Genomic DNA, 106,907 nt, shown 5'->3' with positions numbered 1-106,907 from the left:
AGGTTAAAACATTAGTGATAAAAAAATGCAAAAAACGTTGCAGTGTTAAGCAAGACTCGAAGTAAAAGGTACGTGCACTTGTCAGACTTCCTAAACACAAAGTATCGAGTCTCAGATGCATTACGTAAATTCTTAGAATCGTTTTCTTAGGAACAAATCATTCTTGTCGACACGGAAAACTTACAGCTGCTCCTGCTATTAGCAAAAATTACAGTGCACACTCGCGTCTGTATAGTAACAGGAAAAATACGATAAAGAAAATAAACAGCAACAATAATTACTGCCGTCGCAGTTTACGGCAAAAGACTTACTTGGGAACGGTCACGGATTTACGAATGGTACGAGTCGCGTTTCACGAAACAAAAGTGTCGCGCGAGAAACGGGGAGGGCCTAATCACCGAGCAAAGTCGAAGAAAGGCCGGACGCGGTTTAAATTCACGTTATTACCGACACGCGAGTCTAAAACGCACGGGATCGATCTGCGAGCTGGAGAAGACGCACCTAATTGCATTCGCGCGCGGTGCCTTAGGCCGCTTTCACACGACACGATACAAGCCGCTTTTGTGTGTACAAACGCAAATTGATTTACTGTCTTGTCCGACGTTCAGATACGAAAAGATACAACATCGAGATACTATATCGCATTAGAATCTTCGCCCGAGCGTTTCTATAGGTCGAACATGCACAGGGGTTGGAAAAAATTACGCAAACATCTTGTATATTCAGACAATTCTCTGCTAATATTTTGTTGCATCACGTGTTATGACAGAAGTCGTACAGCAAGGAATTAACACTGTATTCCTAAATTCATTTATATATTGGAAATATCATTAAAAAAAAAATAGAAACACTATTACCGAGTTTTTAATTACACTTTCAAATTCAGATTATCCTGGACCAAATGTGAACGAGACGGACTGGTCGGAAGGATAAACAAATTTCAATTGAAAGTTACATCAATTTCATAATAATAAAATTTTAAAATGGCAAAGTGATGGCTACACGATGCATATTTACAAGCAGCATTTCCATTATTTTGACTATTGTCTTATATCCAATATTCCATACGCGTAGACCGCTGGTTTTTATGTATTTATAAAAAATTTGAAATCACAAATTGCATAGCATCCGCACAATACGACAGAATATACGGGATACCTAAAGTATAGCGCATTTTATAACGTTTGATAGGAAAAACCATTCCCTATCATGATCATATTATTCAAATGACTTCCTTAAGCATTTGAATTTGCATAAATGTCTGCAGTCTAGTCGCACGTGTATCGCGATACGTATACACCTTCATGTGAAAGCGGCCTTATGGGCCGAGAATCTGTCACCGGCGGCGCACTAATTTCGTTCCCGGGGAAACATTGTGCGCCGCCTTGTCCGCCGTACGTTTAGGTTAAAATACGCGACAAAAGAATCGCCCGCGGGCCCTGCCGGATATCGAACCGCGCGTTTCGTTGACGTTTACAACCAGTGTTCCTCGGATTCCATGTATCTCCGGTGCCGTGCCTCGTCCCTTTCTTCGCCGAGACCCGTTGAATCGTCATACATTCCTACGGGACTCGATTGCGAACACGTACCCCGGAACACACATGCAGGACAATGCAATTTGAAAAAGCGCTGCTTTTTTTTGGCAGACGGATTTCGTTACGGAAAATTCTGGAGATTTAGTACATTATTTCACGGGCAATCGCGGGTTCCGTTTATTCCCACGGTTTCGCTCCGTTTATAAATATTTCTATTTGCACAATTGAACCACGGGTAAATTGGTCGTTATAAATTTGTAACGTTCGTAAACATCGGTAGAAGTTCGCGAATTTATGTTTGAAATATAAATTTCTTTGGTTGGACATTGTTTTGTAATTTTTTTGTTTCGTTGTTTTTTTTCTTTTTGAGATATTTTCATTACAGTGAAAATTTCCAAGTCGAAGAGATTTTTCTTTGATACATCGAGCGTAGCGCAATGAAAGCACGTTTTATGCTTTCTGGCATTCTTTCATTTGTAGCTTCTACAAAAAATGCGGGAAATGTCGTTCGAATTGTAAAAGGTACGTATGTGAAACGTTCCTGGTGACTGCTTGTTCTCTGGGTCAAAGGGGATTTTGTTTCTTGGTGAAAAAGGGCTGAAGAAGTGACTTTTCAGGATATTTTCCAGTGAACCTATCACACGAATAACAAGATGAAAGTTTGGAGCTGAATTATTTAGTATGAAGCTACACTTTTGAGGAAATTAATGGCGAATTTTAATGACCGTATTTGCGCCACTTGCTACACGTGTTCCATCTTTATGTACATTAATGGAGATAGAGGAACATTTGCTATTCACATTTGCTGAATATAAAGTGACAGTTACGGGATAGTGAAATCAATGGAAAACAGATAATGCGACGTCACTTTGAATACTTAACGCAAGCTGAAATAACTTTGTACAGACAGACACGTCCAAACGAATTCTCATGGACCATAGTTCCGTGCAAATTATGTTCCACTGTGTTATAACTTATTTAGTATCCACTCGTTCCTAAATTTGCCTCAGCGAACGTTTCATGGAAAGAAACGTCGTTCTCCGTATATTTCTACGCCAATTCGCGTTCTCGATATAGAACGACATCGAACATCAAATTAAAAGTATTAAATTAAACATCAGAACTATAACAAACGTCAATATTTAATTGCCGACGCGGGGTTTAATAAAAAACCACCTCTTTCCCAGATCCGCAGTATATTAAATTTGTTAGTAAACTTGTTATTAAATTCTGTTTTTCACATGAAATAACTTCGTACTCTTAAAAAAAAAAAATACATCAAACGAGTTTTCGAAACTATTTCAACCGTACCGTTTCATACCTGAATGCAAACTCATCAAACGAATTTTGAAAACATTCTCAATTGTTTCCTGTCGTATTAATTATAAACTTCTTTAGATCACAACATGCCGTTCACAAATGTCTTTCAATTTTTCGCAATTGCTAGCGAAACGGTATGAAACGACATGTTTCAGTTTAATAACGGGACCCCCTATTGTATTTGTTCATCGAAAAATCAACCAAAAATCTATTGCGTCCAAGGGAAATCAACATTATCATCGTAATGAAAGATTCCTAATTGTGTGTATACACATTTAAAAATGACGGTCCGGTTGCGATATGGACTAACGGACCTCGCGTAAAATAAAAATGTTTGTTGCGCGTGCTGGCCAATTGTAAAGGTGGCGGATGGCGCGGGAGGGAAGAGGACGGCCGAGTAATTTCCCGTGTAGATAAAGGGCAACAGTAAAAGGTTGCCATTAAATTGGGAATTCGATTTTTGATGCCCGGCACTCGATCGGCAGCCGCGTCCACCGTTCTCTTTATTATTCATTCTCGATTATTCCGCCGCGTCGTTTCATTTCGTTTCATTTCGCCGACTGACATCGAGGGAAACATTTTACGACCGAACGAGAAAGAACACGTTCGCGCTCGCGCGCCGCTGTTGCGCGGCCGGTCATGAAATATTTTATCGGACAACGCGCGCTTCCAATGTTTCCGCTTTGATAAACCCAACGATAAAATAGTTTTCGAGGATGGCGCGCAGCGTAACGTTTCTTAGCGTGTTCATTGTCACGAGAATGTTGAGTTTTTCGCGTGGACGGCTCGGAAGTCGATTATTGCCTTTCATCGTTAATACATCGAGTTGTTCATCAAACTATTAAGGCGCAATCTGCAGAATCGATTCTTAACCGTTTGAGTGCCACGGGTATTTCCAAACACTCGAAAAATGCCAAGCGGCGCGATCGCGCTTCTTTCGTTGCAGCTCAAAAACTGAATTATACTTTTCTACTTTCATTTAAAGAAATTTCCTAAACAATGCGATCGTTTTGTTTCTCTGTTTCTAAGCGGGCAATAATAAAAATAAAACTAGGTAATTAGAAGGAAGACGAATAAATAAACTTCAATTGATTCTACGAACCGATAGGCTGGCATTTTTAGGCTGTCTATCGGGGAATCGCACTGCTTGCCACTCAAACGGTTAAGCACAAGATAGCATGGTTCCATTATTAATTGGAAATTTTAATAATATTAAACATTTAAAGTAACTATGTTTGACTTTTGAGTCCTGCATCTGTCCGTTATTCTTTCATAGCGAAGGGTAAGTTATATTAGAAAAAACCGATTAATTATACCTAGTATCGCAGTTCTTGCTTTAATACATTATAGATAATAGTACATATTTACGTTAGAAGTAAATATTTAAATATTTCTTATTCCAATCATTTTCAACCAAAGAAGACTCCATTATCGATGACTACCACAGCAATCAACATGTTAACGCAAGCGTTCAGCGAACCACGGGTTCGGAAATGGAATTTTCATTAAAACAGATTCCAGCCTCTCGGACGAAGACTATCGTGTGCTCGTGCACAGACGGGGGCATAGAAAACGAGAAGAGAAGTGGGATAAGCCTCTTATCCCGGCTCCGTGGAGTATAAGGAGAAAGAATAGGCCGGAAATTAGCGAAAATTGAAAGATGTACAGGCATAATTCGTTGAATTCAGAAACACCAACGTAATAGACTCGCGATTCGGGCAGCCTCCGAGATAATAAACGAGTAATATACAGAGCTTAATGATAATTTCGCGTCAGCAAAATAACCGTTGGACGGATAATGCTGTAATGACATCGAGCTGAAACAGTGACTCACTGAATTGATTACTCGTCGCGATTTAGATAGGCTGATCCGGCCGGTTTAATTATGGAACACAGTCGTTTTTCTAGGTCCTAGGCTTGATTATGTTATACAGAGGCTTTAGTTGATCCGGTTTAATTATCCGTCGCGCTTGACGATTTATATTATCGGCTATTTAACTGACGTAATTTTCCATGCAAAGCAGTTTCTTTGTTTCAGCCCAGTCACCAGGAGTCTAAGAATACAACGGTTGCCATTTACAAGAACGATTTCCTCTCTTCTCGTCGCGAAATTAATCGTTCCATTTAAAAGGTAATTGAATTCAATTTGAAAATTGAAAACGTAACTTTCTGGAAAGGGAGCAAATCGTTTATAATACTATAGAAGAATCTTCCATATCAAAATTGGAATTTTGAAAATGTACGCAAGTGCTCTGTAAACAATTAATATTAATTTAAAAATTCTATGAAAATAATTAATTTCTACGTTGAATGATGCTGTTCGAATTCCCCCATTTTCTGTTTTCATTCGTACGTGAATATTATTTCAGAATCCGCAATAATGAAACGAACCGCCCGCAATCAGAATATACGGCAGCGAAAGAAGAGGATGAATGAAACTGCAGTGGGGTTGAATATTATATATATAAATGCACGATGTGCGAGGTTTCCACGAGGTAAGCAGATTTTCAACTTTACATTCAAAAGCTTTTACGACATTACGGTAAGATATCATTTACGTTAAATTATATTTCCTGATATGATATCCGTAACACCGAGCAACTAATTCCATCCTTTAAAATCATTCCAGGATACCTGGGACGGTAGTCGCATTTCTCCGCGATTTCAATAAACGTCCCGTCGAGATTAATGGACAATTGTAATCGATAATTAATAGTGTTCGTCCGTGTTTGACGGCTCATTGAAATTAGTTACCATTGTTCCCGTCTCCTTTGTTTTATTGCTCGTTCCTCCGTGCACAGAATTTTCTTCTGCCGGTTATCTCGGAACCATGAACGAACTTATCGGTGAATCTTTGCCGGTGTATTTTCGCGGGAAAGCGGGAAGCCAATGGGACGGAAAGCAAGGGAAAACGAAGGAGAATGAATACCCCGTCGTTGCGGTCTTTCGGAGCTATTAAAATTGAATATCGGGGAAACTAATTTCTTCTGGTCCGTTGCTTGTAGGGCTGATACAATTACCGATTCTTATTCGAGTCGCGGCGCAGGGTTCCGAAACTTTCCGGCGCGGCGGTGAATCGACCCCTGAAACTCGCCACCTCGGGCCACTTACATTTGAAATTTCTTATCCCGAAGTTTTCGTTCGAGAATTCTACGGTGTCACGTATTTTCCGGTTCTTGGTTCGACCCTTTTCATCATAGTTTAACAAATAATTTAATATTCGATGAAAGATCTGAGTATCTTCAAAGTCCGAATAGAATATTATTTATCGATGATATTTAAATCTCTAAAATTACTCAGTAAAAAGAGTAATATTTACATTTTCGAAACAGAAAGTTACAAGTCAAACATTGAAGTTTTAAAAACTATCTCAGTTATTCTACCAACACTCTGTATTTATCAATTATCCTCCATTAAACTGATTTTAAACGTCAGAAGTAGTGTGATATGTTATTTGAAAAATCAGGAGGAGTCATAACTTTTATAATGCACTACGTTTGTTGCGACACAGCATACGAAATAATACGCGGACACCATTGAAAACACTTTGGACCAACCATTTCTTCCACTCTGGTGCCCAAACACCGTCCAACAGGATTCCAGTCGGCGACGGCGCGTGGAAAGAGGCTTTTCGTAGCCCATAAACATCCCTCGCTCCCGGGGAACGGCTCACGCAGGATAATTCGCGTCGCGACGTTGACGCCTCCTGTTTTGAAATCCAGTTACAGCTTGTCGCCGTGGAAAACGCTTCGCATTCTCACTGGTAGAAGGAGAAAAAAACGCCATTTGCCAGAAGCGGTTCAAGTCCTGCTGCGGGAACGTTCAATCTTTGTCACAAGAAAGAAACTGATGAACTTGTATCGATATTTTCAACCAATTTTCTTTCCCTTACAAAAATGTCGGACTCTTTCAGTTTCTGAGATATTCATAAAAAAATCGGTGGATTCTGATGAAAAAGTTTTTAGGATTTTTAGCAATTATGAAGTAGATCATTGATTCAACGTACTTGTAATGAATATCTTGAAAACTAAAAGAGCTCGATAGCAGGAGGAAAAAATTGTTAAAAATATTGATTTACATAACATATTGGAGCAACATCGAAATTAATAAGGGAGTCCTTAACCCTTTGCACTGGGATGGTACTAATTTATAATTTATACTAACCTTAACGGTGGTTCGTAATTACTGTACTGTTATTTACATTAATGAAACGATGTAAATACAAATAAATAACGTATTTTGATTATTATTATTTTTGTTAAATATATATTTTTTTGCTGAAAAATATGGTTGGTGGTAACCATATAAGAAATAGGTTAGAGTGCAAACTGTTAATATACAAGTGAGAAAGAAAATAATGCACACAGTCAGAAAGCTCGCATCACGTGTACAAGGATAACGTGATCCCTCGGCGCGAATAAGCGACTATAAATCAGCTTAAACGGAGCTACATGCCTGATACTCCTGGTAACCTTGTTCCTTAGGGTCGAAAGAATACGCCTCGTGTAAGGGATTCGCGAATATACCAGATACACCGTCACAATTTACAACGGCGGGCGTATAAATAAGCAACATTCATCCCGGTTGTTTATTTTGATACGAATTTTTTACGTCGTATCATGTTCCTCTTTATTCACGCCACCCGCAATGCGATTTAACACATGCACCCCATTTGTAGCGGACGCGTGCGTAGCGTATAATTTTCAAAATTTAATTGAAATTAATATTTTGGTGTTTAGCTACATTAGAGATTTCGCGAAGCGTAAATATTTTCTAAATTATGCTTCGATGGTTAACATGTATTATTTATGCATAATATTTCGAAAGTAAATACGCGACGTTTCTATTGAATTATTATTTACCGTTGGTACACGAATGTATATATAATCTGATACAGTGGACCCTCGATTATCTGAACCGGTGATGCATCGTTTTTCGTTCGTTTCACTGTTTGGTTATCCAAAATATGTATGTAATTACCTGAAACACATTGGTCCGAATTAACTGAAATAACCAAGGTTTTGCCATAAAATCAACCCTCTGCATTCAAATACTTTTCGTTAGATATATTCACCAGTTTCCAATGAATTATAAACGACATTCTCTGTAACTCACTAATGGGAAAACATCCATAAATTAAGAAACGAAGCTATTATTTCAATATTCCAAATATTTCGCATTACGCGAAGCTTAATATTACACGCAACACTTGATAATTCCGCTATATCAAATCAAATGTCGACTGACGTTAATATTCCCACAATTTCCGCATTGTCGGAAACGAAGCGGAACTTCGTATACGAATGTTTCGCATTTATATGGAAGTCGTCGCATATCTTACACTAGCTGGCTCCGAGTATTCGTTAAGTCCGAGCCGGGCGATGCTCGTCCCCGTTGTTCCTGTGAAACAAAGAGGTAAATAAAAATCAAGATATCCACCTTCATAGGTTCGTTCAAAGCCATGCAGTGTCCCTATTCAAATGCATCACGAGATAATTCGCGGGAGGCTATTGTCCGCTTATTTTTCTATACCGAAACTCGTCCTGAGCGTCTGCACTGTGCCTTCTTGCCACTTTAAAGTCCTGTTTATTTAGCGATTCTCCAGCCTCTCTTCCTCTTCCCCTCTCTCTATCTGTATACACCCGTGTACGTGTGCGTGTGTATGAACATTTTTTTTCTTTTTTTTTCGTGGAGCGCGAGCAGAGAACAGTGGAGCGAAGATTTGTTTATAATGGAATGAAACGCTTTATTGTCCTCGCTCGACGCGGAATGACGAAGCTATGAAAGTTACACGCGATTCATCGTCCCTTTTTGCGCCCGTAATTCCGCTCCATCTCCGCGAACTTCCCATTCCCGCTCGTTCCATTTTTTTCCCCCTTTCAACGTGCCACGCGAGCACACGCCCGCACGTAAACACGTGACGCAACAGAACGGGACACCTTTTGTAGAAATAATTATTCGCGGATTACAGTTCTTTGTTCGCTTTGCGTTTTGTTTGGAGACTGTCGAGCGATGGCTAATGCGTGACGCAAATCTGCAGACGTGTTACTGGTCGAACGGAATATTTTCTGAACGAAGTAAGGTTATGTGACTGATTTTTAGAAGAAATGGAAGGGAGTTGCTTATGTTTACATAAAATCTGCTAGGTCTAACCTATGCCTAGGTGAAACACGTTTAATCCTAAAGGCGTGAGGCCTGAATTGGTTAAAAGTGAGGTGTTTACTAGATTTCGGGGATCTGTTATTCAGCTGAAACTTGCTTCCAGTGAAAGTACTTCTTATACTCGAGTCTCTTTCTTGCGCACTAACTCGAAAGGACAACTATGAAAAAAATTAACTGCCTAGGTTTGAATTACTCTCAACATCTCGGAGCATTATTAAACCTTCCATTTCATTGAACTTCAAACGTGCCTGAATCCCGTGAATACGCAAAATGGTAAACAGCTACCTTGTAACAACAATTACGAACTAGTACCTTATAAAGCGACCAGTAAATTGCTCTCGTCCATACTGAATTAAAGGAAACATTCCGAATATATTCATCTGATATTAACATCGAACTGTAGTTAATGAACATTATTGAAACAAGGGTGTACGACGGTCTGGCTTTCGGCGATCGCAAACAGGAAGTTCCAATTAGTGAGCTTGGCGCACGGTACTTTCGCAAGGGCCAGCGGCCGAGCGATTAATGGAGACCTTTTCACGTGACGTACCAGTCGAAATAAATCCGATTGGCGGCCCCGATTCGGGGCACCGGGTGGACACGGACTTTCGTTCTCGATCGATCGACCGACAATCTCCGAGATAGGTACGCTGATGACTTCCGGTTCGGTTCACGAGGCCACGCGAGCGCTGCTTCGCCGCCTGACGTTAGAACTACCAGGTCAGAATGGCCAATTCCAATGGTTTTATTCGGTAGGAATTTTGATTCGGTGATTTTTTAAAATAAATTTAACATGTGCCTAACAATAAATGGAACTATATTCTGTAATTCGAACCTTTGAACATTCGCCACTATTTCGGTTGACTCTTTTCACGAGGAAAATCGGAAATATGAACATAACATGGGGAAATTGAAATTTCAAATAAATTTCTAATTGGTTAACTGAAATAGATTAATTTTTAACATGAATATTTTATAAATATGAAGAGTATGAAGATACTCCTGTTGGAAATTGTAATATAGATTCGTATACATGTATGTTAATGGATACAAAAATAGGGAATACTTCAAATCGCAGGAAATGTTATCTTCGAGTTTTCATAAGATATTATAAATAAGTCATTCCCATTACTTGGCATTTCCAATGTTGACACGGTTGCAGAATTTCATAGCGCATGAAATTTCATTTCATGAATTTCATTTCAGAACCGTGCTAATTCTGTACACGTTTGTATAGACCGGAAGTATAAACACCTGCTCGTAGTCTAATCAGGCTCGTTCCTATACCGTGCCCTGTTCGGGGATTCAATACAATTTTTAGAATCGCTCGATCGATGGTCTGACGGTATTTTTTCGATACGAGAGAAAGATAACGCCGGATCCCGTTGCTCGCGGAATTACACTCACAAGGAAAATATTTGAAATCAACTGACCGAATGCAGAGTTTACCTATTTCACTCGTTGATTTTGCCAGGGAGGGTTTCCAAGGAACGGAAACGGAAATCATTCGGAATATATTTTGAGAAATTTATTTGCACAGCGCAGGAACAAGAACGCCAAGGTTCGATGCGATTAAATGTTTTTCGAACGAAGTGCAGAATATCCAAGAAACAGTATTGTGAGTGAGTATAAGTAACCATATCAATTTCAATATCCCTTTATTATCTAATATTTGATTCACAACAATATATGTACATATGTTACGTTTATCAAAAGTAAAACAACATTCTCCCTCTGCTCAGCTCAATAAACTCTACATTACAAGGAAACAATTTTATTGTCGTATCAATGGAATGGTTGTAAATCTCGTGTACTCAACAAAAATTCCCATAAGTTTCCGTAGTGCGATCGCTTCCACAATTACGCGACATAGAGGAAATCGAATGACAACGACGAAAATATCCCACGAAGACGAATAAAATTTCCTAGTAAGTACTCGATACCAGAATTCCCAGAGCCCCCAAATACGGCAGCCGCTAATTGCAGATTATACAGCAGTGAAACGAATGGCACGGGTTCGTTTTCGGGTTTAAATAAATTATGGCGGAGCGGACGGGACGGGAAATCGATCCGCTTAGAACGAAAGCGCGTCGGCCGATCTCGTGCGTCCGCTTCAACCGAAACTCCGCGGACTGCCTTCAATTTTGAGCGTTCCGCGAGCTGGCCCGGAAACGAATCCGTTGCGAACAGAAGGATCGAGCCCGCGGTGTCGTGATTGCAACCGAGTGCATTTATACTCGGCCCAGCTGACTGGTTGGCTACCTGGTCCCGCGATTCCTCGGTTTTCGACTTATCGATCCGGCGGCCGACAGGTTTAATTTTCTCCAAACGTCACGCTTGTCCTGTCTTGACCCCCGAACATCCAGTAAATACGTTACCACCCTGTCTGGACTGATTTTTTTTCTTCAATGAACAACGAGCTTTCGTGGATATTTTCAACGGGCTCCATATTGGAAATAGGAGAACAGTGTTTGCTTGTCACCATTCTTGGTAATTGTAATTATTCGGATGATAGACATTTTCCATCTATATATTAACTATATTATAGATAGTTATATCTGTCTATTGTCTTTATGATAGTTAACACTATTTATCGACTATATGACAGCCGATTCTGCTCGTTCTCAGTCTGTTTGAAATTGGACATATCATAAGTTTTAGTCCCTAGGATTTCACTCTTTAAGGAGACAATAGTAAACACTTTAAACTATTAGAAAACTATATCGAATAATCCTGAGCAATACATTACGTAAACTTTTCTATTATGCCGGAAAGGTTTTCACAGGATATTTAATGTAGTACAGTGCAATTTAACAGAAATACCGTCTCCTTATGAAAAAGTAAATTGAAAATATGTAATGACATTTTTTCGTATAATGCGCCGGTTTGGAGGAAACACGTTATGAAAACTTATGTGCTCCTCGCACAAGTGGAAACTCCAAGTAATGGTCAGACGAGCTCGGTCGAGACCTGTTCAATATCACGTGTCTCCAGGAAATATACTTCTTTAATTCTTTAATTCCAATTCCGTGACGAGTGTTGCTCGCATATAAAACATACGCATTACAAAATTATACTAAGTAATTATTATAATAACTTTATAACATTATGAGAATTCTAATTATGTATGTTAGATGAATTCATCTGACTCGTCGATCAAAGGGTGCCACTTCCACGATTAAATACATCATTAAAAAAATTTCAAACGCATAATCTCCCGACGAATAAAAAAGAAATGTTAATCAGTCTCGACTAAGTAAAACACCGTGCACCTACTTCCTTTCAGATTTTTAACTTGAACTTTTCGTTTACTCGTTCGTCGACGGATTTGCTCATCATCACGGAAACGCCATGGAAGTTTTAATTGCCTTCTCGGGGTTTTCGCCGGCGGAAAAGCGAGAATTAAACTGTTTCGCGATCAAGATTTTGAAACTAGCCACCCCCGGGACTGTCTTCGCCGGTGTTCACGCTTAATTCGTGCGTTTCAACGATCCTTTTTCTTTCCCACGGCGAAGCCCGTGCCGCGGAAAATTGCGGTTCTCGGGTGCACGACGGAAATCTTTCGGCTCGGGACGAGGGGCAAGATTATTCGAAACGAAACCGGCGTAGCATCGAAGATCGTACCTAACCTTCAACCCGTGAACGAGTTTACTTATCATTCAAAATCAGTTTCATTTCTCGACAATCATTTGTAGTCATTGCGGATATGTACGCATTCATGGCAAATTTAAAAGCGCGAAAGTGCTTCTTAAAAATGTTTTTAGGTATTTCTTATAAAATATTTTCTATCGCAATTCTACCTTTCAATTATGTCCAAAAAACCGCAGTTATTTGTATTCGTATTTATTCGATACATAATTTTCGTGTTTCGTCGAGTAATAGTATTCATATTAATGCCAAATATATAATATCGAAATATTTCGCTGTACATACAATATATACTAGAACTACCAAGCGTTCAACGTGATTAGTACATAATCCTTATAAAAATTCTAACAATTTACTTTTTTCGGTTTCTTCATATATTTATTATAATATTCAAGTGGAAGTATTTATTTTCAAAATCATGTCGAATATTTAACACTTTTGAGATATGAACAATCGCGACCTAAGGAAACTGAAACCCATCATTTTGAGGGGTGCAGTAGTTCTAGTGTTAATTCGTTTTGAATTCTACTCTCGTTTGCAAAATCCAAGGTTCCGGGATTAAAAAGTTACTGGGATCCCCTCCGCGAAGGAATTAGAGGAAAAATCAACGATCATGTCAGCGGACTCGGAGCCTCGTTCGCGGCAATTTGTTTCACTTTGTGGACGGGACGCGCCACCCTCGTCCCACTTCCGCCGCCCTTTCGATGCTCCTTTAATCTTTGCGAACCGACTTCGATCCCACCATTAGTTCCGCGTAGACCCATCGTTGCCGCTCCTTCGAATCACGTTCACCTCTCCCCGAGACACGCGACGATACGAACTTCCCAGATGAACTTTGACGATTATCCGGCGATAAAAATACTGAGGGAAATCGAGAGATAGAGGGAATAAATGGCAGGACTTATGTGTGTATCATTAAGTGTTGCGGAATATTCGATCCGTCTTTGTAACTCTGAAACAGCCAGGTGGTTTAATATTTTTGCGTAGATGGAACGAGTGCTAATGATACGAAAGAATTTGGAACTCTATGGTGTGTTTATCCGTATTCGTTTTTGAAAGCGCATAAATTTTTGAAGTTTTCATTTCAGTTTCATTGTCGTTCTTCACGAGACACTTGAAATTTGTTCTTTTTTATAGAAATTTTGATGTTTGATATAGTATACGAATTTTATTTTAGGGAAGTAAGAATTATCTGTTCTATTATATTCCATTAGGAGATATAACTGCATGAAATCTGCAGTAAGGTTACGAGAATTGCAAAAGAGAGTGAAATTATGATTATGCGGAGAAATGAACGTGCATTCATCGAATATGTACAGAGCACGAAGTTCCAGCTGAAAAGTTTGAAAACGCTGCCGTTTCAGCGAGTATTTCTGTAAACGTTTGCACGAGCCCTCCAAGAGACGAGACCCGAATCCACTTTGGGAAATTACTCGTAGATCATAAGGATCGCTCGGTCGCGGAACGCCTATACGTTTACATCAGGAGCTCGTTCTTCTTCCACGACAATCGCCGCCCACGCGGCAATGCATTTTTGCCAAGACCGCGGCAGGGCGCGCCAGGGATTATTTATTGAAAAGTTTCATCACAGCGAAACTTGATGTTGTTCCTGTTTATGTGACAGTTGTATTCGTTGATCTATCAATATTGTTCAGTTAAAATGTCTGGGACGTTCCAGACAAATCGACACGAAATCGAGTCCAATCAGTTTATCGTGAGTACTCGATAATTATGGTCAAAATGAAGTTGATTGTGCTTGAAAGAATTAATATCGAACAAGCTGTTATCGACATTCTTTCAATAATTTCTGATGAATTGTTTTCATACTTTTGGAATCCTATTGTTAGGTCCTTTCATTAAAATACATAATTAGTAGGTAGCTATTATAAGCGTTATATAGATTGATTTTTTCGTCAATTAATATAATCAGATAAAAATTGTGAATAGGAAATCTGTTAATCATCCAAATTAACGTTTCTATATTACAGTTTATCTGTAGGTCCCTGAGAAACATATTCATAGAGATATTCTTAATATACCTCAGAGTGATATATGTTTGCTCGATTTTGAAGGTTATGTCGTGAAATAAATGACCTACAGATAAATTAATCTGTAGCTTCACAGGCTCGCTAAGTTCCGTAGGATATCTGCGCGCATTAGCTAGACGAATAGCATCTTTAAGACAACGAAATGAGACTACTCCTCGACTGCGATTTATCAGTTTCAAATTCGACCCCGAACTAACGGCTGGCGACTTCAGATAAGAACAGGTTTGGGAATTTCTTTCGGAATATTTCAACGATTTCAGAATTTATTTATCTGAGGGAATATTTTTGGGCTCCCAAACTTGCGGTTTCTTTGGTAAGAATGTGATCATTGGTGAGTTGGGGTCGGTGAAGTTAAACTATTTAATAGTTTAATAGGTCTACCTGCAGCTGTTAACATTCTACAAATTCTTTCAAGTATTATATATTACTTCAATCGTCGTAAAAATTCAAGTAAGTTGTTGATTGTATATAACCACTTCCCGTTACAATAAAGTGCTATTTTTAAAAAGATCATGGTAGAAAATCCGGTAGGTCATCAATTCTTATATTAATCATTTCCTATTAGTACGAATTGCTGTTTGTGGAAAGAAAAATCTAGGAACCATGGAAGTATAATAATTTATGTTAATAATACAGATTTTTCTTCTTTAAAATTTCTTAATTTCTCCCTAGATCCAATTTCATCTCCATACAATGTTCTTTAATGTTTCCGCCGTCATAATCCTGGTGATTAAAATTTCATCGTTCGACAAATGAAAATCCTCCGTTTTTTTCACAATTCATCCAGAACAAGGTTCTTCTACTTATTATCGATAGCGTGGAAGCGCTTCTCCAAATATTGACAGATCGTTTCGAGATCGTGACGAGTTTCATCGCGGCACGATTCACCTCCGAGCGGCATGGTGTCCGTCCGCGATAACGATCGGATAATGCGCCGTTCACAGGGGTGAACCGAATCTAAGGCCGGAAGTTCGAGATCTTAATCTACTTTTAATATCCTGCGACTGAGAGGTCCTCGTAGCTCGAGGATCGCAGATCAACGGCAAGGAATGGAAAAGTTTGCCCGTTCGAATGTCGTGGCGGGATGCCGGTCCTTCATTTTCTCACGGAGATTGCGGTGGAAAAGAAAGGAAAACGCAACCCCGGAAACCACATCCGACCAACGAGGTCGTGGCTGCCAGGGAAGGGATGTCTGTCATCATGGCGAATCCGCTGGAACCTCGACAGTCCTTCCATCTTCACCTGGGTTGGGTCACGTTGAATTTAGCGAAATTCATCCTTCTTCGGGAGGTCAATCCTCGTGACTGTTCAATCTTCGGGGAGCCACTATTTCTTTTGTGAAAAAGAACCGCTAGAAATGTTTAGAGAGAAAAGGAAGGAAAACTTTGGTGTTTTCCGGGTTTTTTGTGTAAAACGATCTCGAAGATCCTTGAGATCATTATCGAATGTCGACATTATAATATGAAATAGGAGCTTTCGAAAAGAAAGCCAGATGTATTTATTATTCTATAATATTATATATATTATTATATTATAATATTATACCATTTTATAATATTAACTGTTTTACTATTTCATGATATTAGATGTTTCCAATAATTAAAATTTTAGAAAGTTACTTATGCATAAGACATTACCTCTTTATAATTAGACTCTAGACGAGAAAAGGAATTACAGAGAAAAGCAGACGTGACATTGCAATTTCTTCATTGGCTAACGCGATTATCACCCTACTCGGTAGTTAGTACCGCTACTTCTCGCGATTGGGTCCGAAATAAGACCCGCCCACAGTCGCCAATCTCCGAACACAGTGGGAATGACAAGACGATGGTTCTAAATTGAACGACGCGCGACTGTAACGTCCTGCGTGCCTTTGGAACCGCACAGAATCACGCGTAATTCGATCAATCGGGCTTGCAATTAAAATGCGGCGCTGTTTGTTCCGCTGATGATTCCACGATTAGGAGTAACGTTGACTAATTACGCGAGTCGCGCGGAACCCGGTCGTGCCTGTGATTAATTATCCCGGCTAATGAATTTCACGCAAATAAATAGAATAATACAGTGGCAAGTTCGATTTTACGATCGCTACACCTGGAAACGGTCGTGACGTATTGCTCGCGCGGCGATATTTAAATCGATATTCCTTGTTGGCGTTCCCGAAATAAACTTGATTAAATACTTTCGATGCCAAACAGACGCATGCATATGCATAACCGGTGCATGATGGGGGTTGGGGCGGGCGTTAACTTCATTCGAGAATGCACTTTATTGCGTTCATTAGTTTCAACATGGCGCAGCTAGCTGTACAAAACCGTTTTTGTAACGATCCGCGTGCCCGCGAGCAGACCGCGCGCGATTTTTCTTTCGGTCGTAACTGAAACCGGACCGTTCGTTCGTTCGTTCGTTCGTTCGAGCGGCCCGCCCGTTCCAGAATCGCTTCGCCGAGAATTTCATACGTATTCGTTCTAATTATTTTCTCGTTAAAGAGCTACTTATTGTTAGCGAACCGTCTACCAGGTACTTACGCGATTCTACGCTTAACGCGATAACGTGCCCGTGTACTTTTTTCTGGGAACTTTACCCCTTACGGTCCTTAATTTGATGTCGATGGCCACGGTAAGTTCCAATTTCATTTGCCGCTTTGCGGCGGCGCTAGCTACGAACCTTCTCAGAATTAATTATGCTGAAAGGTGGGTACCTAATATTTGCAAAATGATTTCACATTTCGTGCGATTTCGTGAGAGAAACAACTATGGAAACTTGGATCGCGTAATTGGAAGGTAGATCTTAATCTTGGGCTAAATTTCATTCGTTTCGATAATTCGTGGTTGGAAAAAACATTCTGAAAGTACAGATTCTTGATTTTTCATATTTTTAAGATCGTCAAGTAATGATTTATAATGATTTACATGTGTAGAACATTTCACTTGGATTTTCAACGACCAGTGAAAATTCAGTCTGAATTCTGGGGACCACTACTTACTGCAGTAATTAGGAATGTTCGTCTTACGATACTAATTCCGAATGTTGGTGGATGCTGATTGCAATTCCAATTTAATCCCCGTTTAGCGACAACAACGAGCACCGCCCCGAAATGATTTATAATGTAACGGGCACGACAGTTTTGACAGTAGATCCGACGCGTTCATTAATTTATCAAACCGCGAGTTGGTGTTAATGAAGCGGCTAACGGAATAATAATAACCGATTTGAATTACAATGATTGTAATTAATGAATCAGTGAGTGGGCATTAGCGGTAGGAATGGCTGCCATCTAATACCGGGATTGAACCGCGTGCGAACTTTACCGCTCCTCCCCACCGCCATTATCTTTCCTATCATTAGACCAAACCTTGTCATTAATGTAATTCCGGCAACAAGATATTTTCACAGCATTCATTTTATGTGATATAACAGGTGTTCTATATAAGGTTAATCAACATGCAGCGATAATGTCGAAAACGAATTTCATTGTTATTACCGAACTTCAAAGGCTCGAGCTAATTCACTTTTGCTGAAATTAACCTTAAAAACATGATGGGTAATTCTCCCAGCCGGTAGTTATGAAATATTGAAAGCATGTTATTTCTCCAATCTAGAATACTCCAAAAAGATTTATTATTCATTTCTTCAAAAATGATGAATAAACTTTCAGCAGATTTAGATAAATCCTATCTTCAAAAAGCTGTTACGTTTTAAACACTGAAGTAACATTGTAGAAGCTTATACTGAAATAAAGATATTTTAAAATACAGTCGAAGGTCAACTGAAATTTGAATTTCTCTTACTCCCAAAGACCGCAACTGTTCTTGCGTGGTACATTCATGCGTAGCGGCACGCGTGCTGCAATCAGAGATGCACCACTGAAACGATCGTGTTACAAAAGGAGCAGGACAAAAGAAAACACGCCGGAGAATTTCCCCGTGGATTATACGGTAGCGGCAATTCGCGCTGGTAGAAAATTGAATTAAGACACACAGATGAATGTTGCGGTGAACACGATATCCGTGTTCGTCTTCCGACATCTTAATCTTCTATGGAAATATCGTAACGTTTTCAACACAGCAGAAAATATTTGAAAGATAAAGTTTCTATCCAATATTCCTCCACCAAGTGCGTGGATCTTGAATAATATCCTCAGAATTGAAGCGTGTGTGGAGTGAACACAATCTTTCCTTGTCATCTCTGCAAATCAAAACCTCATCCTTTCGAGTTAAAACTAATTGTCATTTTTCCGTTATTATTCTTTAATCGCTAGATCAAATATAGATATACGAAGAACGAAATAACCTCTCGTACGCTTAGTAAATTATTAACCTTTCCTACTTGAAAACTCTTCACTACAAATGTTCAACATTTTTCGATGAGAAAACATTGAAATAAAATAACTTTGTTTCTTAATTTCTTTATATTCCACGCACAGCTGCATTATACAAATCTTAATTATATATAAGACTCTACACTTTTTCTATATCGAATCGAGTGGTAGCTGAAAGTCACTTCCCAAGTGCAAAGGTTTAAACACTGAAATAGTCTCGACGATAACAGTTGTCAAAAAGATCATAGAACAAAGGGCTATCTTCATTTCTTCCCTTGTCCTCGCAGAGTTTAGCATTAAACAACAACAAATTTCCAACAATTTCGAATCCAAGAAGCTATAGTCATTTTCACTTCCCTCCCAATTCAAATTGTTATCCACAAAGAACATACCTTTGCTAGAAATAAGAACGATAACCACTCACACACACACGCACAGTCGTGTCCCTTCTCTTTCAACACGTTTCCGTGTCATGCATATTCATCCAGGGGGAACAAACTGGATTTTCTTAGTGGTGGCGGTCGCCGCGGAACTTCCCGTCAGCAGAACGGGACGAAACTTTTTTCCCTGATGAAAGGATGCTCATCGCCTATATTACGCTCTGATGCAAGACCCGTGTACGCAATTTCTTTCCCGCTGAATTCGAAACTTCCGCACCTGCCTCTCGCGACCTGCCACCTCTTTTTCCCCTCTTTCGACCCGTGCCACTGTCATTTTGCCCGGGATTCCCGACTCTTTCCATCTGTACCGATAATGAAGATTTCCTGCTGCGTCTCCAGAGATGCCGCGGCTTCCTAAAAGAGCCCGCGATTGTCGACAAATATCGCGCCAGAGCTCTTCCCCTCTCGACGAAAACGCCGCGGGGAAAGCGGACTCGCTAGAAATAAAAAAAAACCCACATAGAGGATAAAGTCCGTCCACTATCACGTCGAATTCACTCAATCCGCGTCTCCACCCCGGTATATACCGATATATTAGAGATTGTTTCGCCGATTCCCATGACGGTGTGTCCACCGGCGCGGTGAAACGCCGGACGTTTTCCTTCCATTCCATAAAATTTGATAAAGCGAGACATCACGAACCCGCTGCACGGGGAATTCGTTTCTGCGCCATCCTCGGCCGAAACTTGCGGAGAGTCTAATCGATACTCGGCGTAGATGACAGGAACACCGGATAAATTGCACTCGCGGACTCCTAAGCATCGATATCCGGCCGTTAATTTGGTTATGGCTCTGATCGGACTCGCGTAGTTACCGAACTTTGTTAAATTAGATATTCGGCGCTCTGTCCTTTAACGCGGCCCGGAATTCTATTGCGTTAACGTGCGTTTTGCGGTGAGTTTTCGTTGATGATTGTTGGGTAGTTTGAGTTGGGATTGTTTGGAGAGCATTTTGGGGGAATTTGCTGAGTGGTATTCGTTTCCTCTGTAAATTTAAAATATTATTTATCATTTGCGATCGAATGCCACCATAATGCAGATTTCTAGCTTTGGTTTCTACATATGATATATAAATATATATCTTTTTATGTTTTTTTAAGCCTGTCTTTAATTTTTGCCGCTCAAATCGGGCAAACACGCCACTGTGCGTCATCCGGCGCAACCAGAAACGTAGCCTTTAATTTTTACTCATGATGAAAGCACGAGACCATTTTCGCGCAGTTTTCGCCAGGAAACTCGAGCCGGCGAGAGCGAGTGGACTGGAACCGAGGCCGGCCGAGAAGAAAAAAGTCGAATTGACCGATTCGTCGGTTATTCCATTAACTTTGGTCAGCGAGCGGTAACGAGGCGAGTTTCGGTTCAGGGTGCAATGTAAATTGGTGACGAGATGAAAAAAAAAGAAACCGGAAAAAAAGAGATCGATCAGTGGCTTGACCGAGGGGCTAGCGGATGAGTACAGCGGTAGTCGGCGCGCGTATGGAATTCCTGTTGATGTCCTTTGAGCCTCCGGTGGCGGAATGACGAGCAAAAAGTGCCGGAAACAGGTAAATCGATACGGTTCCTGTTTTTCGCCGTCTCTTCTCTCTTCCTCCCGCCGCACCGGTACCTTTCACTTCCGCCTTCATCTCTCCGCAACACTATCTTCCCAGTCAGCGCTATTTCTCGTTTTCATTTCGAAAGCGGGCCAGCCCGTTTGACGGCATCGATGAGACGCGTTTGATCGTCGAAAAGCGTACCTTATCGCGGTTATAAGCGGGCAACGGTTTAATGGCTGCACACCGATATTTTCGCAACCGTGAATGGTGGCCGAATGAAATGATAAAAGATCTCGGCCCAGCGTTCCGCGAGAAATCATTCGCCGATCGCCTCGTCCCCCGGCGTCGACGTTTTATTTACGAAAGGATTTATGTTCGGTCGATGATTACCCCGGTGGTTGCTCCTAAGGAGATTCCGTGCGTTCTTGCAGTATCTCTGATAAAAGGCTCCGCCGGTATCACGGACTGTTGACAGTGAAATCGATATCGCAGATTGGTACCGTAAATACCGGGGAATCGTCAAGCCCTGATTTCACTGAACCGTGGAATTCGAGCGTACACGTCGTCGTCTACCGATGAAATTGCGAGGATCCCACGGAACTGCGAGGGACAAAGAAGAACAATTACGTTCCCAATTAAATGGCAATAATCGACGATGATGCATCGTCCCAATCCATCCTGCCGGGCAACCAGCTGCGTCCGCCGTAGTGAGATTCTCTGTTTGATTTCAGTTCCTTGCGAAATAGAACTAGAAAAATATTTGCTCTGCTATCTGCGGAACCGTCGTATTCGGAACTGTAATAAAGTAATTGCACGCGGGATTGGATGGTACGCTGTTAGCAATTGATTTGTACTACTGGAACGCGATCGGTAATGGTATTAATAATAAATATGTTGTGAGTAAATAGTATTTATTTAATGATCAACAAAAAGGAGTGTTTCCGCACTATGAAGAATATATATTTAAAGAGGAATATATTTTGTACAGAGAAACACATTCGCAGGATACCTTTGTTTGCTAGCTACTGCAAAGCTGTGTAGAAAGAATTCCGATAAGTGAATAGTGGCGCCACTCCACGGCGATACTTATAACCTTCTCATAGGGGCTAGAGACTGTAAAACGCTCGAGTCCTTGAGGTCCTTTAATACTCGAAAATATGACAGCGGTCGTATACGCCCGCTCACGAAGCCGACCGATTACACGGGTAAATATGCCAGTGGGCGTATACGCCCGCCATAGTCGGTAGAGTGTTAATAAGGCTCAAGTTTCAAGACTGAGTCCTATGAAGCTAGTCTTCAAAGCTCCCAGACTCAACCTTACAGGCTGAGTCCTCGAAGCTTAGAGGCTTAAGTCACGGCTACAACTTTCAATGCTCAAAGCTCTGGATTAATTTTTATAACACTACTAATATCACTACTATTGACAGAATTGCTATGTGACCGAAGTAGTGATTACTACTGATTACTGACCAATTAGCAATGACTACTGACTACTATTAACGAACGAGTGACCTCCATTGACCACTGCTGACCAGTGAGTGTTCACTACTGACCGCTGCTGACCAGTGAGTGACGACTGTTGACCAGTACTAGCCACTACTAAATTACAACGACAAAGATATTCGCAAGTTATGTTTATCTCTTCGGAATTTGATAACTTTCACAATATTGGGAACACTTCTTTTATGTGGTTCCTTCTAAGTAAAAAAGGATCACCCCATACAAGACAAAAAGGAACGCTGTTATCGATAACCGGAAATATATTCACGTCAATTTACCATTGAATCGCGCGAAACCGCACCTGTGCATCTACTGTGCCTGCACGCATGGACCGTCATATGCATAAAATACGTTGTTCGCCTGAAATAAAGACGCTCACGCGGCGACGGCTGGCATAGGCGATAAAGGCTGACGTAAAATCCCGACCAGTCAATCGGTTGTTTTATCGTAACCGCGATACTTCTCGGAAAGATAATACCATAAGGCAGGTGGGAACTTTCCGTAGTGGTCTGTAGCTCGCCGCGTCGACAATATGTTTCCGCGACTCGTGCTGTTGCTTCTGTTTTCTTGCGTTGTCGTTTGCCTGGCGGCGGAACAGTTGGTAGGTTTATATTAATATTTCCCTCCCAAAAACCGATACGGCATTGTTAGCATAATTTGGTGCCTTGTCAGTTTTTTCTTGTTCGATACATGTACGTATTTGTAATTTTATCAACGAAAAACGTAAGCTGTTTCGCCATTTGCATTGTAAGTCAAACTTTTCTTTAGTTTCCTTGTGAGACAATTGTGAACAATAATGTACAATGTTGGTGCAAAAATCTTTAAAAAATAGTGGACGCTAAATTAAAATAGAGTGACCTAAAATAGACGCATGTAATTACACAAAAAAATGTTTGATCAAATTCAAATTTTAACTACATGAAAGTTTATAATACACATTATTTATCATAGTTCGAGTACTTTCGTTCATTCTATTTAATGTAGAAGATTTTTTACGAAAAAAAATCAGCTTTACACCTCAGTAGCTGTTATATAAGTAGGTATTGTATACAGTGATTGTTCGCGATAGAATGGCACAGACACAAACCTACCGATAACAGGCACAATAGAAAAGAGATGGCCGCTTATTTAACATATGAGTTACTACTCGTTAATGCGTTTCTGCTAATGGCCGTGAAAATTTCTTATCTTTTGAGCGTGACGACAGTATTTGTGATGGATGTGTAGTCATTTTGCGAATTCATCAACTGGGGATTTCAATTGGTTTACCTCGAAGTTTTTATTTTTTCTCATTTACACATACATACATATATATATATATATATAATTCAGTTTGTGTAAGATAGGTACAGACTACGAGCATTAAGTGAAATGTAAGTATTTTCTTATGATTAAGTGAAATGTAAGTATTTTCTTATGATCTTACACAAACTGAATTTATTTCATCTGTAGTAGGACTCCATATATCAGAATTAATTTCTCGGGGTAACCTACTTCAACATAAATATTTAAAAAGAAGTAATAATAATAAATATTAATATGTTTTAAAAATATTTTTACGGAAATAGGTCACTCGAGTTTATATTATAGGTAACGCGCACCGCACTCGCGAGAGTGCTTTCAATCTTTTCCCACAATCTTTTGCGTTCCCGGAGGAGTTTGGTCTGATCGACAAAAGTTTCGCCATCTCTTAGCAGCATGGACGAAATGTTTATTGAAACCAATTTTCGACAGTAAAATTCCAGATCTCCCCCAGGACATTCGGGAATACTGATAAAACTTTATCGTCCATTAATTTCGGAAAAAGGGTGTCACATACACCATTAAACTTTCGGTGCGTCAACACCGAGTGCTCCCGTTTCTTCTGTTTCATCTTCTCTGCCAAATCTTTGCCTAAAGATAGTGCGACCATTGTCATATTCTTACAACAAAGACTTTCAAAAACATTTCTCAGTACTTTATAAATAAAAATGACAAAGTTAAATGTAGAAACTAATCATGACTGAATGGTAGGTGTAGGTATACTCATAGAGTTAAAAAGAAGTTATGTGGAAAGAATATAGGTATAATTGATAAGAATGAATGTAAAACGTCCCCTTTCACATGAACTTTCTACTCTAGCATATAATCTGTCAAAATAGACAGATAAACTAATTTAATCGCGCGATGGTGAGATCAGACAATACACACAGCACTTACTCCATCGCCCTCCCGCGAGACTTCTTTCCATTTCCGCAGAGTACTTACGCGCATCGCAGGAGTACCAACGTATTGCGAGTTTATCGCTGCGTGGATGGTGCATCTAACATGAATCGCTTTTAACGCAGCAATTCAGATGTGTACCGCGAACGCGTGAACGCCAAGGGAATCAGGAACGCGAGCACAGTCATTTCATAGTGAAAACGCGCTAGTCCTCTCGCAACCGGCGTTTAACCCCAGTTGACGATACCGTTGGGCATTGATTAACCTTTAGACTACGAACCTTTACGAAAATTCGATCAGAATATGCTAAGTAATGCAAACGAACTTCTCTCGTTCTAATTCGAAAATCCACGGACTAAGCGATTAAGCTTCTGTAATTTCACATTAGAAACTTCGAAGCAATACGATCGCGATGTTTTTCTTCTTGTAAGCAGAAACTATGAGAATAATAGATGAAATCAATTCAACTCTACGGACCAATACGCTAGTCCTCTCAAGTACCAAACAAAAGAATCGCAATTGCGTCGTCTAGCAGTCAAACAATTAACATAGGTTTATGGAGCCTGTCAATTTGACGCATATTGAATTTTATAAATATTACTCGGTAAACGTTTGTGTCTTTGTAAACATTGATGCAGTTAAGAGGCAAGATTCTAATAAACGAACATCAAATTTTCTAGAAACAGCAGAATAAACCGCACAATACACGATCATAAACATAGTGTTAAGAAATAAGTCGAACTCCATGCCGGAAGTTTCAACCCATATGCTCCAAAAATCCTCCACCGACGACCGACCGATAAACCAATAGCTCGCGGCGAGTGACTAAACTATCGCATCGGCTGTCGCGCGATTGAGCTGTTTACGCGGCCAATATCGTATTTTCGGCTCGAGTGACTTTAATGAAACAAGTTAAACAATAATCCAGCTCGCTGTAGAGGAACCAGTCTGTCCAAAAGGAAACTTTTAATGAGAACCAATGGTCGGTTGCAGCAAAGGTCGGCGAGCCAGTTTCAGAAATCAGCTGGATTCGAGGCTCTAGGCACGAGCGAAAAATCGCGGAACTCTCGCGAGATTCTCCAGTCGAAGCGATCGTTCCTTATCTAGCGTCTCTGTAGCTAGCGAAATCCGGTAGCCTCGCCTCTTTTATCGCGAGACTACGAGAAACATTCCGCGGAGATGAAATTTCTTCGGCGCGGGGACAGCTTTGTTTTGAGAGGGCGTCGTATCTAGTCCTGGAGTGCGGGGAATCGTTGTTGATTCAATTAAGAAATTTCTTCCGCGTCCCTAGCCCATGGATAATTTCGCTTACAGGCTAGAAGTTCCACGGGTCCTCTCGCTATCGCTCGACGATAGCGAAGATCGTTCCGCGGGTAGGTTACTTCGTTGGCCCTATCTCGAGGGGCTCGCCGATTTTTATGATACCAACTGGAAACACCCTGTTTTTGCTACGGTCACGCGTGTTGTATCGTGTGTCCCGGGGACACGTTTTTTAGGTAACGCGAACGAGATGACCGAGTTCGATACGGACAACGTGACCCGAGAAGCCCGCGATAGCGAACCAATTTAAGGGATGATTCCTTTCTTCTCGTTGGCGACAGGCATTCGGGGGCGCCAACGAAGTTTTCTCCTGGTTTAATTAATTTCTTGGTGGTCGAAGGGCGGGCAGCAGGGATTTCGTTTGACTAGTTAGCCCTACCGTTCTGTTCAATGGAACAATAGAGTTGTCGATGGAGGACAGAGATAGAGGACCAGACCCGTGAACCGGGGAACACGCGTTGAGAACTGGATTATAAAGTTTCGTTGTGTTATCACTACTTAAGGGATTAACGCCTTCTTGCGAGACGAGCCGCCGGAATCCTAATGAGCCGCGCTACTCTTCGAAACTCAATCAGGGTTGCCTGGTTTCCGGAGGAGAAAACGACTGTGGATTACGTGTACGATCGATGATTCCGTCGTCTTCGGTTTTCCGATCTAGTTCTTTTCTTTGAATGTAATTAAACGAGTGAAGTATGCGAAATGGTAGTGTTCGCGTTAAATTCTTTGTTATCAGGTTTCTTTATCTGTTTCGCTACTGATAATCTGATCAGTCGAAGATATGGAGTAAATATGCATAGGGTAAACATGTAATATGTCTAATATATGAGCTAAGTGCAATATATAATAAACGCTCGTTACTAGTGTCTTATGTAAATTTACCCCTTTGCAGGCGACAAGCCCCTGTAAGCACACATTGTACATGAAATATTTAAATCTCACAGTGCAAATGGTTAATTTCAGTTTTAGCCTAAATATAATTAAATTATTGCTTTTCACTTATTAATTACGAATTCGTGTTAACTGTTAAAGTTTGCTCTTAAAAATGTTTTAAACTGTTAAGAAATGCTCTTAAACCTTAACATAAGCTGCAGCTAATTCATCATGGCACATTTCTCAGGAGACTACCACAAGAGCCAACAAAGTGTCTCTGATGTCAGAAAATGCGATTCTAATAACTTCAATGGCGTGCACGTTCTTTTCCGTGGCAATCGTTCTCCTACCTACGATAGTTTATTAGTAAGTATGCCTCGGCGATATTGTTTCCGCTCGCTCCTCTATTCCTGGACGATTGCGTTACGTGGAGTTTCATAGATATTTATAGAGAGGATGCGACAAATGGAGAGAATAACTAATGGAGTGTGACGCACAATGTACGTACGCCGGTGGATTCTGTTTTATATCCTCGGAATCAATTGATTGCGCCACGCGATGGACAGCTCGGCTCGCGTTAATGAAAGACTATGTCCCTGGAAAAAGATAAGCCCAATCGTATCGGCGGATGAAAATGTATCTGGCTTCAGTTTAATCCCACTCGTATATCCGCGATCATATTTTTCTCGGGCATGGTAAAAATGCCTTTATCGGTGTCAAAATCAAATCGACGATATTTACAATCGCTGGAAATAATTCTCTTTATTGTCCTTTTCAGCAAATGCTGTTGCAAGAAGTTGGAAGACGAAATCTACTAACAACAGGGGAGGTGTTTATCAAATCGTGGAATCATCGATCAAATCGAAAAACGATTTTACCATTTGTTTAAAACTAGATGCTCGAACGATGCTCTGTTCTTATCAGACCATGGGTTATTGTATTCTGATAAGACTGTATAAACGATACGGAAACTTTATCTGATGTTTAATTGAAGTAAAATCGGTTAGAATACCAATGATTAATCTGACATTCAATTAAATTCTTCGATGGGTTAATAAAGCTACAAACTTTCACGAAAACTCACAGCGTAATTCCCATATTTCCGGCTCGAGGAGCGTTTATACGTTCACCGTTTATTTTTAGTTAATAGTGAATACTTCTATACGACGCAAAAATTCGTCTACAAACTGTATTTGATGTTCATTTAATTACAACCCATACGCCGTTAGTTTCGGTAGTTGCCCACGTACCAAACGAACTGAGAACAGTATCAACTATGCCATCGAGGTTCCAACGAAATTGATTCAAGAATTTAATGTAAAACTCCGCGAAACGAGCGTCTCGTACGATTATCAATGTCATTGATGGTCTTGCGCGGAGAACGCGGCCAGCTCTCGTTACACGAAACTTTCCGTCCTCGTTACCACCCAGTCGTAAAACGCACACCACGGCGTCCTCAACTGATATTAACCGTAAAATTGGCGAGAATAAACAGCGGCGCTCCGATCGAACCAGTTTTTACGACTGCCGGACAGCGGAGATTTTGTGAAGTTCCGAAGCCTCGGAATAATAACTATTGTTTCATTTGGTTTTTTACTCCCTTGCTCGCGGAAATGGTAACAGGACTATTCTCGTCGCGTTCACTCAACGCGGAGTGTTTCCCCCGTTTCAGCGAATATGCTTCAGCACGGATACTTGAATTTTGAGACCAATTGGCACGTTTCGCTCTTTCACCCTATCGAACGTGAGTTTCATTCAATTCAATTAAAAATATTTGTTGTGCTAATAACATCTTTAAGCCATTACGAGTTTCCCTGTATTGAAAAGTAGATGAATAGGTGTTAAACATCATTGAATGTTCTCCGTTTATTTTGTATAAACAATGATTCAGTTGGTCGAATAATTTTTTATTCCGATATTGAAATATGTATTTCGATACGATGAATCTCATAATATAACAATTCTTTTGTTGTTTTGTCCGAACTAAGCTCGTGGACGGAAAAAAGAAAAATGAAAAACGAATAAACAGTATTGTCTGCGCAGTCTGCATCCGTCGCTGGAAGGATGTACCAGATTAGTCGCTAAGCGAAACGCATAAAGAAAATTCCATTATCCTCGGATATTAAAGCCACGCATCGTTTGAATAATCAAGCGCAGCTTATAACCATTTTTTTAATCGGGTAGTCATCGAGACCGGCTCATTTCAATATGCATGACGAAAAGTCAATTTTCCTTGATTATCTGCAAGCTAAACCGGGCCAGATACAACGTTCATATAACCGAGCAACGGTGTACGTCGAACAAACTACAGGCACGCTGCCGCTGTGTTATTAACGTGGCTACTGAATAATAATTCCCAACCGGTCTGGAATCGAGACACGGATGTAAAAACGGCGGCCAGTTGTCGTCCATCACTATATTCAACGTTTATTTACGCTAAACCGGGTGTTTCGTTTAATGGAATGTCCGTGCGGCCGAGCAAATTGATCGCCAGAATTTATCATATTATTATGGGAACGTCGGCTAGCATTCCGACTCGTTTGTTCGCCGAGGACGTCACGCGGACAACGGGAATCGACGATACGTTTCATCGATTCGCCCAATACGCAATGCGCCGGACTCATCTGGGGGCTTCGACCGTATCGGAAAGTGATTTTTAACTGAAATCCCTGCTGTCTTTTATCCTTTAGACGATTTGATCACTGTTTTCTTTTCTAAAGTAAATAGCATCGATTGAAAGGTTTCTATTAATTCTTATGCCAGAAACAGTCCTTCACTCGTTCAAATAACATTCAATATTGTATACTATTACCTTACAATAATTATAATTACAATAACTCCTTGTCTTCAAAATTGTCACTGAACAATCACTTTCAACTCGCGCGCAAGTTACTTTGCCATAGAATTTACCAACTCGCAATTTTCCTGAAACCTTCAATTCTCTAGACATCGGTCTCGTAAATTTCAATTTCAAAATCTTCCCAACTAAATTTATTTATCCTTCCCGAATGAAATTTCCTAAAAATTTTAATCAATCCTTTCGTCACGCATTTTGCCAATTCCCAATTTTCCCGAAACCGCAAACTTCACTCTCTAAATAATGATCACGCTATAAGCTTTTTCAAAATGAAATGTCCATGCTTCGTTTCGAAAATCATATAGTAACGAATGTAGCCTTTCAGTTCCCATGAACGTTCACCGAAAAACGCAAACGTCCTCGGAACACCGCGATGTGGACACGTCGCGGATCTCCCCGCAGCGATCGAGCGTACCGAAAACGTTGGATCGTAAATTCGCTTGGGCTATCGGTGTGCGCGGGGCCCAGGCGTGACAGTATAAACCCTGTACATAAAACTCTTACAGAGCGAACGGCAATATAAAGTTTAATACGGCCTCGAACTTTCCCGGATTATGATCGGGAAGGCTTGTCGGCGAGGCACGGGCCGAGCGTCGCGGCGGCGCATTGCAAATTTGAAACGTTTCTTTAAGGCATGAGACCGTCGGCCGTTTTACGCTCCGCGAAAAGCTTACTCGGGAATTTCAGAGCCACTCACCACGGGGACTCGTAGGAGTTGTAACTCTTCGGCCGGCGTTCGTATATATGGAAAGTTTCAGTCTGTAATTTCGCCGAGGAACGTGAAAATATACAGCCGATCCTCCGGCGTCCTCGTCATTACGATTTTCAGGAATGTCGGGCGACGGTACGGGCCCAGGGACCATCTAAATCGGTTACGCCTGTCGACAATGAGAAGAAATTTTTATTTCTCTTGTGATTTTTTTTTATAGACAGTGTGACATCTGGTTGTTAGTGATTACTTGAAAGTTTTCGCCGATGGGTTCTGTTGGTTGAACTTGAGCAACTTTTTGGTTTTAGGGAAATTACAAGTAAAATTAAATAGCACGTTTAGAGTTGAAAATGATTGAACGGTAAATTTGAAATTGAGAATTGCTCAATTGTAAACTTAAAGTCGAAAATTGTTAAATGGTAAATTTATAGTTGAAAATTATCAAATTTAATTGATATCGATTCGATAGCTTGACTGTTTGAAATTCTTAAAGCTGAGAACTATCGATTAAAAGTTATATTGAAAATTCTAAATTACACGATAAAGAGACTTACTTGGTACAGTGTTTAGATGTTTTTTATTCTTTGTATCTTAAGGGGTGCACGGACGATGCTAAAAGAAATTTTATTCCCGCAGGAGCAGTTACGTTTCAGAGGGTAATATCGTGTGGTATCGATCGCCGGTACGTTTCCGTTGAACGGTGAGCCTCGATTTTATCCTCCGTCGACAATGCCGCACTCGAAGGAAACGAGGCGGACGGTTACTGCGGATTCTGATTACCAAGTGCTAGGGCGCGATTTAGTGAAGGTGTAATGCTCGGGGGGTGCCTCGATAGCCGTGCGATAAAGTAAACAAATATCCCAGCTGTAGTTCAATTTGCACACGTAAGTCGTAACGCTTTCGTTCACGGGAGTTTCAATCGCGCCGATCTGGCGGAACGAAACTGTGCCGCAATGGTCGATTCCATGCTACGCACGTTGCAGCTGCGGGATTCGAGATTTCGTAAGTCGTGGGAGGGGTTGAACGATTAACCGTTCGAGCGCCAAGTGGCGCGATCACGTTTCTCTGTTACACTATCTAAAAGTGTCAGGCTATCGAGTCGTATGACCAACCCTCTATGGGCCGAATTTTTGTTCATGATTATAACAAAATCTATGCAGTAGAAAATTAATGAATATCCACATATGAATACGAATTAACAATGTATTCAATAGTTTCAATAATTTCATCAAATGAATATATTTTGTAAGTTTCTAATTATAATGACGTTAAACTTTCACGCTTGAGCGTATGAAAGTTTCAGTTTACTGATTACTTAATTTTATTCACCACTTTCAGTGCAAAATGAAATAAATCAAGAAGATGCCAGTACACTGATATGTGACTTCAAAGTTACATGGACTTACAAAGGGTTAAATTGAATTTGTTTATTTTCTTTCTATTTAATTATGTATCCTTATTTTTGTTATTGCCTGCTCAAATACAGAAAAATGGACCGATCGCACTATTTAGAATTTTCATACGCGAATATAGAAATAGTAATTCAGTTACTGAACTGAAACGAAAATAGAATACTAACTGCAAAAGTTACACCTTTTATAAATGTCAAAAAGAAAGATGAATAATCGACACATGTGTGAATAAATTGAAAAAATGTGTAAATGGAGGTAGTATAAATTTATTGACGATTTCAAGGAATAATGGTATTGGTTGATTTCCAGAAAGATATTTGTGCTTTCAGTTTGGGTGAGGTCAAATTTATCGAAATCTGGACCAATTTATAATAGTAAGTGGGTTCAGTGCTGCACAAGGCATACACATCTGTCTTGGGATTATTTTAGAGAATCTTAGGAGAATCACAGAGAAAACGAACGCGGAGCGTGAAAAGGAAAAGGAAAGAACTTTTAACAAGCAAGTATTCTGTTAATAGTTTACACGCGACGAACTTTTCCGGTTAAAGGAATGTTCTTAAGGGCAAAAGATGAATGCACGGGAAATAAAACACAGGACTTTACAGTTGTTTCCTGCGTCACGGCATTTTCAGCAATTTCCACCACAATACTTGCAATTAACGCTAGGCGGTTCTACTTACCGCTGGGGATACGAAACGACCGGAAACACTTTGCCGAATACGTGCACGAAACGAAATGTTCGTGTATGTATTTATAATACACGTATCCGGGAACACGTGCGCTTGGAATTGCAAATTTAACAAACATTACTTGTCCACAACTTTCTAATGCGCTAGAATTTCTATGAAAAGACTTGTAATCGGGTTCCTGGAAATTAAAATTATATTATTACACGAATACAATTAATGCAATAATTATATTACCTATCATCTAGACGTAAACATGATTAACCTTTAATCCCTGTTCTAGGACTTATAATTTTATAACTATGATCGATACAACTACTTTGTCATTAATAAAAAGAATACAAATTCTCGGCATATGATAATCTAGGAAGAATAATATTTCATTTGAATTTTAATGAATTAAGTAATATTTATGTTTGTTATAATATAATTATTATAATATTATAATCTCTATAGTATGATACAATACGAAATATACTAACGAATCTATGAATATTCGAATTTAATAGAAACGATTTTACCATATTTTAGTGCACAGAAATTCAGAGAAAAATTCACGTCATTTCTTTCTCGAAACGAAAGAAACCTTCCTATCGTTATTCTACATTTTCCCCGAATGTTTTACGCGAGCCTTCCATCTTTCTCTTCATCCCTCAGCAACCACTAACAATTCAGCGGTTCTACGCATCTACATGCACCCTCTCCTCCGGTGGATTGACGCGCAGCACTCAGCAACAAGCAATGGAGGTTGCATGGGTTCTACAAACTGAAGCAGCCCTTGTTCTCACGAGGCGGTGAAATTATAATAACCGACGATGAATCTTGATTATATAGTGTACCGGGCTGAGTTTAACTTATTCACTTGGCGCAACGTTGGATGAAATCGACGAGTGAAAGCACTGCGGAACTTCATACCGTTCGCCGATACGGTCCGTCGTTATTTATTTAGATAATGTTGATATGGTTCGTCTACTGGTACGATTCATCATCATTTATTTAGAAAATACCGAGGTGATTCCATCGCATGGTACAGTCTGTCGTCATTTATTAAAGCAATGTTGATTTTGAGAACTTTCGTTTCCTTTCCCCAGACTATCTCTGTTTTCTTAAGATCAGCTTTAAGCATTGATAGAAGATTTTGTTCTTTACAGTCGACATAGTGTCAAACAACATTGTTTATCGTAAAAATTAATTCTTTATGGTAAAAATAAAATTAATTGATATTGTTTGTCATATTTTCTTTCCTTGTTCGAAATGGGATTTCAAGTGACACCGAGAAACGCAATCGCGTTCACGAGAGCCAGCGTTGCTCTGACATGTTCCTGGCCACCCTCGGTTCGAGCTAGCAAAGCTAAACTTCTGCTTTTCAATACCCTGTGGTGTATAGCATTCATCAGTTCCATGGGATTACTCGCGCCGCTGCTGTTTGCTATTTATGAGTATCGCAAAGAGCCCATCATTCTTGGGAAAAATGTGAGCCTCTTCTCGGCTGTCACGCAAGTCACGATTAAAATGATAGTATGCCGAGTGATGCAGAGGAAATTTCAAGTAAATCAATCCTTTTTCATGAAGGAATATGTTACAGTAAGAGTCACGTGCAAACAAAGTGAAATATTTGTAGCGACAGCAGATTTGTCCTGAAATTGTTACATTCCACTTAAAATTTGTTCGCATTATAAACGGACGTATAAGGCGTCGTATAAACAGCTCCAGTAAGGAAAGATATGAATCTGAAGACTGGCAAATGTTCCACATGGAACCTTAACACGTTGAACCTTACGATGATTTCATAGATTCATAGATAAACATTCCATAGGAACCAAAACAGTTTTATGAGCTTTAAATATTTCCATTGTGATTACGCTTGGTTAATAAAAATTGAAATTATCGGGCAGCATAATAGCTTGAAGACAGAGAACATTGATAAGTGTTTAGTACAAAATACAAATATCGTTTGAAGAATAAATTTAGATATTTTGGGGTTCAAGCTTGGGGTGAAACGCGCTAAATCTAAAAAGCTGACTTACGTTGAAATTTTCTTTCGCAGTGGTTATTTTTCGAGATGGAGAATTTTTGCAAAGACGCTACAGACGAGGAAAGAGTTATTCTCCAATGTCATGTGAACAAATACAAACACGCCCACGGTTTCTACACCCTTTGGTGTTTCCTGACAACAATGTTCGTTATAAGCGGGCCATTGTACTCGCCCCGAGAGTTCCCCACGCACGCGAAATACCCCTTTCCGGTGGAACGGCAGCCGTTTAGGAGTATTATTTTCCTCCATCAGTCGCTGGTTGGATTCCAGGTATCCTCGGGTATGGCGATCGATGTCCAAGTCGCGCTTCTCCTGCGATACACCGCTGTCAGGTTCGAGATTCTGGCGATGCGGTTGGAGAGAGCCAAATCTGAAAGCGAATTAAACGCTTGTATACGGGAACACGTGAATCTGCTCAGGTAAACTGTGCACTATTTTTATACAATCCCCGTCTATGCTGTTAGAGTTATAGTTAAATTGATATCATTGATTTTGAAATCAACACTTCCATTCGTTCATTGACCTATCATAAGCTTGCCACTTGAGGTCTCAACAAAATACATTAAGGGATTAATCTTCTTACTATTATGAAATAAATGTTTTGTACTGTTTTAAAACTTTTTATTATTATAAAGTTTCCGTTGATACGTACTGATTCTTTCTACATTCAAATTTGGTACTTTTGGTTATTATATGATAAATATATATTTATCATTATAAAAAGAAAGCTTTATCGACTGAGATTAACTGAAAAATATTGAACTCTAATTCTATGGTAAAACTTCATTATTTCACTATTTATGAAAATATGAGAAATATATTTCCATTGATATACATTTCACTGCGCGTATTTCCCATTTATATTCAAATGAAGTTATTATAGTGTTTCATATTAATGTACTGAATATCTGGACATTGAATTTAATATAAATACTTAAACCAATGAAGAATCATTTGAATCGTTTTAGATACACGAGGAGCGTGTATCATGCTGTCAGGTTCATCGTTTTTACAACAGAAATCACGACAAACGTCGCAGTAATTTTCGGCAGTTTGAATTTAGTCACCGTAAGTATTCTCCGCGCGGAAACTCGAACGAAGCGAAGACGTGACTGACGAATTTATGGAAATTCCCGTTGAACAGAGGCAGCCATTGCCTTTGAAAGTATTGTACGCGCTAGTGGTGGTCAGTGCCAGCGGCGAGCTTTTCATGTACGCTTGGCCGGCCGACAGTTTGATACACCAGGTAACCAATCAATCTTATCAGAAATTTGGCATCAACTCAAATTCTTCATTTTCATAAAGAGTATGAGAACAGCCGCGAATGCTTTCAATACAAATTGGTACCAGAAAAATGCGAGGTACCGAAGAAAGGTATATTTCATCATGCTGAGGTCCCAGAGACTCGAGGCTATTCAAATAACAGGCATTCTGCCGCAAATTTCGTTGTCGTATTATGCAAAGGTAGGTATTATCTATTAGTCAAAATGAAAAATATTGAATCATTATTATTTTACATATTTTTCATTTCGTATTAGAACGAATCAACATCTTTCACTGTTTTAATATACTGGAGCGTGTATGTTAAAGTATCGTATTCATTAAAATATTGTAATAAAAAGAATATTCCAAAAGTCTTTGGATTCTACAATTAAGTGTATTCGTCCACAAAGAATGTACTTTAAATAGTCTCCTGTTTAAACAATACTGAAAGAGTTTTTGTCAACGAAGTATACTACATAATTATTATACCTCAATGATCACTACAAATAATACGTAAATTTGATAATGTCTTAGTCCCTTATACGGGGTAGCTCCAAAGTCCAGTTATTTAAGTCGGCGCATCGCATAAATCTCATGAGAATTCCAAGTCGCATGTACGAGTAACCGTTCCCTTTATTTTCAGTTTCTGTCCACAGCGTTCTCCTACTTCACCGCGTTGCGTGTGATGGTCGAGAAATCTGACGCCCGTTGAAGTTCCATCGAGAACGATGTTTAGTGGAACAAATTGTAACCAACGCATGTATTCACAGAAGTTAATGAATACATGTTTCACCTGATTTTTCGTATCGGTAGCCTAAAATTCGGAAGAAAGGGAACTCGCTGAACAGGCGATATTTAAAGGTGTAAATATATTAATAAGAAACTTGTAACTTTTTTCTCCGACAGCGACTTGCAGAAATATTTACAGTTCGATTATATTTTACGTTACTTTATTTTACATAATTTTATTTTACCTTGTTTTATTTTACTTTATTTTACTTTATTCAATTTTATTTTATTACTATAACAAATAAAATTCAACTTGCGGCCAACAATTTCAGATGTAATTGTATGCGTCATGATTGTCGCTATCAGAAAACAACGCCGCAAACTGTTCTCTAGTCTACCTGCATAATGAGGAACGAACGTGCAAGCTTCGACTGTACGGTTCTTAAAACTGAACTGAGTTCTACAACTCTTGATCATTTTTCCGTACCATGTGGTATATTCCACGGAAATCTGAATATCGGATGTACGCGGAAGTTAGGGACGTCGGCTGTGATTACGGTTGATGCATGCATAACTTATTAATTCACCCGCACTGATTGCCAACATTATAAGTCGGTGTTACTGTAATGCGATCCCTGTAATAATCGACGTTGGCGTGCTATTTAGTTCTTATTGATTCATTTTCGCCGAGATTTCTTCCTCGGAATTCGTTGTCGATTCATTCTGACGAGTGAGTCTACCGAAGTAATACAATTCCTACAGTGTAGACATTCTTCGCTTTCTAAAATCGCTAAAGAGTTAATATTAGGCCTGGTACTCGAGTAGTTACTATGTTCAAAAATATGACGCCGGAGAGGGCGATCACCTTCACTAAAATCTGCGTGTCCATAAATTACTATTGGCCACTGAGCTCAGGGACAAGCAAACTGAAGATGTTCTTCTTCAATGTTTTGAAAGTTTTTGCTGTGCTTTGCACGATCACTGTATTTCTGCCGTTGGTATACTCCGCGTACCTGCATTTTCAACAGCCTGCCATTTCTTCTAAATCGGCCATCATGGCATTCGCTTGTCTTCATGTCATTGGTCAGGCAATCGACAGTTATATTCGACATGACCTGCAGCAGGTAAGCTTTGATTAGTATAAAGTTCCATTTATCATTAGAACCATTTTTAAATCAATTAATTTTGTCATGGCGTTTGACTAATTAAACACCTTATTCGCAACTCATAAGCTATATTCGAATGTAGATTTCAATTTGGTCCTTAATATAATATATTATGCATTATTTTTTATTATGTGAACTATGGTCTGTTTTACGAAAGAAGATCCCTTGGAGTTAGGCCACTTCTGAGCGTATATTTCGGTGGGGAACCAACAGAGTGACAGCAAAATGTCGAGACGCACCGAGTAACATTGTCACATTGTAAGACAGAATATGGTATCCTTTCCCCTTCTATAGATAGAATGTTGCTCTCTCAATGGCACGATAAAGAAGATTTATACAGTTCGCCTCTTCCGACCTGGAACCCGCTCAATCAGATACGCAGCTTGGAGGACAAGGGGAGAGGTCCACCCGCCGCGGTTGGCCCCATTTTTATTGGGGCTCAGTTTCGACACGTCTTTTTTATTGGTCGTCTGTTTTCTTCGTCCCACGGAATATTAAATTTGGTTCCTTTTAAAATAAAATTTTAATGAAGGTTAAATCAATTATAATAGAATATCAATTCAATAAGTCATAACAGAGTATAAATTCCAGTGATTAGTGCGTACGAAACAATATATTTTTGCATTGCCCGCCATCCACTGTCGGTGAGTTCCAGGAATTTAATAATAGGTCTGCGGTCGCATATTATAATGGAAAGTAATTAGATAGTTAGTTCAATAGATAATTATAATAAACATCCTATTTCGCAGTTACGTTTAGAAATGAAAACTGCGAGAGGACCGCGTATGCTTCTTAGAATTCAATATTAAATCGAAGTATGTACAATTACTCGGCAAATTGTGACGTTATGTACCTAGACGTTCTAGACCTAGACGAGTGCTCGAGTTTTGGATGTTCCCCCTTACCACCCCAAACTGCATAGCCGATAGAGTGGATTTCAGTTCGGAAGAGGCGAACTACACATTTATCGAAGATATTTTATGCCTCGATATACGTAACAGTATACTGTACTACATATAATGATAGATTCGTTAAATCTATTTAAAGACCAAAATTCAAAGATTTTTTAGCGCTTTAGCGCATCAAAACGAATAACGAATTGCAAAAGTAGAAACTTTACGCCCATGTCGAACACATAAGCCCGGTAGGAATGTCCTACAATTTCTTTTCACGTAGTTATGATAACTTGAACATCGACAATTCTTCACTTAAAATTTAATAAGTATTTCCTTAATCTTGCAGACAAGTGTGTTACTATGAAAGATACGCGTAAAAATCAAGCTTTCCTATATTTGCATTGAACTGTTGCGATATCAATTTTGTTGCTTTCCATATTGCTTTATTTCTTTCTATCTATTAAGTCATATGTGTTTTAACATTGAATTGTATGTAGCCTTCGTGTAGTCCTTTGTTGAGATGAAAGTTGTCGGAATCTTTGTATCTATCTTTAACTATGTTTCTATAGTTTTACATGTAAGTTTCCTTTCACTCTTAGCGTAAAAAAAGCCCGAATTCGACAACGACTTGGCATCCGCCATTCATTCGGCGATACATTGTCTCATTGGCACAGAAACGGTCGAAGTAGGACCACCGCGAACAGGATAGAAATACGTGCGTGACAAAGCAAAAGCGTTCGTAAGGACTTAGAGGCAGGGAATGGAAAGACATTGGTCAAAACACGGACAGTGGGATTAAGTTCATGTCAGCAGATCGTCGTTGATTAGTGGACGACGCGTGAATACGCGGTAACACCGTAAAACGTTGGGTCGACATAACTCCAGGGGCTCTTAATTCATAAAACAGACCATTATATAGCAGAAGAAGCATTAAAAAAGCCCACTTGTCCCTTGTCAAGTTTGTACGATTAAAGCTTTGCCGTGATCATTAATAAAACTTGTAATTTTGTAAATCTTTTGTGATTCTTATATATTTTAACATCATAGTACCGTAATTTAATTAGGTGGTTACGTTAGGCTACTGCTGTCGTCATAGGTTTCTAGAATGATCATAGAAAATAAAGATCATTTCGTAATGTATATGTATTATTTTAATGAGTATTTACACTTCCTGCAGTTAGGATATTAATAATCAAGAAGGTATTGGAGTTGAACTCCAGTTACGACATTAGTGATATGTTCTAGCGTCTGATCGAGGAGATGGTCGCCTACTGTCAGAACATGGAAGCATACCAAAGAAACATTCTCCAGGAATACATCGACAGGTTTTCACCGTTCTATAAAGGGGCAACGTTCTGGAACACGGTATCGTCATTCGGGATGATTCTAGGTGCTCTGTTCCTACCACAGCCGTACCCGCTGGCCGCCGAGTACCCGTTCCCCGTTAATTATGAACCCGTCAAGTCTTTACTCTATTTGCATCAGTCTTACGTCTGTCTTCTGTGCATGTCCACTCTCCACTCGAACTTGATCGTAGCGCTGCTGACCCTATTCGCGTCAGCGAGGTTCGAAATCTTGATGATAGATCTGCGCGCGGCTGTCACTGTCACAGACTTGAACAACTGTATGAAACAGTATTACGCTGTCAGAAAGTAAGAATGCAACTTCGAAAATTAAGCTACACTTTGTAACTGATCATGGCAATTTGTATTTTCATACAAACAGATTTATTTGTAATATTGGTTATATCTGGTTGAAAGCGTTGAACTTGAAAATCGATGATCGTAATCGGTAGAAGAGTCATTATTGTCATTGTTGTCAATAGGATAGAATTAGATAGTTGGAAAAAGAATTTAGGAAATTTAAGAGAGACTATAAGAAGAGAAGGAAATAAATGGAATGGGATACTTATCTATTGTTCTGTATAGTCAAGATGTACAATACAAAAATACGATTTTGAAGAAGGTAGTAATGAAATTATTGTGAAACAATATTCTTCCAGATATGCAGAAGATGTCGTCGAAGGTGTACAATACATAGCGATACTTACGTTAGCCACTAGCGTCTTCAATATTGTCCTCTGCGGACTTAACATCATCGGAGTAAGTATTTGGAGGAATCTGACAGGTGTTTAGAGTATAGATTATAGTGATACTGTAGAGAATTCTTCTTTCTTTCGAACAGCGACAACCAACTGTGGTAAAAGTTCAATTTCTCTTTCTGGTTGGAACGGCGTTGCTGATAGTTTTCATGTGTGCTTGGCCAGCTCACAATCTAATGGAAGTGGTGAGTTATTCAATAAAAAATCCAATAATCGAATTATTTCAATTAAAATATTAAGTTTCGTTACTGCAAATAGATTTCTTCCTGAATCGCAGAATCCTTTATCCTTACTAACTATTTATTACTTTTCGTTTCTATTCCATTGTAAATTCCTATACCTCTTTCATTTGATCTTTCATCATATTTCATTAAGTTTCTATATAATTATTTTGTTGTTCTACCTTTTTACGGTATTTTAACTTTTACCTATACGATGAACAAACTGTTGCCAGTAGTTTTAGTGGAAATAACTGATGCCTAATTTGAAATCAGAGCGAGAACACTATTTACTCTGTGTTCGACTCAATATGGTACGAGCAAATCGTAAGAATGCAGAAGACGGTATTGCAAATGTTGGTGCCTCAAACGCCTATAGTCATCAGTATGAGAGGCGTAATGACAGCGTTTTCCTTGACCTATTACAGCACGGTACGACTTCACTCATATCATAGCCACCGAAGTCTCTGTTACAGCGTTTTCAAGCCTTTCTTCGATTTTTCAGTATGTTTCAAACGGTTTCTCTTTATTTACTACTTTGCGCATCGTGATGGAAACAGACGACGATATAGAAACGATGAAAACATTTAACGGCACTTGTTGCAACTAAAGAATCCACCTTTGAATACTACAAATTCGTTATAGACATATGTATTCTGGAATAAACGAGCTCTGAAATATTCTCTTTCCGAATTCTTATTCTACGGACAGTGATGATCCTGAATTTAATGGATTCTTGTATGTGAGCAAATTCTTTTTAGCGAAAAATCATGTCACCGTCATGTAAATGTCTTGTTAGCACTTCCATTAGAAAATGAAGAAATTTTTGTCGATTTTAAAAGATTTTGCCTCGGTAACATTATTGTTATAGTATAACTTTTTATAATTTTTCTTTTCGTCTTTTAATAGTGCGCAATATTCATTTCATTGAAGCCAGAAATATTTTTGAAATTTCCTACGTCTTGCCAACTCAAAATTAGCAGCACAAAGTTCCGTGTACATGCCCGGGAAACGGAGACAACGAGCAAGATGATCGATGCAACCAGACGAACTATGTAAAGATACTATTGTTGTTTAATCAGCAATGCGTTTCAGATTCGCGCGTGCAAGGTTTTTCAGAAAAATCAATACGGGCGGTGGAAATAGAAGCTCGGAAGCTATCATTACGAGTGCCACGGCTGTATTGCCTGTAATTGACACGTTAGTGTGGTAAACATTAATCCGTGTAAGACCGTTTCAACGTCCTATCTGGATTTTCTAGCGTTCATTAATTCATCTGCGATGTTGCTACTTCTGTAGAATGTAGTTTCTCTTCAGTCTATCAAATGAAGTTGTTAGACGAGAAACATCATTTCCTTCTTCAATCGCGTGGGAAATATTTTACAGATTCTGCTGTTATCCCTTTGTCAAATTCGTGACGAGAATTTCAAATAAATTATAGTACATATACACACCGTTGAATTTCGCAAAAATTCAAATTAAATTTCATTCTTCTGTAATTAATCGTTGATCTATGGTGTGAACGTGAACATAGAACGAGCATGAGATTTTTTCTTCATGCAGTAAATTAAATCCTGGTAGATTAATAAAATAAGTTAATAAGTAAATTATAATAAATTACTGACGAAATATCGCAGAGTTGTACCTTTTTCTAATTGTTCAACAATGTTCGAGAACATAACACCACAAAAAGCGATCAGATTCACTAAATACAGCGTAGCTTTAATCTGCTGCTGGCCGTTATCTTCGTCAGCCACTAAACTCCAAACGAGGTGTTTCGTGGTTTTGAAAGTTCTGAACGCTGCGTGTGCTATTTGTTTGATATTGCCGTTATTGTACGCGTTGTACGTACACTTCGAGGATCCAACCACCTTCGTCACGGCAGTCGCTCTTGTACCGTCTTGCTGTCAAGTCGTCCTGCAGTTATGCGTCTGCACGGCCCAGCACGATCGTCTCCAGGTAAGGTTCAGTTCACATTCTATGTCACTTGGGAGACAAACGTGCTTGAAACTTGAAGAAAATTTTACGAAGAAATACATAATGAATCTTATTTCTTTTCTAACAAGGATCAAGGGACATTCAAAGATAAAAGAAAGGAAATTCTGACTTACATTGGGACGATGTTAGATTGTAACATTGGATATCTGATGAAATAAATAAATAAATAATATATATTAGGAAATGTATATTAATAATATATTAGGAAAGACTCTGTATATTATGTGTTGACGTGCACATTAAATTTGTATTATTTTTAATATGCGCTTCGAGCGTTAACTTAATACCGTTAGAATATTTCGGGTTAACGCAAATGATTCTAGTAGTTAATTTGAAAATCACTTTAATAACTAAAATTTGTAGGGTACAGTGTACGTTTATTTGTCGAGCAACTGTTTTGTGTCCTGTTAGGAAGCTGAATTTTCACTGACTACGTCTTCAGGCTGTTGAGAGGTACGATGCGGAGGTCGCTTATCGTCGACCTAATGGTCGCACACAATGAAAATTAGAAAAACCGGCTGCAGAAGGCAGCGGTTCCGATATTTTTTGATCGAGAATAACGACAGTCGGAACAATTGAATTTTACCATTCTATTCCAGCGATTGATAGAGGAGATGACAGACTACTGCGAGAAAGCGAAATCGTACGAAACTATCATCTTCCAGCGATACGCGAACAAATTCTCCCTGATTCACATGGCGTCCACGGTATGGTTCTACTCGTGCGCGTTTGCAGTCGTGCTAGGGACGTTGTTAACATCGCAGCCGTTTCCAACGGTTTCGGAATACCCGTTCCGCGTCGACTACGAACCTGTCCGCACCACTATCTTCCTGCATCAAGCTTTTGTCGGCCTTCAATGCGCCGCGTGCGTCAGCGTGAATACGCTCGCTGCTTTGCTGCTTATATTCGCCGCGGCGAGATTCGACATATTGATGTCGGAATTACGTGCCGCCGTCACAGTTGCCGAATTCACGGAATGCCTGAAAAATTACCACGCGGTGAAAAGGTATCACCGAGCACATCGTTTTCGTAATACGGTGAATTTCCGATGGAATACAAATACCATCCCTAGAACTGATTAAATGGAAATTCATATTCGAGATTATGTAATCATCTGACAGATTAATACTTTACCTATTGGTTGATATTTAGTATTTTTTTCTTTTTCAATGTTTACCTTTATGAAAACATATAGAAAGTATTGTAATAAAAAAAATCCATTATTACGATCGATGAATTTGAAAATAATTCGACGGTAGATGATAGTATTTCCTACTTTTATTTATAAAGTGGTATTAAGAATTTCCCTTTAGAACTGCGAGTGAAAGGAATACAGGAGAGAATATCTTTTTTTAGATACGCACGAGACGTCGTCGATGGTGTTCAATACGTGACTCTGACCACTATAATTGTCAGCAGTATGCTCCTTGTGATATCCGGTCTTACAATAATTGAAGTATGCACTTAAGAAAATTGTTCGATTCTTCACTGATGGACTGTTGTATCACAAAAGAAACTGTACTTCTCAACAGCGACGAGGTATTGTGGTAAAACTGCAGTTCATGTTTCTGGCCGTGACTGCACTATTGGAAGTTTTCACGTGCACGTGGCCAGCTGACAGCCTGTTGGAGGCGGTGAGTTATTAATGGTAGCAAGTAATCCATAGTTTTTAAGAATTCTCAATTAAAAATCATATTCTTTTAATTTTTAAAATCAAGATTTTGCGTTAACACTTTGATAATCGGTTATGTTTTTTCATATATGCTGTCCTGGTATGATTATAATAAAATTATTTTATAGAAATCAAATAATACTAATACAATTCCGGTTGATGATGTACAGCTATCGAAAGTTTTAAAATTAATGTCATTGAATGTTTAGAATATTTTAATACTTTTGAAAAGATTTTTCTTAGCCGAACCAATAATATCTACCAATAGCTGTCCGAGTAGAATCGTCAATACATATTTAGAATCAGAGTGCAGGTGCAATTCGAAGTGCCTACGAAGCGACTTGGTACGAACAAGATTTGAGAGTGCAGAAAACTGTACTCCGCATGTTGGTGCCACAAAAGGCTGAATTCATCAGCTTCAAGTCCGTGGTTCCGGAGCTTTCTTTGAAGTATTATTGTTCGGTATGAATATTCATCTATCATAGAAATTAAAGCATTCATCATAGCATTCTCAACGTGATTTCTAATGTTTCCAGTATATTTCAAACGCGTTCTCCCTATTCACTGCTCTGCGTCTCGTGCTGGTCGAAAAAGACAATGTAATTTTGAACCAATCTTTCAATACAACGTGTTGCTATGACTATTAATCATTCGTCTGTCGATATCCACGGTTTTTTCATGAATGTATGTAATCTAGAATAAATGTATTATATTCGTTAATTGCGGGATACCGGTTTAATATTAACTACGTTAACGATCATTTTTCTATTCAATACGAAAATATATCAATTTACATGGAATCTGACAATAAAAATGACACGAAATAATGAAACATATAGAAACATCTTAGATAAAAACTATTTGAATTTCAGTAACACATGTTGCACATCTCTGAACGTCATTAAATTCACTTACCACCGTCATTTTCTTGCCAATGCCACTTAGAACACATCCATATGCTGTCTTATTTACTAAAGTCAGCTTGTATATGTCATTGCAAAAGTTACTTTAACATACCGCGGTCGCTCGTTTCACAAATAAATCTTATACGAGATAAACTATAGCTGCGTTCGATCTTCCTTAATACCTAGAATTGCTCGAAAGATCCTTGGTGGTTAAATATTTTGTGCATGCGTGCCAACAACAGCAAGAAAGAGAATTATAGGCTATCATTATACCAGCAACATAATATATTAATTCGCCTGACTACGCCTCGAGTACACGCATGGTAGATTCTACCACTGGCTCTATGTTATTTCCTTTACAGTTGCATTCACTATTCACTCGTCTGTTTACCGATTCACTTGCAGCAAAGTTTCTTTCTCGTCGCCCATTTTCACTCTGCATAGTTCAGCAAGATCCCCTTCCGCTAGTTGTTGGCCCCCTAACTTTGCCGAGCACGCGCGGAATGTTTCATTTACTGCTGCAGCTACGTAATTTATCAAAGAAATTTAATTAGAGGAACGGATTCGTCCTGTTAATTCGGGATACTTCTCTATCCTTTTTGAAAGTCGTTGCGTTATGTTCGATAAGGTGACACCTGAAAAGGCGATCGCCTTCACCCGATTCAGCATCGCTTTGAGCTGCGCTTGGCCGCTCTCGTCAGACGCTACCAAAGCACAGATGCTGCGTTACAGGTTCTTGCGAATCGCTGCCGGGCTCAGCGCTATGGGATTATTTTTACCTGTTTCGTACGCGATGTACCTGAATTATGGCGACGCGGACGTTTTCGCTAACACAGCTTCCATGATAATTGCAACAACCCACATTATGCTCCTGCTTCTCGTCTTCAGTCTTCTACAGGATCGTTTTGTGGTGAGCTGTATGATTTTGGAGATGCTTCGTTCAGTTTCTGTCTGGTCGCAATAACAATGATAATACAGTATATATAATCGTATACTATTCATTACGGAGAGATGGCCTCAAGGCTGAAGAGGGTGAAGCAGCCAGTTTTCATTGAAATTGTCATTGGCTGATGAGATTGAGAAGTGAGATATAGTGAAGAAAGTGCGTGCGTCACCAATTCCGCTTTGAGCCGGACCCATTAGGTTGTATGAGACTGGGCGTACTTGTACCGTGAAGGAGTGAGGCTGAATGCTGTGACTGCGTACGTCCTCACGCAAGGGATGGTGCTCGAGCGATTGTGGTCCGTCGCATTGAAAAACAGAAAATCTCAAAGATTGGTTCATTTGAATGAGTTCATTAGAATACACAATTATAACAAAACTATATCTGAAAGTAATTATATTATATCAAATATTAAGATCTTGTAAATAATTCGAAAGCCTTCCATGAGATCTTATAAATTTATTCTTAGATAAATATAAAATTATGATAAATTATGGAGTCTGATGATAACGCCATGAATTTATGGTTCTGAATTCTTTCGTTTTAAATGAGTACTACTTACATATGCTATCGATCAAAAGGAATTGACAATCGAAAAACTAATTAATAGACTTTAAGTAAATAAGATGTTAAAAACGAAAATCAAAAGATAATAGACAATTATCATTATCTCACGCGTAAATTTACGTGCACACCTGCACGAACATTCACTGTATAAAAATTAGTTATACTCCGTTGAAACAACGGCGCGCCGTGGTTGCGAATTCGATATAACTTCAGCAACATTTTGCAGCCCTTGATCGAGGATTTAACAACATTCTGCGGGAACATGAGGACCTACGAGAAACGCGTCTTCCAACGGTACGTCGACAAGTATTCCAAGTTTTACGGTTTGACCGTGACGTGGTTTTACTTGTGCGCGATCATAATCATCTTAGGACCTTTGCTTCAATCGACACAAACGTTTCCGACGGTCTCCGAATATCCGTTCCCGATCGATTACATGCCCGTGAAGATTATTATTTTTCTGCATCAATCTGCTGTCGGCTTCCAGTGTTCCTCATCCGTTAGTGCGAACATGTTTGGAGCTATATTGCTCCTGTACTCGGCTGCAAAGTTTGAAATATTGATGACTGATTTTAGAGCGGCCACAACTGCCGAGGCATTGATGGATTGCCTCAAGAAATATTATGTCGTGACTAGGTAATCAGAGAGATATTACCGTTGCAAAGTAGTTTTGAGGAATAAAAATGTACGATTAGCACCTGTTTTTCTTTCTATTGTTATTCGTTACATTTATTTCGTTTTAATCTTTTCTGGCTTACGCGTCATTTTCTCGTGGACATTTAATGAAATTGCCTCCAATCGGACCTCCAAGATTCGAACATTCTTTTATCGGCTTGTGCTTCGAATTTAAAAGCTTCTATAAAAATATCGTAACATTAGGAATTGCATAAGGTTAAATGAAATGAGTGATGTTAACGATTTGACGGCCACCATTATGTGACCACGATTTCTGTTAGATATACCTGGCAAGTGGTCAGCGGTGTTCAGTATGTAGCTTTTGCTACGATACTTATTAACAGCGTAATCATTGTATTCTGCGGTTACAATTTAATTGGGGTAGGTACAGTTTCTTTTCTCATCAAATAGTTTGTTACTGTAGTACCTATCAGCATAGAATAATGTGAAACGTTTCTTGACGAACAGCAACAAATGATCATAGTGTACATGCAACTGATATTCCTTGTTGGTACTTCGTTGTTGGTGGTCCTCATGTGGGCGATACCGGCCGATCATTTGATGGAGATGGTGAGTAACGAATTAAAATTATATTCAAGTTTAAATTATAAATTCAAGAAACGGAGATATTCATTTTGTAATGTAACAAAACAATGATAGTGTTTTCATATGATTTATTATACTTCTCACATGTTCTGTTCTATTTGGTATAATATATTAATTACATTAATCAATATAATATACATACAATTTTTGTAACGATCAGAGTGAGAAAGTTACTCGAGGTGCGTACGAAACAACATGGTATGAACAAGGACTAGGAATGCAGAAAGCGGTACTTCGCATTATGATGCCACAAAAACCCGTAACCATCAGCTTGAAATGCTTCGTACCAACCCTTAATCTGGAGTATTTCTGTTCGGTATCAGTTCTATTTGTACTATCATATTATTAGTAGTAATTATTATTTTATAAAACTTACTGGATGTTCTTTATGACATTTCAGTTCGTTTCGTGCGCATTCTCCTTATTGACCGCTTTGAGAGCAGTACTTGTTGACAGTGACGATATACTGCCAACCAGAGCAAATAACAGTACATACATGTTGCGGTAATTGATTAATAGTAGTTTCCTTCTCTTCAAATGAATTTCTTCTCACCGCAGTAGGATTCTCTGTGTTCGAAGTATTGCATGATGTACTGAAAAGTTAAATGGTTGAGATATTGTTATTTTAAATTTCTGAACATTGAAAGTACGCAAGTTCTTTGATATAATCCTTAGATATAAATTTATTTGTAACCAATTTTGGGTTATATCAGTGTACTATATATTACTATTAATTATTAATTTGCTGAAACCGACGATTTCTTCACAAATGTATCTGATCAAACGAATTATATTTTACTTTATCACCGAATGAAAATTTTAGCGTTAAGTACTCTAATAGTAACTTTTCTAATCAACACGACAGTATGATGCATTTCATTGAACGCGACAGTAAACAGAGCATAATCATGTAATGTGAAACAGAAAATGAAATATAAAAACATTTGTAGTTAAATCTATTTACATTTCAATAATACATTAGGCACATCTATGAGCATCATAAAATTCGCCTATCACCATCATTTTCTTGCCATTGTCACTTATAACACACCCATATGCCGTCTTATTTACTGAAGTCAGCTTGTATATGTCATTGCAAAGGTTACTTGAACATATCGCGTTTGTTTGTTTCACAAATAAATCTCATACGCGATAAACTATAGCTGCGTTCGCCTTTCCTTAATACCTAGAATTGCTCGGGGGAGCCTTTGTGGCTAAAGATTCTGAGCGTGCACGCCAGCAATAGCAAGAAGGAGAATCTTAGGCTATCTATACACCGACAACATCACATATTAATTCGGCCGTCTACACCTCGAATACATACGTGGTTGATTACTGATACTGGCTCCATGTTATTTGCTTAATAGTCACATTCACTAGACACTCGTCTGTTTATCGATTCACTTGGAGCAAAGTTTCTTCTTCGCTGCTCATTTGTACAATGCACAGTTCATCAAAATCATCCTCCGTTGGCTAATGGTTCCTTGACTTTGCCTGAACCAGTTTCGCTTACTGTTCCGACGACGTCATTTCTATAATAAATTTAATTAGAGCAACGGAATCGTTTCGTTGATTCGAAATATTCTACTGCCCTCTTCAACGGTCCTTGCGTTATGTTCGAGAAAGTGACACCTCAGAAGGCGATTGCCTTCACTCGACTCAGTGTCTCTTTATGCTGCGGTTGGCCGCTCCCGCTTGACGCTACCAATGGTCAGGTGCTGCGTCACAGGATATTGCGAGCCGCTGCAGGTCTCAGTGCTCTAGGCTTATTTTTACCGGTTTCGTATGCAATGGTTCTCAATTATGACGATGCGATCATCTTCGCTAACGCAGCTTCCATGTCGCTTGCCACGTTCCAGCTTATGCTGCAGCTTCTTGTTTTCGGCCTTCTGCAAGATCGCTTTCGGGTGAGCTATATGTTTTTCTAAATATTTTTCTTTATTATTTATAGTTCGATTATAAATGATACGATAATACGTTTGTGAAGTAAAGCTGCATCGTACATGTATTCATCTATTTAATCATCATATGTTATATATAATATTAAAGTCATTTAAATGGCTACTGTATCTTCGAGGATATCGTATGGTTTTATTCATTCTAAGATATAGTATTTTATTAAATTATAAAGCTGACTTATAACACCATTAACTTTTTCATCGTGTCGTTCTGATTTCTCCATTGGAAAGTGTATAATAATAATATGTTATCGGTGAATAAGGATTGACAATTAGATGTTAATTGTTATGCAATTACTCGATAATCATCGAAGAACCAATTATTAAACTTCCAATGAATAAACTGTTAAAACCTAAAATTATGAAATAATAGACGTTTACGTTTGTCGTACGCGTAAGTTTACATGCACATCCACGGTACAGTAATTACACTTTGTGGAAGGAAGCTCGCGCCGTGTTTGAGAATTCGATATAACTTCAACAACATTTTGCAGCCCTTGATCGAGGATTTAACAGCTTCCTGCGGGAACATGAGGACCTACGAGAAACGCGTCTTCCAACGGTACGTCGACAAGTATTCCAAGTTTTACGGTTTGACCGTGACGTGGTTTTACTTGTGCGCGATCATGATCATCTTAGGACCTTTGCTCCAATCGACACAAACGTTTCCGACGATCTCCGAATATCCGTTTCCGGTCGATTATATGCCCGTGAAGATTATTATATTTCTGCACCAATCCGTCGTCGGTTTCCAGTGTTCCTCATCCGTTAGCGCAAACGTTTTTGGAGGTTTACTGCTTCTGTACACGGCTGCGAAGTTTGAGATATTGATGATCGATTTTAGAGCGGCTACAACCGTCGATGCATTGACTGACTGCCTGAAGAAATATCACGCCGCCACTAGGTAAGGCAAAGGTATATTGATGTCAATAGAAATTTTCGCGAATAAAAAGATAGGATTACCTTGTCTGTTTCTACTATTATTTTTATATTATTTCTTCCTTAACAAATTTGGGTAAAGTTAGCATATTTTGTCAACTTTATGGGCGCTATCGCGAGAGATGATTTTTGTTATGTAGATATGCCTGGCAAGTGGTTAACGGTGTTCAGTATATAGCTTTGGGTACGATAATCATTAACAGCGTATGCGTTGTGCTTTGTGGTTTCAATTTAATTGGGGTGTGTATTGGTATTCTTTTCATCCAATGTTTCATTAGTGAAATATATAACAGTTTGAAATAGTGTGACATGTATTTAACTGAATAGAAACAACCGATCGTAGTGAAAATGCAATTGATATTCCTCGTTGGGACTTCGTTGTTGGAGGTCCTCATGTGTGCGATACCGGCTGATCATTTAATGGAGATGGTAAGATACAAATTCCGAGTAAATTCAAGTTTTAATTCAAGAAATGAAGATATTGATTTTAGGATGTAGAAGAGCAATGATACTGTTTTGATATGGTTTATTATACTTTTCATATATTCTCCTTTATATAATATAATATATTAATTGTAGTAATCAATATATTAATCATTTAACTTTTGCAACGGTCAGAGTGAAAAAGTTGTACGAGGTGCGTACGAAGCAACATGGTATGAACAAGGACTAGCAGTGCAGAAAACAGTACTTCACATTACGATTCCGCAGAAACCTGTAACGATCACCTTGAAATGCTTCATACCAACCCTTAATCTGGAGTATTTCTGTTCGGTATCAGTTCCATTTATATTATAATATGATTGAAAGTAATTATCATTTTTATTATACTTATTGAATATTCTTTATGGCATTTTAGTACATTTCAAGCGCGTTCTCCTTGTTGACTGCCGTGCGAGCTGCACTTTCTGACAGTGACGATATACTGCCATCCATGTCAAGTAACAATACATATATGATGCGGTAATTGATTCATCGTAGTTTCTTTCTCTTCAAAATGAAGTTTCTTTCTGACTCCGATAGGTTTATTTGTTCTCGAAGTATTGTATGATGTACTGAAATGTTAAAAGCTTGTGAAATTGTAACTTTAAATACCCGAAGATTGAAGAGAGGGTAATATAAGTTGTACTAGCACTTCAATATAAATCTTGGATACAAATTTATTTATAGTCAATTTGTGTTACATTTGCGTATCACGTGTTACCATTACTTATTCATTTGTCGAAATCAACGATTTTGTCATAAATCTATGTAATCTAGAACAGACGTATTATATTTTCCTTTAGCTATCTATTAAAAAAAATATTTATTATTCTGATGATAACTTTTCCATTCAACGCGACAGTATAATGTCTTTCATTGAATAAGTCAGTAAACAGAGCATAATCATGTAATGTGAAACAGAAAATGAAACATAAAGACATTTGTAGTGAAATCTATATACATTTCAATAATACATTAGGCACATCTATGAGCATCATAAAATTCACCTATCACCATCATTTTCTTGCCATTGTCACTTATAACACACCCATATGCCGTCTTATTTACTGAAGTCAGCTTGTATACGTCATTGCAAAGGTTACTTGGACATATCGCGTTTGTTTGTTTCACAAATAAATCTCATACGCGATAAACTATAGCTGCGTTCGCCTTTCCTTAATACCTAGAATTGCTCGGGGGAGCCTTTGTGGCTAAAGATTCTGAGCGTGCACGCCAGCAATAGCAAGAAGGAGAATCTTAGGCTATCTATACATCAACAACATCACATATTAATTCGGCCGTCTATACCTCGAATACATACGTGGTCGATTACTGATACTGGCTGCATGTTATTTGCTTAATAGTCACATTCACTAGACACTCGTCTGTTTATCGATTCACTTGGAGCAAAGTTTCTTCTTCGCTGCTCATTTGCACATTGCACAGTTCATCAAGATTATCCTCCGTTGACGAATGGTTTCTTTACTGTGCCTGAACCAGTTTCGCTTACTGTTCCGACGACGTCATTTCTATAATAAATTTAATTAGAGGAACGGAATCGTCTTGTTGATTCGGGATACTTCTCTATCCTTTTGAAAGACGTTACGTTATGTTCGATAAGGTGACACCTGAAAAGGCGATCGCCTTCACCCGATTCAGCATCGCTTTGTGCTGCGCTTGGCCGCTCTCGTCAGACGCTACCAAAGCACAGGTGCTGCGTTACAGGTTCTTGCGAGTCGCTGCCGGGCTCAGCGCTATGGGATTATTTTTACCTGTTTCGTACGCGATGTACCTGAATTATGGCGACGCGGACGTTTTCGCTAACACAGCTTCCATGATAATTGCAACAACCCACATTATGGTGCAGGTTCTCGTTTTCAGCCTACTGCAGGATCGTTTTCGGGTAAGCTGTATGATTTTGAATATGTTTCGTTTGGTTTTGTATGGTCGGTATAAGAATGATAATACAGTATATACAGTCACGTACTATGTGTTTTACAACGAAAGCAGCATCGTTCGTATGGTCCAATTACGTTGGGGTGGCCTCAGAGCTGGGGAGGGTGTACCTGCCCGATCTCATTTAAGTTGCCATTGGCTGGTCAGGTCGAGAAGAGAGATATGGTGAAGAAGGTGCGTGCTTCACCGATTCCGCCTTGAGTCGGACCTGTTAGGTTGTATGGGAGTAGGCGTACTTGTACCCTGGAAGGCAGGCTGCATGCTGTGTATACGCGTGTCTGCACGCAAGGGATAATGCTTGGGCGATTGTGTTCCATCGCATTAACAAATTGAAGATCTCAAAAATTGGTTCATCTGAATGCATTGCGAAGCATTGATAGCAATGTGATATGTCTTTTTAGAAGTCGCGCCGCAAAACGAAGGTTGTCCATCTCTCTTCGACTTGCCCTATTAATATATATAATTATAATGATACTATATCTTAGCGCAATTATATTATATCAAATACTTAAAGTCTAAACACCGGCCTCATTTGCTCGTCTCTGAACAATGAGTAGCTAAAGAAAATATTTAAAACCTTATACATTTTCGTAGAATAGTATATTTTGATTGAATATTTATCATATTCAATTTGACACAAACGAAATCGAAATTTTTAATTTATAAATAGATTAAAAAATGTAATTTTTTATTTCATGGCGGATTATGACATATATTTAATATAAGTAGAAAACGAGTATTAATATTTAAGGCATGTATGGTATTTTTCGAAACATTGTCCAAGATGTAGGGACATTAGGCATTGAACACACACACAGCTACTCTCGCTTCTTTTTTTACTAGCAGAGCAAACATTACACGGACGCCGTACATATCGGCTTTTTTCCCTGACCCAATAATTATAGCAACTGTATGGATTTATATCACCCTAAAGTCTCTGGGGGTGATCAAATTTTGGTGTGCGAGGTGTAGGAACAAGTACATAAGGAGGTAAATTACAATCATTTGATATATTTTTCGTATTTGAGTGCCTTTCGATCCAGGAACGTCCAACAGCATGCAATGGTTTGTTATATTTTGTAATTTTTGTAATATTTTCTAACTTAGATACATATAAAATTTTATTGAATTATACAGTTTAATTGTAGTGCCATGAACTTATCATTTCCATTCCTTTTGTCTTAAATGAGTTCTACTTATATACGTTATCGATCCATAAGAATAGACAATCGAAAAGCCAATTTTTAAGGACTCAAAATCTAATTGATTGAGTCCTTTGGAATATTGCACTTCGTGCCGTCTAATTCGAAGGACCACCCAATGAATTGGCACTGAAAAAACCACTGATAACTGACTGATTCTTTAGTGTCCCTATCTGACTCTACTCTACGTGTTTCTAATTCTGACCGACTCTCCCAAGGGACCTTCTAATCTTCTTGTCTAACAAGGGTTTTTCTGATTTTTCTTGGGTCCACTTCCTCCCTCTTGATATCCGAAAAAGGTGGGGCTTCAGCCGCGGTTTTTCCATCTCTTCCTATCTATGATGACCACTCCCGCATCATCCCCTTCCAGTACGCCCATAGTGTGGTACTTCCCTTGGAACGAAAGCGAAGAAGTTGGTCACTAAGGTGGCAAGATGTTTTGCAAACATCGCGGAAATTCCGTTAGGTGAAGATCCTTGAGGACACTTATTTCTAAAATTCTAAGGGACCTTCCAGGACACGACTTTACGATACCTGGGCTGAAGTGGAAAAATAGACAATGGCTGATTTCTAAACTGAACCCTTATGTGCCGCATATTGGCTGCAGGCCGTCCTGCCAAACTACCGAACGGAAAGCTAACGGTTATGAACGATTCTACGAATATTTTACCGTATCGTAAAGTTGTCCCCTTGTTGCCCTAATACCAATTAATAGACTTTCACTAAATAAGATGCTAAAAACAAAAACCAAAAGATAATAGACATTTACCTTTATCTTACCCGTAAGTGTACGTCCACGGGTGAACGAACATTCACGGTATAGAAATTAGTTATACTTTGTGCAAGGAACGGCGCGCCGTGTTTGAGAATTCGATATAACTTCAACAACATTTTGCAGCTCTTGATCGAGGATTTAACAAGTTTCTGCGAGAATATGCAATCCTACGAGAAACGCGTCGTCCAACGATACGTCGACAAATATTCCAAGTTTTACGGGTGGACCGTGACGTGGTTTTATATGTGCTCAGTTGTGGTCATCTTAGGATCTTTGCTTGATTCGACACAGACGTTTCCAACGGTCTCCGAGTATCCGTTCTCGGTTGATTACATGCCCGTGAAGATTACTATTTTTCTACACCAATCAGTTGTCAGCTTCCAATGCTCCTCTGCCGTTAGTGCGAACATGTTTGGAGCTTTACTGCTCCTGTACTCGGCTGCAAAGTTTGAGATATTGACGATTGATTTTAGAGCGGCCACAACTGTCGAGGCATTGACTGATTGCCTCAAGAAATATTATGCGGTGACTAGGTAAGTAAAAAATATAATACTGTTGCAAAGTAATGTTCAGGTATAAAAATGTACGACTAGTACCCTTCCTTCTTACCGTTGTTAGTCGTTACATTATTTCTCTTTATTCTTTTCTGTTTTACGAGTCACGCTCTCGTGAGCATTTAATGAAGTCGCCTCAGATCGGATCTCCGAAATTTGAACATATTTTTTATCGGTTTGTGCTTGTAATTGAGAAGCTTCTATGAAAATATCATAACATTAGGATTTGCATAAGGTTAAATGAAATGAGTGATGTTAACGATTTGACGGCCACCATCATGTGATCACGATTTCTGTTAGATATACCTGGCAAGTGGTCAGCGGTGTTCAGTATGTAGCTTTTGCTACGATACTTATTAACAGCGTAATCATTGTATTTTGCGGTTACAATTTAATTGGGGTAGGTACAGTTCCTTTTCTCATCAAATGGTTTGTTACTGAAGTATGTATCAGTATGGAATAATTTGAACTGTATCTTGATGAACAGCGACAAATGATCATAGTGTACATGCAATTGATATTCATCGTTGGGACTTCGTTGTTGGAGGTTCTCATGTGGGCAATACCGGCCGATCATTTAATGGAGATGGTAAGATACAAATTCCGAGTAAATTCAAGTTTTTCAATTCAAGAAATGAAGATATTGATTTTAGGATGTAGTAGAACAATGATACCGTTTTGATATCATTTATTATACTTTTCATATATTCTTCTTTATATGATACAATTTATTAATTATAGTAATCAATATATTAATCATTTAACTTTTGCAACGGTCAGAGTGAAAAAGTTACACGAGGTGCGTACGAAGCAACATGGTACGAACAAGGACTAACAGTGCAAAAAACAGTACTTCGCATTATGATGCCACAGAAACCTATGAAAATCAGCTTGAAATGCTTCGTACCAAACCTTAATCTGGATTATTTCTGTTCGGTATCAGTTCCACTTATATCATCATATTAGTAATAGTAATTATCATTTTTATTAATCTTACTCAAAGTTCTTTATGGCATTTCAGTACATTTCAAGCGCGTTCTCCTTGTTGGCCGCTTTGCGAGCAGTACTCGATGATAGTGACGATATACTGCCATCCAAGTCAATTAACAGTACATATATGATGCGATAACTGATTCATCGTAGTTTCTTTCTATTCAAAATTAATTTTTCCTCACTGCGATAGATTTATCTCCTCTCGAAGTATTGTATGATGTACTGAAATGTTAAAAGCTTGAAAATTGTAACTTTAAATACACGAAGACTGAAGAGAGGGGAATATAAGTTGTACTAGCACTTTAATATAAATCTTGGATACAAATTTATTTATAGTCAATTTGTGTTTCATTTGCGTATCACGTGTTACCATTACTTATTCATTTGTCAAAATCAACGATTTTGTCATAAGTGTATGTAGTCTAGAACAGACGTATTATATTTTCCTTTAGTTATCTATTAAAAAAAATATTTATTATTCTGACGATAACTTTTCCATTCAACACGGCAGTATAATGCCTTTCATTGAATGAGATAGTAAACAGAGCATAAACATGTAATGTGAAACAGAAAATGAAACTTAAAAACATTTGTAGTGAAATCTACATTTCAATAATACATTAGGCACATCTATGAGCATCATAAAATTTACTTACTACCATCATTTTCTTGCCATTGTCACTTATAACACACACATATGCCGTCTTATTTACTAAAGTCAGCTTGTATATGTCATTGCAAAGGTTACTTGAACATATCGCGTTTGTTTATTTCACAAATAAATCTCATACGCGATAAACTATAGTTGCGTTCGCCTTTCCTTAATACCTAGAATTTCTCGGGGGAGCCTTTGTGGCTAAAGATTCTGAGCGTGCGCGCCAGCAATAGCAAGAAAGAGAATCTTAGGCTATCATTACACCAGCAACATCACATATTAATTCGTCCATCTACGCCTCGAGTAGACTCGCGGTATATTGTATTACTGGCTCCATGTTATTTCCTTAATAGTTGCATTCACTATTCACTCGTCTGTTTACAGATTCACTTGGAGCGAAGTTTCTTCCTCGCTGCTCATTTGCACTTTGCACAGTCCAACAAGATCCTATTCCGGTAGCAGGTCGCTCCCGTACCTTGCCGAGCACGTGTGGAATGTTCCGTTATTGTTTCAGCTACGTCATCTGTCAAGGAAACACAACTAGAGGAACGTAATCGTTTCGTGAAGTCTGGATATTTCGCTACCATTTATGAAAGTCATTGCGTTATGTTTGAGAAAGTGACACCTGAGAATGCAATGGCCTTCACTCGACTCAGCTCTGCTCTATGCTGCGCTTGGCCGCTCCCGGCTGGCGCTACTAAAGCTCAGGTGCTGCGTTACAGGATCTTGCGTGCCGCCGCAGGACTCAGCGCTCTAGGATTATTTTTACCAGTTTCGTACGCGATGGTTCTGAATTATGACGATGCGATCATCTTCGCTAACACAGCTTCCATGTCAATCGCCACGTTGCAGCTTATGCTGCAACTTCTCCTCTTTAGCCTTCTGGAGGATCGCTTTCGGGTGAGCTGTATGATTTTGACTATGTTTTGCGTGATTTGTCTGTGGGCCAAATATAAATGATTCGATAGTACGTTTATCAAAGAAAGCTGCACCAGTCATGTATTAATCTGTGTAATCATAATATATTGTATCTAATAGTAAGGCCTTCTGAATTATTGGAGTATCATCTGGAATATCTTGTGGCTTGATTTTTTTCAAGGATATAATATTTTGTTAAATTATACAGTTGCATTAGAATACTATTGTTGTTCTAATTTCTGTGCTGTAAAATAATATAATAAGAATAGACTCTCGGAAAATAAGGATTGACACTCGTAAGTTATTTAGCAGGCTACTATTCGGTAAGGGTTAACATCCACATGCCAATTGACAGACTTTTAGTAAATAAACTGCTAAAAACCGCAATCATAAGATAATAGACATTTAATTTCATTATATGCGTCAGTTCACGTACGTACCTGCACAAACATCCACAGTATAGTAATAACTTACCCTTTGCGGAAGGAAGGGCGCGCCGTGTTTGAGAATTCGATATAACTTCAGCGACATTTTGCAGCTCTTGCTAGAGGATTTAACAACTTTCTGCAGGAGCATGAAATCCTATGAGAATCGCGTCTTGCAACGATATGTGGACAAGTATTCCAAGTTTTACGGTTTGACCGTGACGTGGTTTTACTTGTGCGCGATCATGATCATCTTAGGACCTTTGCTCCAATCGACGCAAACGTTTCCGACGGTCTCCGAATATCCGTTCCCGGTCGATTATATGCCCGTGAAGATTATTATTTTTCTGCACCAATCCGTTGTCGGTCTCCAGTGTTCCTCAGCCATTAGCGCAAATGTGTTTGGATGTTTGCTGCTTCTGTACTCTGCGGCAAAGTATGAGATATTGATGATCGATTTTAGAGCAGCCTCAACTGTCGAAACATTGACGGACTGTTTCAAACGATATCACGCGGTGTCTAGGTAAGGCAAACGTGTATTAATGACCGAAAGTTATTTTCACGAATGAAAATAATGGATTACGCTTTTCGTTTCTGCGACCATTTTTTTATTATTTATTTCTTAACAAAACTGGGTGAAGGTAGCATACGTTAACAATTGTAGGCGCTACCGCGAGAGCGTGATTTTTGTTATGTAGATATGCCTGGCAAGTGGTCAACAGTGTTCGGTATGTAGCTTTGGGTACGATAATCGTTAACAGCGTAGCCGTTGTACTTTGTGGTTTCAATTTAATTGGGGTGAGTTTTGTTTTTCTTCTCATCAAATGCTTTGTTACTGAACTATGTATCAGCATGGAATAATGTGAAATGTATCTTGATGAATAGCGACAAATGATCATAGTCTACATGCAATTGATATTACTCATTGGGGCTTCGTTGTTGGAGGTCCTCATGTGGGCGATACCGGCTGATCATTTGATGGAAATGGTTAATATGATTTATTTCACTTCTCATATATTCTTCTGTATTTGATATAATATATTAATTATATGTATCAATATAATATAAATATAACTTTTTGTAACGGTCAGAGTGAAAAATTTGTGCGCGGTGCATACGAAGCAACATGGTACGAACAAGGACCGGAAATGCAGAAAACTGTACTTCGTATTATGATGCCACAGAAAGCCGTAACGATTAGCTTGAAGTGCTTCGTACCAAACCTTAATCTGGATTATTTCTGTTCGGTATCAGTTCCGTTTATACTTTTATATTATTGATAGTAATTATCATTTTTATTCTACTTATTTGAATAGTCTCTCCAATATTTCAGTACATTTCAAGCACGTCCTCTTTATTGACCGCTTTACGAGCAGTACTTGCGGATAGCGATGATGTACTGCCATCCAAGTCAACTAATAGTACAAATGTGTTGGAGTAACTGATTGATCGTAGCTTCATTCTCTCCAAAATGAATTTTTGTCACTACAATAGCATTGTCTATCTTGAAGTATCTTATGTTGTACTGAAACGTTAAAAATTGAAAAATTGTATTTCTGAATGCTCGGAATTCGAAGAGAAGGGAACAAGAGCTGCGTAAGTCCTTTGACATATACCAAGATGTAAATTTAAATATAGTTCAATTTTTGTGTTATATTTATATACTATATATTATTATCATCTATAGAAATCAATAATATTTTCCTAAATGTATTTAGAATACACGCATTATATTCTCCTCTAATTACCGGTTAAAATAGTAATATTTATTACTCTAACGATAATTTTTCCATTCAACGCGTAAATATAAAGACGTTCGTTAAATATGACGGTAAAATGGCTATAATCATATGACGTGAAACATAAATTAAATATTAAAAAAATAATCTTCGATTAGGACATTTTGAATTTCAGTAATACATTTTGTATATCTACAAGCATCATAAAATTCACTTACCGCAATCATTTTCTTGTCAATTTTACTTGGAACAATCTTATCTGCTAGTTTATTTGTTACAATCAACTTTCGTGAGTCATTTTTGGAAATTACAAAATCGTTTGTATCGAAAAACCAATTGGTAGGCTTCCAGTGAATTAACTGCTAACAACCAAAAGCATAAGATTATAGTCATTTAGATTCGTCCTACATGTAAGTTCACGTGTGTATGTGCACGAACGTTCGTGGTATAGTAATAAGTTACCTCTTGTGGAGGGAACAGCACGCCGTGTTTGAGAATTTGATATAACTTTAGCGACATGTTGCAGCTCTTGATTAAGTATTTACCAGCTTTCTGCAAGATCGCGAAATCCTACGAGAAACGCGTCTTCCGATGGTACGTCGATAAGTATTCTAAGTTTTACGGGCTGACCGTGATGTGATTTCACTTGTGCAACGTCGGGATCATCTTAGGACCTCTTTTCCAATCGGCAGAAATGTTTCCGTTTGCGAAGTTTGACATATGGATGATCGATTTTAGAGCGGTCACAACGGTCGAGGCATTGATTGACTGCCTGAAGAAATATCATGCCGCGATTTGGTAAGGTAAAGACGTATTAAAGTCAAAAAGTAATTTTGATGAATAAAAATAGAGAATCACGCTTTTTATTTCTGCTGTTATTTTTTATTATTTTCTTTTTCAACAAAGTGGAATGAAATCAGTGATGTTAACAGTTTGATGAAAGAAAGTATTTAAGTTACTCTAATCGTTAGAAACGAGTTTTGATACAGGCCAAGCTTTGTGTTATAATTATGTCTGTGGAAATTATGAACTTGTATATTATATATATGATATATTCCGAAACAGGTGTTCATTTTTTACCTAACAAACTTCTATGTTATTGGTACGAATATTCGAACTTTGACGGAACTATACATTTCTTAAATTAAGTAAATTTATTTCGATTAGCTCATATAATAACTGGGTACCCAGATACTCATGTATCTTACATACGTATGTAAAGGGATTAATAACAATGTACTCTATTAAATTATACAGTTAGCAGAAGGTGGGTCGTACACGTTACCGTGCTGCCATGTTTTTATTCTCAGTTGTTATTCACTATTGATCATAGCTTCTTTTCGTTCGCTTGCATGGAAATGTGTTATTTCCTGTGTTACACCACCATCTGTTTCAGCAGAAGAGATTCGAAATTTCATTTGTATGGAAAATTCAACCGATACAAAGGTTATTCTTCATTAATATTTCTTTTATTTTCTAAAAGAATGCGTAAAAAAGCGCAATATCAATAAGAGAGTATAATTGTCATATTTCGATTTATTAGGTCGATTTATCATCACTTTCTCCATTATACTTATGTTTCCTTTTAGCCATTCCTTCAAATAAATTATACAAAGATGAGGCAACGACATTAGCCTCTCAATTTAATTAATTATTCAGTATTATGAAACGACTGACAGCGTTTCCCATTTGCTTTCGTAATAACCGTCTCTAACGACGAATTCATTTACTGAAACAACAAATTGGCTTCAGTCTGTATCATCGTCGTTGCTTGAAAAGGTTCCGATGTCAGTTCCGAGCGATTTTTCAGCAAATAAAGAATTTTAAGGGAATACAGATATATAAACTAAATTTTGAATAATTATTGTGAAAGTAAATAAAAAAAAGCGCAAAATGGGTAAGGTCAAAGGTATCAAATTACTCAGGTACTTGAGGATGGGCTGTCGAATATACGGAAACTGGCCTCCGGATCCGGACGCTACAAGATGGCGAGTGATAGTTCCAGAAGTGATGTTCGCGATATTCATTATAAATGAATCATCCGGGATATTGGCTATGATATATGGTATTTTCTGTTATTTCACAGACGTTAGTGAATTTGTCAGATCGTCCGTGGAAATATTATTTATGGTCGAAACATTGTTTAATTTAATCTACTTTCGATGGAGATCATCAGAATTTCAGGTGTCTATATTAATTGACAATGTAGTTACATCTAATTGAACGAATTATAATTAATTAGACAATTTGATTGATTGGAGATATTAATCATAGTTACAGCCAATTATTAACAATATTGACGTAGCAGAAACATACTAGTAACATATAAATATATTATGACAATTTCAGCGTTTAATATTTGGAATGGTAGATTTCTTTGTGACATCCAATCCAGAGGACAATATAATCAGACAAAATTATTTGCAACGCATCAAAACAGTGTACTATGGTCTAGCTACTGAGTTCGTTTTAGGTGGAACATTCTACTGTGTGTCGCCGCTTTTCACAGATTCTAACGAAACCCCACTGAACACAGTATATTTCTTCATACCAAGGGACGAGTATTGGGGTTTCCGCGTTACTTTCTTCCTGAATATGTTTCTCATTGCGAACGCGGCTTCAGTGCTTTTCGTAGACCTTCTAATAATTACCCTAATATTGCACCCGGCTACTAAATTCATGTTATTAAGCAACGCATTGTTAACCAGCAAAGAAAAAGGAATGACCTTTATGAAGAAATGGATCAGAGATCATCAAGAAGCAATTGGGTAATGATACAATCATTTCAAAAAATGTTCAAGTGAATCTTAATATTTCTATTACAGCTGTGCAAATGAAACTAACCGTATTCTATCACCACTTGTGGTTAAATCAACAATTACTGTAACATTGTACGTGATAATTTCCAGTCTCTTAATCACACAGGTGAAATTTTATTTTTACAAATCTACAATAATTTTCTAGATTGTTTAGTCATTATACTTTTGAATATCTTACAAGTGTAATTAATTCTTTTAGAATGTTTTTAAGTTTGCAACGTCGAAATTCTTCGTAGTCGTCACGTTCACATTGTTCAAATTTATGGCCTGCAGTTGGGCAGGTGATTTAATGACCAAAAATGTGAGTTCCACTTAAATAGCTGCCAACACACCGAACTTACGAACATTCTAACTTATGAACATTCTAAACAGGCACAGGATATTGCCTGGAAACTTTATGTCTCTCCTTGGATGAACGCTTCGCCAGAAGTTCGCAAACAGGCAGTGTTCATCATTCAAAGGTGCCAGAAACCCATCACCATTCACGTGGAAGGATTTGTAACTGCTTGGTCCTTGAAGTTTTGTAGTCAAGTAAGTTACAACCTTATACTGTAAAAGCACTGAATATTGATGCATGGTAATATCTGTTATTCTGCAGGTACTTTACACAACTTTCTCGGTCCTTTCAACTTTGAGAGCTATATTACGCTTTGAATCTAAATAGTGTGTAAATACATATATTATAAGCAGCAGTTCTGCTATATTTCAATGCATTTCATTGCTTTCCTATGATAATAATAATAAATGTTCAACAGAATTCTCTATTAAATTACATATACTCTTACCCACAATCTTCTTCTCATCATCTTTTATCCTCTTCTATACATTATTAACTTAACAAAAAACTGAACACTGTAGGCTATAATAAACTACAATAATAAAAACTTTCCGTTGCACATTTTTCATTAGGATCTCAGGTTAAATCCTGTCGACGAAACGGAAACGAAGTGGTTTGTTGGGCACGTTGACCATCATGAATTTGCTTTTGATGTCAGCGTAATCGTACTCGATTCTGAATTGTCGTATAAGCTGAAAGAGAGATAAAACATTAAATTAAAGATACTTGATCGATACTCATTTAAATACCTTCGCAGTTAGCAGCATCATTGTCGTCTCAGCCAAATTTTTTCCTAGACATGATCTTGTACCATAACCGAAAGGTAGACAGCTGAAATCTGTGTTATCCTCGCAAAAATTGTGCAACCACCTTTCCGGTCTAAATTTATCAGGATCCTCATAGTTTTCTTCTCGTTGGGAAGATATTTGATTCGCCATTATAACGAACGTCTGCAAAAAATATTACAATATAGAGTAATATAAAACAAAGTTGATATTTATTTAATTTAGTTGCAAGTGTTGTCACTTAAGCTTCACTGGGTCTTACAAGCCAAAGGAATGATAATATAAATTAGTCTTACTATTAGAAATCTTATGGATCTTAATGTTTTTACTGTAGCTTGCATATTTACCCCTTTTGGTATTGTATATCCGTGAAGCGATATCGTCTTTGGTAATAGTCTAGTGATATATGGAAACGCAGGATGCAGCCTTTACATAAAATAAAATTATCTATTTTATATATATTTTTAATATTTGATATGACATGACTTTAAATTCGGTCACTACCTCAAACTTTCCTGAATGCACGCTTTCAAATACGGTATATTTTTTAGTGCCTCTTCGGTTAAAGGGGAATTATCAGTTGGCAAGACATTCATAATTTCGTCATAGAGTTTCCTCTGGATCCTCGGATTCCTGGCCAAGTGGTACAGAAGAAATGCCGCGCAATTTCCTGTCTAAAAGTGAAATTTTTTGAATGAAATTGTCTGAAAATTGTTATATTTACGTAATCAATATTACCGCTTGTACTCCCAAGATGATCATGTCCATCAGCATCGTACAGATGTCATCCGGATGAATGCCGTCGCTTAATAGAAATTTCTCCAAAACCGGTAAATCTTCTTCGGCCTCTTTCGTTTTGTACGCTGAGACAGATCGACCGCGAAGTTTACTTTGCGCCTGACGAACGTACTTCCCAATGACTCTGAAGACGTGAAAAATATTGTTAAAAGTATTTAAATTTTCACTATAATTTGAAAATGTTTCCTAAAGTTTACCCGTCAAGAACATCGCAAGCTTCGAAGAGATTCTTGGCAAATGGCGTTAAAAAGAACCGCCAGACTTGGAAACCGGTTTCGCAGCGATTCATATACTTGTGGGCCGTCGTTACTGCATCGATGATTTGTGATGGCTCGGACGTGGCGTTGTAACCGGATGTTTCTAAAAAGCCGACATGTTTGTTGAACGCTATAGTGGAGAAGCATTCCATGGTCCAGCGCATCAAGTCTTCATGGAAATTGCGAGGAACCTGTGGAAGCAAAATAACAAATTTTATTTTCCATCCAATTTTTTTTATTTCATATTCTCTGTACAGTCTAGTTCAATTGGTTAACACCTTCTCCTATAATATCGAGTCAGACTCTTGATACAAATTTTCAATCGACTTCGACAATTCTAAGTGTTATTTATTTCTTGTATAAATGCAATGCTATTTATCTATTATCAATTTTCAACGTTTAGAGTAAATATAGATACAGAATAAGTATCAAATTCTTTTCTTTGTTGAATTAATAACAGTAGAGTAGTTTTATCAAGCATAGATGTGAAAAGTATCACAGGACAAGGGGTTAATTTTGTTCGTTGCATACTTCGTCTTGTTTATTGCGTGTCGTGTATATCCTGGCGATTAATTCGTCGCAGATCATATCGATCCTACAGAAAAAACTGGAAGCCATGTTCTTGAAATCCTTCTCGACTTTTTCTCTTACTTTTAGCCACTCTGACGCCTGCCTAGATGAAAATACAATACTATACTCTGTTTTTTCTATAGAAGAAATCGGGAACGTCTTGCATAATGAAATGCAAATTCATAATATTAGTGATTTAAAATGTGTATCTATTAACATTATGAATTCATATTTTATTCAAAAAGTTTTGTTCTTTTTTATCTCATGTTTCAGTATTATTTTGTCTTATTATTTGTTTTAATTATGCGACGGTGTGCACTAACAGTGAGAAAGGTCCACCCAAACGATACTTTCGATGATGGAGATGATACTGTTGCAGAATATCGATACCACTGCGAATCGGTGTGTCGCCTTCTTGTTTGAAGATTTCAGCTATGTGTTCGGGTCTGTATCAATCATTATATTATAATTAATAAATAAATCAAAAGTTTAAATTGAATTAAACATTTCGAAAATTCATAATCATTATTCCTTTGAATCAATTCAACCCCGTTCTACATTGATCACGTGTTGTCAAATTAATACGAACATGAGCTAATGAATATCACCTATGAATCATAATGATGTCCCCTGAAAGAGGTCCATTGAGCCTCACGATGCAACCGTATTCGTTGAAAAGATATTTCAACGGTGTAACGTTGCGATTCCATGATAAACGTCCTGTAAAATGATAGGTTTCAGGTGATTAATAAAATCATTCAAGTATTACGGACTTATTAGATAAAGATTAAAAAATGTTGTTACATCGTATAAGTTCAATTTTTTTCGGTATCCACGAATTATTCTACGAAAATTTATATCTACTTAAAAGCCTGCAGTCTATATGAAGATCCTAATGCACATTCAATTATATGCTACAAAGAACTTTAATCCCATACGAAATATTACTGATCCTTAATAATAGTCTCATTATTTAAGCTAAAGCTGCAAAGAAACCTGAAGAACTAGGGATATCTCCCGATAAAAAAGACAGGAATATTTCGTTCGAATATTTCACACTAAGCATTCGGATCTTCGGATTTCGACCTATCGGTACTTCAACAGATCGTACCCTGGGTGAATCTGTTGACTAGCAGACTGGAAAACAGTTGCGTACCGAGGAGCGGCACGTATTTCCAATACTTCTCCCAGAGTTTCAGGATCGCTGGCCCAGGAATTTCTTCGAATGGCAACGGTGACTTGTCAACGGCGATTTGTGGATCGAATCTTGGCGTAGATAGGAAGGAAGACGACGACACATCACTTGGATCCAACAAAGGGATCGCATCTGTGCGGTTTAGAGTATCCGTGACGACGGCTGCTCGGCTGTGTGCCATTGATGCTGCTGAAACAGTTTGTTATCGCACGTTTCGAAATCATCATAATAATAAATAAAATGCTTATATTAAAGTATTCTATAGATGTTCTAGTACAAGTTGAAGATTTATATTTATGTTATTTACAGATTATATCCGAAGTATCTAGATTCAGGCATTTCTGAGTCTCATTCGCTGTCATTGGCTTCGCAATCTTTATAACCGAACACTTCCGTGACAGTGTCACGATTTTCGGCAGAATTCGTTGCATCGTGCCTGCTATCAAGTAATTTTATGGTGAATTTTATATTAATTAATAAATTATTAGTTTTAACAATTTTATAAACTACTGAATCTGCAAGGTTGAATTTTTTAATCGATCCCTTAGTTTCATGAGAATACTAACTGGCAAATTATTTCTTCATCGAATAAAAGTTAACATTTAACAAAGGAAATTAAAAATACGACTTACCAGAGGTTTTTAATGAATAAAACGTTCTTCTCCAAGAATTTTATGTCTCGGTCCTGTGACAGCTGGCGTTGCGAGAAACAATGAGCGGTAGCGAATGAAAACTTCTGAAGACTGTCTCTTATCAACCGCTGCAATTTCATTCTTATTCGTATTGTAACGAAGAACACGGAATCATCAATTTTATATAAACTTTATTCCTATTCAAAATTTATCATTACAAATTACAAGCTATTAACCTATATTTAATGTACACTTCGACGTTCACACGTCGATTTCGATCTCGACATCCTCCTCATCTTCCAAAACAGTCTTATCCGTCGAACTTTTCATATTATCCTTCGCTAATTTCCTAGCTAAATCCTTTTGTATGTCAGGATTCGGTAGAGAATTATTCTCGCTTTCTTTCGTGTGCCGCCATTTCATTCGACGATTTTGAAACCAGACTTTTACCTACGAAAACATGAACAGTCTTTATATAATATTTCGTACTTTCATGCAACTAAAATTAAAAGAATTACTTTGCATCCAAGTAAAAAATTGAAAATTTATGTGGTATTCTGCAACATAATTGACCTAAAAAATTTCACTAATACAGGTAAGAAATTTGAAATTTGAAATTTGCAAAATAACCACAAAATAAAGTACCACTTTTTCCAACAGATCGCTGAGAATAAAGCATTCAAAACTTTCTTACCAAAGAAAATTATAAAACAAATTATGAAATCACGCTACCTGAGCGTCCGTGAGCCCAAGCGTCGCCGCAAGCTGCCTCCTGTCAGGTTTGGTTATATACTTCTGCAAGGAGAACCTTCTCTCTAACCCTTTCCGTTGTAAGGAGCTAAACACTGCTCTCGACCACGATCTTTTCCTTCTGGTATTCGCTTCGGGTTGATTGCTCGGTGCCGTGCTGGAGGTTATTGGAGCTACAAATGAAAATAATTCATTTTTCATACTCTCCCTTTCCGTCTCAATTTTAAATTCTTATTTTATCAACAATTTGTTTACATAAAATTTGAATTGAAATTCTCGTTTCTTATTTCTAGCATTAAAGAAATATTGCTTAACCCTTGGACCAATAGATGGTTTAACATAACCCATTACAAATTTTAAAATTATAAAAATACACTCGTGCAGAATTATAGAATAAATTCGTGAATTTCTAGAAGCAGGATAATAAAATGCGTTTTAAGTCTCGGGTAACGTATTTTTCTAATCGTCATAAGAAATTATAAATTCTTAATCTACATTAGTTATTCGGTAGGCTTAGTGCTAAAACTGTCTTCGTGGTTTCGATAAATAATTTCTACCGGTAGGCGAAAGGAGCTGTTTCGTTTCTGTTCACGAATGAGAGGGCCACGAAGGGGCGGGGATTTGTCGCAATGCACGAGACGGAGATCACAAACTAGACGGAGACGCGACGCGATGTAAACGGTAGCCTTAGCTGGATGGGTGTCTGTTTCAACAGATCCTAGCACCGAACAAGAGGCCCCCGCGATTGGGTACTTCTGGCTGATTTACAGCCCTACATAATGTATACAACATGTGTACGAATTTAAACAGTGCGGTTCCCTCTCCGGTTGGTACGGTCCTCCCAATGAATTGGACGAGCAAGATCATAGTTATTTCGGGCAACCGCTCAGCTTCGCATTCTTTGAAGGTGCAACTGCGATTGACGAATCCCTGGCTGCTCCACTGGCTGGATCGATTCGATGACGGTGCCGTGGTGTCGCGTAAAAATGCATAAATAATAAAGTATATTCTATCGATTGTATTGTATCGATTGTTAGAATTATTTTAATAAAGAGTTCGTACGATTTTAACTTCTTGTTTTATAATGTCAGACTCGTATTAAAATTTAGATAACAGTTAGCAGATGTAAATGCTGTAAAAGTCTTCCGAGCGAAAATTGAGTATTATTTTGCAATTATTGATTGATGATTTTTAAAGCAATCGTTGACATAAAAAGGGGATAAAATACTTTTGCCTTTATAATCTACAATAAATTATTGAGGACGAAGTGTATATTACATAGTTCTAACCAGTGCAATCGCGAACATGAATCGTACGACGAGCGGTTAATTGTTAATAATAATTGATAAGTATAATCTATATGATGTAAATTGGAAAATTGAATAGGAGTAACATTTAGGAGGACCGATCTAGGTGATCAACGTTTTCGGATACTCGAGTGTTCCTCGATAAAGCGCGAGTTTCCCAGTTTTAACTAACCGAGAAAGGGGCACGACGAAACCGCTGTTTACATCGCGTGTAAACGAACGGTGGCACTTAAGATGTCGTTTAAACACGGACAGGAAACACGAGAATACACTGGCGCATAAATATTTTGCCCTACTTGCTGCCAAGTATTCGAGAGACAAGACAGTGGCCCATATGGTCGCATTTGTTAATGACGCAACATTTCGTTTCACGAGCCACGGGGGCACCAGCCTATAATTTCCGCCTAAGATGATCTAAATGCTCGCATGAGCATGGGGGGTCTTTGAATTATCGATTAGCCGACTCGATGAAACGATCTGTCCGCGGACAGAATCATTTTCTCGGTCTAACAATAGGCGGGATTGAAGAGGAAGTCATTGTTACCACTACATTCGCGAATCTGTTGAACGCGATTAAGTGAAAACCTTGATAATGATTAATGTTGATTTTGTAACACTCTTAGTACGATTAATTACGTAATTGTAGCCAGATATAATTATCAACTGTAATTTTAGCAAAATATTCGATTACCATAGAAAAATGCGTGATAATAATCAAAAGATTATATTCTGATTTTGATAAAATTGTTCAATTTTCTCGAAAAAGGAAGTTCTTTTAATCAGAATTTCTTATTACAAAACAATTCACGAGAAGCAACAAAAACTATATTTTTATTTATTTGTTTATGTTGTTTTAATGTAGTTCTGTAAATTTTATTTTATTAACTTAATATTTATTTTATTTAACTTAATATTTATAGTAATCAAATAAACACTAGGAATACGTGAATTACTTAATACATATTTTGTAGCCATTAAACAAATTGAAAAAAAAAACTTACGTCGAGGAACAGGTCGAAGTGGAGCAGGCCGATAAATGTTCCCGTAGTTTTCAATGATCCCGTTTCCATGGTTCGTGCTCCCGTAGCTCCCAGGAATAGTCGTTTGTCCGTAGGAAAATGGTGGGCAGATTCGAAGGGCCTCGCACCTGACGCAACTTCCGGGGCAAGGACACCGCACCGTGGAGAATTGCACCGGAAGTGGCCTGAGTACATCTTTCGAAATTGCACGATCTTACTGAGAAGTCGTTCGCACCGATAATTACAACGATACTTAAATAAATGTTAACGATTCACAGAATTCAACACTGTCCCCAGTTCTCACCTGTCCTCTTCGCCGAAAATTCGTCCGATAATATCCTTTCTATTCCGAACTTCAACTGCCTCGAATAGTTCGTTGTATCGACGACACGAGTTTTGATTTCATTCATTTTTTTCTCTTCTCAATGAAAATCCTTTGTTTCTCGAATGTTTAAACCAACTTTCGATCTCACTTCACACTTAAAACGTCCATAACATGTTTAAATAGCTATACAACGATTCACCTGGACAGATGCACGTCATTTGATTTCACTTGACTTTTCATCGGAATCGAAAACAATATATTATTGAACGCGAACATGTGTCGTTTGATTACGTATCAAGAGATCCAGGAGACGACAGTTAAAGAACGACTTTCACGGAAGTGCATAAGATCGAATGAGCGGACGTATTCCTACCATGTTCAGAGGAGATTTTCGTTTAAAAAAAAAGAATCATCGGAGCTCGCCGTAATTTCGGCCGTGGGATTGGTCCACGCGGATCCCGCGTAGGCGTGTCTCATCGAAGATTGGTCCCTGAAGGATGATGAGTCCGAGGCCAGGGTTGCGAGCCACCATGGTGCGCCGCACGCAACCATTTCGTTCCTCGAGATTTTTAATGTGTAAATATTACAAAAATGTGGGTAAATATTGTAAAACCAACCCACTTCCATGAATCTTTACGAGAAATAATAAATAATCTCGGAATGTGTCTCTGGAACTGTAAACGAAACTTGGTGGATGTTATAGAAACCACAAATGGAAACACTGTAACGTTATTTCTTTTCTTTTATTCGAAATTTCAGTTTACATGTGTTTAATTAAAAAAAAAATGAATTTATTTATATTGCGACATAAAGGATTGTCTTTAAGTATTTAAATATAATATCGTAACGTTTATTAGAAGTTTCGTAACGCTGCAACAGTGAATTGAATAATAAACTTGAAACGTAATGTTCATCGAGAATGCACGATAACTTACATAGCGTAAACTGTAATACAAGATTCTGTAAAAACAATTATAAATTGAAATTCTACAAGAAAAGCCAACACTATTTTTTAAGCTTCCTTTATACACAGGGTATCAATAAAAATGTCTGTCGTATACTGCAAAACTTATGATGTTTCAAGTAACTAAAGAGTTCAGAAATTCAGTTGAAAATATTGACCACACTTTTGTCAACGCCTTCCGCGATATCTTACAATCTAAACTAAAATAACCTGAAATGTTTCATTGAATTGTTATACATATTTTGAGAGATCTATTAAGAAGATAAATTTAAAATTCCGTAAAAGTATCGGCGTTCATCGCGAAGTGAGGCTCGAAGATCGAAGAAGGGACGTCGTTGCCGAAGAAAATATGAACAAAAATGAAGTTCCGAAAAATGCTACTCAGGCTATACATATCCATGGAATAATAGCATAGAGACGTATGGCCGATGATATCTCTGGGAGCCATATGGTTATCTTTGCATGCAGACTTTCGGAGTATACAGTCACTTAGGTGTTTATTTGAAGAGCCATGTTTGAAGCAGCCTCTCTACCCACACGCCAAGAATATTCTTCGGGATATGTACACACCGTGATCCTCTATTCGATTTTATTAGGTTTTAGGATTTTCGTGAGTCCGCTGGATCGTGATAATCGAACCTTTAATTGAGTCGATCAGCATCGTAAGGTGTTCCTCGCGTTCATTATGAGATCTTGGATTTACAGTTCCGGCGATTATCTTCCTCTTCCGAAACAGAATGAATATAAAAAAGAAGGAATACTGTGGTTTTATACAATTTTCCTCCGGATCCAAGCTGAATTCCTATTCAATTGCACTGCGATGCAACATATTATATTAATAATCATAATATTATTAAATTAATTTTATATCACGACTTTTCCTATCAAACGACTACTTTACAAATGAAAAATTGCAATATTTTTAAACCCCTTTCACCTTAATAGTTTTCACTAAATTTGATTCTGTTAAAATATAATGTCACTTTAAACATTTACTTCCTAGCCTCGTAATTTGCATAAGACTTCGACAGCATGATCATTCCCTGGTACAGCCTCTCGGTCTCAAAATCGTTCTCCGCAGGATCGAAGACGTTCCGTTTTGGTCTGAGGTAGTTTTGCAGTCCTTGTACATTCTGAAACGCAGAAGTCGCCCCGATGAAACCACCGTTACTCCGAATCGGACCATTTCCCGCGTTTCAGGAAAATGACGTAATTTTTCACGCAATTTCCAGCGGCGCCGTTCGGCTGGGTTTGTTTTTCAATTGCGGCACGTGTTTTCCGAAACCGTATTGAGGAGGATCGAAATATCACGGATATTTTCATTCGCCGTGATTCCTAGTTTCGATGAAAAGCTGTTTGTGATAAATTTCTATTGGAAAAATGTCACTCTTTTGACCATTCTAATTAAAAGCACTGTCTTGCCTTTTTCTCGAAATAAAATGACAAAAGATTTCAGAGAGTCGTAGGCTCGTAATATTGAAATATCTAAGTCACAAGATTTTCATTCAAAATATTACTAAACGTTAACAAAATTCTGAACCAATTATTTCGATGAATTCCAATTAATCATAAAAATCAATTTGCGATTGTTATAACTTGATAACATCTTAGCAACGTGAACCTCTGCTGTTTTGGGAAGACTTATAAAATATAAAATATACAAATAATTATTAAATACTCTAAGCAACGAAGAAATAGAACTTACTGATAAGACGATCAGGCCATTATTCGGCTGCGGCGTGTTTCGGCGAATAGACATTATTATAAGCGTGAGCAGATAGCCGCCGAACGCGAGGAACGAGAGCGCTGTAACCGCCAGCTGGAATATTTTCGAAATTTTTGAATTGCCCCCCTTCTCCTCTTCGTGTTCGCCGTATCGTCTCATTGGTTTTGCATTGTTCCTCTTGTTGTTCATCTTTAAAGGAAGCGCCACTGGCAGTGAATAGGGTAACATTCTGCTTGACACTTGTTCATTGTCCTTAGAGAAATCTGTACATAATATATGTAGACTATCAGAATTGAAATGAAATTAACGAAACGTAATAATCAACGAGTATATTAAACTATTTCGAAATTCTCTCGATTATATAATATTCACAAATTCTTATGAAAAACAAAAATATTAAAAGTCAAGCGTCCATTTAGGTACAATTAAACAGTACACAGCAAGGGTTAATAGATTGAAAAACAAGTCAGGGGTTTCAATATTTTCGAAAAATTATATTTTTATACAATTTCGCAAACTCACCTTCCTCGTCCACAAGAGAAGACTTGATATGAATCAGCTCGCTCATCGGCAGCTCGCTCAAACCGCGCACTTCGTCCGCGTATAAAGTCGTTCGATTCGCAGACGCGACTTTCAAACAAGAAAACACGAATAAAATGAATGCCGCGAAAATAAGTGATGCCTTGGTATTCCTGAAACCGGCAGCGCCGAAATCGATTCTTAAATAATCAACGTGCACGCCAAAATTATGTTTTGCAAATTCTCACCTTATTGCCATTTTAATTTATAATCTGCGTATCACTCTTACTATTACGATTTTCTTTAACCCCTTGGCACAGAATGACGTATGGGAGTCGAATAAATATCAGTCTAATAAAAATCAACGTTATTTCGTTGCACGTAGGTATAAGTGAAAGATTATTCTGCTATTATCGATATTTTACCTTCAAAGTAAACGTACACTTAGCAATGAATAGAAAATTTCTTGTCGATCTCGTAAATTATCAATTGCAACGTAACTTTTTCCTGCACAGTTGCGAAGAAAATCGTATGGCAAGGGGTTAATACGAACAAATTTTCACGAAGATACAAGAATTCCTTCTAATCCTGGCTAAGATGTGCTTCAAACTACATCAGGACTCGACTGTCACCCGAATCGCGGGATCTAGTTTCCCGTGGTTGGCCGACAAAGCGAGAAGAGTCCCAATCGAGGCATCGCGGCGTGAACAGTAACGTTAGTGCTCAACGGGGTGGAAATTAGTAATTAACAACCGTTATACGCAGCTGGAGTGTGATTTTCAGTATTGCAGAAACCTTTGTCCAGTTGGAATGAAGAAATTCTTGTGCGCCCTAATGTGTGCGTCCATTTTGGGCAGTTATGTGGCGCATTCGATGGAAGAAACGGATGATAAGGTGCAGTCAGGTGTGCAAAATTAAAATATTAATTCTATATTCACCATTTTATTTTGCTGAAAATATTAAACATGCCATTAAATATTTTAACATTTGTTTTAAACACCGAATACCATGGTAATTTTTAATGACTTAATTATTTACTAATGTTTACGTTTGTTATCGAGTAATAATTATTTAATAGATAAATGTGTTCTTTAATTATTGTAGGAGTTCTAGACAAAATAAAAGCGGGTTTGCAATACGCGACGAGCTACCTAGAAACAGCAAAAGATATTGCTGATTTAGTCGCCAAGAGTTTAAGCGGGAAGCAGAAACAAAATCGAGGAGAGGAATATGAGAAAGAAAAGGATAGTTTCGTGCCTTCGAACATGATGTCTGCGTTTTTCCGGATGATCGGTCTGGATTCGCCGAAAGTCACTGCGATCGTTGTGAACAGTGTCATATTTCTTGCACAAATGGTAACCGAAAAATTCTCAATACCTTAATCATTCAACATGTAATTTATTCTTATTCAAAATTCGAATTTTTATTGCCAGATTAGTTCGCTCTTCGATTTAAAACCGCCGAAAGAGCAGATCGCAAGGAATCTGGATGACGAAGACGAAATTTCGAACTGGAATCCAGCCAACATAATTATGCAAAGCAAAAACGAGAGAGTGAGTAACTCCTGATAAAATAATTGCATATTATTTCAGTCATGCGGTATTATTCCACCAACAAACGTTTGTTTTCCATCGTCTTTTGTTATCTTTCCTCGTAAAAATCTTTAATTCGATTCGTTATTTATGTCTGCGTATTTTTCTGCTTCGTTCTTCGTATATTTTAAAGGATTGCAACGTACTTTAACGACGTTAATGCCTGCTGATACTATATAGATACTTTCCCTTCAAGATTCAAAGCTTGATCAAGCAGGCGCAAGATCAAGAACTGCCCAATCAATTGATTGAAAGGGTAGATGGCATGGATTCAGCTTGTATCAGACTTTTGTTATGCAAAACATCGCCAGTGATAAAAGCAGCACAGCATTTCCTCAAGAATAAGGCTCAAAGTGAGTCTAGCATGACTGGGTGGCTGCCCAGCAGGGACGAATTCGAGGAAAACAGCGACCAGTGCGAAAACACGCACACCGATTGCAGTTTATTTTCCTAGCCCCGGTTATTGGAGCGCTCTAAAGTTTATTTAACTATACTCGCCGGAAAGTCGACAAAGAAAAAGGTCGATGAGTCCTGAGGAATTTAAAATTATTTGGTATCCAGTGTTGGAGTGTTTTCAATCTTCTTTGCTTTTGATTTACGAAATCGTGGGACATAAACTGCAGTTGTCCCTGTATTTGATTCTAAAGTTACGGATCCTCTGTATTAATTAGTTATTCTTTAAATTCTTTACATTTCTCATTTTACTTACTGCTTATTTATGATACAAACTAACTGAATATAAGCGTCGAAAGAAATAAATATAATGTCACGAAATATATTCACGTAAACATGTTAACCCTTTACAAAAATGTTTCAAACCTCTAAAAATCTTGAAAAAACTGAATTACGTATCGAAGCCTTAAATAATAGAAACGAAGAAAACCACGTGTCAATCTCCCATTCCTCGAATAATGAAATACTTCTTTATTTGCAATTTTTTACTTTAGATATTGAAGCTCGAAGTCGCCATTAAGACGGTATCCGATCGCGAAGGTTTACCAAGCGAAAGAAAAGAACAGTCATCGAGTAAAGTAATCATTTATAGACCATATATATTTGCGTCCATACAAATATATACTATATTACAGAATATACAAGGTAGTCAAAAAATTAATTTACCGAATCTTGTACGTCGTAATGTCTCCCGTATCATACACATGCTATAGTCGACGAACGGAAATTAAACTAGAAAGCAGCGAATTTCAGTCAACTCCTCTCCGAGTACGCTCTCGTCGTCTACTTAAACAAAGTATCGGCAAAGTTCGTTACAATTCCCATCAACAGGATGGACGAGTCTCAAAACGGAACAACATCTAACTCACTCGAATCTTGCGAACAACGCATTCTCCGTCGACAGAATCAATCATTGACGCGTCCCGTCGACGGAAAAGGAAAAAAATATAATTATTTCGCTACCGCGAAATTTGTTGTGCGAGGAGCTTAACACGGAGTGACGTAACAAGAGAACGTAACTAAGTTATAAAATATATTATCTGTCGAGTATAATACTCCATTTCTTCCTCGCTATGCCACGAGTAGAACAGATCCATGTCGATCTCACTTTACTGTCGCGACGCCAATCCCGAGCGGCGCGACCGTAACGAGAGAACGAACGCAAAACTGTCGGACGTAATATCGTTCGTTCACGAGGAAGATGCTTGTACGATTCACAAGGACGGTGCTAATGTAAAATCTCTACGTATTCGGAATATCGATCGTTTCAACGAAAAATAGGAAAAAACGAGGAACAGACTATCCGCGTCACTCTTTATCGATTACATTAAGGATACCGAAAAGTATATGCGTATTTTAAACCCTTTGATCTCCGCATTGCAATACGTACTCTTAACTTGAATTGATTTAAATTTAAGTTCTCTTATGCATTTAAGTATACCCTTTCATTACTCGCATGCGAAGTATTATGATAAAAGCAAAAAGACTTTCCGGTATCCTTAATAATAAAAGAGTCATTTTCATTATCTCGATCAATGTCGCGAACAGTGAACGTCGATCAATTTCGGAACGATCGTGAAACGAAACAAGATCGAACGGAATCTATCAACGACGGTAACAATAAAGAACAGTTTAAATAACAACTACGTGGAAAACGAATCACGCGAGTAATTCTCTAAGGTCGCGCCCGCCATAAATCCAATTAATACTCTCAACGTTTTAGTGTAGAATGTTCGGTCGCGCTACACTATACATCTAACGAGATCAAGATTATTGCGAGCTACATACGTCGGGGGTCGAGGATCGCCTCTGGTTTTACTCGATCGGGCCAGAAACGTTTGGCATTACACCGCCTCTACTTTCCCTGTAAATATTGTAGCCGGTAATAGTGATCGACGTCGATGCTACCTGTGACATTCGAGTAATTCCAAATCTTGCGGGACAAGTATCGGTAAACATTGAAATTTCAGACGCTCGACGTATATCTCGCTTAATGATACTTCTCGGTAGCATCGATGCGACGTTACACCGGCCACTAGTTGCGAGTACGCGTGTAATTACGATTAAGAGTGTCGAATAATTACGAAACTTTGGCATTCGATAGACGTATCGCGGCAAAACGGAGCGAAATTTCGTACGCGGTCGAGCTTCAAGGCTCGATGAAGCACCGGTGGCGTCGTTTCGGACTTTGAAACGCGTGTACGATCGGTGTACAGAGTATCGCGGGTCGGTTTACAAATAATTTTGATTATCCGCATCACATTCGGTGTTAAGAGAGAAAGAAGAAGATAGGGAGAAGTCGTCGGTGCTTCTCGATCGTCGAAGATCCCGCGTTCAGTTGCGCGTCCACCTCAAACGCGATTAAATGTTTAAAACGATTCGAACTGTCGGGTAATATGTATATCGTAATAAGTATATAGAATATAGAGATACGTACAGTATTACAGTCTCCTCTCGCTCGCGGAAAAATCGATCTCGAAAATATATGTAAAGGATCAACAGACTGTCAGGAGGAGGAACCAGCGAACCGTACCGAGTCTTACGGGCACCAAGGAATTCTTATTTACATGAGGACGCGCCCGAAGGTTTCTATAGTTTGACCGACCGAGTTCTAAACCGGTAAAACCTAGTAATGCACCAAGAAGAAAAACGATTTATCATTACATACTATCTATATTAATACTTCCCTATTTAAGAACAACTCGATAGGCTTCTCAATGTTAATATCTTCTCCAACTAAAAATTTTGAAACAAATTGCTGCGTTGAGTTATTCGATATATTTAGGAAATCAGGACGGTAATTGTTTTATAAAATAATGATTACCGAAATAGTGCACAAACATTAAAAGAAAACTAATTAAACGTATACAATAGGTACTCTATTTTGCTAAAGTATTGTACTTCTATACTAGATAAAAAGCTAATAGTATTCTCAGTCAACCGAATTTAACGTCAATCGCTACAGCCAATAACAAAGCGCAACGTGTACAGACGGTGGAGCACACGGTTGAAGCACCTCCTCCTTCCGTCACGTTGCCTTCGCGCACGCGCGCCCGCGTCCTTCGCCTTGGTCGGTCAAACTATGCATTTCACGCGGAAATCACACGCACACAGGTCCCTCGACACAGGCAAACTTCGCGAATCCGTTGAAGTCTTGTTCATCACTCTTCATTGAAACACATTTGCTTCCTGGGCAAAATAAACCTCATAGAACGCTTCTCCGTGCCATCGTCGAGCCGGACGCTCGTCCAGAGATTGTTTCGGAAGTCCGATCGTCGTGAGCCACGACGGTCCTACGTGCGCGTTGCAGTCTTTGTTTGATGATTCAGCGAAGAGACGAACAGAACTCGTTAGGAACAAGCGGATGTGAGGCTGTCGAGACCGGCCTAGGCCGGAACGAGTATCATTTCGAGACTTATTCTAACGACGATCGACGGGAAACTCGCTTCCAAATGACTCGATGTGGACTTTGGTCGGTAGGGGAATTCTCTGATACGAATGGCTAATTTTACAGGTAAAAATGTTTAATCGACAGTGAGAATTTTCTTGCGAGACTCACGTTCTCATCGACTCGGCTACGTTCTTCTATGATTCGTATACAATTGCACGACTTTCAGGTCCGTAAATTAGACTTATAACTCTATGTTGAATGAACTGTGAAGGAGTTTCTATAATTCAGTACTGTATAGGAGCTATCTCCATCAATCTTATAAACGGCAAGACATGTATATGTGTCTGCCACTAGTAGAGTATTTAGAAGAGTGTAGATCGAAGTTAATTTAATCTAATGATTAGAAATATGGTCCTGTCACAGGCTTCTCATTTTAAAAGCTCAGATTGAAAAAAACCTAATCTGTATATACTTGTTCTACTTATATTAAATGCATTAAAGAAACTCCTCTACCATCCTTTAAGAACAAAATGAAAATCTATTTTGTGAATGAAGTAAGTGGGCCTGGTTGCCAGAAACAATCTTAGGAGAATGAATATTTCTTCACTGAAATCTCACTGCTTATTTAACATCCTATGCAATTATATTTAATATTGCACTACTTTCACCAGAGAGAAAAGCGTTCTTCAACTCGTTTCGGAAAAGGTTGATGAATTCTACGTCAACGAAACAGTTACTCTAAGTATTCACCATTCTGGACCAGTGCAATTAAAAATCTTCAGAACTACAATGGGTTCGACTTTTAAATGATTCGACTTCTACTTTCAGGAAATTTCTTTTAAAGATTCTCCAAAGTGGTCTAATCCATTTTACGAAATTGTTAGGGCTATCTGATACTTTTGATACAGTTCAGATGAACCTCGGGCTCCCCTTATTGATAAATATTGTAGTATGTCGTGTCATTAGCGATTGACATTTGGAAACGAATTTGTTTGTTTCTAACATACGATAAAGTACTCTTTAAAGAGTCGCTTGTCCCGGATTAATCAGATCAGTGTTTTCGACGCGAGCTTGACGTAGCCAGTCTCTGAGATTCCACGTTCGTTCCATCAGGTTCGAGGTGGTCTTCTCGACGGTGCCGACGCTGGTCGTGAATCCGCTGTTAGGACCGTATTGGGCGATTATGTTCTGCGTGGTAGTCGGTGGTTGCGCGGCTGTCAGTTGCGATAGAATATTCGATTGTATATTCGGAGTGCCAAACGTTCCTGTGGAAAAACGAAGAATGTTGGCTTCACATTGTTAGCTGAAGCTGCTGTGCTCAATGATTGAACTTAAGCAGCTCTTTTTACGATTACTGTTCTATATAATAGTCTCATATACGCAGTTGACAGAAAATTGTTTGAAAATGGTTGGTTCCACTTAGAATTGCTAATGCATCTTTGACAGTTGTTTGAAAAAAAGAGTAAATGATTTGTGGAAGTAATTGGTTAGTAAGAGGAAATAAAAGCAATGGTGGTCAATCGAGGGAAAAAGGAAAGTTAGTAGGGGTAGTATACAAGCAAATGGAGGAGAGTAAATGAGAAGTAGGAAAAAGACAGATTAGTAGAAAATTATTAAAAGATTAGTAGGAAAGGGATAGATTAGAAAAAGAAAATTTAAAAAATGAACAACGGGAATAGGATAGGTTGAAAGAAGAAAATTAAAAAATGAGAAGTAAAGAAAGGATAGATTAGAAGAACAAAACAAAAGGTGAGCACAGGAAAAAAGATAGATTATGAAAAGAGAATTAGTAAATGAGCAGGGGGGAAAAGAGGGGAAGCAAAACAGAAAAAATGTCTACGAACCTTGCACATTGTTCGGCTGAGCAGCGAGATGATGGAACCGTAGCCATCGCAAATAAGAGTACATCAAAGTGGGTGGCGGGGGCACGTTACTGTCCTGTCTTTTGTTCAGGACGCTCCAGATCTCACGTATTTCCGAGTTTAGGTTTTCCAGGCTTGCGATGATTTCCGTCGACTCCTGGTAGTGATCCGGTTTGTCTGAATACGGGGGATCATGACACAAAAAAACCGAAAAATAAATTCGTGTGCGGATGGACGTTAACCGGATCGTCTGTCTGCCCTTCCAGACGAAAGCCACTCGACGATGATCGAAGAAAACAATCGAACTGAGATTGTCGAATAATGATGGAAACGAAACAGAACGTGATAGCGGATAACGAACGGGATTTCCACGCGTGCGATCAACTCACCTATAAACGTGTCCGTTCCCAGGTCAGTAGAGCTGAAGCCGCTGCTGGCGCTAGACATATCGCTCAAAGTTAATTCGTCGTTTCTTGTAGAAGACGCGTCGTTCTCGTTCCGCCTCGCGTTGGCCACTCTCTCCAGCGTTTGCTCTAAGTGTCTTAAATGGATAACTTTCTCTCCTAAAAGACTCTTCGTGCGATGTAAATTCACTTCCATGTCTGAAAGTTCGCGTTCCTTCTGCAATTCACCAACGAACACATCAGACATGTGGATTGCTCATGAAAATTGACAGATTAGTCGACGCTTCACTAGACTATAGATGTACCATGGATAAATCGAAATTTTCTTAAATAATTTAAACATGGTCGGTGAAGCATGGTCGACGAATCTCGAGGAAGCAAGCACGAGTCTCGTTGGCACAGTTTCCCCTTTTCCTGGGATTCTAAATAAATGCACTAAATCCGCAATCTATCAGCATCGCCTACAACTTGGCACCAACTTCTCGAGTAGTAAAAATAGCCTTGTAGTAGGAAATTTGAATAGTAAAAACGCCTTTAACTTGTTTGAGTACTAGTAATCTATCGATTTGCTGAAATGTCAGAAATCTATCGATTTAAAACTATAATTTGATTAAATATCAATAGCTTAAGTATCAGTAATCTATCAAGTGAGATCTTTAATTTTCTTAAGTGCCAGCAATCTATCCACTAAAATCTCCAATTGACTAAAGTATCAGCAATCTATCGATACTTAGCTGTCTGGATACGTGTTTAAAAGACGCAGACAGGTAAATTGTTAACAAGAGGTACCTGAACTAGTTGTTCGAGGGTCGCCCGTGCGCTGCTCTGTTTCCAAGCCTTCTGGCGTCCCTGAAAAGCGTCCTCCTGGTCTCGGAGCGCCTCCTGTGCCCTTCTCACAGAATCCCTCTCTACGTGAATTCGGTGCCGGAAGAACTCCAGCTCCGAGGACGCGTTTACCGGCGCTAGAAAATCGAGCAAAATCCTTTTCGGTGTCATCTAGACGAGCTCCTAACCCAGGAATAGTCGTGAAGCAGCGTGCCAGAAAAGAATCAACAAAAAAAAAGAAGAAGAAGAGAGAAGAAAAACCAACGAACAAGAAGAAGGTGTGCCGGTAAGGGAACCGAAAAGTCCTGGTGGTGGGCTTACGAGCGAGCCAAGAGGAGTGTGTAAGCCGGTTAGCCAAAGTAAAGTGTATAGATGTCTGGGAAAACAAATCAAAAACACCATATGTATATTCAAAAAACAAAGATACCAATCGACAAGCTTATAACAATAAAAACTTCATGAAAATATAAATCAACAAGCATGAAAAGAAGAAAGGAACATCCGAGCCGAAAATAGAAGCGTTTAAGCTGTTGTCAATTCTCGAATTCGTTGTGAAGTGTGTCGGAAACTACTACAAAGTTAACAAGTTCATCAAAATAATCCCATGCTTAGTTTAAATACAAAAAAGAAAGACAAATAGAATTAAAGGTCATCCGACGGCATTCCTCAACATTCACCTTTGTCTTGAAAAGGGTATCGCAAAGTGTAGGCCGTTTCATTGCTGGGTAGCTGATCACCGAGATCTTCCAGCTTCTCCAGCTGCTTCCTAATGTTCTCAACCGGGTTCTCGGGATTGTTGTTGTTGTTATTCGCCGCGTTCGAGCTCGCCCTTGACAGGCTGCTCGTTCTCTTGGTGAAGCTCTTCTTCTTGTTCTTCGTCGTGTTCGCGTTCGTCTCGCTGGCGGTGATCGTGTCGTCGGACTCGATTCTCGCGGCGCTCTTCGAGGCTCCGGCCGCGGTCGCCATTTTCTGGAACCCCGTGGCGGCGGGCTTCTGTGCGCCCGAGACGTCCGGCTCCTGCTGATGATCCCCGGACTGTTCGACCGCCGGCTGTGCCTCCTGCGGCTTCCCGTTCCTCGTCGCGGAGCTAGACCGCGTCTTCCTCACCGGGGTACTGCGAGCACGATTTAAGGCCTATAGCCAGACATTAGGACGATTCGCATGAACGTGAGAGAGTACCTTCACAGTTTCTATTCCCCGCGTCAAGAATCAGCGAGACACCGTGGGGCTTTTTCTCTGATTTAATCGTAACATGTGTAGCCAATCGCTTCCGACACTAGGCAACGGGTAGCTAACGCTTTCGCCGTTAGGCTGTCTCAGCAACGTCAAGATGCGAACACGTCCTCGCTAATGTCCCTATCAATCAAATATTCAATCGTTCACTACCTGTGCTTAATCGTTATCCCCACTCTCCTTTTTTTAGTTGTGCGGTTAGGCATGTTACATCAGTTATCGCTGACTGAGGTAACGTGTTAATAAAAAGGATAAAACCGCAGGTGCAGTTTGAGATTAATATATATATATACAGAGTTAGAGTATATACTTCAGTATAAAATAAATTGAACGTGCCGAGCTCTGGTTAACATCTTGCTGGAGGTGTTAAACGTTATTGCGTTTGCCCCGAGGATACTTTAGAGACAGATTATATTACAATATCCGCATGGTTATTTCGGGTACGTGATACTGACTGTGAAGGTACTGAGGCGGTGATGAGATAAATGTAATGTGCAGGAGTATTAGTACATTTAATATGATTCATGTGAAATACTTGTTGGAATACACTGGGTATAGTTCGTTAAATAGACTTCCATCTAGTGTGAATTGTGCTCTGAGACACCTGAGAACGACAAAGGTACCCAATATATTCAAGTGCAAGATCATGCTTCCACGGTACTTGAAACAGCTATCACATCTATAAGCACTCTGCTACTTGTAATATTACACAGAGTACCAACCATTCGCCCAAATAAAAAAACTTCACGATTTGAAAGGTGCTGTACTGACCGAAAATTATTTTCAGCTGAATATTAACTCCAAAAGATATCATTATTCTTACACTGTATCTTGAATTTTTAATCGTTACAAATTTTGAATCTTAGGAGCTCGAAAGTGCAAGTGGTTGGCACGAACGATTCACCAGAGTAACTGAACGTTAATTCTGACTCACTTTTGTTCCGATGACTCGGTTCGATCGGTCCTCGTCCTCGTGGACGTCGATCTCTCGGTCTCGGAGGCGGTGGTGTATTCCACCTTCCTTCTCCTCCTCTCGACAGCCAGACGAACGTCGTTCTTCAACTTATTGTACTTCTCCCTGAGTGCTGTGTACTTGTCTTGCATTAGACGGTTCTCGGACCTCATCTTTTCGATATCCACGGTGTCCTGTTGGAAAGATCGCTGATCAACCAGCTTCCTCGTTTTGATTTCTGCGTCTCTCGACAGGTCGGGCCGGATTTCCCCTAAACGCTGCTTGTAGATCTGCTGCGTGGCTACGGTCTCCTGAAAAGGCAGCAGACAAACTTACTTGAAACGCGTTTTCGGAGGGACACATGGGTTTCACACGTGAAAACGTCGAGAAACATCGAACGACAAATACTGACTGATCCCACAGTCTTCCTTGACGCAGTTGATTGAACATCCATTGCGATAGCAGGTATGGCTGGTGCTAGGATTTGGATATAGGATTTCATTTTGTGAGGACACTCGTTGCTAGCCTATCAGATGACAATGATTCATGTATGGTACAACTTGGATCGTAAGTTGGTTAAGTATAGAATAATTTAGGAGGATTTATTGCGTGATGATTGAAACCTGTGAAATTATGTAAGCTTTTCTGGATTCATTGCGATATGGGCTAAAATTGAATGATGTTTAATTAATTGTAGTAATCATAATTTGTGATAAGTTTTATCTCCTAACACTCGTGGATGGGAGTTAAGTATTAGGACACAGAGCCAGCGTATTTAATATTATTTTTATTATTTCATACCAGCGTCACTGTTAAGCCATAATGTTCTCTAATCATTTTCGAATCAATACTTAATACTAAAAATATTCACAATATTGTCACTGTTCTCCGTCATAGTGAGATTTCTCCTAAACACTGCCTAACAAAAATATTTTTAATTCACATTACATTTGTAACCCTATTGAGAAATAGAGTGTTACTCGTTTGCACAGTTGATAGTAATGCGTAGAAAAGCTATTAGGCCGTTTAGAAGCTCATCTAATACATAAATTCGTGAAACAATTTCTGTGGCGTTACTAATATTCTTGGCACGCTTGTGAAATCGTCCAAAGTATATAAAACTGACCGGATATACTTAACGTCGTTTCGAGCATGTCCGAAAGATACGATATATCTACCGGTGTGTTTCCAACGATATGCTTTATTATTTCTTAAAATATAAATCTTCGTAATATACGCTTATATGATACGTCAAATAAGCAACACATTGGTCAAATCGATTAATGTAATAGCATTCATGGTTTTCTAAAATTTCTCTTTAACTGGATAATCAAGTAAACATTATAGAATATACATTACTTTATTGCTACAGATGTAATTTTACTCTAAGCAACATTGAAGATGCGTTAAATATCCTTGAAGTAATAATTATTAATAATGCAACTTCTGCATGGTTAACAAAATTTTCGTTATTCCATGCTACTATAAGCCCGATAATGAGAAAATTTCTTTTAAACATAAAAATTCGAGAATCGTTATGATAATGAAATTTGAAGAAAATTCAGTAAAATGTTAAGCGATTTGCCCGACGAACGGCTCACACGCAAGCAATATATTTATTTTTTGGGAAAGAAGAACGATTTCCTCAGCCCGTCTCGTTACACGTAAACCTTCAAATCCATTCCGAGGCATTCGGGACAGCGTTACACAATCATAGGCGAAATCGAATGACGAATCCATTAACACCGAAGGAGCTCGTCGCGAGCCATTTTATTGCGTTCGCAGAAAAGAAGTTGCGGGCTAACGAGGTCTGCGTCGTACGAACGCCTCGAGCCAGAGTTAACTAGCCATTGCATAACCGCAATCGTTTCTATCGCCCATAAATAACCTAATTTCCTTAAACAAGGATGGATTCGAGGTAACATGTGAAGCCGCGTTGACGTCGCGCCCGATGGGAGTCGGCGGGGTTGCGCAACGACAAACGTCAGCATGTAAACAACCTCGAGTACTTAGAATAATATGCATCGTCAGGTACTCACGTCGATCCGGAAATCACGCAGAATATCCGCTAGGCACTTCTCGTGTTCTTCTGTCATTTTTCTGATTTTCTCCCTCTGCTGCAACCGCAGATCGGCGCATAGCTCGTCAAACTCTTTCTCCAATTCCTTCTTCAGAGTTTCGATCCTCTCCGTGTGCTGTTTCGTCAGGTCCATCTCACTCAACTTGGCGAGCTTTTCCTCTCCCAGATCGCGTTCATGCTCATCTTCTAATTTCCCCATTTCTTGGTTCCTTAACTCTAATAATTCCCTCTTTCTTTCGTCTAGTTCTGTCTTCAAGTTACTCAGAATCTCTTGTCTCTCCTTCTCGTAGCAGACCTCTAACTCTGCCTTCACTTTCTTCAGGTTCTCGAGCCTCGATTCGTCCATTTCGGCGATCAGGTTCTTGATCTCTCGCTCCTCCTGTAAGATCAATGAGTTATTCATTAAAAAAGGGACGCGTTTAATACGTTTAGTATTACATAATATAACGTAACGTACGATCGAATGAATTCATGTTTACTGGATTAGAAAAATTAGGGTTTTAGCGATCTACCTTCTCAGCCATGTCTCGTCTTAGCGCCTCCAACCTGTCACTTAGATTCTTCTCCAACAGCTTCTTCTCTGCTATAAAATTCTTCTCGAGGTCTTTCTCTGTTTTCTCCAGCTTCTCACAATACTCCCACTTTAACAAATCAATTTCGGTCTGCCTGTAGAGTCTCCGATGGAATCTTTTCGGTGGCCGATCCGCCGATTTCCTGCGGGTTCCGCGATCCTCGATCGCCGTTTCTCCTCGTCCTCCGCGATTCCGCCGCGGAACAGCATCGCCGAACGATACCGTTCTAGAGTCTTCGCTGTCTTGCCTCTGAAGATCCAATCCCTGGATGACTCTGGACAGGTCGAACGTGACTTCATCATCCCCTTGTCTCTCATCAGAGAACCTTATTGCCGATTTGTTTGGCTTCTCAGTCTCTATTTTATTCTTCCTGAGTTCGTCGGAGTCACTGCTCTTCGCCACGCTGCAGTCTGTTTCACTCTTCGAGACTAGATCGATGTTTTTTACTTTGTCGAATTTGTTTGGTACGTAGTCCAGGCTGCTTTCTCTAGATATACTCTCCCTGGATACGCTCTCTTTCGCCATTTGGCTACGATGTTCAGTTTCCGAAACGTTTTGAACGACAAACCTCTTGCCAACGATCTTGACATTCTTCTTCGAGGGGTCTGTCTTTTCTGACGATGAGCTCCTCTTCGTGTCTTCGTCGAGCTTGCTCTCGGAGTCTTCTTTGTTCTCGTCGTCGAAACTCTGGGTAATGGATCTTTGAGAGGATAGGATCGAACCGGTGACTTTGTTTGTGACAACGGCGGATATCCGCACGTTTTGCTCCTCTGATTCGGACTCCCAGTCGTCTTCTGATGCTGAATACGTGAACTTAATGTCCACTTCCCTTTCTATGTCGAATCGAACGCTCTTACGCTCTTCATCCACTGGTCTGTCTTCTACTATAAAGGAACCAGAATTAATTATTTATTTTGAATTAGGGTCAATGTTTGTAAATTATGTAAAGAAATATTATATTATAATAAAAGAATATTTCGTTCTGCTGAGTTCCTTGAGTTTTGCTGTAGCTGTTAAAACTGAATTTTACAATATAATATTAAAATTGATAAATTATTTCAAATTGAAAAATCATTCTCTAATTATCCAAACTACTCTCTACAGTGTTACAATAAAGCAAAACTTCAACGACCAATAAACCCTTTCATCTTTAAATTAACTCGAAAACAGATTCATCTAAACAACGAGTCGTTTACTAAATCTTCAAAACCATAGAAATCTCTTACCATCTTCAGTCTGCTTCTCCCTGAGAATGGACTTGAGCCGGTCTCCCCCAACGGTGGTGGTATCGTCGGTAATCGCCACGGACCGGAAGTCATCGAGCTTAGCAGCCTCTTGACTAGGCGTATTATCTCTACTCCTGTTGCTCTTCAGAAACATAGTCCCCCCGCCGCTCAGAGTGAGCTCCTTCTGCTGCCCGAACTGGCTGGGGTGTTTCTCTTTGTCGAACTTCTCTGTCTTCTCCGACTTGAACAACGTGGAAGCGCTCAGTTTATCGATATCTATGATACTCTCCTCGGAACTAAACTTGCAGGACAATTGTTCCCATTTCTCGTTTCTCGGGCTGAGAGACTCGGACCTTTTCAGTACTTCTTTCAAGTCTAGCTCTTTTTTCGGCGGTGTGCTCGCCGTTATTCCAGTTGCAGACGTCGAAGCAGCATTTTCGAGAAGCTTCGGACACTCGTAGAACTTGGGGTCTTGAAATTTCAAATTGGTATAGTCTCTGGAGGCTCTATCGGTCGCTAAAGGAGTGTCCAGCTTCTGATCATTCTGAGGTTTGAACTGCTTCTCCTGGCTAGGACTCTCTTTCCGTCGCACTCCTTCTAGTTTCTCTGGTTTCTTCAATGGTGTTAACTTTGTAGGGATCCTGGTAGGCGGTAAATTGGTATTACTAGAGGATTTCGTTATGTCCTTCGAGGAGGAGGCTTCTTTGGGCAACGTCGCTTCCTCGTGCGACTCTAAGTCCTTGGCTGTTGTCTTCGAATCCTCCTCTGTCGACCAGAAAATAGGTTTACTTAATCTATCTTACTTTATCTTTCTTGCGTTATTTTAAAATCAATTTTTATAACGTTGCTTGAACACCTGAGGTCGTTAGCCATGTTTAACGATCAACAATCTATAATTACATGTATGATAGTCATAAACCGTATAGGTTCCTGTATTTGTGTTCACTTCACAGGAAAAGAAATTACTCTATTTCCGATGAAGATGGAAAGGACAAAAAGGAAAGGAGGATAAGGTTTGTTCCTAAAGGAAACGTTAGAGCTCTAACTTATTGTCCGAGATACTGTCGGTTGCACCGAATGAACGATCAATAAGAACTGTCATCAAATACTTTTCCACTGTACAACTGAAAAAGAAATAAAAGATAAAAAGTACGCCGGGATCTCGTGCGTGTAAATTTTTCCTTTGAGGTGAAATACTAAAATATTTTACGTTAAAAATACTTTCCCTGCGGTTGTTTCGGTACCGCAGGGGAGGAAACTCGAAAGAGATGGGAGCCGATACTCGTTTCATAGATCAGAGAAACGCAACCTTTCCTCGATCACGGTGGCCCTCTCGAGGGAAAGAGGCGACGATGTCAACGTTCCCTCGAATGCGAGTCAACGACAGTGTTTTTCGTCCTTTCTACCTATTTCTTTTTCCCTTTTTTTTCTTCTTTCAATCGCAGAGATAACAGGGGCAGCAATGAAATGGATAAGAAAATACGCCTAAAAGCCTGGAAAAGCGCGGAAGCGATTATTATATATCAACGAGGAGTGCTCTCGACACGTCTAGAACCGTGTGCTCTTTTTTCTCTGCTCCGTTTTTTCAAACGCTTTTCACAACCGCCGAGCGCACTCGTTTCCCTTTCGCCCTTTTGAGCCAGAGTTCCCGACTAAATAGCGAGCAATGTTCGATAAACTTTCGTGTTTTTCTTTTCCTTTTGAATCTGTTAATTTTTCTAAATATACAACAAGTTTTGTGAACGACAAAAAGAAAATTCGAACAGAAAGGTGAATGAGGAATTATTTTTTTATCATTCGAAAAATATTTAACTCAAGAGATGATCTATTTCTAGATTTCTTTTTTCACGATTATTGAAAAGATGGCAGATGCATTTCTGAAAAATTGCTAAAGAAACTGATTTAGTGGTGCGCCAACTGAATTGTAAGTCCAACGAAATCTTAATAAATGCATTTCAGGAGCTTCTATAAGAAAATGTTAGAAAGGTAATTTGAGTGCTCGATAGTTCCAGTGTTAAGGGACATTGATTTCGAAAGGTTTTCAAATGTTGGAATCATCGATCAAAATAAAGCTTCCTAGAATCATAGACACTGGTAAAATTTGAAAACCTCCGCTCTTTAGATCGTCAAGTCTTTAATCTTCCGCTATTGACGGAGAAAAAACGAAAGAGCCGGAGGGTGAGAACTGCCAACAAATATTGACTTTTCGCGCTCGCGCAATTTGGTCCGCACTGAGCCGACCGCAAATCCGCGATTTTAAAAAAAGGCGTCAACCGAGTGTCAACTCTTAATCCGATGTTAATGATTACTGTAACACGACCTATCGTCCCTACTACAAATTCGAGGACTTGTCATATCCAAAAATGTGGACTCTAATAAAACCGAAACTTCATGGAGCTTTCAGATTTTCTTTATCATTTTCCGAACAATATTTGAAAAACGCGACAAAGAAATAAAGATCGAAAACGATATTTCAAAGACATAACAGAGGATCAAAGGGTAAAAACAATGTTTCGAAAATGTAACAAAGAAGCACAGGTTAAAAACAATTCTTAAAACACGCAAACAAAGAAGCATAAGATCGAGAATAAGCATGTCAAGTGCATAAAAAAGGTTCTCCTTCCAACGATATGCAAGAAAATATTATCTCATGCAATATACTTATTCCCGCGAGACATTAAAAATATTCTGCACTGCATCACAACCTTACGAATAATTTTCACCACTTCTTACCAAGACTTTTGTCTAACCAACAATCACATTTACTTGCTATATGCTTGGTCCTGTTTGAATCCGGCTAGCGTCAGCAGCCGTCGGCGCATAGCCGGTGAAAAAGCATCATCCCGGCAACAATTTGCGCCCGATACGTTGGCGTGATAATTGGACGGATCTACGTTTCAAGCGACTATTACGTACTTTCACGAGCGAGTGCGCCGACACGTGAGTGCCTTAACGAATGTGTCGCACGGTCCGCCAGCCGCTCGAAAAGAGTTTCAAGGGCTCTCCGGCGAGCGACAACGCCGCCCGTCACGCCGGCCTATCCGATCGGAGGAGGATCGCGCAACAAATCCGTTCGTCTGTAACCTTATTGCACTCGAACCACGTGGAATGAACACACCCGGCTCTTTATTCGGCTCGCCTGCTGCGTTTTCTAAAGTCTATAGCCACGTTTTGCCGCGTGAAATGTTTGCCTACGATCTGCCGAACAGCAAAAACCTGCGATCCGTCCATGGTTTTCCTTGTTATTGTGCTCGAATTTCGAGTACCACACTGAACAACGTTCCACCCTCCTACTTTAATTCGCTAGCCACTTTTGATTCGTTATTTGGCATCGTTCGGCTGTAAACAGTTAACGTTCCGCACGATTTGTGCGTTTCTGTTATTGTGTACCTGCTGGCAATCAACTGTTTTCATAAAATAGTTATGCAGTTCGAATGCATAGAATGTTTCTTAGCCTTTTCAGTTTGAATTTGGAATATGTTTTAGCTTAATAAAAATATAAGGAGACGAATATTATAATAAAACAAATTAATTCATCTATTATAATATTATATTTTGGGCATTCACGTAAATCAGCATTGGCACAGCTTATTTTAAAACAAAATAGCCGAAATAGTACAAATTACCAATCAAAAGATCCACTCCATCGGAAATGCAACGAAAGATGTGTCAACTCGCGTCGGTCGTCCGCATATTACCTTTTTCTCACGTGTGTAATATTAAATTTTATACATTCATACAAATTTCCAATTCCCTGTTCCACCATTCAAGTCCAAGATCATCAAAAAACCTCAATCACTAATCAGCGAACCCACCAACGAAAGGAAACGGTGAAATCTGCATCAGTCCGCGTTGGTTGTTCGCCACGTTCCATTTTTCGCACGTGACCGATAACCGCGGTCAGCCGGCCAGACAACAAAAACTTCCGCGCCGTATCAGCGCGCGTAACGTTATAAAACGACTGAACTTTGCCAGACGGGGACCGTTTTTCGAAAATATTCCTCGACAAACCTCAGTTCGCCCGCTAAATCGAGCGACCCCGCGCGATAAGGTGCGCGCGCCTTATCTCCGATCCGTCTCCGCGAACAATAATCGGTGAACGGAGTCATTCCGATTGCCCGAGGTTACATAAAACCGGAACGTTTTCTGGCCTGCGAGCGTTACGTAAAAAAGCGAGGAAAAAAAGCCGAGCCAGCAGAGGCCGGTGATCGGGCGGCCGTTGAAAAAGAAAACGAAATGCGTGTACAACCGCGGCGCGGGCCCGGTGCAACAAGGTCAAGCACGAGAGAGAGAATGTTTCCGCGTTGCGTAACCCGTTACGGTATCGTCCGGCGATGCCGTTCCGCGGCGAAACCGCGGAGGACGAGGAGAAGCGGCGATTGAGGATCGCGGGACCCGGCGAAAATCGGCGGACCGGTCGCCAAAAAAATTCCACGGAACGACTAAAAATATAATTCATAGCTTGACGGCAAGCCAGCCAGGGAATCGACTGCCAAACCGAGTCCTTGATGACCGGACCGAAAACTGGCGAAATCACGACGACCGAATTATTAGCGACGTAGACCATGACGTTTTGGCAGTCGATAGAGTAACAGGTGGATTTTCGAGATGGCGGAAATTCTGATTCCCAATTATCTTTCCACGTTCCTCTGCATCGGCGACTGATAACGTACGCGATTACCGATTATTCGAGAGATTACGATTATCTTATCTTGTTTACCAACAGTCCGGGAGTTGGGTAAGAAAGGAATGAAGTGATACCGAAAGAAAGTTTCGTATGAAATGTACAATATGTGGATTGTAGTCTGTATTGCTGGTCGAAAGTATTGGCGATTTGTTATGTGGATTCTGGTATTGATGTCCTTTGTGTAGAGAGAAGTGAACTTTGTATGTTTTTTTCGTTGAAATTAGAATTGTAGGTAGGTAGTACTAGTTGGGGAGATTTTATTTTTTGTTCGACGTTACGTTTCTCCTGAATTTATAATTTCACATCTTATCTGGAGTGCACTTATCTACCACTTCAGAATTTATACATATAGTATTTTCGTAAATAAACAGTACCCTATTTTTGTAATCTGATTTTTATACTCTGATAAATTGATCGATGTCTACTAAAGCAAACAGACGCAAATATGTTACAAAGTCAGGTGGAGATCTCGAGTTAATCCTTTATTTTGTAATCTGTATGATAAGCACACTCATCATTTTTGCTTCATTAATCTCTCGAGCAGAAGAGGACTGACTCGGTATCACAAGACAAGGGATCAAAAAGAGTTCAATTAAAAAAAAAAAGAGTCCCTCCTAGTATAACATTCAAAAAGAAAACAATTGACCAGCATTGTAGACGAAGAAACAACACAAGAAACATTTCACTATGCAAGAAACGAGGCCTCGAAGCCGCAAGCGTTAACCCTTTGCACGAAGCCATCAAGCGTCGCGGGACGACGAGAAGAACAGCATAAAACAAAAGAAGAAACGAAAAAAAAACAGAAAAAAATGTAATCGTGCCATCACGAGCCAAGGATTCATTTCACTCTTTATTCACGTACAATATATATATATATATGTGTGTGTGTGTGTTACATGCTGTTACAAAACGCGAGCGATGCGATCTCCGATAAACGAAACCGCCGGCTACATCAGCAATGAGAAAAATACTTGATCTATATACGGTTACACGTTCCGTTGCGCTGCTTATCAATGCCGAAAAAGGGAGCACAGGTGGAGATCACATATGTATCACATTCACAAGGACGATGGGTGGGTTAGAGGGTGAGTTGAAACGAGAATGTCATCTGGTCCATTCACCACGGAACAATGCGAGAAGAAACATGGAGATCATCGACTTGCATGACATATACATAAATCGCGTTAAAAAAATATTTCCCCATCTTTTCCTCAACTTTCACAGTGTCCATTCAAACTTTATATTAACCCTTAGCACTCCAGTCGATTTTATAACCTACCAGCACCTCTAAGACATTTTCATAGTAACCCTAGTGAAAATAAAAGATTTCGTAACATGTCTTAAATTTTTTATTCTGATCGTTAAGACCAGTTGCACGCGTAACAAATGCAATAATCCTAGGGTAATTTCTTCAACTCTTTCGTATTAAAATATTTAATACTATACGTGCCTCAGCGTATCCTACAGAGTGCAAAGGGTTAAAACAGTTGATGTGTACAAAATTGAAAAGAATATTCCAAACTGTAGATAATAGAGCAAATGAAATAATAATAGAATAAAACAAGATATTGATTTCACGATTGGTTAAACCTTTGTGGGATAGGGTGCGGGTGAGGGGTCGCGAGTTGAAATGAGAATGTCACCTGGTCCATTCACCACGCAACAATGCGAGAAGAAACGGAAAGCTGTCTCTGTTATCAGTCTTTGTCACGTCCTCTACAAGCGAAGCTGGTGAAGGGATGTGCATCGAGGATTCAGTCCAAGTGCAAAGGGTTAAATCCTATATTTTCCATTCAGCCGAAATGACGAGGCTATCCGTACCGACGCTCATTTGCCTGGCGTTGCCAGCCCTGGCCTGCTCGACCAGCTCCTTGTACACTGCGTCCAAGGGGTGCTCCCAGGTGGTGGTTCCGGTGGACGTCTGATAATAATACCAGGCGCCGGTCGCCTCGTGGTAGCATGGCCGCCAACCCTTCGGCAGGGCCGCCATGAGGCCCTCCCGGGCCAAGTCCATGAGGTGCGGCTCCGCATCGGGGTCGATTCCCAAGCGCCTCGCATACTCAAGCACCTCTGAAAAACCAATCGACCGCTCCATTAGTTAATTAGAAGCTGGATGCTCTTACCCGGTGACCCCGGTACCGGCTCTGTCATCGGTGGAACTTAATTGGCGGATGGTTCATCGGTGGCACGTAATTAAAAGCGACAGTGTTTTTCGAAGAATTTTTCAAAGGGGGGTTTTTAATCTTCGTTTTATTTGTTAATAGACTGTGGACGTTGGTGGGAGTTTTAGGCCATAGAAACAAGGTTTTGAAGAAGTGTATTTAGATATAAGGTTTTTTTTTAGAATGGATGTCGGTATATTTGGGTAAATGTGAAAGTAGAAAGTAGAAGGTATTGTGACAGTGAAAGTTAACTGTCGGATGGTTTATCGCTAAAATGTAATTGAAAGTAATTGAAAATGTTTTTTCAAAACTTTTCTAAACAAATATTGTTAATCTTTGTTTTATTTATTAGTAGGCCAGACGTTGACAGAAATGTTAAATCCCAGACGCGAACTTTTGCAGAATTATATTACATATTTCTTTCTATTATAATGGATGTCGATATATTTGGGTAAATATGAAATTAAGAGATAGAAGTAAATTAGAATTGATCATAAAGATCTCGTCGAAATATATTTTACTGTATATTGTTGAATTAAGCGTGTTGCACGTGAATGAAAGTTCATAGTGTAATTATCAATAATAAGGATTAAATTCTTTTACAGATAAGATAAGAGAATAATTGTGCCAATTAGTATCAGGATTAATCACTTCATTTACCCAAGGTTTAGAAGCTCGTGCACCTGCATTTTACAGCTTGCAAGATTGATATACATAAAGTAGAGCCAGTCAGAACATTAAAGCGAGGATGATCATTTCTTTCTCGATTCCGCAGGGACACAGCGCGAGCTTCCATCGTGGAAACTCACCCGCCTGAAAACAGACAGCTTTCGCTGGATACGCGTGCACCGCGAGCTTTATAAAGCTTCTAAAGAGGTCAAGGATGTCCGTGAAATAAAGAAATTCTCGACGTGTTACGCCGGCATTGTTCGAGTCCTGGAATCTTTGTTCCATAGAAGAGGACAGGGAAAAAAGAACGGAGATGGAATTCAACCGCGGTCCCGTTATAAGGGTGGAATTTTTAAATTGTTCGATACTATAAATACTCGTGCCGATGAGTAACGCGAGAAAGTATTATTAAACTCTTGGAACAAGTGATTTCAAGGTTCTCGGGTCGGTCGTGCGCGGCTTATAACGACGCCTATCGATTATAGTCCAGGTGGAGGGTACACGTGGCAACGCGGAACTGTTGTTCCGGAAGAAAGGGGGCGTCAAGATGTCTTCACGGGCTACGCGCATCGTTACCTGTCGAGGAAATTGCGTAACGCTTGCCAGAAAATGGGAAATACATGTTACGCCATTTACGAGGGAGGATTACAATAAATTATACTGTTGAACCCTTGTCACTTTTTTGTAAGGCAGTGTTACAAAGAAATGGAAAATTTCTTCTACCATTATGACAGTATACAACTTTTAATAATACATTACAATGAATTTACTTTATTAAAGAGATAAAGGAGAGATATAAAAATCTTGGCTCATTAAATTTAATTTATATTTACAGTATATATATATATACCTCTTGCAAAAATAGTTCGCAGTACCTATTATAATCTGCACACCATTGGGTATAAAAATACGATTTCAGTAGAGAACTATTTTTATTGCTATAAAGAATATTATAAAAAAAGGGGGTAAACTTATCATCTCGTCCACATATAATATTCCAGTCCCCCGTTTTCCAACAGCTCGTCACGGGAAACCCAACTAAATCCTGCATTAATGACAGGCGCCTATTATATCCGCACGGTTTAATTCAATACAACGTTCATCGACCTCCTTTCGTGCTTAATTAATTCCCCGGTAACGCGCCACTTGGACGTGCTTACCAGACGCGACATATTTGAAAATTACTCTATCCAAAGAATCGCGGAAGGTCCGCTCGCCGATGCCAGATAAAGTATCAATCCATCGCGAGCCGTTGATCTTGCCCGGTTCCATTCAGCTAAATACCGTCGAACATGATTAACAAGAGCCCGAGAACTTGTTACGTCGCGTCGCTCGCTGACGTTTCACACGCTCGTTATAAATAATTCATCGGGGCCCGGGTTCAGACGTGCACTTTGCTCGACGAGCGTCTCCTGTGTTTACCCGAACCGTCTGAACGAAAAAAAGAGTAATAGAGTGGGAAAGGGAAAATAAGCAAGCCGACTCCTCGGAGACTCAGATTATAATGATCGGCGTCCTTTTTACTAAGGAAATATTAGTGCTCAAGAAGTGACTCTGTTTTTTCTGAAGTTCGACATTAAATATTAAATTTTGTATAATAAAATGGTACATGATACATTGAAATGAGATAATTAAAATTAACTTTAATTTATCTGTGATTTCTTTTAATGTTAGACATAACAATTGTCATCGATGTGTTATCAATTGAAAAACATTTATAACGAACAAACTTTCGAGTGCAATGGGTCCAAACCCTTACCTTATAATTTCATTCACAGCTATACTTTCCACAGCAATTTTATCGTTAACAGTTCGCTAAGAAGAAAGTAATCATTTCGTGTTTCTCAAATATCTTCATTTATTCCAAAGATTAACAACTGACGATATAAAAGTATCGTTCCACTTCAATTCAAACGTATACAATGACATTTACATCCACCAATTCCCGTTCGAAATGTTCGTCACGACATTCCAAGACAAAGAGTTAATTCTTAAAATCAAACTTCGAAAACTCCCGCGATAAAGCGTCGCCGGAAGCGTTGGCAGCGTTCGCTGGTTTTGGCGTATAATTAGCCGCGAAGTCGTTGCGCGACGATTCTTCTTCATTCATCGTGCGCCAACGCTGTGAATACTTAACGCCCGCCTCTCTTTGCCGAGCTGAGGACGCAGACAGCAACGACAGCGCTGCAAATAGGGGAGGAGGGCCGGTTTAAAAATTCCATCATGGAAGTCTTTGACAGGTGGCTACCCCGGGTTGCATGGGGGTAAACCGCCACAACATCTGTCTTCCGTGCGGCGGTGAAATTTTTGTTGGGTTTTGGACGCCTTACAATCGACATTTCTTGAGTTTTTATAAGGATGTCTTCGTGTGGTCATCGAAGGGGATGCATTTGGGAATCGATTTTTTATGCACAGGACTGCGTATCCTGCGGAATTCAGTCACTGGCACGACCCCCGAAGGGGGAGGGCTAGCGAGGCTTATGACAAAACTTTCGCCGCACTGCGGATCCTATTGATTTTCCTCGGAACGCCAGGCTGCGAGCTCACTGCTCCCGTCCGGACGCGGTGTAAATAAACAAGAAAACTCACCACCGAAACCGTTCAACCCTGTGCCGTTTAATTTATGACCTCTCTCTCGCGTCTCAACTCTTTGCCGTTTAATTGCTGCACCGCGTTGCCCCCTTCGCTGATCCCTAATTAACATACGAAGGAGGAGTGTCGCGCTGCAGTGTTCCTTCGAAGCTGTTTTTCCTTTCGTTGAGTTTATTTTGAATTCTCGTTGGATCATAATTAAACAGTAACTTACTTGAATAATTATATGTGCGACTTTACGAAGTTTTCAGAGGTTCTCTGAAGTTACGAAGTGTATGACGTGAATATTCTATTGTTTCCAGGAATGTTAATGTGATTTGCTTTTGACGTTGACGCTAACCTGACTCTTAGGTAATTTTGATCTATACAGAACGTTAATATTGTTTATATTATTGAAACAATTATGGTGAAATCTATAATAACTGATTTCTAGTTTGGGGTAATGTCCCATCTGAATAGAAATATTCGAAAGAAATCAATCCTAATTACCTGATCATCAAAACAAGACGATTACCAAAATACTCCCAAAACCGTCATTCCTACGTAACGTCCAACAAAGCGTACGACAACTGGCAAAACCACCCTCGCCATGAAACGCCAGTCGGTCTGTTCGCACGTAAACGTCAGTTTCCATTGCGCAACCTGGCATTCCGCAATATTTCGCATTTACCGTCTTCGAACTGTGTCAAGTCTCATCAAACATAGCTCCGTTCACTCTAAGCAATTAACTCCCAATTAAAATCAACAATAACATGCAACTACCCCAAACACACCATCCATAGAGCTGTCAACCAAAAGATCCACGTAAAAGGATCACAACGCGCAACAACAGGACACAGGAGTTGCTTGGTCAAGGCCGCGACCCCAGTAATCGTCTAAAAGAATTAAGGAACCAGGAAGGAAGCCGGAAGTGGGGCTAACGGTCGGTGGCGAGCGAAGAAACCAACCCCCGTGCTACATCGATCGCTGCCAGAGGTGGCGAGGCAGCCTAGGGTTGCCAGTTCAGCTGTTAGTCGTATTTTCAAATGTCCAATTCTAACAAATACCTCGCTTGATCCCCTACTTCGACGAATCTCACTCGTGATCACAATTTCAGAGCAAACACGAGTGTTTACTAGTGAGACTCGAGGTCAGAATTTCAGGTTAAACGTAAGCATTGCGAGTGAGACAGCCGTTATAATTATGGCCCAGATTTAGCTCGGCTAAATGGCAGTCTAAGGGGTTAAAATCCTTTTTCCACGTACCTTCGTCTGACGGATGCGAAGTCGCATCGAAGACCTCCCTACAGACGATCGTGGCGGCGCTGTCCTGGGAAATGCTCATACTAGCGCTGACGAGAGGAACAGGCCGGGTCCCGGTCGCAGGACGTTCACATAACGCGGTTCACCATAACGCGGCGACACATGACAGCGTCGCGTCGCATTGGCCGTCGCCCGTCGTTAATCCCGTCACGGCGGACACGCGTGCACGCGAGAGAGTTTTCGCCCCGGCGACGAGGCCCGTCCAACGACGGTCAATGTTGAATCCGACTTGAAAGTAAGCGGCGGAAGGAGCGGCGGCCGCGACAGAGACGGAGCGAGGGAGGCCGTGCCAGCGCCCCCGGTGGCGTGACCCCGTACTAGACCAATGATAAGGAGAACGAACCGCCGCACGGCCGCCGGCAACTGTCTTATCGATTAATCGGAGACCGCGCGGGAAATGCGCGGGATTGTTTTTATTTTCTGCGGGATTTCGCGGGATTTTTGTTTGCCGAGACCGCGGTGGGGGCTGGGTTGTACCCCTAATTAGGATTGAGCGGGAGGAATCGTGTAGTTTTAGTCCGGATGTGGGGTAGTAGTGGTGAAAATGGTTCATAGAGATAAGGAATGTTTGGAGACTTTTTTCATTGATAATAATTGATAATAATTGACAATAATTGGTAATGATTGATAATGATCAGGTGTAAAGTAAGGGTAAATAGTATGACAATAATGTTTAAAGTGATACTTTGGTTGTGTTGATTTGTAATGGTTTTTTATGGAGAGAAATTTGATTGATATCATTTTTGCAGATGTAAAGAAAATTTGCGGGAAATGCGTAATGTATAATGATACGATATTTGATTTAGATGCATGGAAGTAGAAGATGATGAGACACCATTGCATTTAATGGGATTTTCTATATAAGTTTGAAGTTTTGGTCTGATAAAAGTGAAAGATGTGCTCTTTATTCTTTTTTTGTGAAGTGTAAGTTATTACTTTTAAATACAATATAATTATTCTGTTGTAATTACGATTGGAATGCTCGCCACATTTTCTTCTTGAGAAGACAGTATTTTGTCGCATTGCAGTCGGTAGAGTACCGAGAATATTTACATGTTTTACGTAAAATGTAACATTGATGCATATTTATGATAAATGAATAGTGCATCAGAGTAATTCTACAAATTCAATGGATCGTTATAATATTACAGTTTGTAACGGGGAAGTACCGACTAACAGTCATAGTAATATCTTTCTTCAGGGCGTAAAAAATATAGTTATCATTATATTAAGATTATAGGTACTTAAATATTCTGGTATATAAATTTAATCATCGTACAAATGACTTTTGCAGTCATTTGAATGATCATTTTCATGAGTGAAGAATTGTATATTATCGCATATCGTCAAAGAAGGAATCACTACTACTATAAACTATTAGAAAGATAAGTATGTACTCCGAAATGCATTTAATTCTTTAAAAAAGCAGAAAAAATTGTAATTAAAAATCTGAGTAACTGAATTTAAATTAAATAAATATAATCACTCTGTTAAAAGTTTTATCCGTTAGGCTAGTGAAGTCCAGTTCGATTGCAGCGCCATTTCAACTGATTCAGAATCATGCTGTGATATTTTCCCCGGAAAGACTGCAGTTAACTGTATTATCAACAGTTCTAGGGAATTCAACTCGGAGGGTGAAGAAGATTTTCCTAGTTCACGTAGCAAAACAACTTTATTAGAAAATTTCTAAGAAAAAATGTATATTAAATAGAAAATTTTGAGAAACATTGAGAATTCTATAAGAATGTTAACATTTCATGAATATTAAATGTCAAATCAGTGAAAATGGACTCTGTACATTTACCAATCCCCAGCAGAGATGGCGCCAATATGTGCACAATCATCCTACGAAATTAATTTCGTTTGCAATAAACTACTAGCATCCTCTATAAATTATTTTATTACTAAATACAGAAATGATGTAAATTACTGTACCAAGTAATCACCTTCATTCAATGAAATTTAATATTCACTGCTTTAAAACGTTCAATTATTTAGATGTATTCAGTTCACGGCGAAAATGACTGAAGCATTTTGCACCGCATGATGTAAATTAGTTTGTATTCATACCGAAGCTTATCTACTGGAAACATTATAGTGAAATTATATTTTCATATTCAAAGAATCTAATACATTTTAATTGAGGAAGTCGTGGAATACTACACACGCAACACGATACAAAATTCTATCCCTTAAATATCCTTCAAATCAAAATAGAATTAAAAGAATTTTCCATAAATTACTCCTTCAGATTCCCTTATATTTCTTTTGAGACGAATTAAACACTCTTCTCTTAACCTTCCTCTCTAATGAAATAAACAAAATAAAACAAATATTAAACTTTAAAAACCATGAACTTTCCATCCACAAAACAATAAAGAAACTCTTATAAAATTATCAATTCCCATTAACCAGGCAAAATAAAATCAAACAAGTCATCAGTAAATCTACACATTATCCTCAAAAAGCTGCTTCAACATTCTCCATTTCACTGTCGAATACTTTATCAACCCCACATCAGACCCAACCGGTCGGGAGCGTCACGGTATAAAATAACAGTGTGAATTTTCTAAGGCGCAGATCGTTTCCGGAAATCCTGACGAGTGGTTCCGATGCGACGAAAACGGAACGGTTCGCCGGTGGGATTTGTATTTACAAAAAAACCCGGCTCCCCTGGGCGGCGCGGTACCAGTTACCGGTCGCGATCCCACCGATACACCGGGAATAATGATCGTGGCATCGATTGGGACATTTAAATTTCACGCTCTATAGAAAACAACGAGAGGACCGCCGAATAACGGTGTTAACGTTAACGACGCCAGGATCCCGGGAGCCGTTTCGTCGAACGCGAAAATTAAATGATAATGATATCCTACGCCGACGCCCCGCGAAATACTTGCGGCCTCGGAGCCCGGAACATTTATTTCCCTCACCCTCTCTCATCCCTCACTCTTTCTTTCTCTTTTCCTCTCGTTCTCATCATCGTCGCTTCTTTTTCTCTCTTCCACAACATCCCTGTTCTCCCATCGTTCCTAGGGACCGTGCGTTTTTTGTTCTGTAAAAATCCTCGTTAACTCGAATCACGATTCCCGCGTATTATACGAGGTTGTACGGTGCCGGCTTTCCACCTTTTTCCCCGGCAGCTAAATAAATCGTTAGAGGTGGCTCGGTGGCCGAGCGCGGGCTAATGGCGCGGCGCTCCACTTATTATTCTTCCTCGTTGTTCCCGACCAGTCGCGAGCTCAATCGACTCTCGAACACGCGGGAACCATCGCCGATGACACCTTAATTGACGGGCTTCCGTGATACTGGGCTTGGAACGCGCGACGATTCGTGCCGTTAGTCGCAGGACAAAATGGCTGAAACATGCGGCACGCGGCGGGGAAATGTTCTTAGCCGCGTGTCGAGATGTTCTTCGGTGAAAACTTGTCGGTAATTGTGTTTCTTTGGGATCGTTCTCTGGAAAATTCTCTGGAAATTGGTTTATGAAAAAGATCCCAGTTGAAATGATGAAGGCACTGAGGGTTTATAAAGATTCTTTTCGGCTCTTTCAGTAAGGTCTATTTTAGTAATTATGTTTATTTTGTGTGAGACGCAGTACTTGAAAATTGTCTTAACGTTATGATTTAAGGAGAAATAAGAAAGTGGAAGATTAATAGTTGGTGGGAGAATTGGGAGTAAATATTTTTATGATGAAAGTGAAAAAGCGTGAATCAGCGCTGCCAAGACTTTTGAAAGTAGCCGAAATTATTTTTTACCTGCTTAAATTGCAAATCTATGTAGCGAAAATTCTAGGGTTTGATTCAAAATAAAATTGAACGAAATTAAAAAGAAAGGACACTAATGATTTCCACGAAGACTATCCACAATTCCTGGTACTAAATTTAACTAAACAACATCAAACTTCTAGAAAATTACTGTGTCCTTAACCAAGTTTGCTTGTATCGGTTCTGCTGTAAAGAAACCATGATTCCTAATCAACATAAATATCTCCAAACGATCGCTACAGAAAGACTATAATGCAAACATCCTCGACAACTAAACATCCCAGCAAAATTAAATCGTCCAAAATATTTTTGACAGAATTTCCCTCACATCCTCTCAACGATGAGAGCAAACATTGTAACAGAAAGATCATTAAAGATCCTTTGGATCGAGCCTCCATGCGTAAGTAAAGTAGAAAAAAAACGATGCATAATGAAACCAGTAGCCGGTCGAAGGCACAGAAAGTCCGTTACGTAGCCATCATGAAAGAACGTAACAACCGAAAAATCACGTACACAAGACTGGAAGAATAAATTCTATTGGTCGTTAGACCCTCGAGTTCGCGCCGGGGGATCCCCTAATCTGACCTAACACCGTAATGTCGTTACCTTGTTAAATAAATGTCACAGCAGGAGGGTCGATAGGGGCAGGGCAGCCGATCTACAAAAGACCAACCCCTAAAAATTGGGCCAACGTCCGCGTCCCTCAAAATGGTGGACCAGACGCACTCGGATACAGACCGAGGAAAGGCACAAAAGGAGTGACGTGCGACTGCAATCTTCCTCGGCAATGGCCGATTGCAACCTAACCCCGCTGACTCGTTTGTCCGAAGTCGAGATAATCGGGTGTTGATGAAGTGCAATTCCCGTTGCAACAGCGTCCATGGCTCTTCGATCCCACGGCTCTTTTTGGAGAACGCTGGTCGACTGGGAAAACCTTTTACGCGAGTAGAATCTTGGTTAAAAGATTCGGGAATAACAGGAGTCCCTTGTTATATTATTGCTCGATGTTTATATTATCATTTTGGTCATTTTGGTCAATGCGAGATGTTGGGGTTAATGAAGAATGAAAACTTAAAGTCTTATTATGAAGGATTTGTCTTTTTAGAAGACTTCGCATGGTTTGAATGTTTGAAGAGTAGAAATAGAGAATACATTAGTGTGTGTACTCTTTTGCAGTTGTGAAATGTTAAATGTTTTATATGAAATGTGTATTTTCTGTTGCTAAAATATGGATCTTTCTTTCTACCTATGGATGACGTAAACGACAAGTGAGATAGAACCGTGAGAAACTGTGATTTTCTTTTTTGTATTTATATATTGTAAGTACAATAGATTTTAGGAGGAGATTTAGTCATTTTTACGACCGAAAGTATTAGGAAACTCAGAGAAAATTCATGCAGGAACTTGAGAGATGATGCAAAAGTACTCACGAAATACGCCATTGCGACGGCAAGCGTTTTCCGCAACTATCTCATCGTGGAAGGTACTTCATATCTGTATAATTATATGATACAGTTGTACTTACACATCAATCCTTTTTCTAATGCAAATGAGGATGTAAATTATTCATATCACGCGAAATGAATCTATAATAAATCCTACAGACATATGGAAACAAACTGTTATAACTCGTATGATTTCTTCATGTTAGAAACAGAATTTGACAGCAAAATATCTTCGTTTTTTTAATGGTGAACCTTAGCAGTAAAAGAAAAAGAAACGCTGGGTGCATGTAGAGAAAAAATTTGCTGATATTTATATCCCCTAAACAAATCAACGTATTTTGCAATTATATTTTCAACATGCATAGAAATTAACATCATCTTTTCTAGTAAGAAGTATTCCAATAATATCCACACTTTTCAATTATAAAAAAAATTCGTATGAACGTGTGAATATTCATCACGCTTTCTACATACACAGACTACTTAGAATAACCAATTGGCATAAATTTCGGAAGTCGAGATTACCGACGAACCCATGCATAAAAATTCTCCTTACAAAAACTCCCCAAACGCGGAAACTAGTTGACGGGAAACGAAAATATTCTAACGTTCCAGCGTGGCCGCGATCGCGACCGGTATTTCATAGAAAATTAAAACGTAACTCCAATGGTTCCAATAATTCCCCGTTTTCTGAAATCACGTTTTTAGCTTCCTTTCCAAGTAACTCTTCAGAATATATTAGATTATTCTAATAAT

At 39.1% G+C, this 106,907-nt stretch overlaps 10 protein-coding genes and 3 long non-coding RNA genes across 27 annotated transcripts; 7 read left to right on the top strand and 6 right to left on the bottom strand.

Moving 5' to 3' along the window:
• Positions 1 to 22,922: 22,922 nt before the first annotated feature.
• Positions 22,923 to 31,819, top strand: LOC143174293 (uncharacterized). 2 transcript variants are annotated; one of them, XR_012998116.1, is made up of 4 exons: positions 22,923 to 23,109; positions 27,148 to 27,266; positions 27,679 to 31,711; positions 31,805 to 31,819. It is a non-coding gene; the product is annotated as an uncharacterized LOC143174293 (long non-coding RNA). The 2 variants fall into 2 exon arrangements; XR_012998115.1 differs by lacking the exon at positions 31,805 to 31,819 and having other exon boundaries at positions 22,941 to 23,109; positions 27,679 to 27,979.
• Positions 31,820 to 32,900: 1,081 nt separating this feature from the next.
• LOC116429548 (uncharacterized) lies at positions 32,901 to 41,708 on the top strand. The gene is made up of 12 exons (XM_031982602.2): positions 32,901 to 34,202; positions 34,612 to 35,018; positions 35,568 to 35,667; positions 35,744 to 35,845; positions 35,905 to 36,063; positions 36,506 to 36,569; positions 37,390 to 37,715; positions 39,899 to 40,305; positions 40,656 to 40,755; positions 40,838 to 40,939; positions 41,249 to 41,404; positions 41,478 to 41,708. Exons 1-12 carry the CDS (start codon positions 33,819 to 33,821, stop codon positions 41,580 to 41,582), a joined length of 2,412 nt encoding a protein of 803 aa, XP_031838462.2. The 5' UTR covers positions 32,901 to 33,818; the 3' UTR covers positions 41,583 to 41,708.
• Positions 41,709 to 42,280: 572 nt separating this feature from the next.
• Positions 42,281 to 48,878, top strand: LOC116429551 (uncharacterized). Of its 5 annotated transcripts, XM_076365297.1 has the most exons (13): positions 42,853 to 42,931; positions 43,382 to 43,423; positions 43,570 to 43,976; positions 44,327 to 44,426; positions 44,503 to 44,604; positions 44,943 to 45,104; positions 46,176 to 46,457; positions 47,284 to 47,351; positions 47,634 to 47,693; positions 48,014 to 48,113; positions 48,201 to 48,302; positions 48,499 to 48,654; positions 48,739 to 48,878. In XM_076365297.1, exons 3-13 carry the CDS (start codon positions 43,585 to 43,587, stop codon positions 48,844 to 48,846), a joined length of 1,632 nt encoding a protein of 543 aa, XP_076221412.1. In that variant the 5' UTR covers positions 42,853 to 42,931; positions 43,382 to 43,423; positions 43,570 to 43,584; the 3' UTR covers positions 48,847 to 48,878. The 5 variants fall into 5 exon arrangements, with proteins under 5 accessions (XP_076221409.1, XP_076221411.1, XP_076221410.1 ...); XM_076365294.1 differs by lacking the exon at positions 43,382 to 43,423 and having other exon boundaries at positions 42,281 to 42,931; XM_076365296.1 differs by lacking the exon at positions 43,382 to 43,423 and having other exon boundaries at positions 42,281 to 42,931; positions 48,499 to 48,649; positions 48,739 to 48,873.
• LOC143174294 (uncharacterized) lies at positions 43,830 to 46,316 on the bottom strand. 2 transcript variants are annotated; one of them, XR_012998118.1, is made up of 4 exons: positions 45,558 to 46,316; positions 44,995 to 45,335; positions 44,335 to 44,592; positions 43,830 to 43,950 (listed from the first exon to the last, which is right to left on the bottom strand). It is a non-coding gene; the product is annotated as an uncharacterized LOC143174294 (long non-coding RNA). The 2 variants fall into 2 exon arrangements; XR_012998117.1 differs by having other exon boundaries at positions 43,881 to 44,592.
• Positions 46,510 to 48,161, bottom strand: LOC116429361 (uncharacterized). Its single transcript, XR_004235481.2, has 3 exons — positions 48,020 to 48,161; positions 47,713 to 47,913; positions 46,510 to 47,599 (listed from the first exon to the last, which is right to left on the bottom strand). It is a non-coding gene; the product is annotated as an uncharacterized LOC116429361 (long non-coding RNA).
• A 1,019-nt stretch (positions 48,879 to 49,897) lies between the features above and the next one.
• Positions 49,898 to 52,494, top strand: LOC143174292 (uncharacterized). 3 transcript variants are annotated; one of them, XM_076365301.1, is made up of 6 exons: positions 49,898 to 50,245; positions 51,052 to 51,200; positions 51,376 to 51,475; positions 51,563 to 51,664; positions 51,854 to 52,009; positions 52,095 to 52,494. In XM_076365301.1, exons 1-6 carry the CDS (start codon positions 49,952 to 49,954, stop codon positions 52,200 to 52,202), a joined length of 909 nt encoding a protein of 302 aa, XP_076221416.1. In that variant the 5' UTR covers positions 49,898 to 49,951; the 3' UTR covers positions 52,203 to 52,494. The 3 variants fall into 3 exon arrangements, with proteins under 3 accessions (XP_076221416.1, XP_076221415.1, XP_076221414.1); XM_076365300.1 differs by having other exon boundaries at positions 50,791 to 51,200; positions 51,854 to 52,004; XM_076365299.1 differs by having other exon boundaries at positions 50,791 to 51,200.
• Positions 52,495 to 52,681: 187 nt separating this feature from the next.
• Positions 52,682 to 58,495, top strand: LOC116429558 (uncharacterized). 3 transcript variants are annotated; one of them, XM_076365303.1, is made up of 6 exons: positions 52,682 to 53,621; positions 55,775 to 56,184; positions 56,506 to 56,605; positions 56,693 to 56,794; positions 56,986 to 57,176; positions 58,368 to 58,495. In XM_076365303.1, exons 1-5 carry the CDS (start codon positions 53,328 to 53,330, stop codon positions 57,169 to 57,171), a joined length of 1,092 nt encoding a protein of 363 aa, XP_076221418.1. In that variant the 5' UTR covers positions 52,682 to 53,327; the 3' UTR covers positions 57,172 to 57,176; positions 58,368 to 58,495. The 3 variants fall into 3 exon arrangements, with proteins under 3 accessions (XP_076221418.1, XP_076221419.1, XP_076221417.1); XM_076365304.1 differs by lacking the exon at positions 58,368 to 58,495 and adding an exon at positions 58,238 to 58,309; XM_076365302.1 differs by lacking the exon at positions 58,368 to 58,495 and adding an exon at positions 57,227 to 57,526 and having other exon boundaries at positions 56,986 to 57,141.
• LOC116429570 (uncharacterized) lies at positions 58,229 to 64,418 on the top strand. Its single transcript, XM_076365681.1, has 12 exons — positions 58,229 to 58,753; positions 59,310 to 59,719; positions 59,895 to 59,994; positions 60,082 to 60,183; positions 60,288 to 60,438; positions 60,513 to 60,617; positions 62,809 to 63,119; positions 63,285 to 63,703; positions 63,761 to 63,860; positions 63,954 to 64,055; positions 64,127 to 64,285; positions 64,353 to 64,418. The coding sequence occupies exons 1-12, from the start codon at positions 58,460 to 58,462 to the stop codon at positions 64,416 to 64,418; spliced, it is 2,319 nt and encodes a 772-aa protein (XP_076221796.1). The 5' UTR covers positions 58,229 to 58,459.
• LOC116429369 (putative cytochrome P450 12a5, mitochondrial) lies at positions 63,983 to 67,970 on the bottom strand. The gene is given in 10 exon segments (XM_076365305.1): positions 63,983 to 64,783; positions 64,841 to 65,041; positions 65,224 to 65,302; positions 65,381 to 65,550; positions 65,615 to 65,798; positions 65,872 to 66,122; positions 66,463 to 66,604; positions 66,821 to 66,933; positions 67,124 to 67,221; positions 67,613 to 67,970. Coding segments are annotated over 10 exon segments (1,614 nt in total). The 5' UTR covers positions 67,878 to 67,970; the 3' UTR covers positions 63,983 to 64,672.
• Positions 67,971 to 68,394: 424 nt separating this feature from the next.
• LOC116429513 (H2.0-like homeobox protein) lies at positions 68,395 to 72,096 on the bottom strand. 2 transcript variants are annotated; one of them, XM_031982537.1, is made up of 5 exons: positions 71,709 to 72,096; positions 71,387 to 71,599; positions 69,061 to 69,251; positions 68,565 to 68,778; positions 68,395 to 68,469 (listed from the first exon to the last, which is right to left on the bottom strand). In XM_031982537.1, exons 1-4 carry the CDS (start codon positions 71,812 to 71,814, stop codon positions 68,590 to 68,592), a joined length of 699 nt encoding a protein of 232 aa, XP_031838397.1. In that variant the 5' UTR covers positions 71,815 to 72,096; the 3' UTR covers positions 68,395 to 68,469; positions 68,565 to 68,589. The 2 variants fall into 2 exon arrangements, with proteins under 2 accessions (XP_031838397.1, XP_031838388.1); XM_031982528.1 differs by having other exon boundaries at positions 68,458 to 68,778.
• A 912-nt stretch (positions 72,097 to 73,008) lies between these two features.
• Positions 73,009 to 74,951, bottom strand: LOC116429575 (uncharacterized). The gene is made up of 3 exons (XM_031982671.2): positions 74,942 to 74,951; positions 74,399 to 74,682; positions 73,009 to 73,826 (listed from the first exon to the last, which is right to left on the bottom strand). The coding sequence occupies exons 2-3, from the start codon at positions 74,645 to 74,647 to the stop codon at positions 73,686 to 73,688; spliced, it is 390 nt and encodes a 129-aa protein (XP_031838531.2). The 5' UTR covers positions 74,648 to 74,682; positions 74,942 to 74,951; the 3' UTR covers positions 73,009 to 73,685.
• Positions 74,952 to 75,810: 859 nt separating this feature from the next.
• On the top strand, positions 75,811 to 76,984 carry LOC116429583 (uncharacterized). Its single transcript, XM_031982684.2, has 4 exons — positions 75,811 to 75,842; positions 76,043 to 76,293; positions 76,372 to 76,491; positions 76,727 to 76,984. Exons 1-4 carry the CDS (start codon positions 75,812 to 75,814, stop codon positions 76,982 to 76,984), a joined length of 660 nt encoding a protein of 219 aa, XP_031838544.2. The 5' UTR covers position 75,811.
• A 568-nt stretch (positions 76,985 to 77,552) lies between these two features.
• On the bottom strand, positions 77,553 to 101,208 carry Cep164 (centrosomal protein 164). Of its 4 annotated transcripts, none has more exons than XM_031982265.2 (11): positions 100,883 to 101,208; positions 96,037 to 96,285; positions 89,529 to 90,293; positions 88,243 to 89,186; positions 87,690 to 88,109; positions 85,633 to 85,961; positions 84,143 to 84,579; positions 83,430 to 83,602; positions 82,626 to 82,857; positions 82,219 to 82,413; positions 77,553 to 81,639 (listed from the first exon to the last, which is right to left on the bottom strand). In XM_031982265.2, the coding sequence occupies exons 1-11, from the start codon at positions 100,959 to 100,961 to the stop codon at positions 81,395 to 81,397; spliced, it is 4,068 nt and encodes a 1,355-aa protein (XP_031838125.1). In that variant the 5' UTR covers positions 100,962 to 101,208; the 3' UTR covers positions 77,553 to 81,394. The 4 variants fall into 4 exon arrangements, 3 of the variants coding, with proteins under 3 accessions (XP_031838125.1, XP_031838133.1, XP_031838142.1); XM_031982273.2 differs by having other exon boundaries at positions 88,243 to 89,183; XR_004235490.2 differs by having other exon boundaries at positions 81,492 to 81,639; positions 82,219 to 82,393.
• Positions 101,209 to 106,907: the final 5,699 nt, after the last annotated feature.

Source organism: Nomia melanderi, chromosome 3, assembly GCF_051020985.1.
Source record: "Nomia melanderi isolate GNS246 chromosome 3, iyNomMela1, whole genome shotgun sequence".
NCBI classification, from domain to species: Eukaryota; Metazoa; Arthropoda; class Insecta; order Hymenoptera; family Halictidae; genus Nomia; species Nomia melanderi.
The sequence above is the reverse complement of the archived record's forward strand: the minus strand, read 5'-3'. Positions and strand labels throughout refer to the sequence as shown.

Excerpts from the sequence above, each read along its gene's own strand:
- LOC116429548 (XM_031982602.2), top strand. The coding sequence starts at position 33,819 with ATGGGATTTCAAGTGACACCGAGAAACGCAATCGCGTTCACGAGAGCC. Across the intron at positions 34,203-34,611 it reads TAGCGACAGCAGATTTGTCC|TGGTTATTTTTCGAGATGGA; the intron begins TGAAATTGTTAC and ends TTTCTTTCGCAG. Across the intron at positions 40,306-40,655 it reads CAGTATTACGCTGTCAGAAA|ATATGCAGAAGATGTCGTCG; the intron begins GTAAGAATGCAA and ends ATATTCTTCCAG.
- LOC116429551 (XM_076365294.1), top strand. The coding sequence starts at position 42,638 with ATGTTCGAGAACATAACACCACAAAAAGCGATCAGATTCACTAAATAC. Across the intron at positions 43,977-44,326 it reads AATTACCACGCGGTGAAAAG|ATACGCACGAGACGTCGTCG; the intron begins GTATCACCGAGC and ends ATCTTTTTTTAG. Across the intron at positions 46,458-47,283 it reads TTCTACAGGATCGTTTTGTG|CCCTTGATCGAGGATTTAAC; the intron begins GTGAGCTGTATG and ends AACATTTTGCAG.
- LOC143174292 (XM_076365299.1), top strand. The coding sequence starts at position 49,952 with ATGTTCGAGAAAGTGACACCTCAGAAGGCGATTGCCTTCACTCGACTC. Across the intron at positions 51,201-51,375 it reads AAATATCACGCCGCCACTAG|ATATGCCTGGCAAGTGGTTA; the intron begins GTAAGGCAAAGG and ends TTTGTTATGTAG. Across the intron at positions 51,665-51,853 it reads CTGATCATTTAATGGAGATG|AGTGAAAAAGTTGTACGAGG; the intron begins GTAAGATACAAA and ends TGCAACGGTCAG.
- LOC116429558 (XM_076365302.1), top strand. The coding sequence starts at position 53,328 with ATGTTCGATAAGGTGACACCTGAAAAGGCGATCGCCTTCACCCGATTC. Across the intron at positions 56,185-56,505 it reads AAATATTATGCGGTGACTAG|ATATACCTGGCAAGTGGTCA; the intron begins GTAAGTAAAAAA and ends GATTTCTGTTAG. Across the intron at positions 56,606-56,692 it reads GCGGTTACAATTTAATTGGG|CGACAAATGATCATAGTGTA; the intron begins GTAGGTACAGTT and ends CTTGATGAACAG.
- LOC116429570 (XM_076365681.1), top strand. The coding sequence starts at position 58,460 with ATGTTTGAGAAAGTGACACCTGAGAATGCAATGGCCTTCACTCGACTC. Across the intron at positions 59,995-60,081 it reads GTGGTTTCAATTTAATTGGG|CGACAAATGATCATAGTCTA; the intron begins GTGAGTTTTGTT and ends CTTGATGAATAG. Across the intron at positions 63,861-63,953 it reads CCAGTCTCTTAATCACACAG|AATGTTTTTAAGTTTGCAAC; the intron begins GTGAAATTTTAT and ends TAATTCTTTTAG.
- LOC116429513 (XM_031982537.1), bottom strand. The coding sequence starts at position 71,814 with ATGAATGAAATCAAAACTCGTGTCGTCGATACAACGAACTATTCGAGG. Across the intron at positions 69,252-71,386 it reads ACTTCGACCTGTTCCTCGAC|CTCCAATAACCTCCAGCACG; the intron begins GTAAGTTTTTTT and ends TTTCATTTGTAG. Across the intron at positions 68,779-69,060 it reads TTGGGCTCACGGACGCTCAG|GTAAAAGTCTGGTTTCAAAA; the intron begins GTAGCGTGATTT and ends ATGTTTTCGTAG.
- LOC116429575 (XM_031982671.2), bottom strand. The coding sequence starts at position 74,647 with ATGTTACCCTATTCACTGCCAGTGGCGCTTCCTTTAAAGATGAACAAC. Across the intron at positions 73,827-74,398 it reads ATGGCCTGATCGTCTTATCA|AATGTACAAGGACTGCAAAA; the intron begins GTAAGTTCTATT and ends TCTGCGTTTCAG.
- LOC116429583 (XM_031982684.2), top strand. The coding sequence starts at position 75,812 with ATGGAAGAAACGGATGATAAGGTGCAGTCAG. Across the intron at positions 75,843-76,042 it reads GGATGATAAGGTGCAGTCAG|GAGTTCTAGACAAAATAAAA; the intron begins GTGTGCAAAATT and ends TAATTATTGTAG. Across the intron at positions 76,294-76,371 it reads TCATATTTCTTGCACAAATG|ATTAGTTCGCTCTTCGATTT; the intron begins GTAACCGAAAAA and ends TTTTATTGCCAG.
- Cep164 (XM_031982265.2), bottom strand. The coding sequence starts at position 100,961 with ATGAGCATTTCCCAGGACAGCGCCGCCACGATCGTCTGTAGGGAGGTC. Across the intron at positions 85,962-87,689 it reads TGCGTGATTTCCGGATCGAC|GAGACCGTAGCCACGCAGCA; the intron begins GTGAGTACCTGA and ends CTGCCTTTTCAG. Across the intron at positions 81,640-82,218 it reads TCAGCCGAACAATGTGCAAG|GAACGTTTGGCACTCCGAAT; the intron begins GTTCGTAGACAT and ends GTTTTTCCACAG.